This window comes from Protopterus annectens, chromosome 3.part1 (genome assembly GCF_019279795.1).
Source record: "Protopterus annectens isolate FY-2018-M chromosome 3.part1, PAN1.0, whole genome shotgun sequence".
Lineage (NCBI taxonomy): Eukaryota > Metazoa > Chordata > Ceratodontiformes > Protopteridae > Protopterus > Protopterus annectens.
The window spans coordinates 1,837,565,752-1,837,709,930 of record NC_056732.1 but is presented as its reverse complement, the minus strand read 5'-3'; the positions used below and the strand labels follow the sequence as shown (position 1 = coordinate 1,837,709,930).

The 144,179-nt window shown below is 38.6% G+C and overlaps 1 protein-coding gene across 1 annotated transcript; it reads left to right on the top strand.

Moving 5' to 3' along the window:
* The first annotated feature begins 24,682 nt into the window (after window positions 1–24,682).
* LOC122798924 (zinc finger protein 81-like) lies at window positions 24,683–142,283 on the top strand. The gene is made up of 3 exons (XM_044068014.1): window positions 24,683–24,846; window positions 103,773–103,899; window positions 142,015–142,283. Exons 1-3 carry the CDS (start codon window positions 24,835–24,837, stop codon window positions 142,278–142,280), a joined length of 405 nt encoding a protein of 134 aa, XP_043923949.1. The 5' UTR covers window positions 24,683–24,834; the 3' UTR covers window positions 142,281–142,283.
* Window positions 142,284–144,179: the final 1,896 nt, after the last annotated feature.

The following is a 144,179-nucleotide window of genomic DNA, read 5'->3' as shown; positions in this document are numbered from 1 at the left end:
AATATATCACATCTCTTGTCCTACAATCAGCATATTGTTGAAATGTATATATTTTTCCTGTTGTGGGATGGGTAACCTTATTAGTACTGGCTGTATAAGAACAATAATTACATCTTCGACATCCAAATGTGCCAATCAAGTGGCCAGTCGAGATCGAGATCTACAACAGAGGGGGAAAGAGGCGGAATACCTCAGTGGAGAGGATCGAATGGAGACTTAAACAGATGAAGGTGTGGGATTAGATGGATTACAACTAGTATTTAACATTTCTGCTCACAAATGAAGTGCTGCCAAAGAATCTCTCTTGCGAAAAGGTCTGTCGTTTATACCATCCCTACGGACTGATATTGTTGACCTGGTTATTGATGTTAAGTAATTTGTGAGAAACATTATGTTAAAACTGATGTTCAAAGACACTGCTGATCATGTTATTAAATTTTAGGAGACCTAGCGTATATATATATATATATATATATATATATATATATATATATATATATATATATATACCATCATTACACCCATTGTTAGAAGTATTTGAGAAATCCTGTGAGAATGATTTAATGTCATTATTGAATAGTGGGCAACAAAAAAATATGTTCCATAATTTAACGTTAGAAGAACGTGAAGGTCTTACTACATTACAAAATAATGAAACGATCGTTATCAAACCAGCTGATAAAGGGGCTGCCATTGTAATCATGGACCATGATGTCTATGAAAGTAAAATTTTGAAATGATAAGTGATGCTGACACTTAGATTCTTCTGACAAATAAACATTTGGATAGCATCATTAGAAACGTACATGCTGACTTGTACGATATTTTAATGAGTAGAATGATTGATAATGATACGTATAAATATTTTTTGGTAGAATATCCATTAGTCCCTTATATTAGGGACTTGCCTAGGATATGAAAAAATCCATCAGACCCCCCCCCGCTTTGAGACCAATCATTTCCAGTCAGGAATGGCTCATGGAGCCCATATCGATATATATATATATAGAAAAACAATTGAGGCCTGTTGATGTTACTGAAATGGTCTTGAGAGATACAGAACATTTTCTTTCAACATTTTTGAATTTTGTTTTTTCAGATATTAACATATCTAATGCCATATTTGTTACATTAGATGTAACCTCTTTATTTACAATGATACCTAATGACATTGGTGTGGACTATGTTAGAGTTTTTGATTAACACAAGTAGACTTTCCCATGACAGAATATTATTATGCTGTATGTTGTTGGAGTTAGTTTTAACAAACAATGTTTTCTTATATAGAGATAATATTTTTTTCAAAGGAAAGGTGTAGCCATGAGCATGCTATGTGAGAATTCTTACATTAACATAGTGATGGCGTTTTGGGAAACTATATACATTAAGACTGATAGGGAATATTTTCCTTATATATTATATTATAAAAGATTTGTTGATGATGTTTTTCTGTTCTGGGAATGGAACAAAACTAGAGTCAGATAATTGTATTGCTTATATAAATACCACTACAGATTTTTTGCATTTCACTGGTAAATGTTCCAAGAACAGCATACATTTTTTGGATGTTCTCATCACCAAAAATGGGAATGACATTTCTACCACTATATGTAAAAAAAGATTGTAAGAGAAATAATTTGCTGTATAGACAAAGTTTGCATTCTCCCCATATCTATAAAAATATTCTGAAAGGCAAGGCCTTAGGGTTTCAAGAGTAACCAGTAAAACTGATGATTGCCTACTAGCCTTAAAAATTTAGAGAACGATTTCCTGAACAGGCCCTTTAGATCAAATGAATTTATTTTTGCAGATGTCAAGGTTATATCTCAGAGGATTAGAACACCTTTATGCAGTAAATAAAAAAGATGAGACTAATGCACTTGCTAAGCATTTAAGCAGTGAGGGATCAACACACAAATTTACTTTTATGGTTTTAGAACTGATTTTTAGGAGTCTCAGATTGGGAAATATCAAGAACATGACAGAGAGATCTGAAGTAAGATGGATTATCAAATTTCAAGCAGATAAGCATTTCAGCTTAAATGATAGAGTATCCATTAAGCCTTTTTTAGTAGCTGAATCTCTTAAATAAATTTTATGTATTTTTTTAAAGATTATTCTTAGTTATATATGATGTTTGTCTTTTCGGGTTTTCCCGGTTAGGGGTCACCACAGCGGAACTCCTGTCCGCTAATGATTGGCAGTAGATTTTTTTTATGGTGCCGAGCTGCCAGCCCGACCCCCAACCTTCAGCGAAGGTACGCCCATTCACGCATGTCTTTCGAATGCCACTCTACCGCGGGAAGAACATGCAGATTCCACACAGAAGGCACTCCAGCCGAGAATCGAACAGAAGAACCTATTGCTGTGAGGCAACAATGCTACCGCTGCATCACTGCGGCAATATATGATATTGTTTGCAAAATGTCATATAGAGTTGTTTTTTGCTTCATATACTATGGCATGTACTCTTATTAGAGATGGCTTTTTTGGATTTTAGGTGTATTTGCATATTTGACGGTGGTTTTAATTAGTTCAGTGATGTCACTGGCTAGAATAGGATGACGTATGGTGATGCTCCTTATTTAAGGAGAATATTTCTTGAATGTTATTATTGAAGAATGAAGAAGCATCTTACTTGTGGACATGAAAGCGCTTACTGTTTGGATTAATAAATTAATTTTTACAGCCGTGTTTGTGCCTCTATGGCTTTTCTTAGATATTTTTGTGTTTAGAAATTTTTGAGTTTGTTCTTATTGTAGATATTAAGTGTTTAGATGTTAGTGTGTTTAGATCATTCTAAGTAAACCTACAAAACACACACACACACACACACACACGCACACACACACACACACACACACACACACACACACACACACACACACACACACACACATACGTACATTTCAGAATCAAGTATGGTTAATTTGTAGCTATCTGCTCTATTAAAGACTAATAATGTAACACAGTTAATGAATATCCTGCAACTTTAACTGTCTTTTCAAGATATTTGCAATAAGGTCATTTTCAGAAATGATGGGAGAAGGTTGCAGTGCATATTTTAATTTAAAATCAGAAGATTTTGGCCACCAGTGATGGGAATAGAAGGCTGTAAGTTGGCATAGATTCAAAAATCTTGGTTGTACTTTATGTCTCTGGGTCATAGCACATGTGAAGCTTAAAATAAATGGTGCAACTTGCTTCATCATATACTACTTCATTTAGCAGTAAGAAAAAAAATTATAAAGGGAAGGTGTACTACTCTTTGCAATAACTGAAGTAATGCCATGTGATAAGCTCTTGTAAGGAAACTATAAGGTAAGTACATCCCTATGATAATCTCCCCCTGTAAGGAATACAGTAAAAGGCAGGTGCAGTCCTATGATAAGGTACACCTGTGAAGGATACAATAAAAGCCAGATACATCTGTATGATAAGGTACCTATGTGAGAGATGCAATAAAAAGCAGATGTAGACATGTGATAAGGTACCCCTTCAAGCAATAAAAGGCAGGTACACCTGCATAATAAAGTACTCCTGTGAGAGATGCTATAAAAGGCAGGTACAGCATGATAAGGTACCCCTGTGAGGGATACAATAAAAGGCAAGTGCAGTTGTAGGATAAGGTACACCTGTGGGGGATACAATAAAAGGTAGGTACAGCTGTGTGATAAGGTACCACTGCGAGGAATACAATAAAAGGCAGGTGCAGTTGTAGGATAAGGTACAACTGTGAAGGATACAATAAAAGACAGGTACAGTTGTATGAAAAGCTGCCCCATGAAGGCTACAATAAAAAGCAGGAACAGCTATATGATGAGGTACCTCTGTGAAGGGATGCAATAAAGGGCAGGTACAGCTGTATGATAGCCTCCCCATAAGGAATAAAGTAAAATGCAAGTACAGCTGTTTGTTTCTAAATATGACATTGTATTTCTGGCTGCTAGGGATAGATGCCTCAAGGGAGGAATTTACATGAGAGAAGAACTCAGTGGCATAAGTGGTCTACTTTGCTATTGGGTTCCCAGAAGGCGAACAGCGTTTAAAGCTCCTTAGGTTATCAGAGAGTTCCAGAAGGTTCATCATGGAGAAATCCCTATAGACTATATGATTTGAGGACTCAGTCAGTATGGAAACAATGACAGCATTCTGATCTGATCTGACCAGTTATGAAGCAACTACAGTTGTGGAGGGTACTGATGCTTTATTTATCCAAATTAAGGTCAAGTAGACTTGAGATCCTAGTAAGAGAGAGTACAGTCTGCTGTAAAGAATTAGTATTCATGATGTCCAGGAACCTCTGTATGCATTTGTTGTTTGTAGAGTCTGTTTGCCAGTTTATGGATAAATAGTTGAAATCTCACAGAATGAATGTGTTAAATTAAATAATTAAGGACTATAATTTGTTTAGGTCAGTGTCATGGGCTGTGGGAAGCATGGAAAGAGCTCAATAGTTAGCAATAACTGGACACTTTTATAGACATCAGGATATGCTGGAGTTCTAGGTTATTCTCATGCTGGATTAGCTACAAAGTGATGAGATTGTGACTGATTATGAACAGGCCCCCGTCGAGAAATGTAGCCATCCTCACCAAGGGGTCAGAACTAGAGCTAATCATTTGACCTTGATATTGAAGGAATGTTGTCACTGCAGTGGAACCAAAATTCTGTAATTATACTAATATATTTGTTTTCAGTGATCAGGAAAGGCTCAAGGGCAAGCACTTTCTTGTTTAAACTTCTAGCGTTGAGCATTACCAGGTTGACATGACTCTGACTGGGACATGTTAGACTGGCAGACGTAGAAAACTAATTCTAACTAAAAATGGCACTGCTGGATAAGGAATGCCTTCACCGTACGCAGAAGCCCTAAGAGTAAAGATGAAGGCCATTCTTGATGAAGCGAGCAGGACTGTCCTTGAAGATGAAACATGTTACATCCCCTTGACACTAGCTACTGAGCTAATTGCTGAAGCCAGTATCTTTTGTTTGCATACAGCATCATTCACAGTAATGACAAACTACTGCTACAGGCTAGCTTTTTGTCCAGACTCAAAAATTTATGCTGAGAGCTCAAACGTCTCTCTCTTCATATTTTTCCAAGGTGGAATATCAAAGTCATTCAGTCCCATGGGAAGAATGAGCAGGCTGCATGCATATTCATGGTGAAGGATCTGACTGCATTTGTGACATTACAAATTCTGGCACCTGACAATTTACCATCACACTTTCTTTGCTCAAACTAGTGAGTGATGCATTAGTGAACCTGACTATAGAATACAAATAGGAGATCATGTGTGGTAACATACTCAGGAATCCCTAAGGGCTTAGGAGTACAATGCAGGTGACCTTTGTTTATAGTGACAGATGGAGGTGCTGCTGAGTGCTATATTAGTTGTTGGAGATGTTGTCATGAGCATAACAGGTGAGGTGCAGGTATGCTGCTGTAGTTTATCTGTAGTGGTTCACTGAGTGAGATGATACCTAGGAGGATTTGATAGGTATTTAGTTAGTCTGTCAGCATATGTGGGATTAATGTTAGTATTGTGCTGGTGTGGGGTATGGTGAACTCTGACATCTGAGTGTCATGAGAGGTTTGACCTAGTTTATATAGGTGTTTACACCTGTTACAGGTAGACTTAGTGTTAGGTAGTAATAATGGGTTGTCACTTGACATTAAGCAGATACTGCACTGCTTTAATGTACCTAATGCTAATAGGCTGGCATCAGATGAGTTAAGGGCAGATTGTGATGTTCTGATATCAGGAATGTTGGCGGGGAGGGGTTCAATACAAACTGATACTATGACAACCATGGTAGCTTATTATGTTGGGAAGGAGTTCATTAAAAATGGTTCAGGGTACGTTGCCAAGTGAGATACAGTAATCATATTGTGGGTGCTATACAGACAGGCAGACAGACCAACAGACAGTCAAGAAGAATAAAACAATCTGAAATTTGTTATATGCTTTAACAGTGTTTGTCATGCAAATGAGTCTATATATGGTACAATTCACACACACACACACACACACACACACACACACACACACACACACACACACACACACACACACACACACACACACACACACACACACAATATAATAAGGCAGGACAAGAAACTCTACCCGCGGTATGATAAGAGAGAAAGGCACATAATATAGACATGGGCACCTATATCACAATTCTGTGATGAATTCCCCTGTGAGGAACACAGTAAAAAAATAAATGGCAGGTACTCCTGTATTACAATCTCCCCATGTGAGGAATGCAATAAAAGATAGGAACAGCATATCTCTGTGAGGATACAATAAATGCTGTAGCTATCTGATAACCTCCCCCTATGACGGATACAACAAAAGTTATGGCTGTATGTTAAGCTTACCATTAGAGGAATAAAATAAAACTTAAGTACAGCTCTCTTGAGGTGAAAACTCCAATAAAAGTCAACTGCAGATGTATTACAAGATCACCCTCTATGGAAATTCTGCACAGACACCTGGCCTTACTTCTTAACAGGTACGTGCTACAAAGACAACTGTAGAAAATACCTAAATATAAGTTCACGCATCCTTGTGCTCAGAATGCTTCAGGAGATGGGGTATTCAGCTTCCCCTCAATGCAGTTTGTTCCCATTGACATGCATGCTTCTAACAGCATAACTACATTTACCAGCTTAAAGTCTGTAATTTGCAAAGACAGCAGGTGCTTATGTTTTGGGATAATGTAATTCTACTCAACCACATATTCACTGGAAGCCTTGCCTTGAGGCTCACTCTGAAAAGCCTGTGAAGGATACAGTAAAAGACAGGTGTAGTTGTATGACATGATAAGCTAATTTTAACAGGCTAATATGTAAATAAGTACTTTCTAATTAAGGGTACAATGCATTCTGATTTGCTGCTAATCACCTGCTGTGTCCCACCTACCATCATTACTCATTGCAAACCCAAAAACTCTATGTACCATTTATTTGAATAAATATTATCATTAGTTGAACCTTTATGGTAAAATTCTAAATGACTATAAACTCTGTCTTCATCAATTACAATACATAATTTGTCTATTGTCTGAAGGCAAGTTACAGCAATAAAATAAAAAAGCAATAAAAAAGTCGTATGCAACAAAGGATCATTTGTTGCTAAATAAAGCCATGATGGATAAAACAACAGTGGAGAAAAAGGAAAGCATCCTTAGCCCACCGTTAATGATCTCACACCACACCACAGCTGGTATTTTAATAAAAAGATGTGCTTGGAAATAGCCTCAGTCTGACCTGCAACTGTCTGCACAACAACCATTAAAACCTGCCTCAAGAAGATGTTAGCTGCAAGCATTTTAAGTGAATCACGCAGATTCACTTACACTCCTGACATGAGATGGTATGCATATGGTTGTGTAGTCTGCCCTCATCGACGAAATGCAATTTGATGAAATGTAATCTGCACTACAAATCAACCATTTACATCTTAACAAACTGATACTCTCTTTAGGCACACACACACACACACACACACACACACTCATATACATTTATATATATATATATATATATATATATATATATATATATATATATATATATAAGAATGTTAGATATATATTTTTCTTATACAATACATACATACATGTATATATATATATATATATATATATATATATATATATATATATGTCTACTTCATAAGATTGACAGACCTTTTGATCGACATTCAGTTGGTCGACAGCTCATTTGGTCAACAATCAGTATTCAAGGCACCCCCCTCCCCAATGTTGTGTGACCCTGGAGTTGATATATATAGTTAGGAGGGTGTGGGAGGCACAGCCCCCCACATTGGGGGATGTGGGGGGCGAAGCCCCCCCATCTATTTTTGTTTAAAATGTGTAGTTTTTCTTGTATTTTCATGCTTTTAAGTGAAAATAGGTGAGGGGCTTTGCCCCCCACACCCCCAATGTGGGGGGGCTGTGCCCCCCCACACCCCGTAACTATATATAACAACTCCAGGGTCGCACAACATTGGGAAGGGGGGCAAATCCCTGTTAAGTGCTTTGAATACTGGTTGTCGACCAAATGAGCTGTCGACCAAATGAATTTCGATCAAATGGTCTGTCGAACATATGAAGTAGACCCATATATACATATATATAATATATATATATATATATATATATATATATATATATATATATATATATATATAAAATGTGTGTGTGTGTAGAGAGAGATAGCTATGGATCTATGGTGATTCTCTGAAATACTAAAAGATCAAACCACAAGTGACTGACCACAGCAAATCGAACAATCAGAACCTTGAAAACAAAAATAACAAAAATCAGAATGTAGAAAAGGTAAAACAACCATTTTCCTTAAGTGATGCTGTAAGTCTACTACTAATTTCTGACATAGTCATGGCATGGTCGCCATAGTGATACTGACTGTTGTTTTCTAAGGTATGCTGTAAGGTTGGGTTAGGATTGGGGCACAGGTAGGGTTAACATACCCTTGTAAGGTTGGCAGAGTAGCTTTTCATGACATTAAGTGAGAACATAATAGCACTCTCATTACACACACAGGCTGCACAACCTAACAGTCCTCCGATTACTCAGACTGCCGATCCTGCAATTGATGACAACATAATGCCACTCATTTTACACAGAGGCAGAAGACTTTGCCACCGATCACAGTATAATAGCAAGCCCACTGCAGACAGGCTGAAGATATCACCACCTTTGATGATGTAATATGACTCCCATAACAAAAAGGCTGCACATTATGTCACCTGAGACAACACAGTTGTCCTCCCAGTGCACACAGCCTGAAGGTTTTGTCACCTATCATAATAGCATTCCCATTACAAACAGGCTGCAGATATTTTCACATATGATAACATAATGGCAGTCTCATTGGAAAAGCCTAGGCTCAGATGCAGTACCTCACTCTAGGCTACACATATTAACATCTTTACATGAGGATTTGTCTCTGCTCATGCTCCAGTACTGGCTAAAGCCTTTCCACTGTCCCGTAACTCAGTTTACTCTTCTCTCATTCCATGTCCACCATACGTATTTCAAACTAGTGTACCTATTGCGTAACGTCCTCCTTCCTCCCATTCATCACAACTCATACCTCTAACTTCTCTTCACTTACTATACTCCTTCTAGTATATACTAACATACTCTGTCTCCTCATCTATTTACCTAAATTCACCCATTTCTCTCCTGATTTCTTCCTACCTCCTCTGCTCTTTTCTATACTAACTCCTCCCTTCCCTTCTCTACTCCCTACCTAATCTCTCTGTAATGACAATTCTGTATTAATGTATCCAACATTAATAATCATGCCTCCCTCTATCTGTAGTCTTACTTACATCTCTGTAGAGTGAATCAGGGATTGTACTCTTATGCAATTTTTTGAACAAGCTGTAATACGTCATAATCAATCAAACCTCTGTCACTCAATACGCATTTATGATGTGTGTATTTTGTGTTTCTGAAAATGTTCATTTATGTGTGTATTTTGAGTTTTTGAAGTATTTTGTAATTATTTTCTGAAACTTTACTCCCCAGGGCTCCATTGAAAATGGGCTCTCACCCAGTCGGACTGTCCTGGTAAACAAAGGTAAATAAATAAATAAATAAATAAATAAATAAATAAATAAAATTTAGCCATGAGTATGAACTATTAATATGTGCACCCCGAACATATACCAACCTTGTCAACAACAGGAAAAATGATACTCCTTCTTAAGACTCAACCTGCAAGCCTAAAAACTATAGACCAATAATTGACTTCCAACGATGTATAAACTATACACTGGAATTGAAGCTGACAGACTTTATAGTCATGTAGAAGAAAACACAATCATGACAATAGAACAACAGGGTAACAAAGGAAAGTCATATGGAACAAAGGATCACTTCTTAAATAAAGTCATAATGGATAATTGTAAAAAGGTGAAGAGTCTAAGTATGGCATGGATAGACTACAAAAAAGCATTTGACAGCATTCCACATTCATGGATAAAAGAATGCTTACAAATGTATAAAATATACTGTACACTGATCAATTACATTACAGTAACCATGAAACAGTGGCAAACCACTTTGCAGTTAAATCATGATAAAGGACAAATTATTATTCCAGGGGTAAAAATCCAAAGGGGGGTATTCCGGGGTGACTCTTTGTCACCACTGCTCTTTTGTCTTGCCCTTAACCCATTAAGCTGTCTCGTTAATAGTTTACGTCATGGCTACAATTTGGCTCCCAGAAAACAACAAAGTGTAAAGACTTATCATCTTCTTTTTGTGGATGATTTAAAACTGTATAGTTTATCAGATGAGGAAATAAAAGCACAACTGTAAATGGTCAAAACTTTCTCAGTTGATACAGGAATGTTATTTGGTCTTGATAAATGTGCAAAAGCAAAGTTTAAAGCAGGAAAGCTGGAGTACCAAGAAAATATCAGTCTGAGACAAGAGTGTGATATAAAGGAACTTGAGCAAGAGGAAGTGTATACGTATTTGGGAACTGATGAAGGATCAACAATGAAACATGAACAAATGTGAATGAAACTTAGAAAGGAATATTTTAGAAGATTGAAAACGTGTATTTATGTATAAGTATTTGGGAATTGATGAAGGATCAACAGTGAAACATGAACAAATGTGAATGAAACTTAGAAAGGAATATTTTAGAAGATTGAAAACGTGTATTTATGTATAAGTATTTGGGAATTGATGAAGGATCAACAGTGAAACATGAACAAATGTGAATGAAACTTAGAAAGGAATATTTTAGGAGACTAAAATTAATAATGAAAACGTGTATTTATGTATAAGTATTTGGGAATTGATGAAGGATCAATAATGAAACATGAACAAATGTGAATGAAACAGGAATATTTTAGAAGACTAAAATTAATAATGAAAACATCTCTAACATCTAGGAACAAAGTCCAGACTATTAACCGATTTGCTCTTCTTGTTCTTACTTACAGTTTTGGGGTGATTGACTGGTCACAAAATGTACTGGATAAGTTGGGCAGAAAAACAAGAAAAATGATTCATTCTTATCAAATAATTTATAAAATTGAGTTTTTAGAGGCATGGGCCTCCCCCAAATTGATTACATATACAGATCTGTAATCATAGGACTGCATACATATTTGCTGATCTCACAAGATCCAAACACAGTGAAATTTTAAAACATGGGGAGAATAAATCTATGATGACTTCCCTGCTTAGTTTAGCAGAAGCATATTGGTGTCAAGAGGGAATAGAAATCAAACTAGCAGTAGATATAATTCAGGCAGCAACTGAATGTGCCAAAAAGAAAGAAAGAAAGAAACAAACAAAAAAGAATATAAGGTGAAGAGTCAGATGCAAAGGCAAGAAATGTGGAAAATGCATAAATATAGTTGCAAGTATAGAAAACTACTGGAACAACCTCATGTTGATCAGGATTTAATGCAGGATTGGTTAAGGAGAGGTGAATTTAAATCAAAAGATGAAAGGTTAATATTCATGGCCCAGGATAGTAGACTACATACACATTGGTTTATAAACTCCATTGAACATGTTGAAGATACTGACAGATGCAGGTTTTTTAAAACAGAATTGGAAACAGTTGCACATCTTGTTGCTGTGTGTGCAGGCCTGTATACTGAAAGGCATAATAATGTGGCAAGAATGTTGCACTGGGGACCCAATACCAACAGTTCAAAAAGTAGATGCAAGAAAACCAGATATAGTACTTCAGGAAAAGAAGACAAAAATAGCTTTGATCATTTTAATTATTACATCCAGTGATTAAATAGCCAAAATACTATACTATCTTTCTACCTAACAGTACCTAAAACTTAATTAAAAAGTAACCAAAAGCTACTGGGACTTACAAATAATTAATATCATATTATATATATATAAATGAAAAATATTAAAAGATAATTAATTTAGTTATATACTTTGCCATTTAAAGCTATTCCCCCATTATTACATTAAAGTTTAATAATCCTCTTCTATTAATCATGCATATTAAATAATCCAACAAACAGTGTACTATTATGTAATAGTGGTATACATTATCCATTAAATATTCCTAAAGTATTCACTCATTCAACATTATTATAACTAAATCTCAAAATTTTATTTATTTAACATTTGTTGACCTAGAAAGTCTGACTAGGACAGAGCCTATTTTCAGTGAAGGCCCACGGAGAAGTTCTGCACATGCAGGTCTTTGGAATGTGGGAGAAAACAGGAAACCCACATGAATGCAGGGAGGACATGCAGACTCTGCACAGAACTCACTCCAGGTGAGAATAAAACTGGAGAACCTCTTGCTTTGACGTGACAACATTAAAGACAGCGCCACTGCACCACCCAATAAATCACATCAGTAAATAAATAAATAGAACAAAGTGGGACCTGAAGAGATAAAGATATCTGTAAACTTACAGTTGTCAGGTTATCTTATCATACTAAACTATTATACAAAAGGAAAATCAATGCACATATATATTCATCATGCTAAAAGATATACACATACTTTATAGATCTAACAAAAACTCTGAATTAATCTTAAAAGTCAAGTGTCTATATCTCAGAATTGTGTAATGTTCTTAATATGATTTGTTTGTGTCTTTCGGCTTTTCCCGGTTAGGGGTTGCCACAGTGGAACTCCGGTCCGCTAATGATAGGTAGTTGATTTTTATGTGCCGAGTTACCAGCCCTGATGCACAACCTTCAACGAAGGTACGCCCATTCACGCATGTCTCCACGCAGCAGATGCTCTAGCTGAGAATCGAACTGGACAGCATCTTACTGTGAGGTGACAATGCTACCGCAGCACCACCACCGCGGATTAATGCGGATTAATGCTCTTAATATGATAAATATCAAAATATTTAAAAGTCCTTTAGCTTATTAAACTGATTTATAAAAATATGTATACTGCGGTGGTGGTACTGCGGTAGCACTGTCAACTCACAGTAAGACGTTGTCCTGTTCGATTCTCAGCTAAAGCATCTTCTGTGCGGAGACATGCGTGAATGCGCATCTTGAAGGTTGTGCATCAGGGCTGGCAACATGGCACGTAAAAATCTACTGCCAATCATTAGTGGACTGGAGTTCCGCTGTGGCGACCCCTAACCAGAAAAAGCCGAAAGACACAACAACTGAGGTCAAAGAGAATGTCTTGCTATTTCTATGGAGTAAAAAATACAGTCGGTATTGTATTCAAAAGTTACAATGCATTTCATTCAAATCCTATTCTCCCTTCCCGGGTTCAAACATATTGAATAATATACTTTACATTCTATCAAAATGGATGTACTGATTAAATAATATAACACTAAAATTTCAGCTCTGACTTATGAAATGATTTATTTCAGGTAGAATCAGGTAGTATTGGTGAATCTAATAACAAGCAGTATTCAAAAAACTTCAAAGTTCACATGACCATGCATCAAATTCAGCTTTCAGGATATTTTCAAATATTATTATATGATTTTTGTATGTAAGTTATATGAGATCTTGTACATACACATTTCTACAATTTGCTGGTATATGTAATACATATATTTCTTATAAGCAGTTTCTTATTTAAATATATTTTTTGTGTCTTATGTATCCACTAATATTCTACCTTATCTTATATAATTTGCATTTCTAAAATCTCTCATCAAACAGCTATTTAATCATCAGGTCTGTATTAGAGATTATAGTATGTGTATATATTTCTTAACTTACTGATCTGCTCTGGATATTTAATTCCTTCTGCATGTGCATATTATTCATAAGATGCTTACTGTTCTTATTATTTCTGGTATTACAAGCAATCTTGACTATATATCAAATAATTCCTGCTTGTTTAATTTGAATGTTTGTTTTTAGCCATTATGAACTGCTGTTCTCATCTAAGCTTTACATCCTGACTTTAGAATTTGATTACAGCATGTGGAAGTGACAACTTACAGCATACAGCAGCTGTTAACTTCCTCTGTTAAGTTTGTCATTCTTCTTAATTTTTAAACTGTTATGATTAGTAACAAACATCTAACTTTACCTCTTTCCATTAATATGTTCAGTTAGAATTAATATCACTACAGCATAAGCTATTAACATTCAGTAAAATGTAAGCAAATTTTATGCCAGTAATAGCTCGATATTATACATTACTGTATTTTTTGTTTTATCAATTTTCACTTCTAAGAATAGAAAAAAAAGATATTATTTTGACTAGATTTCTGACATATGTACTTAAAAAGAAAGAAAAAGAAAGCTCCTGTCTGTGTTCACAGGCATCAGTGAGGAACTTTGACCTAAATTTTCTTCAGAACATTTCAAGGCAGGAAGCAAGGCAAATAAGAATCCTGCATTCTGACAAATGGAACATTTTTTTTTCTCAAGCTTTTTTAAAGTTTTTATTGCTTCATAAATGATGTGTTAAAGGAGTGTGTTACACAGGAACAAAGAAAACAAAATCAACAGCACTTTAACACTTCTAATTAGCATATAATTTAGATGTGACATTCAGTTAACCAAGCAATGTACATACTAAGCAAAGTTAGAGAAATAAAATTAAATGCTTAACTTATATAGCTGAAAGTTATCAATTCTCTTGCTTATATTTTAATGACATTCTCTTACGTGAAGCATTTGTTTAACATTTATACATACATTTATAAGTTTAGTTAAATTAAATAAATTTCACATTTCACTGTAAATATAGTAAAACAGTAAAAATGCCATTTATATTCCTTATCATGAAAAATGTTTTAGCTAAAAATATAAATACATACTTACATATCATTTGAAGATTAAAGTCCAATACAAACCTTTTACTTAAAGGATAAATCTATTGTTTCAGAAAATTAAAGTCCTGCAATCAGAGAATAAAAGTTACTTAGATTTGTTTTTAAGCTTTTTAATTTTATAAGCAGTTTTCCAGGAATTCATCTCATTCTGTCTCTTGAAGGATATACTGCTTCAATCCATTTCTTCAGTATTATTAATAATTTGAAATAATTTGATCATTTCAGGAAACACCAAGGTGGCTTTAATATTGTTCTTTTTAAGTTCCCTGATCAGAAGTAAGCAGGATTTTCTTTCACTCATTACTTTACTCAAATAATCATTGCCAAATCTGACAACATGTTCATCTATTTTAATAGGTAGGCTGGACTTTAATATTTGATCTTTTTCTAAGCTGGACAAAAACGTAACTGTAATTGAACATGGTAGTGAATTTTCCTATTTTGAAGGTGCTCTGAGGGATCTGTGTGGACTTTCAATTTCAAAAGATAAAATGCCAGGTAATGTTTTATGTAGCCAGGCTGCTAAGAAGTTTATTATATTGTCTTCATCATGGTTTTCAGGTATACCATACATTCTAACATTATTTTGCTCAGTCTATTTTTAAATCAACCTGATCTATGACCCAGTTATTTTGTTTTAAAAAAATTCAGCCTGAGACTCACCTTCACTTATTCTCCCTTCATTCTTTCATACTGCTGATTTGTGCACTTTTTTGTTTGATAAGACTTTCTAAATGTTCCATCTTCTTTCTAAACTCTTTGAAACTTTCTGTTTTGGTATGCAGTTTGTCTATTTTAAGTAATACATCCTACATACTAGATATTATTGACTGGATCTCTTTTTTGACACAAACGTCCTGAGTACCATTTCATGAGTGGCTCATGTTGAAGTCTTTTCTCTTTTAAAGAAGCAGTTGATATTCTGGTAGGAAAAATTGCAGCTTTTGAAGAACTTGATGCTATAAATATTTTCTTTGACTATTGGTGAATAAATACTGAAGGTTGTCTGTCAGGGCTGGCAACTTGGCACGTAAAAATCCACTGCCAATCATTAGCAGACCGGAGTTCTGCTGTGGCGACCCCTAACAGGGAAAAGCCGAAAGACACAACATTTTGGCTACTGCGGTGGTGGTGCTGCAGTAGCGTTATCGCCTCACAGTAAGACGTTGTCCTGTTTGATTCTCAGCTAGAGTGTCTTATGTGTGGAGATATGTGTGAAGGTTGTGCATCAGGGCTGGCAACTCGGCATGTAAAAATCTACTGCCAATCATTAGCGGACCGGAGTTCCACTGTGGTGACCCCTAACCAGGAAAAGCCGAAAGATACAACAACAATTATTGGTGAATAAAATTAGCTAAAAAGTATCTCCAAATTTAAATTTTTTAATTATATTTTCTTTCAAAGAATGGTTTTTAGTCACAGAGCTTTCACCAGTTACTGCTACCAGTTAGCCATCTTGTCCCCATCTCCCTTGGCTGTTTTTTTCTTGTAGTTTTTACTGAATGGTTTGTCTGTGTGATGTTAGGATATTTTGCAGGCACCTTAATCTTTATCGGCATCAGTTGGGTTTAAAGACCCTGTTTTTCTGAAGTATAGTGAAACTATTCACTTATGCTGTGTTGATGTCAATAAAAAGGCCAAAACATGCATGTCCACAGCTAGAGGGGTTTGGCTTTGTTGGCCTGAATGTAACCATAAAGACTTCAAAAATAAAAAGTCATGGACATTCAGAAGCTATGTATCTGAAACACTTGATGCCCTTAATGGTTCATTTGCATATTTCCCATGGGCTTCCATTAGAGGAGGTTTAAGGTATCACATAGTGAAAACTGTAGCTTGGCTGGATTTTTCGTGCAGTTTTTATGCTCTGTGTACAGGGGATGGGAAAGGTAACTTGAGAAAGTTGCATCAGAGAGGTAAGATAAAATGATGACTAGAGTCTGAAATATGAAATAGGGGCAGAAGAGAAGATAGGGAGAAACATAGTATTTATATTGTCTTCTCAAAGTGGATACATTTGATGAGTTAAGAAGATCTCTTTAAGGCTAAAGAGGTCAGTATAAGTCATATTTAGCTGAAACCAAGTAGATCTGGTGGATAAATATAGGTGGAAGAGATTTTTTAATAATGCTGGGGTGGGTTAGATATGTATATGTGAGAGGACAGAGTTCTATAGTGTTGGCCCATTTTTTTAGAAGAACTGCTTTATAATACTGATGGTGAATTCAGGTTGAGCCAGACTGGGTATGGCTGGATTGTGGTTTCTTAATGGGTAGTGGGTTTTTGTAGTCCAAAGTTTATTTATTTATTTACATTTGTTAACTGATTTGGGCCTAGTAGGAGCTGCCCATTTTTGAGAGCCTCTCTCACAAGTAACTTAATTACAGTATACATATTAATAATTTACTGATTTTAAATGTGAATATAGCATAGATAAAATATAAAAAAATACATGCAGAGTAAAACAAGCTGCAAGTAATAAAGATGTACAGAAGTGGTTGTTAAACAGATTGTGTAGTATGGTTTCTAACAGACAGGTGTGTGCTTGTGTTTTGGATAGGGGTAGGGTGTTTGCATTTGTAAGCAAGTGGCATTGTTTGGTGGGTTTGCCTGAAAGGTGGTTTACAAGCTAACAGAGTTTGTAATGTACCTTTTCAAGTAGTTTGGTAGTAGGGCTATTTTTCAGTGCTATAAAAGGTAGGGTAAATTTCAATTTTGGAAGAAGCATATTTTTATTATTATAGTTTTTCAGGCATATGGTTAAGGCCATGTGTGAATCTGTAGTTAATTTTTAGATTGTTTAGGACCTTAGTTTCTGTATGATATGTGAAGCAGAGGTTTTGATATCAGTGTATTCCCCGGGAATCTGAATGTTTGTACTGTGATGGTTTTATTGTTCCAAAGGTCAGTTAGTTCTGGAAGCAGAGGAGTACCATATCAAATAGCACACTATTAGCCTTAGACTTTATTATTAGTTTCTAGGAGTGGAACCAATTGTAAAGTTGTGTAAACTGATGTCTTAGTTGGTTTTGAAGGTCACTATATCTGGATCATCTTCTAAATAATAAAAGGTCATCTGCATAAAGGATAATCTTGTATTGTAGGAGATTTCCTGATAATGAATTTAGACAGATTAAACAAAAGATGGAGTTCTATGAGACTCCATGAGGGAGGACAGAGGCTTTGAGGCATATAATTTAAATTGCACTTTGATGGGCCTGCTTACCTGGTAGCTTTTAAATTGTGCTATAGCAATCATGCCACTCATAGGCTTTTTTCTCTTCCTTTCACTAAGAGGGAAGCTGCATATTTTTTTGTTAGTTTTGTTTGTTTTTCTTTTGCACATCAGGTACCAGTATCAGGTAGTACCTTCTATTGGCATTTATGACTCATTTTAGTTTTTGATATGCAGATCTGATTGACTTTAAAGTGCTGAGTTTAAACTGGGTCACCTTTAGGAGGGTCATGGAAGTGGTTGCATATTTACATTGTACATGGTGCTAAATGGAGCCTGCATCTGTGAAGCTAGTTAAACCTTGCATTCATTCTTTAGGTACAGCTGTCTACCAAATTATTTAATCATGTCTGAGGATTTTTTTTGTTTATGATAAAAAGTGGTTTAATTTTATCTCTTGCAAAACAATTCTGTGACTTGAAATGATTTAGAGAATTACCTCCCTGTCACTTTCCTTCATTTATAAGCAAGGTAATTGTGTAAATTGTTTGCATATGCATTTATTCCTGTTTGACATCCCATAACTCCTTGAATTCTTCTCAACTTAATTTCAGATCAAAGTACATTACAGTTGCAGACCCTGTACTATTAAGAGTAACCTCATTATAACAATGGATCACTGGTTATATTTGATTTTGGCCCTACTTGATCTCTTGGTGGGCTTTGATACCACAGATTATACCATCTTGTATTAGCGAGCTAGGTCCCACTGTGAAGCAGCTATAATCAGACCTGATTGGTGTGCCGTTTACCTTTTGGGTCACAGTAATCATAATCAGAACTGACTGGTGTGCCTTTTACATTTTGGGTCACATTCATCATAATCAGACCTGATTTGTGTGCCTTTTACCTTTTGGGTCACAGTAATCATAATCAGAACTGACTGGTGTGCCTTTTACTTTTTGGGTCACATTCATCATAATCAGACCTGATTTGTGTGCCTTTTACCTTTTGGGTGACAGTCATCATATAGGGTCTGAGATTAATTCCTCTTATAGCCATGTGCTACCTTGTGGGATACCTCTGGACTTGATGTTGTGGGCACTGTTTTTCATTGCATGCATACTGTTTTAGGGACATCATGTAAAGCAGCGTATTCAACATTAATGCTGTGAAGCAACATCCAGCTATTACTCTGCCTTTCTCAAGAGCCTGTGAAGGATTTTGCTGCCCATGAAAACTGCCTGGATTATACGTTCATAGGTGTTTACTAGGCTAATGACCCCAGGGAACCTTTTTAATCCTAGTCATGCTTTCAAGGTGAGACTCAAAACCTGTACCTTTTGTCTGTCAGGTAAGCACCTTAACTATTATGCAAACCCCAACCATTCTATTCTTAACTGGTGAGTAATATAGTTGCCTGAAGCTCAGCCCAGCTAAGAGTGGTGGTAGTGGTTCATCCATCCATCCATCCATCCATCCATCCATCCATCCATCCATCCATCCATCCATCCATCCAACCAACCATCCATTCATCCATCCATCCATCCATCATATCTACCTTTCTTTTTTACTCATTAGTTTTTATGGGGGGAAGAGTCTGAAATTTGCCTCTCACATTCCAGAAGTGGGTATGCTGTTTGATGACAGTCTTGTCCTTAAGGATCAGATCTCAGCTTATACTAAGGGTATCTTACTTCCAGCAAGGATGAAGAACTCAGTATCAATGCTGGAGTAGGTGACAGTGATCCACACTTCACTGTTGATTACCGTAAAGCCCTCTGCCTCTAGATTATGGAGGGAAATCTTATATGGCTTTAGTAGCTACAGAATTCTATGAGAGGGCTTTTAGCTGGCAACTTTAGTTTAGCCATGTGACTCATGCTGTGTGATCTCTACTGGCTACCAGTTCCTGACTAGTCTCTTTTTAAGATTTCTACACTGATCACTGGTTCTTGTCCATTGAAAGACCTCCTTATACCCTATTCCTCAGTCGGACCTCAGAAATCATCAGATGAGGTAGCTGCTAGCGGTGTTCCAAAGTGCAATAGACTTTCTGTTATTTATTTTGCTCAACTCATGCAAAATCAACTCTTTTTCCTGATATGGTCCTGAAGTTCTGAGACCTTTTACCAGAGGTCTTTCAGATATCATGTGCTAGGTGCAGTCTGTCTTAACATGATAAAAGAATCTCTCTTAACCTGCTCAGAGATTCTCTTTTTCACTGCTGGAATTTACTTTATTTATTTATTTGTTTTACCCATTATAAGATGCCTTTATAATCATGCGCTGTTTTCTTGTTTTTTTTTTTTAATTTGCAAGGGTGTTAGGTTCAGGCTGCTAAATAATTGATTACACACACTTGACTCTAGCTGTTAATGATGACAACATTATATCATTGCCATAAAACACAGGCAACAAATCATTTCAACAGCACTGCCATTACATAAAAGCATCAGATCCTGTGAGTGACTGATAAGAATAGTGACATTGTGATTATGTGCAGGTAATATATTCCAAGAATTTTATATGATGTAATTGTGGCACTGCCATTGCATAAAAGCAACAGACCCCACCTGTTACTGATGACAGCATAATCATGCTGATATAACACCCAGGCAACACATTCATTTTATGACTGATGACCACGTTTTCACTGCCATTCCACACTGGCAGCAGACCCTGGATGTTACTTCTGACAGTATAATGATACTGTTACACAATGACAGCAGACACGGGCTATGACGTATGACAGGGAAAAGTCACTGACATAACATTGAGAAAGTAGGCATCTCCTGTGACTGGTGACAGCATAGAAGCTGTGCTATTACACACAGGCAGCTTAGCTTTTCCTGTCTGTAACTGATGACACCATATTAGCATGGGCATTGCACGTGAACTGCATACCTTTTCTGGGGTTAATGATAAGTTAGCTAACGTCAATATGGAGCTGTTGCTTGTTAACATGAATCTCGTCTTTTGAATCTTTTGTTTAATCTTCAAAGAGGAAGAGGGCTGAGCACTGGTCCTTGTGGTACCCTCTAGGTACAATGTTACATTCAGAGAGGACCATTGTGGTACTCCACTTGTTACAATGCTAGATTCAGAGAGGGTGCGGCACTGATCCCTGTGGTACCCCAATAGTTACAGTTTTACATTCAGAGAGTGAACCAGCACCTTTCACAACCTGGGATGTATTAGAAATCCAGTTTGTAATGCAGTGTTTAGTGTTGGTGTTTATTTTAAGTTTGTAATTTTTCAATAGTACCATTATGGGGGATATTGTCAAAGGCCTTGACCAGGTGAGATAAGCAGTGTGCACAGAGTCACTACTGTCCACAGTTTATGCAACCTTTTCAAAGACATGTACTAGTTTCTGGAGATAGGACCTGCCCTTCACAAACTCAGATTAATAGGGGTATATATCATTTAAGTAGCCCATGTCTGCCTAACTGAATTCTGCTTTGATATATTTAATTGGCTTTGCATATAAATCTGGTGAGGCTGATGGACTTATCATTACCTGGGTCTGTAGAGAGACTACAATTTTGGAATTGAGGCACAGTGGCTGTTCTGCAGGCATCAGTCCTAAACCCTGTGAATAGGCTGAGGTTGAACAGTTTAAGTAGAGGGTTGGAGAATGCACGCATGGCACTAATGAGAATGCAGAATGGTATATTATCTTGTCCCACAGAAACATTATTTTTAGCATTTGACAAGGATTCTAACACTTGTTAAAATGCAGCTTCAGGGGAAATTAAATATTCAGGGATATTAGAGGCAAATATGTGGCTAACTAGGATAAAGTTGTCTGTTAATATATTAGTCATATGTTTGGGCTCAAAATGTGTAATATTATAATTATGGATACTATCAGTGCATTGTTGGACATTATTCCTTAATTTCCCAAATAACTGAAGGTTATGTAGCTTCTTATATTATCTGTAGCAACCTCCATCTTGGATTCTTATTTACACTTTCTAATAATGCCTTTGAATTCCTTGCAGCCACATTATCTTACCTTTGCAGGTAGTACTACTGCACCACAAGCTGCAGTGACCCTGGTAACAGTATAATAATACTACAGTTACACACAGGCAGCAAACCCTGTCTATGACTGATGACATCGTAATGGTTATGCGATTACACACAAGCTGCAGACATTATCTGTAAATTCCATTGTACTTCCATTACATATACACACACACACACACACACACACACACACACACACACACACACACACACACACACACACAGGACCACATCTCACTGTTGACAGCATAATGGTAGTTAAGTTCACACAGGTACTAAACACTGTCATTGGTTTCAGCAGAGGCCTGGGGAGAAATGCTCCAGACACATGTCTTTGGATTGTGGGAGGAAACCGGAGTACCCAGAGGAAACCCACGTGAATGCAGGGAGAACATAAAAACTCCGCACAGAAGGCACCCCAGCCAAGAATCTAACCGGAGAACCTCTTGCTGTGAGGTGATAACGTTAACCACTGCACCACTGTGCCCCATGTCTTTAAGTGATGACAACTTTGGGGCACTACCATTAAACACAGGGACTAGATCCTATGTCTGATAAAAGCATAGGGGAACTACCATTACACACACTTCAGACTGTCTCTGACTGATGACAGCATAGTCATGCTGTCATTACACAGAGATAGCAACCCTGTCCGTCACTGAAGGCAACATCCTGGTAGTGGCATGACACAAAGATTGTAGACACTGTCATTGAATGATGTCAGCAAAGGAGTACGTCTTTTACATCCAAGTGGTTTGTGACAACAAGAATCAGATTATGGGCACTGCCATTCTTTAAAGGCAGCAGTCTCTGAATGATGATATCATAAAGGCACTATCATTTCACTCAGGAACTAGACCTTATCTTCAACTCTTCATCTGACAACACAACACAGAGGCCTTGCTGTTATGTACACACAGCAAATCCTGTTTTCAACTGAATGACATCATAGGGGTATAGCATTACCCAGGGGCAGTAGTTCCTTTCCAAGGCTTATGACATCATAGCAGCACCACTATTTAACAAAGGTGGCAAACCCGTTTTCTATGTGATCACAGAATAGGGACACTACCATTAAAGTCACAGCAGGTCCTATCTGTGAAAGATGATAGCGCAGGGATGTTGCTATTATACACAGGCAGCAGACCTTATCCTTAAATGCTGACAGCATGGGGCACACAGTTACAAAGAAGGCAAATCATTTCCGTCGCTGATTATACTGTATTTTCACTGCCATTACTCACATAAAGTAGTAGATGACTGTTAATTATGACAATCTCGGGTCACTGCAGTTATAAAGGAAGCAAGCCCTGTCTTTTCCAGATGACAGCCTTTTTTTACTGTAATTACACCCAGGAGGCAGATACTGTCTGTGGATGGCAGCTGCTTAGGGCACTTTCAATATACACAATAAGTAGATGCTGCCATTACACACAGGCCTTGAAACTTGTTATTTCTGGGAGAACAGGGACTACTGTTATACAGAGGTTGCCACCCATTCTTAGATTAATGCTATCACTGGTACACTGCCATTACAAAATAAGCTGTAATGTCTGATATTGCACAATAAAAACAGAGGGAAATACCATGTTATACAAACCGCATACTGTCTTAGAATGGAGACAGCATTTGTGTACTAGCCTTATCCATTGGAGGTGGACCTTGTCTGTGACTGATTATATCATAAAGACTTCTTTTACACACAGACACCAGATTTTTCCCTCTTGCTGATGACAAGAGAAGCACTTTTCCATACTACACAGACAGCAGGCACTGTGTGTGACTGATCAAGCATACAGACATCGCCATTACACTCAGACAGAAGACCCTGTCTGTGACTGATTATAGGGTTACTGCTGTTATGCAGGTATGCCAGACAGACCTTGTCTCATACTGACAGCAGCAGAACTGCATTTCAGTTACACACAGACACCAGATCATCCTACTCATGCATTTTAAGCTTTGTGTACATCATACCTCTCAAGTGTACCTCATTATGAGGAACGTACCTAATTTGGGAATCTTAACAAGTTCATGTTCCTCGAAGTTCCACATTGAAAGGGTCTGACACACATTCTGTTTTAGGATTTTGTTTAACTGATATCGATGGTAAATAAACATAAATCACATTACTTCATTAAAAGATCTTTTTTATAAGTAAAACCAGCATATTTAACCATCCTATGACTTTCCTAGTTGACATTATTAGAAAAGCAGTTGGTATGTGTTCCACATTTTGCCCATTTGTTCCACATTATGAGAGCTGGTGTTCCTCATTTTGGGGATGGAAGGTTGAGAACTATGGTGTACATTATAACCTATCATACACAATCAGATTGCATCTTATTAGGTATGATACTCAAAAAAAAGAACTGTTACAAAAAAAAATGCTATTTATACAGACAGCCTGTAAATATATAATATGTAATACATTGTAGGAGACAGAAAATGCACATGTATGAAACCTGTTTTGATACAAACACCAAGCAGCACCGATTCATACAGCATTTCTTCCCAGCAGTGTGGAGTAAAAGCAGAGTGTGCCTGCCCATCTTATGTAATATTTAGACAAGCCCTTCCTCCTGCTCCTTATGTATTCCTTTATGTCATGAATATTAATTAGCTCATTAAACAGTGTTGAACAGGAAGTGATAGCTGGAGCAAGATTATTGTCTGTCCAGGATAGTACTTGGATTTTTATGTTAATTTATCGTTAATTTGGATCTTACCCATAGATGCCATCAGACATCAGTAGCTTGAGTTTCTTGAATAGTGTGGCTTGTGAAAGACTAACTGGAGACCATGAAACTGGAGGTAAGAGCTTTTTAGCTGATATGAAGATCTGCTTTTTGTGGCAGATGTTCTTTGTTCCTCTAATCGTAAAATCTAAAAGGCGGTAGAGCTTTTTTGTTATAAGGATGTACTTTATGATATAGAAAGGAGACAGAAACAAGGGATTGTAAAGTTGCATGGTAGTTCAGAGCTAAAGGGAGGTGCAAAGAGAACTGGTTGGTGTGAAATAAATATATTTTCATCAACTCATGTACAGTGAACAGGATTTGGATTTTTGTGTTGTCTGAGCTGTGTGTTATGTTGCTAGTTAAAAAACGGGAATCATGAAATTTAAGATGAAGGATGCATTATTCAAGGGAGCACAGCATTGGGAAATAGTTTTATCTTAGTAATTGATTGTTTTTTTTAACAGAAATAAAACCAAAACAAAAATATGTTGTCTTTGTAACAGTAGTAGTCTGAATCTGGCAAATTAAACAGTTGCAAGTATTGTTTTTCTTTATTCTTTGGCCTCCCTACCCACCACCTTTGAAATTTACTCTAACCTTATAAACCCGTTTGTCTCCTTCCTGTAGGGGTGCCAGGATCCTGCTGCAAGCTTATTGACAGGTGACCCGTCCCTGTCTTAGAAAAGTACTGCCTTACCAGTCTTGCATATGACAAGGTCACCACCCCCGCATTCATCAGAGTGAGAGCTGGAGACATACCCCTCAAAAGTCTCTGACTTTGCAGAACATCCTTGATTTTGCCTCATTTTTTTCCTCAGTAACTTGTAAAACCTTTTATTTTCTGGTAAATCACTGGAATTTACAGTCAAGCAATAACAACAGAGTTTTATATGTTTTATTTTCCTGAAAATGCATATTGATGCAAAATCTGTTGTTTTATTAACTTTTGTAAAGTGAATTAGAGCAATGCTATGCCCCTAAATTATTTGTGCCTTTGCACCCCCATTATTTTTGACCTTGTCCAGAATTCATGAATAAAGAAGTTGACAGGTATGTTTGAACAGTGGGCATCATATACATACCTTGAAGATTTGGATTTTAGGTAAATAAGAGGAGGAGAAGTCCTAACTGGGGCAGACTGTGTGTTTGATGTCGTGTGTGGCACTGTTTGCAACAGCACACCCACTCATGCCCCTGCAGCCACTGGTGAAACAGTAGGCTGCTGGTGACCAGGAAATTCTCACTGGACTCCACTGGGAACCACCTGGTCAAGAGCAAAAACACCCAACCATCCTCCCTGGGTATGATTGAGAACTCCTGCTGCTCTTCTTCCTGTCTGCTGGGCTTCCTCAGCGTCCACACTGCTGGTCAGTCAAGCTCAGGTTATGTGGGTCATAGTCAGGCCTCCATCCCTGTATGCCATGAAATTGGAAGAGGACTTAGAGCTTTATGAATGTGTTGTTTGTAGTGCAGAAATGGCACTACTTATATTTCTGATTTCTTAGGCTCCTCATTACCATGTGCAGTCCTCTAAATTGTTTATTGTTTATGTGATATTATATGAAAGAGGTATCCAAAAATACGGAAATGTGGGCATGGAAATTATAAGCGTACACTAACTTTCTTTACATCGATCCAGAAAACAAATAGTGACATATTTGTCAAAATACATTGACAGTGGTGGTTCCTTTCATACTCCCCACCAACCTATTAGTGTAAGAATTTTGGACAAATTTATTTTTTATTTATTGACATTTGTTTACCAAAAAAGTCCAGCTGGACACAAGTGCCCGTTTTCAGCACAGTACTGGGGAGAAAAGCTCCAAGGTAACAAATTTAATGCAATCAACATTTACAGTAACACATTTTATTATGCAGTTTCAGAGAATACATAGTGTAGCAGTCAGTATATTAAAAATAGCATTGATATTCACAACCATTAATATACAGCATTATATTGGGAATTTACAGATAGAAGGGTGGTGTATAAGATAAGCAGGAGTAATTACAGAAATACATTGGAGTGATGTATTAGGAGGCTATGCAAGTCTAACTGTTAATGCAGAAGTAGCGATGGAATGGAAATTGTGTTGTACTAAATTAAAAGTAGGTATAGCAGTTTAAGTACTACAATAAGGTGAGATAATAGAAAGGGTTAAGAAGGTTAAGTGATTTAATGCTTTAAAGAGCGGTATAAGAAGACAATGAAGGATGTTAGGAGAAGTTAAGTACCCAATGAGGAGCAGAGAAGAAGTCTTTTAGTAATGGTTTGAAAAGATGAAGGTGTGAGATAGACCTTATTGATGTAGTTAGAAATTAGAATAAAATTCCTATATTATTGGAATAGAAACTGACCCCAGCAACCCTTTGTGGTTATTAGATGGTAAGCAGTTACTTATCATTTTGAGTGAAGGGGATGGTTTAGTAGATAGTATTGCAGTTTGGGAATAATTGCTGGGCAGGCAAATGGGGTACAGACAATTTTGTGGGTTAAGATGAGCTGGGTATAAGATAGAGAGTGAGGAAGTTCGGGCCATTGAAGTGTTTTTAGTGCTAAAGAGTGGTGAGTCTGGTGATCTTTTGCAAGCAACTCTGGCATCTTTGTTGTAGCAAATCCAACAGTAATGGGGGAATGATGGCCCAAAATCAGAGACTTAATTGAATTATAACTTTCATAAACTTATAAAGTTGCTAGAATAACAGATTTTGTGTTAGAATGCATATTCATAAGGAACTGAAGTATGAAACTGAAATGATTGTCATCATTTAATGACCTCAAGTTTTATGAGGAACAGATCAAAATTGTTTGTTTGTGTCTTTCGGCTTTTCCCGGTTAGGGGTCGCCACAGCAGAACTCTGATCCGCTAATGATTGGCAGTAGAGTTTTGTGTGCTGGTTTGCCGGGCCTAACGCGCAACCTTCAACAAAGGAATGCCCGTTCACGCATGTCGCCACACAGAAGACGCTCTAACTGAGAATCGAACGGGCAACGTCTAACTGTGAGGCGACAACGCTACCGCAGCACCACCACCGCAGGGGAACAGATCAAAATATGAGACAAAAATGAATGCAAACATTACAGTATGATAAGTCTTAAATCTGTCCATTTAAAAGTATATTTGGCTAGACATCTTTCTAACCCTGTATCCACTTGCCTAGTAAAGTTCCTTTGCCCTGTCGTTCCTATAGGCTTATTGTATTGGCAACAACAGTTTGCCTTACACCCGTATTTGTACTCTGGTTACTGGGATATGTAGTGCAGAAAGATAGAAAAAGAATTATAAATAAAAAGCAGATAATATTAAAATGGATCCACATATGATAAGTCAAAACTTAACTGCTCTTAACGTGAATTAATACATGGAAGGAGCAGCCTGCTTGACTGCACATCACATGTATTTGAGTATAACATAGGTTGGGCAAAATATTAATAAACAAATAAACAATGAAGCAATACTATGAGAAAACATGCACAAGGAACTGCAAATTCAGCAGCTCATCTTGGGCACCCGAAGGTAAGCCTGTTAAATAGCAGCTTCTAGAACTGGAACAAATTGTTTAACATTGACCTAGCACTGATACGTTGTAGTGTGCACAGTTGCTTCCATATTATTGAATTCCAAATGGCAGTAAGTTCTTTCATTTCTGAACACGTTCAGGATGAGCAGTGGATCATAACACTGGGGATGAAAGAGTCGCATAGCTAGGTATCTTTCCATTGCACAGATATGATTTGATTTTCCTGATGGAGTTCAGAAATGGATTTCTGTGTAGAAAACACGGAAGAATTGAAAGTGGCATAATTCTATGTCTACTAAAGTCATATAATGTGGGCAAGGTAAAAGAGCAGGATGGTTAATACCCCACGGTCTCTGAAAAGTTTTGATGAACATGTTAGTGTATCCAGTAGCAGACCTTTTATTAGCTTTCACTATATGGGCCAGCAACTGCAAGATTGTTATCTGCCCCATAATGAGATATATGGTCCAGGGGGCATAAGACCATACAGTTATCTGTCCCATATAGTGGATCTACATAAATGGGACTGCAGGACAAATCATTCTCATTCCCACATGGCACTTATACAAAGGAAGGCTGTTGGGGTTGAATAATGCAGTTATGGACCCCACATGCTTCTGCTACATAAAGGAAGGCCCAAAGTTAGAATCAGACTCACATTTTGTACACTGTGCTGTTACCTAAGGGAAGGTCGACAGGTGAACCATGCAGTTACCTGTTCCACATAATGGTGTTATTTAAGGCAAGGCCTTAGGGAATCTATACATTTACATGTGCCATATGGCACTGCTACTAATATGCATGTGTAAGAGAATGCCCAAGGGGTAGACCAAGCAGCTACCTCAACCACATAAGGCATGAAGGAAAGCTACAGGGGTGAATTATGCAGTTATGTCTTACAAATAGTTTTGTTACATAAAGGAGAACCATAGTTAACTGAATTGTACATACCCGTGCCACATGATGCTATTACATAAGGGAAGCCCCAAGGTTATTTTACCCACCCCATGTGACTGTTATGTAAAGAAGGTCTAGGGATGAACCATACAGGCCTAGAAATGAACCATTCATTTATCTCTCTCACATAATGCTATTACATACAGAAGACCCCTGGGATGAATCATCCAGTTACTGGCCCACATAGTGCACTTACATAAGGGAGGTCCCTAAGGACAAACCAAGCAGGCCTAGAAATGTACCATTCATTTATCTCTCACATAATGCTATTACATACAGAAGACTCCCTGGGATGAATCAGCCAGTTACTGACCCACATAGTGCATTTACATAAGGGAGGTCCCTAAGGATAAACCAAGCAGTTACCTGTCATACACTGTGCTGTTACATAGGGAGGGAATCCATAATGAACGATGCATTTACCTGCCCCATATGGTACTGTTATGTAAGGAAAGTCCTCAGAGGACTTAAAGAGCTACCTGTCACAACTGGTGCTGTTACATAATGGAGACACCAGGGAATGAATCTTGCCCATGTAGAGGCTCTGCATAATACAATACTCTGGAATGAACCCTGCAGTTACTTGACCTGTATGTTTGGTTACATAGGGAGAGTCCAAGAGATAATCTGTGTCGGAATGTCACAGCATAAATTGATTACAAACTCCAAGCCTCACAAGGAGGGCTAACTGAAAGCTTATATGTCGTAGATTCATAGGCTGTTACTTGATAGGCAGACTGGGCAACCATATAGAACTTAACCATGTGACTCAGAGAGGTAGGCTGGTGGGTAGATTTATCATACTGCGTGATGAAGGCCATACTTCTTACCCTAGGAATATATTTCGGGTGCCCATCCAGTTGTTAAGGCAGGATTTGAATGAGGCCGCTGTGTCACATTGTTAGATAAATGTGTGTGTGTGTGTATGTGTGTGTGTTTGTGTGTGTGTGTGTGTGTGTGTGTGTGTGTGTGTGTGTGTGTGTGTGTGTGTGTGTGTGTGTGTCGGGGAGGGGGTTTGGCTTGTTGCACATTTAGGAGAATTTTTTTTTTTTTTTGGTGAGGAACCTGTCTCTCCCAGAGGTCTTGTTTATGTTGTGATGAATGTTTAGGTGATTGCAACAAGTATTTTTAGTGTTACCAGCATTTCTGAGGTGGAGAAGGTCTTGTGTAGTCATGATCTTTCATAGCCTGGAAGGCAAGGCAGATGTCAGCACATGGCTGTAGTCTGTCTGTCTGGGGAGCTAAGGGACCTAAGTTATTTCACTTTTTCAATTAGAAAACAACGTGGTCTTTATAGTCGGGCAAGATATTTTTAAAAAGTGTTTTCTAAACAGAGTGTTGTATTGACTAGTTTGCTTATGGAAGAATAGAGAGGGAGTATGACATCTTTGGACTTGGAAAATTATGCCTTTGGCAATTAACTGGATAAGGATATGCCACCCTGCTTAATGAGGACCAGAATACTAAATCCTGAAGTAAATCTTTGGGTACCCATCCAACCACCAAGATATAAATTGAAGTAGGTCAATGTGTTACACCATGTGACACAAAAGGAGAGCTTTTTCTATATGTGGTGGAGACTTAGAGTTCAATCACTCAACGAGGTCTTGTTTATGCTGTGATAAAGGTTGACATTGTTAGAAGAGTGACCGTTTTTAGTATTACCAGTATTTCTGAGGTGGAGGAGGTCTGGTTAGACATGACCTTTCACAGCCTGGAAGTCAAGACAGACATCACAGAATTGGAGCCAGTGCAGGCACAAAAAAGTGAGAGGGTTTTTAGTCTGTCAGTGTAGCTAAGGAAAGTTTTCTTTTATTTATGTGTATATGTCAGAAAATGTGTTCTTTCAAATTAGGCAAGGTATTTGGAGGGATGCATTCTGAATGATACCCTGTGTTTTATGATTGGCCTGATGAGGGAAGAATGGAAGGCAAATGTGACATCTTTGGTCTTGGACAGATAAGTCTGACCAGCCAGATATCCAAAACCACAGAAAGACTTATCATGGAACTAATCAGTAAGGACACAAAGCACCCATCTCAGTCTAGATTTGTCAAGGGAAGGTCATGCTTACTCACCCTGGTGGACTTTTTTAAAAAGGCCACCAAAGCAACAAATAAAAGTAAAGTGGTACTAGCTGCACACCTCAACTTGGCCAAAGCTTATGACACAATTCCCCAGTCAGGTATAATAGAAAAGATAAATAAACTGGAAGTAAACCTCTACTTCACTCGTTGGGTTGGCAACTGGCTGACAGATATGATGCAGGTGATCAAAATAGGGGAAGCTACCTCCACAAAGAGACCAGTCACCAGTGGTGTCTGCCAGGAATCAGTGCAGGTACCTCTCCTGTTTGGTATCTACTTCTCTGAAGTAAAATCCAATACCAAAGGTCTCTGGGTGACTTAAGTTTGCAGATGACTGTAAGCTAGGTGCAGTCATTGAATCCCCAAATAACTTAGCCATCCTGCAGGAGGGTTTGTCCCAAACAAATAACTGGTTCCAAATCATGGACTGAAACTAAATACCAAAAAATGCAGTACTGTATCCTTTGGGAAGTCATCTACCCCATAAAAGTACAGCACTGACAATATGACCCTGAGAGTTCACCCATCTATTTAGGATTTGGGAAGTTATGTGGACAGTGACCTAACTTTTGACCAACATGTGCTCATCACCATAAGAAAGTCTTGCTATATTACACAGCTTATAAACAAAGGGATTGTGTCTAGAACTGGGGATGTCAATAGCACCCCCTTACTCAGCCCTCATTGGTACAGTCATTGAGTACAATGCCCCCTTTGTCATGTACCTGTCCAGACACATGCAACAACTGGAGCACCTATAGAGATACCTTACTAAAAGGATACAGGGCCTAAATGGCATGTCCTACGTGGACCAGCTTAAAGCCCTGTCACTATACTCAGTATCCTACAGACTGCTGACAGGTGACCAGTGTATGGCATACAAGGCATCCACTGACCCATTACTGATGGATCTACTACACATCAGCAAGTCACGTGGCATTAGAAATATTTAGTCTAGGATCTAAACCTCTTCTGCAACATCGATAGAACAGTTTGGAGGGACAGGTATATTTCACAGAGAATACCACTGCTGTGGAACAGACTTCCCCTCCACATAAAACAAAGCTCATTCCTGTCCATATTGAAGTGCTGTGCAGCTCTATGGATAGATAATAAAAACGTAATTCAGGATCCCCCCACGTAGTAGTAATGGACAAAGGCAGATCCTAAATGTTTTATTGCATGCAGTTTGGGGTGACCAAAGAAGCGAGCAGGGGCAGTGGGCATTAAAAATGAGTTTGTGGATCAGGGGAATGAATGCCATGGCTGGTCATTCCCTTATAGGAAGACATTTGGTGCTCATATATGTAATACAGTGATGTCCAGTCCTGGGGAATGGAGCACAAACCTACTGATTTGGTTTAGCAGGTCCTGCAAGAGACCACTGTTCCCAGAAGAGATACTGCTTAGCAGCTTGTGGTTGTCTTCTAGTTGAGGAATTACCAAGTGAGTATTAAAACTGACCGAGGGACTAAGCAGGACACCATGGTACTTAAGCAGCCCAGCTGCTTCTGGGGGAGCACCAGAGAGACAAAAAGCACTCCAGCCTACAAGAACTTTGCAGAGTATAGCTGGGGTTCTGGAAAGCACACCAATATAGTTTTATTTATTTTTTCTTAAGAACCACGTGGACAGCTGCATTTTCAGCAATTATGTAATGCATTAAGTAATAAAATAAAAGAAAAAATACTGAAAACTTCACATTCCAAAATGATTGCATTTTTGTAATTTAAATAAAAAAACTACTTTTGGTAATTTTTTTGTAAACTAGGGAAGAAGAGAAAATATGACGAACACCAGCCTTCATCTGTATGGAAAGGTTTGATTAGAAATGAGCCCAACATCATTAGGAAACAAACCATAAATTCACTCATTCATTCTCTGATTATACATGTATTTCAGTTCGGGTTTCCATGGTGTCAGGACTTTATCCCAGTGGTCACTGAGTGCAAGGCAGAGGAAGAAATCTCTTTATAGGATATGACCCTATCCTAAGACACACACACATATCATATAGCAAACCAGTACGGGCAATTGTAGGATCACTAATTCATATACAACACATTCTTGGGATGATGAAAGAAACCAGAACACTCAAGAAAAACCCAAGTAGACTTAAGGAGGATGTGCAGTTTCTCCGTACAAGGCCTCCATGTCCTGGTTTTGTCTGGCAATTAAGTCAGAAGATTAAGGCTGTGTGCTGTTAACGACCTACTTCCTGTGGTCCAGGGTTTGATTCCCTCAGATTCCTTTTACCTACTGTTAGCAAGTAACTTAACTAGGCAGTACTTTAGGCTAATTGGGAAATTGGGCTAGGCTCTCAACGGTCTCCCAGACTGCATGCGTAGTAGTTACTTATGAACCTAGACCTAAGAACAGAATTAAGTGCTATGAATTATCAATATTGACCAGTATATTACAGTGCCTTAAAGAATGTCATTAATAAGGTATAAGTAATTTAACAATATAACAAGCCAGAATTTGATTAATGTGTGTGCATATACATACATACATATATGTATGTATATAAGCGCACTTGGTTTTGGTTTTGCAGTGGCTTCAACAGATGTCAGTCTGCCATTTTGTATTGTAAGGCACCTGCACAACACACACAAATTCAGATGTAATCCACCATATACAAAATCAAGGGATGTAAATGTTTCTGCTGCTCTGAATACAGTGAGCACTCGTATGAGTGTACTTTATTTTCAATGGAGATTTGCTTACAGCCTTTTGTATGGAATCATGGGCAGGGCAGTAAGGGAACTTGCCCATGCTCTGCTGTTGTGTGATATCGAAGTTGGACCCATACAAAAGCATGAGTTTTAATTTTTGTTTTTTGATAATTTTCCATTTGATCTTAAATGATTGTTCTTTTGTTGTTGTGCATTGTGAATATTCATTGTTTGATGAGACACTCATATTTACCTATATTTTTTATCTACAGATATGCTGGCCAGAATATCCATTTCTATCATTTTTAGTGCTTTCTGCTGATCAACCCCCCATTTATTTTCCTCACCACCAAGGGAGAGAGTCATTTATGGAGTTAGCAGGGGTGGTCTGTTCTTTTTCTATTTCAGCCTTACATCCCTGTGAGTATGTCTAAGCAAATGAAGGGGGTGGTTTAATGAGCTGACCACACTGGAAGTTCTCTTACTTCCACAATGGACATTGCCAGCAAGCAGCCCTACCCACTATTCTTAAGGTACAGGAGTTGGTTCCCCCACTCTCCACTGGAGAAAACATACCATCCCAGTGTTCTCCTAAAGAACCCATAACCCTCTTGTACCTCCCCAAGAGGTAAACAGGTCATGCCTTTTGACTCCTCTCATTTTTACCTGGATCCTCTAGTCAAGCCTCAGTCGCATGAATCACAGACAGGCCTTCATGGGCCTCAGCCATGGAGCCAGGCTATCTCTACCTTCATGTCTTGAGATCTTGACTTTCACATATTTTTTATCTCTATATGCACGTATTTTTATGTCCCAATAGATGTCTATGTCTGTTGGAGATGTTTTCAGTTCTAGCCTTACGAGACATATCACAGTGATGTCTTCAGCATTAGGTGTAGTAAGGACATGGTCCAGATTATTAATCATTGCGTTGCAGTTAAACACAATGTTACCTTCTTTGATCATAATTTGTTTGTGGCTGACCATGCTTTTTTAATTTCTCATTTGTAAGACTTTGCATGCATCTACCCAACTTATATACACCAACTCCAAGATTGTCATACTTCCATGAAAAGGGAATACTCTGAGAAATGGCATCTCAGACTTAATATATATAAGTCCATTGTTTTGGCTATTCAGTCTCTGTGTTTCAGGACTCACTCAAATCATTACTCCATAGCTACTTATCTCAACCTTCTGACCCCAAGTAGTGTATACATTGGCTATATGATGTTATGTGAGCCATGGTACAATCTGTAACTAGGGCCATAGCTACTTATCTCAACCTTCTGACCCCAAGTAGTGTATACATTGGCTATATGATGTTATGTGAGCCATGGTACAATCTGTAACTAGGGCCATAGCTACTTATCTCAACCTTCTGACCCCAAGTAGTGTACGCACTGACTATCTCATGCCATGTGGGCCATACTACAATCTGTAACTAGGACTGTAGGTACTTATCTCAATCTTCTGACCCCAAGTAGTGTATGCACTGACTATCTCATGCTATGTGTGCCACACTACAGTCTGTAACTAGGACTGTAGCTACTTATCTCAACCTTCTGACCCCAAGTAGTGTACGCACTGACTATCTCATGCCATGTGAGCCGTACTACAATCTGTAACTAGGACTGTAGCTACTTATCTCAACCTTCTCACCCCAAGTAGTGTACGCACTGACTATCTCATGCTATGTAAGCCGTACTACAATCTGTAACTAGGGCCATAGCTACTTATCGCAACCTTCTGACCCCAAGTAGTGTGCGCACTGACTATCTCATGCTACGTGTGCTGTACTACAATCTGTAACTAGGACTGTAGCTACTTATCTCAACCTTCTGACCCCAAGTAGTGTACGCACTGACTATCTCATGCTATGTGCGCCATACTACCATCTGTAACTAGGACTGTAGCTACTTATCTCAACCTTCTAACCCCAAGTAGTGTATGCACTGAATATCTCATGCTATGTGAGCCGTACTACAATCTGTAACTAGGACTGTAGCTAGTTATCGCAACCTTCTGACCCCAAGTAGTGTACGCACTGACTATCTCATGCTATGTATGCCGAACTACAATCTGTAACTAAGACTGTAGCTACTTATCTCAACCTTCTGACCCCAAGTAGTGCCCACACTGACTATCTCATGCTATGTGAGCCGTACTACAATCTGTAACTAGGACTGTAGCTACTTATCTCAACCTTCTGACCTCTAGTGGTGTACGCACTGACTATCTCATGCTATGTGTGCTGTACTACAATCTGTAACTAGGACTGTAGCTACTTATCTCAACCTTCTGACCTCTAGTGGTGTACGCACTGACTATCTCATGCTATGTGAGCTGTACTACAATCTGTAACTAGGACTGTAGCTACTTATCTCAACCTTCTGACCCCAAGTAGTGTATGCACTGACTATCTCATGCTATGTGAGCCGTACTACAATCTGTAACTAGGACTGTAGCTACTTATCTCAACCTTCTCACCCCAAGTAGTGTACGCACTGACCATCTCATGCTATGTGAGCCATACTACAATCTGTAACTAGAACTGTAGCTACTTATCTCAACCTTCTGACCCCAAGTAGTGTACGCACTGACTGTCTCATGCTATGTGTGCTGTACTACAATCTGTAACTAGGACTGTAGCTACTTAACTCAACCTTCTGACCCCAAGTAGCGTACACACTGACTATCTCATGCTATGTGAGCCATACTACAATCTGTAACTAGGACTGTAGCTACTTATCTCAATCTTCTGACCCCAAGTAGTGTACGCACTGACTATCTCATGCTATGTGTGCCATACTACCATCTGTAACTAGGACTGTAGCTACTTATCTCAACCTTCTAACCCCAAGTAGTGTATGCACTGAATATCTCATGCTATGTGAGCCGTACTACAATCTGTAACTAGGACTGTAGCTAGTTATCGCAACCTTCTGACCCCAAGTAGTGTACGCACTGACTATCTCATGCTATGTATGCCGAACTACAATCTGTAACTAAGACTGTAGCTACTTATCTCAACCTTCTGACTCCAAGTAGTGCCCACACTGACTATCTCATGCTATGTGAGCCGTACTACAATCTGTAACTAGGACTGTAGCTAGTTATCTCAACCTTCTCACCCCAAGTAGTGCCCGCACTGACTATCTCATGCTATGTGAGCCGTACTACAATCTGTAACTAGGACTGTAGCTACTTATCTCAACCTTCTCACCCCAAGTAGTGTATGCACTGACTATCTCATGCTATGTGTGCCATACTATAGTCTGTAACTAGGACTGTAGCTACTTATCTCAACCTTCTGACCCCAAGTAGTGTACACACTGACTATCTCATGCCATGTGAGCCGTACTACAATCTGTAACTAGGGCCATAGCTACTTATCGCAACCTTCTGACCCCAAGTAGTGTACGCACTGACTATCTCATGCTATGTGAGCCGTACTACAATCTGTAACTAGGACTGTAGCCACTTATCTCAACCTTCTCACCCCAAGTAGTGTATGCACTGACTATCTCATGCTATGTGTGCCATACTACAGTCTGTAACTAGGACTGTAGCTACTTATCTCAACCTTCTGACCCCAAGTAGTGTACGCACTGACTATCTCATGCCATGTGAGCCGTACTACAATCTGTAACTAGGGCCATAGCTACTTATCTCAACCTTCTGACCCCAAGTAGTGTACACACTGACTATCTCATGCCATGTGAGCCGTACTACAATCTGTAACTAGGGCCATAGCTACTTATCGCAACCTTCTGACCCCAAGTAGTGTACTCACTGACTATCTCATGCTACGTGTGCTGTACTACAATCTGTAACTAGGACTGTAGCTACTTATCTCAACCTTCTCACCCCAAGTAGTGTACGCACTGACTATCTCATGCTATGTGTGCCATACTACCATCTGTAACTAGGACTGTAGCTACTTATCTCAACCTTCTAACCCCAAGTAGTGTATGAACTGACTATCTCATGCTATGTGAGCCATACTACAATCTGTAACTAGGACTGTAGCTACTTATCGCAACCTTCTGACCCCAAGTAGTGTATGAACTGACTATCTCATGCTATGTGAGCCATACTACAATCTGTAACTAGGACTGTAGCTACTTATCTCAACCTTCTGACCTCTAGTAGTGTACGCACTGACTATCTCATGCTATGTGAGCTGTACTACAATCTGTAACTAGGACTGTAGCTACTTATCTCAACCTTCTGACCCCAAGTAGTGTACGCACTGACTATCTCATGCGATGTGAGCCGTACTACTATCTGTAACTAGGACTGTAGCTACTTATCTCAACCTTCTCACCCCAAGTAGTGTATGCACTGACTATCTCATGCTATGTGTGCCATACTACAATCTGTAACTAGGACTGTAGCTACTTATCTCAACCTTCTGACCCCAAGTAGTGTGCGCACTGACTATCTCATGCTACGTGTGCTGTACTACAATCTGTAACTAGGACTGTAGCTACTTATCTCAACCTTCTGACCCCAAGTAGTGTACGCACTGACTATCTCATGCCATGTGAGCCGTACTACAATCTGTAACTAGGACTGTAGCCACTTATCTCAACCTTCTAACCCCAAGTAGTGTACGCACTGACTGTCTCATGCTATGTGTGCTGTACTACAATCTGTAACTAGGACTGTAGCTACTTATCTCAACCTTCTGACCCCAAGTAGCGTACACACTGACTATCTCATGCCATGTGAACCATACTACAATCTGTAACTAGGGCCATAGCTACTTATCGCAACCTTCTGACCCCAAGTAGTGTACGCACTGACTATCTCATGCTATGTGAGCCGTACTACAATCTGTAACTAGGACTGTAGCTACTTATCTCAATCTTCTGACCCCAAGTAGTGTACGCACTGACTATCTCATGCTATGTGAGCTGTACTACAATCTGTAACTAGGACTGTAGCCACTTATCGCAACCTTCTGACCCCAAGTAGTGTACGCACTGACTATCTCATGCTATGTGAGCTGTACTACAATCTGTAACTAGGACTGTAGCCACTTATCGCAACCTTCTGACCCCAAGTAGTGTACGCACTGACTATCTCATGCTATGTGAGCTGTACTACAATCTGTAACTAGGACTGTAGCTAGTTATCTCAACCTTCTGACCCCAAGTAGTGTACGCACTGACTATCTCATGCTATGTGTGCCGTACTACAATCTGTAACTAAGACTGTAGCTTCTTATCTCAACCTTCTGACCCCAAGTAGTGTATGCACTGACTATCCCATGCTATGTGAGCCATGGTACAATGCTGAGTTCAGTACACTGAGGAGGATAGGTTACAGGCTGTGGAACAGATAGTGTTGAACCAGCTTGTTGTAGATAGACTTCTTCTAGATGAGCATTTTTTTAATTTCGTCAAGGTAAGGTTTCCCAAAAGAAGTCTTTATACTTGACCAGGGCAATCTGTTTTCATGGCAAATTGACCAGCAGTACTTTTCTGAGTGGCAGGCAGGCTTATCAGCCCAGCCTGCCTTGTTACTCACATTTTTTTTTTTGGCTAAAAAGTTTAGATAATTACTGTGTGTTTCACTACCAAACTTGTCTTAATCAGATGATTGTTCACTCAAATACGCTATGAGGTTTGCCCCATGGTCCTTGATCATGGCTTGAGTTTAATATTTTTGATTATGATCACTTGGTTGCTATAGTTTTCAGGAACTGTTCAATGTGTGCTGTCCACTCATGCCAAACCAGGCTGATTACATCTTACCTGGAAATGCTAGATCTGATTCTTGATTGAATCACAGTGTCCTCACTTAGAAAAAGAGATTTTTCGATGAAAACTAAAGGAGGTATTAAATATCCCTGAGGTTAAGGAGGCTGGTCTTTATTTTTCTGCAGTTAAGTTTGTACCAGTGCTAGCTGCCACATAAAACTCCAGGTAGCTAAGCACTATGGGGTGGCAAACTCTGAAGATTTAAATGGAAAAAAATACACTAAGAACATCTAAAACTAAACATTCAGATGCTCAACTGACAAACTATGGTGAAAACTGCTGACATTTTGTAAAGTTTTAATGTGAAGCTCTTTCATTCTTAAAAAAATGTTATTGTGAATAAAAACAATGAAAGCGCTTTACTGAGTGTGCAGCATTTTGTCCTTAGACACTTGATTCTTATTTTTTTAATTAACACAGGTATGAGAAATAAGTACTGTGTAAGCATCTGCAGGTACACACTACATGCTTCACAATCTCATACAGGAAGAAACTGCTGAAGAATATTAAAGTCTGTTTATACAGTAACATTTAAAAAAAGGTAATCAATTTCTTTTTGAAATAATGTCATTGTATAGTAACAATAATGCGTGTGGATATCACAGGATTTACCCACAGTTTGCATTTTCAATCATACTTACACTCAGTCATGGGTTATTGCTAAATGACGCAGCTCAAATCTTCTCTTTATTAGTAAGGTTCTTGAGAATATTTTGTGTGTGTGTGTGTGTGTGTGTGTGTGTGTGTGTGTGTGTGTGTGTGTGTGTGTGTGTGTGTGTAAATATATGCAATTGGATTCACATTTGAGTAACAGTAACATCTATGACACATTCCAATCTGGTTTTTAGTCCTGTTATAACACAGAGACCATGTTATGAGGGTTTTTAATGACCTTTATCTGATGAGAGGCCAACATTATTATTTGATCATGGTGATCTTGGTCATTTTATCTCTTTAACATTTGACATTGTTGACCGTGGGATTCTGTTCCATTGTTTGAGCCACGACTGTGGTATCACAGGTGCTGTATTGGACTGATTTGTCTGTTTCTCTTCCTGATCTAATTGGATAGTACTATTGGGATTAATTCCTCCTCCTCTTCCAACTAACCTGTACAGTGTTGCAGGGCTCGGTTTTGGGTCCACATCTGTATGCCATGTGTATGCTTCCTTTAGGAGATGTCACTTGAAGGAGAAATTTACAATGTCATTGTTATCTTTACAACATACAGCTGTAGTCATTCCCACAGGAAATGGAGTTGGCTTTAAACAAACTAGCTGCAGACTTGCAAAGCATCAACAAATAGAGGCTGACCAAGGATCAATTGAAGGTCAACACTATAAAGATGGCTGCCATGGCTGTTTATATCCCTGTCTAGAATTCATCACTTTCACTGTTGTGATGATAGTTTTTCTTCAGAGGTGCAGAACTGAGTGGTGATCTTTAATGACTGTTTTTCCCTTCACAGTCAAACTCTGGTCCTCTTGTTTTCATTTGAAGAATAGAAGAGGTCCATAGGTTAATTTTAAGCTGTTAATCTGATAGACCATTGGTAATCTCACCACCTCAACTTCCTTTGCAACCTCTTTCCAGGGTAGTTGAGGATGTTTCCAGCACTGGCTAGTTTGAAATGGTCCCTCAAGTCACATCTCTTTTGTCTTGCCCTTGGCCTTCATTATTGAAATTGCACATTTTTGTAACTTTTTGTTGTTTGTTGGTTAACCAATTATTTTACCAATTATTACTTTTATTCTCTAATTTATTGCATTAGTAACTGGTGATAAATAAACTTGAATCTGAATTCTAAAACAGCTTACCTTGTATCAGGCATACACATACCAGAACTCTTACTTTTTGTTTTACCTCGTCACTGTTAGGAGTAATTTAGAATACATGTGTCACACTGCCAGCCCAGCTATCTGGAATTTTGTAAATAATTTTATGTATTAGAACTGCGTGTTATGTGTGTATTAAACTGCTGTTACAGAAGTTTGTATTGAACAGGGTTTGTATAGTACTGAGCTTCAAAAAATGTAACCAAAGCTTGTCCTGCTGGCTTAGAACATAAATGTATAGAAACTATTGTAATGATGTGACTGTATTTATTTTTTACCAGTAGAAACTAGAACATACAGAGTTAACTTGCAAAACTTCAAGAAAATAAATTGAAATTAAATTGTTTTACGATTGTGCTATAAATGTTATCTCTCAGTTTCAGTTCAACAGCAGACACAATGTCTAGAGCTATAAATATTTGTATTGTCTTGGAAGAGAAGTAGTTACTAGGTTTGAAATGCAGAAGTGCTTTATTGCTTTATGACTTCCTAGCAGCTACACAGCTCTGAGCAAACATCTGAGAGAAATGTATTTTCCACACAGAGATGTTAAATTCTGTTAGTTTCTGACAAAAGGGGTTTAGCTTGAGAACTAAAGTCAGGTGACAAAACGTGATGTCATCCAAGCTAACGCAGCAGTAATATTTGATATTTATTTAAGACCTCTCTCAGAGAGAGAGAGAGACTGGACATTTTGTATTTTGTCTTGGACTGAGCAAGATCATCCACTCATCATCATCACATATGCACTTGCCTTGCTTTGTAAGTAAGCTTTTAGAGCATAGTAACTCTTTTTAGATTCAGATAGGAATATAGTAAAAATTAGTTTAGATGTTTTATTGATTTATTTGAGACTGTTCTGCAATGTTGTTTTAAATATTTCCTGTGATTTTGAACTCTGAAGTAACTGTGTTTGTGTACTGGGTATTGTCTTGTTCTTTTATTATTTATTATTAAATATATTTAAATCTATCTTTGTGGCTGATATTTGTGAGACATATTTAAGCTCTTAGAGTACTTGCATATGTATATGGTGACACTGTACAGGCCACTCCTAAATAGCCTTACTCTTGGTCAGACTACCATTTGGATAATATTAACATTATTTGGACACCCTTTGCTAAGGGCCTTACAGTAGCTGATAAGTAGTGGTTGATGGCAGTAGAAACTACCTTATAGTCTGGGCAGAAGGGGGCATAGCTAGTAAACCTGTGTCAGCATTTCCTGTGTGTGTGTGTGTGTGTGTGTGTGTGTGTGTGTGTGTGTGTGTCCACTTCTTGGGCAGGGACAAAAGCACTGGTTGGACAGAGAGGCTGGAGGTCTTAGCTTGGCCACTCAGCTGAGAGCTCAACTCTATAACTGTGCCAGTGGGGAGTCTTATTGGGGATCTGGAGAAAGAGGGAAAACCAACCAAAGACTGACTGTTATCTCTGTGTGCTCTTAAGGGAAATTATACTTTACTGTGTGTGTGTACTTGTCATCCTGCCAGTGTGTACATCCCCCACCGTTGACAGTGGTGAGGATTGAGGCTCCTTGATTACTGTGTCAGTGCAGGGGCATCACAACATGTTTACTAACTTGTCATTCCATTGAAAGTAAAATAAAATCCAATGTTCCAGAAAAAGAAAAAATATATTTTCACATATAGTATTTTATGTTTTAGCATTTATAATGTTCAATGCAAATTCATTTGTGAACATCCGGACTGATTATGTTAATAGGTAGATACTAGGCAGTGTTCCAGAAGATCGTTGAGGACCATAGTCCAGTTCTGCAATTGTCCCACAGCACTGTCTGGTTAAGTTACTTGCTCAGAGTTGCACAGTGGACAAATGGAGGATAATTAATCACTCTGTGTAGGAATACAACAAGACAATGTTTTCTGATCCAAATGGTTTTTCATCCAAAGCCATAGCTTGGGTGGGGGCAACTCCAGGCACAATCTGGTAGGAGGCAAAGCTGGCAGTGCTCATGAGGTACCCATCAGCCCCCTGCAAGTCTGTTGTGTGATTGCATAATACAGAGCAACACCCAGCACCTGACAAACCAGTATTGCTCTTAAGTTAAACTTCCCTACTATAAATTGTCCTCTGGTAACTCCTTCTAGTCTCATCTGATCTGCTTATACTGCTGGGAATTAGAAGATCTAACTGGAAATGCCCCCCCCCCAGGTTACCCTTGTTACCTTCCTGCCTCCATAGAGCAGAGTGCACTACCTACAAGGTTTACCCTTTGTCCATATTTATTTTAATTTGCTCTAGTACATACACCCTTCCTACAGATTCACTTCATTAACACTCATAGTACCCTTTTCTAGTATATGTGTATTTATTGTGATCTCAATCAGAATTGTTTTGGTTTAAATTCTTGAGAAAGGAGAGGAAGAAAAAAAGCCATTTCCACATTTCTGAAGACTCTGAATTATGTTGTTTTATTAGTGACCAGTGGGCTCATTTGATTTTTTTTTGTATTTCTCTGTTATAAGTTGCTTGTGTTGCAAGCAGCTGCTCCTTGCTGAACTGTTTAGTCATGCACTGTACAGATGCACACACTTAGAGCCATAACTTCCTCAGAATAACCTACTGCGGGAAACTGCTTACTATTTAATACACTCAGATTTTCTAAAGTGGCTCGTTCCACTTTGTGTATGAACTTGTATATTTCTTCTTCTTCTTGGACAGAATGCACTCCTATTAAACTGCTCATAATTGCTTGGGCACTACTTCCCCTCCAACCTAGAGCAGTAAACAATTGGAGTCAACTGTGTCTGCAGTCAGCTAGGTGGAAATAGGCATCCTGAGACAGTGCAACAAATGTCTCATGTTCACTGACAACTACCTTCTACTTAAAGTACCACAGTGTGCGAGAGTTGTAGTTATAGAATCATAGTGGAGACAGAGACACTACAAATAACAAGGATGAAAGCACCACAGTAAACCAGTCTCAAATACCTCAGGCCAAGAACATGGACCTACATATACCAAGGGTCTTAAAACTAATCTACTTAAATCTCAAAGGCCACCAAGACAGAACTATAGCAACAAGTACCCTCAACATCCTCGCAAACACTCAACTCAAGCAGCACCCACTACAAAACATACACCTATAACTCTCTCTGTATCATCTAAAAAGCCGACAAGGCAAACCTCCACATAACCCAACATCCTAGCCCTAGGATACTCCATTGTAAGGCACACTTATACACCATCCACAGGGAGATGGTCATGGTCTGCATTTAGACACAACTCACCGGGTGATGGTCATGGTCAGCACTTAGACACCACTCACCGGGAGACGGTCATAGTCCGTACTTATACACCCCTCATCGGGAGATGGTCATGGTCAGCACTTATACATCCCTCACCGGGAGATGGCCATGGTCAGCACTTATACACGACTCACCGGGAGACGGCCATAGTCAGCACTTGGATACCACTCACCGGGTAACAGTCATGGTCAGCACTTATACAACCCTCACTGGGAGATGGTCATGGTCAGCACTTATACACCCCTCACCAGGAGACGGTCATGGTCAGCACTTAGACACCACTCACTGTGAGACGGTCAAGGTCTGCACTTTTACACCCCTCACCGGGAGATGGTCATGGTCAGCACTTACACACCCCTTACCAGGAGATGGTCATGGTCAGCACTTGTACACCCCTTACCAGGAGATGGTCATGGTCAGCACTTGTACACCCCTCACCAGGAGATGGTCATGGTCAGCACTTATACATCACTCATCGGGAGATGGTCATGGTCAGCACTTATACACCCCTCACCAGGAGATGGTCATGGTCAGCACTTATACACCCCTCAATGGGAGATGGCCATAGTCAGCACTTGGACACCACTCACTGGGAAACAGTCATGGTCAGCACTTATACACCCCTCACTGGGAGACGGTCATGGTCAGCACTTATACACCACTCACCGGGAGATGGTCATGGTCAGCACTTAGGCACCACTCACTGGGAGATGGTCATGGTTAGCACATTTACACCCCTCACTGGGAGATGGTCAGCACTTATACACCCTCACCAGGAGATAGTCATGGTCAGCACTTGTATGCCCCTCACCAGGAGATGGTCATGGTCAGCACTTATACACCCCTCACCAGGAGATGGTCATGGTCAGCACTTATACACCCCTCACCGGGAGAAGGTCATGGTCAGTACTTATACACCCCTCACCGGGAGATGGTCATGGTCAGCACTTATACACCACTCACTGGGAGACGGTCATGGTCAGCACTTATACACCATTCACTGGGAGATGGTCATGGTCAGCACTTATTACACCCCTCACTGGGAGATGTTCATGGTCAGCACTTTTACACACCTCACCAGGAGATGGTCATGGTCAGCACTTATACACTACTCACTGGGAGATGGTCATGGTCAGCACTTATACACCCCTCACCAGGAGATGGTCATGGTCAGCACTTATACACCCCTTACCAGGAGATGGTCATGGTCAGTACTTATACACCCCTCACTGGGAAACAATCATGGTCAGTTGCCTATCAGGGCCCAAGACACACCACATAATGCATGCACTCAGGGCCTTATACGACAAGGACATATAAGACACAGTCATATTACACTTAGGAAAACTGACTTGAGGCATACCTTCCTGGACTATATGAAGAAAGATTTAATGGCGTTCACCGAATGTAGGTTGGTGGCAGGTATGAACTAAAGCTCTGAGCAGCATTTTACTGTCACCAAGAGTGATGCCACAATATGAACAAAAGATAATTGACTTAGCTTTTGATGTCATTCAAAGGAGGTACACTGTATATCTGCTGGATATGACATGATGCCAAGAAAACAAAGGAAAGGCCCCAGTAATGGAAAAGCACCCTCCTCAACCTCAACAGGAAAATCCTGTAAGGGCTTCTTTGAGAAAAACCTGGCAAGCACAGCCAAGGATCACCATAAAGCCTTTTACAGCAATGTACATAACCTAATGGGTAGGACCCAAGCATATTCAGAACTAGTGACCAGTGGTATCACACACACTGACCCCATAGAGATAGCAAACCTGTTGCGGATAGGTTTGGTGAAAATTTCACTCCTTTATCCCCTCCAAACTTATCACAAACCTTCTCCAAAACTCCCACCCCCACGCTACATATCTGAAGAGCAGGTCATCAAAGCCTTGTCCCAGGCAAAAAAACACAGCCTGCATGGGACCAGATGGCATCCCAGGCTGTCTTCTAAACAGGCTAAAATATAAACTAGCATCACCATTAAGTACCCTTTTCAATCATAGCCTAACCACTGGCTTTGTTCTGTGGAATGGAGAACAGCAACAGTTGTTCCCCTCCACAAAGGTGGCCTAGCAACAGACCTAGGAAATTACAGACCCATAAGCCTGACCAGCCTCATCTGTAAGGCCATGGAACGTATCATTATGATCCTCATAAATAAAGATATAGGTGACCTCCAAACCCTGGATCCTACCCAATTCGGCTTTGTCAAGGGCAGATCTTGCCTGCTAAATCTGGTAGATTTCTTTGAAAATGTGACCAAGGCCATTGACGAGGGCAGATCTGTGCACATAGCATACCTCGACTTGGCAAAAGCTTTCAACACATTCCCACACTCAGGCATCACCGATAAACTTGGCAAACTGAATGTAAACCCCTTTGTTGTAAGATGGGTTGCCAAATGGCTGACAAACCGGACACACACACTATCAAAGTGGGTGACTTCACATCAAATAGCAGACCTGTTACCAGCAGGGTGCCACAGGGGTCGGTGCTGGGCCCCCTACTGTTTGGTATATATTTCTGGGAAGTTCATGTCAAAACTACGGGGTTGTGGCTGACCAAATTTGCAGATGACTGCAAACTGGGTGTAATTATTGAATCCCATATGATGTCATTATACTCCAGGAGGGTCTTACACAGACTAACGACTGGTGTCTTAGTCATGGTCTCATACTGAATGCAAAGAAATGCATCAGTATTCCCTTTGGCACAAACAATGTCCCTTCATACTATCAAATCAGCAGCAATGTCCTAAGTAGACCTGGGATTGCAACTTGACTGCAACCTTAACTTTGACCACCATGTGTCTGCTGTAGTAAAAAAGGATTTCTGTGTAGCACACTTGATTAATAAAGGCTTCATCTGGAGAGCAAAAGAGTTTATAACCCCTCAGCACTAATCTGGTCCATAACTGAGCATAACTCCTTGTTCAGCATGTACTGTAAAAAACTCCTGCAGCAACTGGATAGACCTCAGAGGTTTCTAGCAAAGAAGATCAAGGGACACCAGCATGTGTCTTACACAGACCAACAAAAGTCCCTGGCACTATACTCTGTATCATATAGACTTCTTAGGGGAGACTTATGCCTGGCCTACAGAGCAATCTCAGACCCAAACCTAATGAACTTGCTGCATATCTGTAAATCAAATGGGACTAGGGCTACCCATTCCAGGGACCTAAATATGGCCTACAACTTAAATAGGATATGCTGGAGGGATAGAGTTATCTCCCAGCTACTGCCGCACGTTGGAAATAGGCTACCAATTCATGTGAAACAGAGCACCTCAATGACACTGTTTAAGAGGAACCTGGACGAGTGGATGGGGCACTATAAATTCTTACCGGGGATAGTGCCCACAACCCTCCTGGATATGGGCAGTCATTACTAAATGCAATATTGGGTATTGACTAACATTTCTATGGTATTACATTAGGATGAAATGGCTAGGTTTGAAATGATTTCCAGGTCGATAGACTAATAATCTTCTATGATCCCATAATAGACAGTCCAAATTGCTTTGCTCGGGATGGCCTACTCATGTCACCCACCAGGCTTTTATATACTGGTAAAAACTTTATACACCTCCATAACGCTGTTTTTAAGCAAAGTGAGTCTTCAGCAGCTTCCAGCATAACAAAACAAAATTCAGATAACATGAATGTATAGGTGCTTAATGCTAGGAGCCTTAACAAAAATAAAATAAACTCCCTACATACACTCCTGACCCTAGAATGCATCAATATATGCATCTCTATGAAGACCTGGCTGGTTCAAGAATATTGAAAGCACCCCATCAGTGCAAGGTTTCAATGCCCACAACACATTCTGCCCCCAGCACTAGATGAAGGCTCTAAATGTGCCAGAGTCTGTGTATTTGTAAAATAAAATTTCACCTCAGGACTCATTAGATAGGACAATGACCTGGAATTCCTCCATGTCCAACTAACAAAAGCACATGTCACATTGTAGCTAACTATAGCACCCTCTCTGTGCCCCCCCTGCACATACCACACACACCACTAGTCTGTGAGCCCTAAGCATTCAACCAAACCCTTCTCTTAGGGGATTTCAACTACCCCTCCATTCACTGAGAAACTTATCCATCCTCACGCATGTATATCCAGGGATTTCTGGACTTCATAAATACAAATTCACTGGACCTTGAAGTCTGCATCTGGGAGGGAGCAGGGCTGTCTCATACTGGTAAGAACCAAGTCCAGGATTTTGTCTCACTTGGTACAAGCTTTAATTAAGATTGATCCCCTTCCTGAATGTACAGTCCTGTGTTTTAAAGTACATTACATGAAGATAATGTTGTCCATGTCTACCTGGAATGACCATGGGAGCACATTCTGTAGCTGAGGGTCATGATGTTTTGTTCTGTGACGTTTACTGTAACAGATCAAATGCTGACAGAAATATGTCTCAGTGTTGCTAGGTATAACCAGTAGTGTTGTATAGCCATTTAGTAACTTTTTTGTCATTTGCTTCACAACAAACATGGATGTTTGTTGTTGTCATTTACTTCACAACAAGCATGCACATTGCATGATGTTCTAGGTACATTGTCTTATTATATGGCTAAGTCATATCTGCATTGTATTTTTATGTGATGAGAGCTACAAATAATACTCTTTTCTCAGACATGCTACGTTTTGTCATTTTATGTGTGTGTTTGTAAAATATTTTACTTGTTCTGACATTTCTGCACATACCTGAGATTTTACTTTCAGCTGTGCATTTTAGTTTCTAAATATGATATGATGATTGGATGGGAGATAGGAAATTCACCCCGGGGATCATGTCAGTCGCCCTGCTAGACAGGGGTCCAGAGAAATAAATATTGTGGGAAGAAATATCCAGGGAATTGTTATGGCTAGGCTTGTATAGGCCCTAGGGCCGATAGCCTGGTACCAACCTAGGAACCTGTCAAAGTATATGCATAAATGGGTCAATGTCATAAGATCATTTTTTTTCGGAAAGTTGAACTGCATATGATCGACGTTCCAAAAAATGTAAGAGTTTGTAATGAGATTGCGGTACAGCGGGGATTAGACGATTGGCCGTTTTCTTCACTGTAGTGCAGTCTCAGAGTTGGTACATATAATTTGCAGGAGGTAGGAGGGGCTTGCCTCCTGTAAGAACATATATTTTATTTGTTATCAAATGTTTGACCTTTTGAAAGTCAACCATATGGTCTTGATCATATACAGATGACTTTCTGAAAAGTTGATCTTTTAACATAGATGCATACAAATATATGTTGTGATGATTTTCAAACTGAAATTCAAGCTGCAACTGTTCCTTTATCTTTCAGGGTAGATACACCATCCAAGGCTGTTTTATTTATAATTATGCAAGTAACATTCCCTAAAAATTTCCTGAACACTCAGAGCAGTGCACTCAACATCTCCTGTTTACATTTAATTTTTAAACACAAAATCACTCCATGTTTACCCTGTTTTGCATTCCCGTCATTTCCTCTGTAGCAGAGTTGGCATCGCCTGCTTAGGAATATGTAGTCCTTTTGATTTGCTCTTTGCATGCTGGGATTGCATGTTCTATTCATATTTAAGCTGAGAGTCAGAACCAAATAGTTTACTGTGGACAGTAATATTGCATGAAGAACCATGGAGGGGCTTTTCAGACACAGTGCTAGCTTGGTTGCACAAGGCCCCAAAATACTGTGGCTGGCATGTTGTGTAAATGATCATTTTAATTAGATAGAAATGAGCAACATTATGATATTAAGGTCAATTGTGAATGCAAATGAGAGTAAAAAACAAGGCTCAGTTATTAGTGATGCAGTTTTTTATGCAACTACCACTGTATCCATATATCATAAAATCCTGATGAGCACAGACACAGACTGCACTAAGATGTTAAGGGTAGGAGCAGGATTAATAGAAATGCATGTTTGTAGCCAGCATCTCAACCAGTGGCCATGAATATGCACATTATCGCTTTCGGTGCTGCTGAATGATCCAAACGCACCTAACATTCCGTCACTTCCATGACAGAGGAATAGAGGACCACTACCATGTGGACAGAAACTCTGTGCAGGAGCTAGTCATATGTCAGCCACACATACATTCTTGTGGGTTGCATGTAATAGTCATTACTCTGGATACCAAGGTATGTGTAGCATTGTCAATTTTTGCTACATGGACCATCCAGTTGCCAGCAGGGACACAGTGGGCTTATCAGTGGCATCTGCCTTGTGGATACTACACCAGTTTATTGATGCCATGCTATAACATGTGGAGGAGCATATATGGTTTCCACATACCACCATGTTCATAGGTTCATAGGTGTTTACTAGGCTAATGACCACAAGGGCCTTTTTAAGTCTAGCCATGCATCCCAAATCTCTGACAAGTTCTGCTACCCTTGATAAGTGTAAGTATGAGCCTGTTTTGGGATAGTCCAACTGGGCCATACAAGACCTACAAGACCTTTTTTCAAATGAGGCCTGTAGAGAAAAACTCCAACAATCAGCTTAAGAGTACAAACAAATTACCATAAAATAGAAATTAAAAACAGAATACAATCAATAAAATTACCATTGTGACATTAACATTTTTAAAAAGCAGCAATGAAGTGAAAGAAACATTGTTGCTGTATATTGATACAAATCAGTGGGAACAATAATCTGAAATGTGAAGTATAAAAAAACTTCAAAATGGGACGATAGATTATATTAAGAGAGGATGTTTTGTTTGATTCAAATTAAATTGTGAGAAATCAGAAAGAAGTGGGGATGGAGAAAGGGGTAAAAAGATTTGGGAAGAAAGTAATATATTGGATTATTTAGAGAGAAAAAGGTATATAGATGGAGAAAAGTGACAGAGCAGAGCAAACATGAGTAGAAATATTTACAGGTAAGCAAATGTAGTGCAAATTAAAAGGTAGTACGAATAGATCAAAAAAAAAAGAGAAAGTAATTGATGTTGAGTGAAGTAGAGTCCAAATGAATGAAAGAAAGGGAAAAGTGGAATTAACCTGGAGAGCAGAAACAGAGGCAGGGCCAAGAGGAATGCAGAAAGTCATTTAGTTTGGATTTTAAGCTTTGACATAGACTTAATTTTTAGCATAGTCAGCGAGATTTTTATATTCTTTGTGAAGAAGGCCAAGTTTATGATACTAGTTTGGGAGGGTGGCCTAATGGTTAAGGTGTTTGCCTTACAGCCACAAGGTACAGGGTTTGAGTCTCACAAGGGATAATTGTCTAGGCTTAAAATGGCTCGCAAGAGCAGTTAGCCTAGTACTGATCTATGAACCTTTTATTTTGAATGGAATTTCAGACTTGAGTTGGTCTTCTATAATTGTGAATCCTTGTGAGTGCCTGTTTCACTATTTAAGCCAGTCTAAATTCTTTTCATGTTCCAGGTTCCAATAAGCTAGGGCAGATAGCCTAGTATGAACCTATGAACCTATGAACCTATGAAGATCCAGTACAAAACACAATCCACCAGCTATATACCCCGATGTAAATCCATCAAAAAGTCACCAGCCAAATCTGCTGAAAAAATGCATAATTTATCATTTTCTGCATGAAGGAATCCCATTATGGGAGACTTTGTCTCCCCAAACTCCTGGACTTACTGCATGGTCACACAGCAGGAGGGGAGGAGAGAATCACTGCAAGGATAAAAATCTCCAGTCAAGTTACCGTGATCTCACTGTGCAGCATAAAATACAAAACATATTCTGGACTACACACTTTGGGGAAATCAAGATCTATGAGATTCCCATCAGTGACATAGCTTTTGTTGAATAGTAAATATTCTAGTCCAACTGCATTGCTTATGTTGCTTTAATACTTTCCTTAATGAGATATTTATTTTTGATGTGTTATAAATAAACTCTGAAAGATGCTATATCACACCCAAAACTCTGACGAGAACTTGTTTATCACGTAATGGTGGCATTTCTTCTACTGATCTGACTTTCTTGCCTCATTTCCTTCAGCTGTGTACCACTTGTTTTATATTTACATGCATATTGCAATTCTGCTGCTTCAATATACTCAGCAAGTATTAAAAATGTCTTACCTTTTGCCCTTCTTTGGTCTCACTCCAGTCCAATAAATCTTCATTTCTATAAAGCACACATTCTATCTCTTCAGTTATTTGGCCAACAACTGTCTGAAAGAAAAGAAAAACTTGAGGTTTTCATAGGTTCATAGGTAGGTACTAGGCTATCGGACCAAGGGCCTAAGTAAGCCTAGCCAACAAGGTTCCCTAGCTTAAGTCACCCAAGAAAGTTAATTTCCTGTGCCCCTGTCGAGCAGAGCCACAGAAGTGATCCCCGGGGTGTATTTCCTATTTCCCATCCACTCATCAAGATTTTTCTTGAAGAGTGCTAATAAGGAACTTTGCTTGACATAGATGGGTAGCATGTTCCAGAGTATAGGAGGTCTCTGGGACAGGAATCTATACCTCCAGCGTGTCCTGTTTATTGTGGTGACAAGGTATAGGTCCCTAGAGCATGTAGCTCGGAGGGATTGGGATTTCTTAAGGTGTAGCATGTCCAACAGCTCTGGCTTTAACATAGCTTTATATGTTAGGCAGAGATCTCCTCAGAGTAGGTGATATGCTATAGAGTAAAGCTGGAGTTTTTTGAGATGGTCAGTGTAGGGCATCTGTTTGAGGCCAGTAATCCTCTTTGTGAGGTACTTCTGTGGCCTTTCCAGCTGCTGCAGATGTCTTGTGAGGTACATTCCAAAAGGGGCGTTGTACTCTATAATGGGTCTAGTGAGTACTGAGTAGAGGGGAACAATGTCCTCTTTTTTTTCCTGGATGAGAACCCTTTTGTGATGAGGTGTGCCACATGGAAGGATTTCCTGACTACTGTGGTGATGTGGTTATCAAAGGAGAGACTACTGTCCACCTGGGTCCCGAGGTCTCTTATCACACATTAGGTGTTAAGTAGACTGCCGTTTATGTGGTAGTTCATGGGTACAGAGTTTTTACCAAAGGAGATGACAATGCACTTTTTGGCACTGAGCTTGAGGCCATGCCTCTGACACCAGGCATCTGTCTGAGTGAGGCCCTTCTGTAGGATTTCCACATCATTTGGGGACTCACCTATGGCTCCTAGTTTGCAGTCATCTGCAAACTTCATAGCTGGAGGCCTTCTGTGTTAGCCTGTACTTCAGAGAAGTAGATAGCAAACAGGAGAGGTCCCAGGACTGAACCCTGTGGTAATCCACTTGTCACTGGTTTGAAGTCAGATTTGAAGTCTGCAACTTTTACTGTGTGGGTTCTGTCAGTGAGCCAGGTGGCAACCTATCTTGTGACGTAGGGATTTATACCTAATTTAGTGAGTTTAGCTATAATTCCAGAATGGGGGATGGTGTTGAAAGCCTTGGCGAGGTCAAGATAGGCTGTGAGAACCACCTTACTCTCATCTACGGCTTTGGTGACTACCTCAAAGAAGTCAATCAGGTTCAGAAGGCATGATCTGCCTTTCACAAACCTAGACTGGGTGGGGTCCAGAGTTTGGAGGTTACCACTGTCTTTGTTTATGAGTTCCATGATGATACGTTTCATAGCCTTGCAGACCAGGCTTGTCAGGCTAATAGGGCGATAGTTCCCAGGATCAGTGGTGGCTCCCCCTTTGTGAAGTGGGATAACTGTTGCTGTGCGCCATTCAGTGGGCACAAAGCCTGACGTGAGATTATGATTGAACATGGTGCTTAGGTGGGGAGTCAGTTCGTTCTGCAGTTCATGTAAAACACAGCCTGGGATGTTGTCCGGTTCCATGGATGCTGTGTTTTTGGTTTTAGAGAGTGAGGATTTACCTGCATAGATATGATTACAGGGACTCTGCATTCTTCCTGTATAGATATGAGCCCTTTAGGGGGTGAGAGGGGGGTAAAGTTAGCACTGAACCTATCTGCCAGGATGTTGGCAATATCAGTTGGTTCTGTAATTTTCATGCCATTGTGCTGTAACTCAGAGCAGATTTGGGTGTTGCCATTGAGATTCTTGACATAGCTATGGAATGCTTTGCGGTTTCCCATAGAATCAGTGGTGATTATGTTTTTGTAGCTAGCTTTAGAGGATTTTATAAGGGATCTCAGATTCCTACTAAGGCTAACCAGGCAGCTCCTCCACTCATGGGATTTTACTCTCTTTTGCAACAGTTTCTTCCTTCTGTTGTAGAGTTTGTTTATGGCAGGGAGCCACTATATTGGCTTCCTTTTTTTGGAGGATAGTGTCTTGGTTCTGTTGGTACTTATAGAGTACATTTGTGTAGGATTCAGCAGTCGTAACTATATTGTCCATCTGTATCGGTCCAAATGCAAAAACCCTCACACGTACGGCAGGTGCAACTGGCCAAAAAGCATTCAGGAACAAAACATGAGAGGCCAGCACCAAGTGTTGTATACAGAATACATTTATTGAATAAGTAGCATCATACCAGTTTTGGCTCACTAGCCTTCCTCAGTGAATAGAGATGCCAACAAAACCATGTGTTTAAATACAAAAACAGTCATACTTCCTATTACATTATTTCCTGCATTTTAATTAACAAATTAATAGACATATAACACAATGTGCTATGCACCTACACTATAAATGGTCATTTAAACCTGGTGAAAACAAACCTCCTAGTTTGACAATCCAATATTTCTCCTTATTATTCAAAACTGAATGCCAGCCTAGTTTGTTAGACCGATCACCCTGTATCCTGTCAATCACTGTAAAGGAAAAGTGGGTGGTGGGATGGATAACCTTGTGTTTGTATAAGGCATTAGTCAGCCATTTATGTCGGATGTCACTGTAATGTTCCGACTTGCGAATCCGTAGGGGACATAATGTCTGTCCAATATAAAAAGATGAACAATTGCAGGAAGCCAAATATATAACCCAATCTAATCCACAATTTCCAAAACTTGTATATTAAATACCCTGCCTGAGTTTTTACTTGTGAATTGTTTAGATTTGAGTATATGTTTACAGAAGGAGCAATGTCCACATGGAAATGACCCCAAAAGTTTTTCCCCTGTTATAGTCAATTGAAAACGCATAGACAAACCACTATTATGCTTCTTATAATGTGCAAAATGGGAACCCAGTGTTTTGCCCCTGTGTATGAAAATTGGCATTGATCCCCTGACATCTGATTCAAGTCTTCATTAGCCATAAGTATGTTCCAATGTTTGGTTACAATATCCCTAATGAGATGGATGTTCCTACCATAAGTGGTTATAAATCTAATCGACTGTGCTTCCACTGTACGAATTCTGTCCTTATATACAAGTAATTGTGATCTATCCTGAGCAGACGCAAACTGACTAGCAGCTTGTATATCCCATTGTCAATAATCCTGAGTCTGGAACCTGTGTGACATATCCCTCTGGAATGCAGCAAAATCTTCCTTCTCAGAACAAATCCTCCTAATATCCAAAAATTGAGATTTGGGTATGTTCCGTATGGTATGGTGTGGGTGTAGACTAGTGCCATATAGCAGGTTGTTATATTGGGGGTATTTCCTCTACACACTGGTGGTCAGTGAGCCATCTGGTTGTTTAGACACTGTAACATCCAGAAAATTAATATAGTGCATATCAAAATTCAGTGTGAATTCGATACCCCATTTATTTTCATTTAAATATTGGACAAACTCACCCAAATACTGTTGGTCAGCACGCCACACCATCCAACAGTTGTCCCGGTACCTCCTCCAGATGTCTATCTCATCAATGTATAAGTTATGTGAGGTGTCATAAATAAGGTGTTCCTTAAGATACCCCATGAATATATGAGCGTAAATAGGGGCAAATGAAGCCCCCATGGCTGTACCTCTGGTTTTCCAATAGCATTCCCCATTGAGGTAAAAGACGTTCTTAGTCAGGACATGCTCAGCCTTACAAACTAGTAGAGTGTTAAATCCAGCTGAATAAAGGTCCGCCCTATCCAACCAATGTTGGAGTGCTGCAAGACCTGCCCAATGGGGAATGTTAGTATAAAGTGCTTTTACATCCAGTGTACATAATAGACACGTTGAATCTAATTGTGTCTCTGATATAATTCTAAGAAACTCACTGGTATCTTGAATACATGCTCGTACATATTTGAGTAATGGTTTGAGATAATATGTTAGAAAGTCGGAAAGTGGTTCCGTCAAGGATCCGATACCTGATACAATTGCATGGGTGTCATGAAGTTCACCACTTCTGTCTTAAAAAACATGAAGTTGGCTTTGGAGAAATTTTTTACCGTGGTTTCCTTAATGGTGGGTGGGGGAAGGATGCGGATATCTAGGGTGATTATCTTATGGTCGGATCTGACCAATGAGGAGTTGATTTCAGGTGTGGAACACCGGTCACTCATGTTGGTAATGACTAGGTCTAGGATATTGTTGCACCTAATGGGGGTGTGGATAAGTTGATCCAGGACATTGGAATTTATGAATTTCAGAAAGCGTTTTGCGAAGGAGTTGGTACATGAGTAGTTTTCCCAGTTAATGGTGGGGTAGTTGAAATTGCCCATTATTAGGGTGTTTGGTTGAACCCTAATATTTTCCAGTACATCAAGAAAAGAGGAGTGGGAATCCTGAGGCATGGTGGGGAATCTGTAGCAAGCTACAATTTGGATTGCAGTTTTGCCCAGAGTTAGTTGCACTTGGATAACCTCAGATGCATTATGCTGTACAACTAGCATGAAGGTGTGGATATCCTTAATGAATATGGACACACCTCAGCCTTTGGTGTTCTGGTCCAGGTTATATGGCCAAAAAGTGTGGTATGAGTTATAGCCTGGTAATGCAGGAGTGCTCTCTAGAGCCTTGAACCAGATCTCAGTCACTGCACAGATATCGATGTTCTCCATTTTAAGGAGTGCCTTGAGTGAGTGCATTTTGAGATTTAGACTTTTAGCATTGAATAGCATTACCCTCAGTTTTTGCTTGTCTGTTCCTGTTATGGTAGTGAATTTGTCATTTGAACCTTGCCTAAAAAAAGGCACTATAGGGGTGGCAAGAGCCTTAGCCAGTATCTGGAATCCCAGGGGCGACAGGTGCAGGCCATCTCTGGCAAAGCATCGTGGTCTGTCGACCATGTTGTCCCAGGCAGAGAGATACAGCATCCCCTTAGAATGACACCAGAAGCTTAGCCAATTGTTGAAGTCAGTCAGTTTTTCCTTGTACTGCGGTATCATTCTGGGCGATGGCAGGATGCTACTCAGGGCTAGGGTCATACCTGCCTGGGCTACAAGATCGGAGAGCTCTTCCATGTCTTTTTTCATGTAGTCCAGGGAGTTATGTCTCAGGTCGTTCACACCAACATGGACAATGACAGAGTCATATTTGTATTTGTTGTGGAGTGACTTGAGTGCATGGGTTATGTGGCGGATCCTGGCATCCGACAAGCAGCTGACAGTAACCTTTTCCTTGTTTAGCCTAGTGAGTGGGACATCAGTGTGCCTGACTATAGAGTCACCTATGACTAGTGTGTTGGGTACGTTGGTTTGCCTTATGGGCTGTAGTTTATTGGCACACTGAGTCTGTGGGCTATGTGTCATTTGGGCTGTGTTGGGGGGTGGAGGTTGCTTGTGTTTCTGCTTTGGAGGTCTCTGTTGCTTGAGCAGATTATTATTGAGAGCCTCTGCGAATGTTTTTGTGTTTCTATGTGTGAATTTTGTTGGTGTACGTTTAGTGGGACTATGTGATGAGTGTGGTATGGTGCAAGTGTTTACCTTCTCCTCTTGACTGTCAAGTGCAGTCTTGGTTAGAGAGAGCTTTACCTCCAGTTTGGCTAGATAAGTGCATCTCTCACAGGTTGTGGTGTTGGGTGGTAGGAGGAGAGGGTTGTCTGTGTACATGAGGCAATTGCTACATTGCTTCAAGATGCCCAGATTCATCAGATAGACAAGAGAGAACACTGGGAGCTGACCCTTGGACATAGCTGAATAAAAAACTACTTTCCTCTAGACAAGTGAGATAAGTGAGTATAAGAGCTTTTTTTTCTGAGCAAGTGAGGAAAGTAAGTACAAAAACTGTTTTCCTCTAGGTAAAGAGGAAGGTTGAGTACTGTAGTAATTTATAGCTTATTTGGTGCTAACAACAAGTTCTGAACAAGTTCTGAGCACGAGTAAGCAAATTCAAGTGCTAAAACTAAGAATCTGTACCTGGATCTTGTGGTAGATAGGCTACTTAGTGCTTACCACTCCCACTGATAAGCTAGAATGGTTCCCTCCAACACAGAAAGACTTGGGGGTTCAGAAGCTTACAAACAGTCCTGGATACAGCAAATCTGTATCTGGACTAGACTAATTACAGGAAAGTTGGGAAACAAACGCAAATGCTGGCTTTTAAAACAGAAAGTTGAAAGAGATGGAAAAACTGCCCAAACGGCCAATAAACTACAATTTCTGGGCCAGAAATCACTCTTGTGGTAGATAGGCTACCTAGTGCTTACAAATCCCACTGATAAGCTAGAAGGCTTCCCTCCAATACAGAAAGGCTTTGGGGGCTCAGAGGCTTACAAACAGTCCTGGTTACAGCAAATTTGTATCTGGACTAAACTAGTTACAGGAAAGGTGGGAAACAAGCTTAGATTTTGGAAAGTGGAAAGGGAGAGAGGAGAAACAGAAGATAATTCAAAATTAAGGACCGAAGTGGCTTGCCCTTCACAAATGATGAAATATCAAAAGGAAGTCTCAAAATCATCTTTCCTTAGATGAACTAATTGTACACAACTTGGAATCTTCTTCATCAGTTTTAATTAACCAAAGTGTGTAATTAGCTGCAAGTATTGTAGACCGATTTTCACTAAACATTTCCCTTTGCATAAAGTGGATAGCGTTTGCTTTTTTGTAGATTTTTAAGGTCTTGTGGATCTATACAAATGTGAAACCTTTCTGTTTTCACAAGTTATCATCATCAACCCCCTTTTTTCCCATTTTCTACATGGGGTCGGAGGTGTCATGTTAACTGTTGCCATCTTTCTCTTGATTCAATAAGACACTCTTGCCTTCTCTGACACTCATGCATGACTGTCGCAGATCTTCTCTCGCACAATCCATCCACCTCTTTGCTGGATGCCCTCGTTTCCTGTTGCCTTCTTCCTGTCTTTTTCAAATCTTCTTCACCAGATTGTCTTCTGCTTTTCTGCACATGTGCCTTGACCACTGTCATCTGTTCTCTTTGATCTTTTCTGCAATTAGAGATGCTTTGGCTTCTGCTTTTATGTCCTTATTTCTTTGTCTGTCCCACAGTGTGCATCCTACCACCCATCTCAGGCACTTCATTTCCATCACCTCTAGCTTCCTCATCTGCTGTGCTTTTACTGCCCAGGTTTCTGTACCATATAATAGTACTGGTCACACCATTGTTTTGCACATCTTACTTATCAGCTTCTTTAGCATTCTTGTGTCGTACACTACATATGACACTCTGTACCAGGTGGCAGGAGCCCCTCTGATTCTAGCTTTGACCTCATCATTCAGACGTCTCTTCTTCTCCATCACCCCCAGATACTTGAAGCTGTTAATCTGTTCCACTATCTTCCCTTCTATCTCATTTCTCAACTTCTTCTGTTTTCCCCAATTTGCTGCCATTACCACTGTCTTATCTGTACTGAGTTTCATCCCATGTGCCTTCAGATTTGCATTCCAATCTCCTACCCTTTGCTGAAGTTCTTGCTCAGAGTCTGCCTGCAGTGCCAGATCATCTTCATATGGCAGCTTTGTTGATCTGTCCCCTCCAACCTGTTTGCTAACATAATCCATTATATGCTTTCTCCAAGTCTAGGATCATCCATTTCGATTCTTTTCTCATCTCTAGCTTCTTCTCAACTGTCTCTCTCACTGCAAACATTGGGTCAGTTGTGCTTCATTTTGATCTGAATCTGAACTGCTCATCTCCCGTCTTACTTTCTACTACTCTGCTTATCTGTTTATCAGTCACCTTCACCAGAACTTTCATGCAGTGTGACAGGAGTTTGATACGTCTGTGCTGCCCACAGTTGTTGATGTCCCCTTTGTTCTTGTACACTGATATGAGTATGCTTATTCTCCAGTCATCAGGGATACGCCTTTCTCGCCACGCTGCTATGAGTACCCCCAGGAGCCATTTGTTCCTGATCTCTCCCAGCATATTTATTCTATCTGCTGTGATCTCATCTGTGCTTGCTGCTTTCCCTGATTTCATCTTCCTTAGTGCTGTTCTAACTTTTTCTAGTGTGGGCTCCTCTTCTTCTCTCATCATAGGCTGTGTCTGGGGTAGTACAGCTTCTTTGGCATTTTCTTCATTCAGAATCTGCCTGAAGTACTCCTTCTATCTGCCTTTGATGTCCTGTGGACTGGTGAGCAGATTGTTGCTGGCATCCCTAATGAAGGGCGTCGGACTATCTTCTTTATCTATCTGTCTTTGCCTTGCAACCTGATACAGTTTCTTTGTGTCACGTACTGAATCACTTTCCGGGAGCTGGTAGACTGCCTTTGATGCCCTGTTCTTTGCTATTGCAATTCCTTTTTTAGCCTGTTTGTTTTGCCATTCAATGTTCCTTTCTAGCCTGGTCTGTCTTTTTTATCTCCCACGATTTCCTGCACACCTTCTTTCTTTTGATGACTTCCTGGACTTCTGCATTCCAGCAAGATCTTTCCTTATGTATCTTATTTCCATACCTGGCACGGCCACATACCTGTTCTGCAGTCCTCACACCTGCTGTTTTGAGGTGCTGCCATTCTTCTTCAGCTCCATCTATTTCCTCTTCTTATTCAGGTGCCAGAGCCCTGAGTAATTACTTGAACTGTTGTGTTTTCTCTCCGGTCAACTTCCAGCCAGGTCTCTGTTGACCTTAGAGCCTTCTCTGACCACTGCCTACAGCTAATTGTGGCAACCAGTGGTTTATGCTGTGGGCTGACTTTGTCACTGGGATGACTTTGCATTCACTGATTCTACCCCTTACAAGGAGGAAGTCTACCTGAGTTGCATGTTGCCCACTCTTGTATGTGATCTTGTGACTGTCTCTCTTTCTGAACCATGTATTGGCTACTATCAAGATATTTGCAAGATAGAAGTCTAGAATGGGCTCTCCTTTATTCCTGTTGCCCCGCTAATGTGGACCCAGGCAGTACTGATATCCTGTTCTGTCTGTCACTATATGTGCATTCTGGTCACCCATTATCAACACCAGTTCCTGTTGTCCTGCTTTATCTAGTAGGTCCTGCAGCTGCTGCCTGAATGTACTCCTCTCTTCACTGTTCCAACCTTGCTGTGGGGCGTAGGCTGAGGTTATGAATACTGTCCTATCACTAGATGGAATATAATTGACATGAGTCTGTCACTAATTCTGATGACATCCCTCACTCCCTTCTGAAACTTCTCTCTCACCACAATTCCTACACCATTTCTAGCCTGTCCTCCTCCTGAGTGGTAGACTCTGGATCCCAAGCCAAGTGCCTTTGATGCACCACCCTTCCATGTTGTCTCCTGAATACCAAGGGTGTGCAGCCTCCTCCATACCATCATGTCATCCATTTCCAAATGCTGGACAGTCAGTGAACCTACATTGAGTGTTGTAATTCTTTAGTTCATGTTTGGCAGGTTTATTGGTATTACATCCAGCTTTTGCTCAACAGAGATATCTCAGGTAACCCAAGCTGGGCAACTGGACACTGGTCAGCTAGTAGCTTATTGACCCAAAGCTGCTGAGCTTTATGGTGGGCACACACTAGACAATAGGGACATATACACCCCTCCCACTGTTAGCATGGTCAATGGGGTAGATCGGAGTCTCAACCCACTTATCACTGACAAATACCCATACTCCTTTGGTGACATTAGTCAACACGACCAAATTACCTAGAGCAATATTTTACACCATCAAATGGTTATACATGCCACTGAGCAGATTCTATGAACCATGTTCTCCTACCTTGAAGATGCTGTGCACCACATCTGATGCCCATAAAGTTGGTCTATACAAGTCTTCACCCTATAGGGCACCATGTAGAGTCTGTGCTGCTGCCCCCAGCTCCATTCATTGGTGAGTTTGAGATGGAAACACTCAGCATATTTCTCAGAGGTGGGAGCAACCCCACTTGAGACACAGGGAGAACATAAAAAATCCAAACTGGCATTGGTCAGAGGTCAGGATTGAACCTTGTATCTTGTGCATAAGAAGTAAATACCTTAAGCATTATGCCAACTGGTCTTTAATCTTCACAACTGTAACCACATTTTTACATAGTCGGTTGGCTCTGTGTCTTTCTTAGTTGTAGCTTTTTCCTCCATTCTCCTCATCTTCTTACCCAGTCTAGTTCTTAATGCCACATGGTCTTTTTTTAGACCAACAGCACTGGTTAAGGGACTTAGAGACCAGTTTTGGATCTTGGTATTCAATTAAATCAGTTCAACATACCAAGTTCGCCTTTCTTGCAGAAGAATGACTGGATGTGCTAAATAGATCTTCATGATGCATACTGTCATAAAATTCATCTGGACATTTGTTGACCAAATGGTTTCTCCAACTCCATTGATACCTAGACAATCCAGGCTCTCTTCCCTTTTACATCATATACTATTGTCTTCCCACAAACCTTCCACTAGAAAGATTTACAAAAGTAAATGGAAAAGGTTTGTTTGGGCTCAGTAGAAAGACATCAACTTTCTTTCAGCACCAGTCCCTAAAGTTTTCAAAATTTTAGCTACCATTTTTAATGAAGTGCCTAGATCAAGAGTTGAATTACAATTGGCTGCTATTTCAAATTTTAATACTGGAGTTGACCATTCTACAAACCAACCCATCTTTTCTTCCAAAGGTGGTGTCAGGATCCATCAGTCTGCCAGTTTGCATTTAATATAAATAAATAGGACATGCTGGAGGGACAGATTCATAAGCCAGAGGCTCCCTTCACTCTGGAATAAAATCCCAGTCCAGGTTAGGCAGAGTCCCTCATTGACTCTCTTCAAGAGGAATCTTGATGAGTGGATGGGTGATATCACTTCTGTGTCACTGTTAGACAGATAAATGCCCTAGGGCAGATAGCCTAGTATGAACCTATGAACCTATGAACCTATTTATTGGACTGCCAAATTCAGAAAATAGAATCAGTTATTTGTCTCTCTCTCAAATTCTAGATTGCATAAACCTGTTGCCAAAATAACATTAGCCAAGTGGTTAACTGGTGGCATTTCTTTTGTCTGTAAGTTGGGTTTGTACTTGCCAAAACCTTTGAGAGTTCATTCAGCCAGATCCATGACAACCTCTTTACTATTTCTGTCTAGACTTTCTATGGATTATGTCTATGCTGCAGCCGTTTGGGCTAAACCTCATTTTGTAATTAATGATTACAAAGTTGATCTAGTCTCTAGTGGAAGAGCAGCCTTTGGCTCAGCACTAGTTCAGGATATCCTTTGAGTACACCTGGGGTTTCAGGTAGCTGGAGACTCGGTCCCACATGTTGAGGAATGAATGAAAAATAACATCAGATAAAGTTCTGTACTCACTATAGCATTCCGTAAGCCGCGGTGGTGCAGAGGTAGCATTGTTGCCTCACAGCAAGAGGTTCTCCCTATTGGATTTACAGCTGAAGCGCCTTCTGTGTGGAGTCTGCATGGTGGCATTCAAAAGACATTTGAAGGTTGGGCATTGAGCTGGCACCTAACTGGGAAAAGCTGAAAGAAGAAGAAAAAAAGAAGCAGTGGTAAAACTCCATAATTTATCTGAATATGGTGTTCTTCTGGTATATAGCCCAAACCAGTAAATAAATCATCATTCTGCATATTAACATTTGAACTCTTTTCATCATAAACTGCCTTTGAAAAGACAAGACAGTCAATATCACTAGAGATCCAATTCCATCTACTTGAAACTGAATGTTGTACATCTTGTATTAAACATAAACAATTTTCTGACTAGCTGTTTACCTGAATAAGAAAGCTGGTAACATATAGCCTTACTTCACTCCTCTTAGATTTAGCTCTTCAAATGTTTGATCAGACGTGACATTAACACTTTGACATGTGTCTAGTTAAAACAGATCACTTTTTTTATTCATTATTCATTTTGAGTTTTTGACCACATTTGCCATGCACTGCAGTGTTGCATAGTTGTATAATACACTTTTACGCTGCATTTACATTTTGGACTTCTACTGTGCCCACAAACAGATAATTGTCATTACTTTGCTCCACAATGTGCAAGTTCTTCAAATGAAATCCATTTTCTATCTTCCTTCGACCCATTTTAACAGGATGATTTCTCTTACCACAGTTTTACATCTATCATCTAATTACATACATCTATCGTCTATACATGCATCTAATTTTTTCCCTATCTCCCACTCCCTTTATTTCTCCTCTATTTCTGTCGTACGATATCTACTACTGATGACTTGAATAATAACCACTACCTATGTACTAAAGTAGAGTTCTTCTCAGCTCTGAAATAGTGTTACTTATACTAAAAGTTTTCATCCTCTACCTTGCTGTAAGCATAAGCTTGTATACCTGTAACCTGCCATCTGATGTAAAATTAACATTTGTACGATATGTCATCTTAAGTTTTTTTTTTCTTTTCTCTAGCCAACTCTGCACACATTTTTATACCTGTTCTAAATTTATTTAATGTAACTTCTTGCTATTGCATATATTGTAAGTTATGATACTATTGCACCTCTTGGAGCTTTTCTCCCCGGGCCTTTACTGAAAATGGATATATAGCCAGTTAGACTAGCCCGGTCAACAAATGTAAAATAAATAAATAAATAAAATAAATAGTTTTGTTTTATTTTATTTTAAAGTCACTAATTGGAGTACAGAACTGATCACAAATGACTAATCTCAGTCTCAGTCTTGGTAGGAGAACAGAGATGTACATTTCATCAAAAACAACAAAATTGTAAAGAAATTAAATGGCAGTTATATACCATTATTAAAAACAAAACAGGATCGAAGTAGTGTACACAACAGTAATACACAATATTCGTAATAAGGTCGAAACACGATAAGGAATATGACATTCAATGTGCAAGAGGATTAGAGATGGATATTTTTTTTATTTTTATTGTTATTTATCATTTGTTAACTGTGTGAGACCCAGCAAGCTATTGGCTTATTTTGTATTTATACTACTAGGGGAAATTTGGCCAGGGCATCAGAAAATTTCCCCATCTCTTTTTGGTAGGTGCCACGAGATGCTGTATATCCACCTGAGCTACCAACACTGACTAAATTCATAAGGTAAAAAATATGAATAAAAGATAAGGTGAAATGGTGGGGTAATTGTAAAGGAGATTTGAATATAGATTAATGAAGACAGTGGGGAAAGGAAGGAGACATTAAGTGATGTGGTTATGAGAGAGGCACTGGCATTTGGGAAGTTGCTGGAGATGGGCCTTTAACTTGGTTTGGAATATTTTGGGTAGGATGAAGTATATTTGGTTTGGGAGGAAATAGATTCCCATATTCTATGACCAGTGGAGAGGCAATGATCTCTGCAGCAGAGTTTTGTTTTGAGTGTTTCTAACGTAGGTGCATTGTGGTTTTGAAGTGTAAGAGGGTGTGTATCTATTTAGTTTGACTAAGTGAGAGAATATTTGGATATTTTGCATTCTGAATATTTGTGATCTTAACAGATCAACCCTCTGTTTTACTGGGAGACTGTTTGTCCCTTTGTAATGTTTTTGCTGTGATATTCAAGTTTTGGGGAGATTGTAATTAATGTACATATTTTACTGGGGGTTGGATTTGTCTGGAATTTTGTTTGATTCAGATGCTACAAGGGGAAGGCCACAGTCCAGCTCAGATAGAAGAATGTATTACCCCATTTTTGTTCTGGTTGTCTTGGTGAGAAAGGTGGATATTTTATACTGGCTCAAAACAGAACAGAGTTAACATTTCTTGTTGTATTGTACAGTGTTAACATTTTTTTCTTGTATTATCAGGGTGGAGAGCGAAGCTTATAGATGGGTCAAGCCAAAAGTCTAGGTACTCAAATGAGGTATTTTTTTATGGGTGTGTTCTTGTGATTAAAGATTTCTAAAGGGTGTGGAATTGTGTTAAGCTTTTGCATGCTCTTCAAAATCATGGTTTTGGCTTTGCTAGAACTGATTAGGAAGCTTTTTTAGTGATCCAGTAAATGGAAGCCAGACCGAAAATCATTTTAGAGGCTATTAGGACCATGTCTACGATGTATACTAATATAGGGAGGTGAGGGAGGTCAAAGGACAATTTGTTTGTATCAATAGCATATAGGAGGAAGGGAATATTAACCCTTGTGGAGTCCACTTTTTAAGGCTAGATGACTGATAGAAGTGGCAGAAGGTTAAATAGTTTTGAAACTACGGTGATGCTTATTTAAAAAAAAGTGTTGAAGTAGGATGTTGTGATCCATGAAAGCAAAGGCTTTAGTAAGGCCATTAAAGACAGCAACAGTAAGTAGCCCTTTATCCATGCCTAATAGTATTTCATCTGTGGTGGTCCAGAGGAATCCTTGTGTGCTGTGGAGTGTCTTTCATTTGATCTAAAACACATTTCATCGGAAAATAAAAAAACACTGGCCCAGTTGGTCTAAAACACATTTTTTTTTTGCGAACATTAAAATAGAGATACAATGTAACAGCAGGCATTAGTGAGGCAATAATACCAATTTAAACTAATTTGCATTGTAATTCCTATGAGTTAAAAATCACAGTAGCAAAGATTTTCTGTAGCTTTATACAATTTTCTGTCAAATGAAACGTAGCCATTTGTGTTTTCAATGAAATGTGTTTTAGATCACATGACAGAAATACGTTCTGCGACCTGGCTAGATGTGGAGCTGAACGTAGGAGGGAAGTTGTAGGTAATATTGTTATAAGACCAGCTGTGAGTAGATTTCAACTGATTAAATGCAGACCATTTTGTTTTTTTTTAGCGTGTTTCTAACCACAACTTGTGTATACATTATCAGCTCTATATTTTCTATGATCTCATTATGGATGACATTACTCTATCATCACTCAAAAGTTTGCAGAATTTAATTTCCTCCATCATAAACAAATCTTTTTATGGGAGTGTTGGAACAAGATTTTATCTACACGTTACCTTTTTATCAGAACAAGCTGATAGTTATTAATGTTGCTATAGATTAGATTTTTGTATCTGTAAAAGAGACCCATCCCATGGACACATTTTTGTCAGGATTTGTGTAAAAATAAATAGGCCTGATTTGTAAAGTTTTCCTCAAAGTGCACACTTTCTGAATTCGAGTACAGCCCTACCACAATGCATGGCTGTCATTCACTAGGAAAGGTTGCAGTAAGTGCACACATAGTGTACACTTTACTTTGTGGTAACCTTTATGAATCGGAAATGTGGTGTTTCTTTTACTTACACTTTAGATAAAAGCAAAGTTGATATTTAAGGCAATAATAACACAGGAAATTATTACAAAAATTTACAGGAAAACCTACAGCTTCCCAGGCCCCCTTGTCTCCATGTAGTTGAATCTGAAACATGTATGGTTATCTTTGCCTTATAGTGTGTTGCTTTGAATAAAAAGGGCTTGCAGGTCTGAGGTCTGACTTTCTATTAGAAGCAAAAAAAAAATGTGTGCAAAGTTTTTTGTAGTGCAGTTATGATTTTCACACATTAATAATGCTTATAATGTGGTGTTATAGATATCCAGAGAACAAGCGTTAGGTTATAAGCACTTTGAACTGCAGTATTAACAACAATACAGTATGTGCATTAGAAAACATTGTTCAAGATTACAAAATGCTTTTTATTTATTTATTTTATGGTACTGAATATAATGTTTTTCCCCCCCAAGAGAAAATGGTTGCTTGTGTAAAAATATGTTGAAAGTATATTATAGATTAGTAACATCTTAGAACAATAATGCCTAAAACTTTGGCAGTTATTTTGATAGAGAGGCAACCACCTTATAGATTACCTAGTACGTAGCCACCTTATAAAAGCAAGTGGTTTAATTAGAAGCTTAGATGACCAAAACAACAACTCCCTGTTCATATATACTAAGAGACCTTGGGACAGTAACTGGTAAAAAAGTACAAATGATGTACAATGACGTCCTTGTGATTTGGTTAATATTGGGTAAGCAGGAACAGCCTTAAAAAAGAGGCTACAGGAGCATGTTAGAGATATAAAGAATACAAAAGAAGAGAATCCCATAGCAGTGCATGTTTTCAAAAACATTGTGACAATAGTAATCTTTTACAGGCAACATTGTGACAATAGTAATCTTTTACAGGCTACATTGTGACAATAGTAATCTTTTACAGGCAACATTGTGACAATAGTAATCTTTTACAGGCAACATTGTGACAATAGTAATCTTTTACAGGCTACTACTTTAGATCAAATTGTTTTGGAAAAAAAGAGGACAAAATAAAAAAATATATTTTTTTACATAGAGAGACGTTATTTATACTAAACTGTTTACTTTGCAACCAAATATATGTTCACGGGAAATTATTTTGTATTTGCAGAGTGGTGACTTAATTGTTTCTGTTTTGTCATTGGATGTCTTTTTTTCTAAATGGGTGTGTTTTAATGTTATACAGATGTACTTTGGTTTTATTCATGTTCTGTTGGAAGGTGCAACCAAAGCGTTATGATTAAGTGTGAATAACTTTTTTATTGATTTTGTTGAGTCTTGAGTTAGTCATCATATGTTTCAGTTATATTAATCAGTTGTCGTTATTTATTTATTTATATTTTTGTTCATAGGTTAGTACTAGGCTAACTGCCCTTGCAAACTATTGTAAGCCTAGCCAATTATCCCTTGTCAGACTCAAAACCTGCACCTTGTGTTTGTAAGGCAAACACCTTAACCATTAGGCCACCCTCCCACCCTTTACCGGGGTAGTGCACCAATCTGAAAGGACCATTTGCAGGCATAGCCTGATTGAACAGGATCACATAAGAAATTACAAAACACATTTGTAGATACAAGGATATGCTTAAAAACATATGTATATTTACAGATGCAAGAATATGCTACAATGTTAAGTTCAAGAAGGAGTTTACAATGCTTAACATAGCTTTTTAGATAAGATGTAGCCAGAATTTCCTCATTTAATTTATTTAATTGTAGAGACATAAATGCACTTGTTTTTCATATAGTATTCACTTTATCTATTAAGTCTGCTTCCCTTAACAGTCTGACCTTTGTGTTGTCATGTTTTGTGCAAAATTCTTAGTAATGTATCATGTAAATAAACAAACTCAGTCTTTCATTTGATTTTTTAAATTCTGTAACATAGATGTTATTCTTTTCATTGGATCGCATGTCCTCTTTGTGAAAAGAAATAGGTTCATAGGTAGGTACTAGGCTATCGGACCAAGGGCCTACGTAAGCCTAGCCAACAAGGTTCCCTGGCTTACGCTACCCAAAAAAGTTATTTTCCTGTGCCACTGTCGAGCAGAAACACAGAAGTGATCCCCAGGGTGTATTTCCTATTTCCCATCCACTCATCAAGATTTTTCTTGAAGAGTGCCAATGAAGAACTTTGCTTGACATAGATGGGTAGCTTGTTCCAAAGTATAGGAAATCTCTGGGACAGGAATCTATCCCTCCAGCATGTCCTGTTTATTGTGGTGACAAGGTTTAGGTCCCTAGAGCGTGTAGCTCAGAGGAATTGGGATTTCTTTAGGTGTAGCATGTCCAACAGCTCTGGGTTTGACTTAGCTTTATATGTTAGGCAGAGATCACCTCAGAGTAGGCGATATGCTATGGAGTAAAGTAGAGTAAAGCTGGAGTTTTTTGTGGCGGTCAGTGTAGGGCATTTGTTTGAGGGCAGTAATCCTCTTTGTGATGTACTTCTGTGGCTTTCCAGCTGCTGCAGATGTCTTGTGAGGTACATTCCAAAAGGGGCGTTGTACTCTATAATGGATCTAATGAGTGTCGAGTAGAGGGGAACATTGACCTCTTTTTTTCCTGGATGAGAAACCTTTTGTGATGAGGTGTGCCATGTAGAAGGACTTCCTGACTACTGTGGTGATGTGACTATCAAAGGAGAGACTACTGTCCACCTGGGTCCCAAGGTCTCTTATCACACATTCGGTGTTAAGTAGATTGCTGCCTATGTGGTAGCTCATGGGTATAGAGTTTTTATCAAAGGGGATGACACTGCACGTTTTGGCATTGAGCTTGAGGTCATGGCTCTGACACCAGGCATCTGTCTCAGCTAGGCCCTTCTGTAGGATGTCCACATCATTTGGGGACTTGACTATGGTTCCTAGTTTGCAGTCATCTGCAACTTCATTAGCCAGAGGCCTTCTGTGTTAGCCTGTACTTCAGAGAAGTAGATACCAAACAGGAGAGGTTCCAGGACGGAACCCTGTGGTACTCCACTTGTCACTGGTTTAAAGTCAGATTTGGAGTCTGCAACTTTTACAGTGTGGGTTCTGTCAGCGAGCCAGTTGATAAAGATACAGTGGATTCTTTCTCTGTTCACAGTAACTCTGAAATTTCTATCTTCTCACAGCAGTACTGTGTTTTCCCATATTGAAATTCAAAAGTATTTCAAGCATTGAAGGTTTCTTCCCATGTGATATGTAAAAATGTGGGAAAAGATGGGCAAGATTTAATAAAGCCTACACTAAGCATACACAATACATATTAAAGAACATCCTTATCATATTTTTTGTGCTTTCTATTCACTCAGAAAGATCACACTAAGTGTACATGTAGTCTATACTTTGTGGTAACCTTTATGAATCCCCGTCAATATTTAAAACTGCAAGAATATCAGCAGGAAAACTAAATTAGGAGGAAGAAGGTGTGAGTTATGTCTGTGTTGTATGTTCGCTCAGAATGGTGCATTATTGAACCCCAGGGGATATTGTTTCAGGATTTTTGATTTATAATGTTCCCAGTTAGGAATACATTAAACATCTGTACACATAGAGTCCAATTCTCTGATAAACTTATTTTAAATTGTGAGTTTTCCTAGCAGTTAAAGTTGTTCTTTTTTCATACAAAAGAAAAATGATTCTAAACACTTTAATTTTGAATTACTTCTGACATTTGTTATTTGCCATGCAATAAAATGAGAGACGGGGCCTGAACATGTGCTTGCCAGTTTCATTAGGTTTACTTACATATTTTCACAATACTAACTGGAAACCAAACCACATGATTTTCATACTGATAGTCTAAACAGTTCTAAGGTGCCAGTCGATTCTTAAGGAACATACCCATATGTTACAATCTCCAAACTCATGTACAGTGTCATTTCCCTGTGCAGAATGGCAGATTTATACTCACTATTTCTGAAATACCATGAAAGCAGGCAGACAGATACTTGTATGTTCATAGGTAGTTATTAATTATATGGCTCAAGAGACCATTCAGGAGACAAACTCAACTTCATAACTGCCACAAAGCACTGTCTGGTTAAGTAACTTGCTAAAGGTCACTCACTAGGCAAGTGAAGGCTGAGGGAATCAAACCCTGCACCACAGGAAGCAGCTCATTAACAGCTGATAGCCTTAATCCCCTGCACTGTCTGCCTTCCTTGTGCTCATTCGTGGGAATGAGGTTCAGTTACAGCTACTTCCTCATTGTCCATGCATACAACATGCAGCACTCATTTCCTCAGGTAGCACATGTCCCAACATGCAGCACCCCTGTTTCCTCAGGTAGCAAATGTCCCAACATGCAGCATGCCTGTATCCTCAGGTGGCATATGTCCCAACATGCAGCACCCCTGTTTCCTCAGGTAGCAAATGTCCCAACATGCAGCATGCCTGTATCCTCAGGTGCCATATGTCCCAACATGCAGCACCCCTGTTTCCTCAGGTAGCACATGTCCCAACATGCAGCACCCCTGTTTCTTCAGGTAGCATATGTCCTCAAGTTCTAAGGCCATGGTTCTGAGATTAGATCACAGCCTGGGAAGTCAACTTCCTTTGACAGTACCTGAGCTGCATTTTGCTAAGTGTAACTGTTGAGTAGGTCACTGCTGACTTTTTTTTATACCCACTGGGATGTCAACCATTCTCATTTTAGATTTAGATTTTGTTCAGTCTCCTCAACATCTGGTGGGAGGTGGGCTCTGAAGACTGCTTTTTAGGAGTACATGCTGATTCCTGCACTGGGCTTAGCACAGCCCTTTTAAACACCAGTATCACCAGCACCTGTGTGGGCCTCCTATTAGATACTAGAGTTAATTATCCATCTCCTGACTGCACAGCCAGTAGCCCTATGCTGTCCACATGGGATACTTGTACTACAGTCTGAGAACTGAGAACTAAGTGGCAGTGGCCACCTCCTCCAAGTGTTTCTTTGTGATTGAACCAGATGGGACCCCTTTTTTATTTCAAAAACAGATGAGTTATCATCTTCTACTGGCCTCCTTATAGATGACTTCTCCTTTGTTAGGACTTTATACCAGCTGAAGTGCACCATGAAGTCATGTGCATCTGTCTTTTCCCTCAGAAGATACTTGATCTGTTTCTGAACAGGAAGGAGGAAGAATCTAGGGTCATGTTAACTTCTGCTACAGAATGCTATATTGGCTACCTGGAAGTACTCACATACTGACATTTCTACCTCCAAGGAGGCAGGTAGCTCGCATGGGTCCCCTACCTCTAAATTGCTCAGCTCTTTTTTCAAACGTCCTAATGCTGATTCCTACCTTATCTACTTTGTGCAAAATAAGACCCATGAACCCCCAACATCTCTGCATTTTCCCTTTAGACTATGATTTCAAAGACTTACTACAGACCAGGAAAAGCAGCTTGCTCATCTGCCATCTTAGACCCTACATGCGATTACCTGCCTCACCTGTATCATTCACAGTAATACCAGGTAGGCCAGGCACTGCCCAAGCTGGCTGAGCTGCCAACTTAGAAGTGACTGAATCTTTAGGGCCACCCTTTGAAGCATATGTCCTGGGCCTTCATGATGCTCACTGCACCTTTCATATCAATCTGTTATGCCATGGTGGCATCTGCAGACATTTTCTGTACAAGGTGATCAAGATGCACCTCTCCTACTTTCATAAGAAGCTGTACAAAGCCATTTTAGTACTTCCATGGGGGGTCTCCCTGGATTGCCCTTACAGACGATTATCAAGAATCTTCCAAAGGTAAACGAAACCTGAAGCCTTGTCATCTATGGGTGGCATATACAGTGTGTAATTCTCTTCCTACCAGCTTTTCCTCTGGTTCACCAGCCACAGGTTTCACCTGGAAGAGATCCTTGCCAAACATCAGACATTATTACCTCTCTCAGAATTGTTTGTGAGGTATTGTGGGTTGGAAGCTGACTCCCTGGACTATCTACCTCAGTCTTACAACCCTCAGCTAAATACTTAAGCAGATAAATGTTACTTCTGGAATAAATCCACATGACTTCCTGTGGTTCTTCCAATAATTCCACAGCTTCTTCTGGTCAGGATCCTCTAAGGGTCTGTCTGTTAGCATTAGAAACAACTATCTAAGTCATTCTAGGCTTTCAGCCTTTCTTTTAACAGCATATGTCCAAGTGATTCACATTAGACTGTATGGTTACAGGTTTTTATTACCGTAGTATACCACTGTAATATATAGTATATCTACAGCAATTTTATATGTGAAACAGCCAATATGCCACAGTAGTTAGTCAGTCACTGTAAAGTAGTAGGTTTAATTGTTATATTTCCCATCTGCCTTTAGTATACACCCTGCTCAACAGGTGATATGAAAAAGGACCAGTAATTAGCTGTAATATAATCGCTGGTTTTACTGAGAACTACAGTTTGTATCATGTGGGATCTGATGCAAGATGACAGGATTATGACTAGACAAAGATATGTTCCCATAGCTTCTCAAGGGCCCAAATTCATGATAAGCACTGAAACCAGAAATCGGTATGCAAAGCTGTTTCTAGACCTTGGCCAGTTCTTTTGAAAAATCTCATTTAGAGGTCAAATTTAAAGGACATCTGTTGGGTGGTAGCCTTCCAAGCAAATTTACAGGAACATTCGATCACATGGGAAGGCATTGTGGGATGCCAGAGGTGGGGTTAGCATTAGTTAAAGTCTTTACCTGAGAGATGCAAGGTACAGGGTTTGATTATGATCTCTGGCTATTGGTAGACTTTTAATAGTTTACAAACTGATGATCTAGTGTTGACCTATAAACCTGTGATAATGGGGTCACATATATCCCCCAAGGGTGGGGTTAGGAATATAAGAAGGTCCCTCATACCAAGAATGCCAGCGAGGGCAGAAAGATCCCTCATTACTGCTTATATGACTTCCCGTCTGGATGTTTCTTGCCTTCCTGCTGGTGAACCCATGTTGAACAGGAGGAAGCTTGATGGTTGTCAGGCACAGGGACAACAATTATATTTTTGAAGGTATAGAAATGCTGGTTATTTTTTTAAGTTTGTCATCAGTATGTTTTATTACATGAGTTAGTGCTTTACATTAAACTGGATGTTAGATGACCTTTATTCAAAGCCTTAATGTGAGACTTTCTAATTAGTAAGACATATTTTTATAAGAAATCTAGATAGTATAAAGAACTAATTGCAAGCTGTAGAAAATTACAGTCTCAAAGTGCCCTGCTGATAAGTGGAAATATATAGGAAATGTACAAAAATCAGTTTAATCTTCTCTTGTAGTCTCAATTATTCTGGTCTGATACAGTAGCTTGGATAAGCGTTTAGAATGGGTGCAGTCCCTGTTTGCATACTTGGTCAGAATTTTTAAAATTGATAGCCAATAAATTTCAGCATTTGTGTCAGTAAGGTTGAGAAGAGCTATGTCAGTAAAACTGATATTGTTTATCAGAACAATTGTATAAACATTCTAAGTCCCTAGATATGTACTCCTTCAGCTGTTAGACCTTATAGAAAATTTATTTAACAGTTTTTTACAATGGGTCACAAAAAGATTTTAGAAGCATTTTTTCTTTTGAATAAGTCACTTTTACTATTAACTTAAAATCAGTAAAGGTCCTGCTTTTTATACATTTTCTGGGGTATTTTGTAAACTTTATTAATTTAGAAGTCCTAACATTTTGTTGAAAATGTCCTGTGTTCATTCATGGATCTTTACAGAACAGGAAATTTGGTATTCTAAAATGGCCCTTTTACCCAACCATATCTTAACCTGTATGATCCTTGTAGAAGTATTGCACTTACTATTTGCAAACAGATTTGAGTTGATTATTTATACAATAATTTATTTGACATTTCTTGGGTAACTTGGTCACAAAACCCGTTTCAAGTTACAACCTGGGCTAAAGGCAAAGATGTGTATATCTCCCTCTGTCTGCACACACACACACACACACACACACACACACACACACACACATATATATATATATATATATATATATATATATATATAGATATAAAGAGAGGGAGATTGATAGACATACAGATGTACAGACAGACGGTTGTAAGTCAAAAGGTAGAATACACACTTGGCAGAAAGGTTTTTATGTGTATAAAAAAGATAGAATGCAGAAATGAGTGAATGCTCATTTGTGTAAATCACATAGAGATGAATTTAGTTTGTATAATGTAGGTAAGCTGGAGTGTGCAGGAAAACTAATATTTCAGCGAAAATGTGGTGGTTGTGAAGATGTGCAAGACTGTTAAAGCAGTTGTGAATATATGTGTTTGTGGCTTAGGTAAGGGGATAGAACAAGTGTTGTACATGTCTTGTGTTGTCTGTATTCTGTTATTTTGTCTTTTGTAGTGGTACTGTTAGGAGAAAAGTTTTTACTAATGTAATCTGTAGAGTTAGGGTTAGGTTATGAGTAAGATCATGTGACTGGGGGGAGCTTTTTCCTTGTTTTTAACAGAAAAGAGCAACAAAAGGAAGCCTTGATCACAGCACCCCATGTTGGAATTTCCTTATACCCATGTAATTATTTAATTTCTTTCTAAAAGACGAATGGAGGTGATGCTGTTTTAAGGCAATGGGGATTTCTTGCAGAGGCACAGAAGACATTGGATGATGATTCTGTGGTGTTTGGTACTGCTGATAATGGAGATGTTGAGGTTAATTGTATTTGTGCATGTGTTAGCCTTTCTGCCTGCTTGCCTCAAACACTGAGCCCTAAATTAGACCACATTTTTCATAGTTTAGATTGTAGAGTATAGATCACCTCACAGGATGGGATATGAAACTGAGAAAATGGACAGTCTTTTAGGCGTACAAGTCCATAAATCCTTTTTGAACCCATACCTCCTCTGTTAGAGCCACATGTTTCATTTGGGGCAAACAGACTGGTGTAATGCTCCTAATGACTGCAGTGCAGAAAGGCAGATAGGTATTCCTAGGGTGATTGGAAATAAAAGTACTATAAGATCCACATCACAGATCTTTCTTATTAATATGACAAGTTGTTTTCAAAGGGAGAAGTTTCCATCTCTATTCTACTGTGTTCCCTAATTACATTATCTAGCTTATGTGGCTCCTACATGGGTGTAATAGGAGGCAGGAGTAATTTACTTCCTGAAGGTGCTTTATATTGCATTTGCCTGTACTGAGTTTTAGACCATTTTTGTCAAGAAGATTATATGTAATCACAAACTACGGAAATTTATGAAAACCAACTGTTCAAACAAACCGCTAAACTGCTAAGTCTCTTTTAACACTAAGCCAATTTATTTGCCAACAGTATTGTTGGACTCAGTTAAAAACATCCAACTGCATATAAATAACCTCCACAAGGTCACATGATAGAATAATCAAAATTTTAAAGTCATAATACCTATAAACGTTTGTCTTATTAAAATCATGTAAATGCATATTAAAATTGTTCATACTGACATTGTTATAGCAGCTTATTGACATAATTAAGTATTTATGTTTTGCAACTGTATTAGATGACATAAATTGAAAATAATAATAATAATAAAAAAATAATAATAATAATAACTATAATTTACTAATATATAAAACTAATATGTAAATATGAATTTGCATTCATATTTTATCATTAATACTTATACATTTATAAATTGATGATTTATATATCTTTACCTATCCAAACTTTTAAGTTTCAATAAACACATAATTAAACATTTTTAATTTAAACCAGGATACATATACACATTCAGCCTAATTTGCCACCATTTCCATTTTTTCCAACAGTAAATTAAATGGACCACCCCTAATATTCTGAGTGACTTGGTAGTTACAGTTAAATCTATTCTTGCAATTTAATCTAAACCCATTTATATCAATAGTGATTCCTAATTCCATCATATAGCAGTATGGACAATTACCACACTGCATCATACCCAGATTCCTTATTTGTGGGTTTGTTTGTTTCTGTAAGGTTTTTGAAAACTCAACCTCTTCTCCAGACTATTTTGGCAATCTAAGGAAAATTTCAAACAGTTCAGACTGTAATTCATTTGATTTGTAATAGTCTCTTGTTCCATAGAAGTGATAAATGTTTCTGTATATTTCTTTAATAGTGGTTTATATAAACCATTAGTCCTTTTATATGTAATTTCAACTCTTCTATTAAGTCTAAAGGATAGTCTAAAGGACATTACTAGATTTGCATAACCTCTGAAGACAGAATGTAATTATATGAAGTTTGGGTATCCCCAAAATTCAAATTTAATTTTCTTACTCTTTATATGCAGTTGGATGCAAATAAAAAGATTATATGTAAGCCATGCTGAAGTATAGAAGCACCTAAGGTGGAAAATTACTGCATGAAATTAGCAGTCAAAAGCAACTTGGAGTTTCAAAGACTTTTGGTAGTAACTCCAGGCATTTGAGAAAAAGCAGTCAAGAAGAAAGCTGAGTATAGGACCCTGTTTAAGCCCACTGTAACCTCAAGTGGTAGGGAGGCTTAGCAAGTCACCCTATCATTTGAAATCACCTCTGAACTAGTTGGCAGTCCAGGCAGATCACATAAATACAGTTTATCATGGTTCCTTTCTCTGTGAAGGTAACATGTCTTTGTGAAACTGAAAAAAAAATGATACATGTGCTAACAGCCCCTTTATTTAGTGTAGCTATGATATCTTCAAAGAACTTGACCAGGTTTAAAAAGCATAATCTCCCCTTCACAAAACCATACCAGTTTATGTCCAGGGCTAGTAAGATATCTGCATACTTGATTGGCTCCAGAACTGTCTGTTCCATAACCCTGCAGATGCTGGAGGTAAGATTGGTGTGCCAATAGTACCCTGGGTCAGCTGTGGCTCTAGCCTTATGGTTAGGGACCACTGCGGCCTGTTGCCGCATGCTAGGGTGAATGCCGCTTTGGCAGGGAATCTGCAAGTTTTTGCTTGATGCTGTCTGTACCCATGGAGTTGTTGTTTTTGACCTTAGATAAGGTTGCCTAATATCTTAGGTTATGTTTATTAATGTGCTATGGAGGCCAATACTGAAATAATCACATGCACTGGGTTGTGGAAATTAGTGCTGCATTTACCCAAAAAGAGGTTAAAAATAATGTGCAGGTCACAACATCATTTTACTTACTTGTCTCAATGGTACTGCAGGCTTCAAAATCATCCTTATTTCCTCTGCATAACCATAAAAATATTATTTTTAGATTTTGGTGGTGAGTTAGAATTTGTAGTAGACCTTAGTTTTGAGAATTTGTTTCAAAAGTTATTCTTTGCTGATTTGAAGCTAGTTATGTTTGACACTGAAGAGAACAGCCTTTTCATTTTATTATATTTTTATTTTATAGCTGATGTTTGTTTGTTAATCTCCAGAATATTTAAATCCTCTGTGGACATGGTTGGTCATGCATTTATTGACGATCTTATAAAGTTACTCAAACCTGCCTCTTGATATATTAGGGTTATATAGTATATGATGCAAGTTTGTGATGGTAAGGACCTGGCTTATTTTAGAACAGTCACCTTTTATGAATTCTCAGGTAGTATTATTGTTGTGGATAATGTTGGCATCAGTTCTCACGGATAGCATCACTATGTTATGATATGATTTTACAACAGAGAGGGTGGTAGTTGGGGACTGAGCAGACACAGAGGATTAGTACTGGATCATCAATGTTGAATAACTTATTATGAGTTTAAGACATGAATGCCGAGAGATTCACCTCAAGAGAGAAGCTCAGGAGCTGAATTTCCTGGCATGTGGCAGGGTGGTGTAATGGTTAAGGTGTTTACCTTAGAAGCACAAAGTGCAGGGTTTAATTCTCGCAGGGGGTAAATGGCTAGGCTTAAAAATGCTGCATGAGGGCAGCTAGCCTAGTAATAATCTATGATGAAAGCAGGGTGGCTGCTCCTGGTTTCTTTTCTTGCTGAGGCACAGTAGCTAGCTGGTGGGGCACAAAGGACATGTGAAAACACACACACACACCATAAACACCATACCAATATAAAATACATGAACAACTCAGCAATAAACCAGTTATAAATGAAAGACCATTTACCTATTGAATACAGTGATTGCCATAATCTTAGAACTCCTGGCAATGTTCAAAACATAGAAAAACAACTAATTTGTTATACTTGTATGGTTTAGATGAAATCTTGGTACTTTACAGTGCAACAGCTTAAGAATGTAGCTACCAATACAACAGAGATGGGAAAATGTCATGCAAAAAGACATTTGTGTATCAGTAGAAAGAGAAGAGATGTCATTAACCCAGATTCATGTACAGAAAGTTGTACTTATTTTTTCTATGTTGCATTGTAAGGAAAACATTTTTAAACAAATACAGCATGTTTTACCAACATTGAAAATAAAATGCACAGCTTCCCACCACAGGCACCAGTGAATAAGTAAGTATTTTAAATGTCTGCTAAAATTCTTTGAAGTAGAAGCAAGCGTTTCTGTTAACAACTCCTGGATTAGAATGACAGTTCTGACACCTCAGGAAGATTATGGGAGAGGGTCTGTTAGTACCTGCACTAAAAATTGGAAGTGTTAAAAATGCAATTCAGCTAGTTCCTTTTGTTGAGTGTTTACAACTACTGTTCACGAGGCTGCTCTGAGAACATAAATCAGATTAATTTAAGCAAAAAAGTGAAAAAGAAAATAGGTTCCAGAAGTTGTTCTAGTTGATGGAACTGAAAAAACTGCCATTCTATTTGCATGGAAATTAAAAAAAAACAAGGATTTCATTGTATTTAGTCTGATTCATATAAAGGGGGCATAAAGTGGATTGTGGGAAAAATACGTCTAAGATCACTTTACATAGGTCCATTGAGATACAATAACCATAACCACTTAATAATTCTGACGCAATAAAATAGTCAGAGTACAAAGGTATAATGAAATAACTGAGATATAGTGGCAATAGTGGCAACCTTTATTCATTCATTCATTTATTTATTTACTTATTCATTCATTCATACAGATACGCATATGTATTTGTTCATTCATATAGACATACATATGTATTCGTTCATTCATGCAGACATGTATATGTATTCATTCATTCATACATGCATATGTATTCGTTCATTCATACATGCATATGTATTCGTTCATTCATACAGACATGCTTATGTATTCGTTCATTCATACAGACATGCCTATGTATTCATTCATTCATACAGACATGCCTATGTATTCGTTCATTCATACAGACATGCATATGTATTCGTTCGTGCATACAGACATGCTTGTTTATTTGTTCATTCATACAGATATGCATATGTATTCATTCATGCATACAGACATGCATATGTATTCATTCATTCATACAGACATGCATATGTATTCGTTCATTCATACAGACATGCATATATGTTCATTCATGCATACAGACATGCATATGTATTCATTCATGCATACAGACATGCATATGTACTCATTCATTCATACAGACATGCATATGTACTCATTCATTCATACAGACATGCATATGTACTCATTCATTCATATAGATATGCATATGTATTCATTCATGCATACAGACATGCATATGTATTCATACATGCTTACAGACATGCATATGTATTCATTCATTCATACAGACATGCATATGTACTCATTCATTCATACAGACATGCATATGTATTCATTCATGCATGCAGACATGCACATGTATTCATTCATTCATGCATATAGACATGCATATGTATTCATTCATTCATACAGACATGAATATGTATTCATTCATTCATATAGACATGCATATGTATTCGTTCATTCATACAAGCATGCATATGTATTCATTCATTCATACAGACATGCATATGTATTCGTTCATTCATACAGACATGTATAATTTTTGTTGACCAGGTTATTCCCAGTAGGCCAGTGACCTCTTTTCATGGACGATCTGATGTGGTATTCATACTGACTAGGGAAATTTGCCAGGACACTGGGGAACCTCCCTCACTCTTTATGTTAAGTGCATGTGATATTTTATATCCACCTGAGCTACCACCAGCTTGGGCAGATGGCGATTCAGTTTAACATCTCTTCCGAAGGATAACATACCTAGGAGTGCAGCACCCCCCTCCCTTATGCTGCAGTATGGTGTCAGTAATGGAAAAATTAATGCAAATACCTGGCGTGCAAATAGAACCCACAGCCTTCTGCATCAAAGTTGAAGGTACTTTCTGTTGAGCTACTGAGACTGCAGATAAACATGTTACTTTGCCAGCCCCCACCAAGGAAAATGGCTCTGAGAAAAACACAAATTATTTCAAGCCAATGCAGCAACATGAGACACCGGGTACTCTATCTCTGGTCTGCAGAAATAACACCAATAGAAATAATTTAGATCTGAATATTTGCTGTAGCACCATACCTTTCAACTTATTTTTGTCAGGAATTCTGGACAAAGCCAAAAATAATGGGGGGGGGTAATAAAAAAAGGAACAATTTTCTCCCATTCGATTCTCGGCTTGGCTTGGGAGTGCCTTCTGTGTGGAGTCTGCATGTCCTCCCCGTGGTTGGGTAGCGTTCGAAAGACATGCGTGTGTAAATGGGCGTGCCTTTGTTGAAGGTTGGGCATCGAGCTGGCACCTCAGTGTTTCGTAAAAATCTACTGCCAATCATTAGCAGACCGGAGTTCCGCTGCGGCGACCCCTTACCGGGAAAAAGCCGAAAGACAAACAACAACTCTAATTACTTAAGAAGGTATTAGGACAAGTTTTGCTTCAGTATGCAATTTGTTTGAAAATTAAGAAGTATAAAACTCTGACTGGCATTACTGAGTGACTGTAATCCTGAGTGATTTACCAAAAAAATCAAAAATGTTAATATTTAACAGGACAAACATTTGAAACAAAATCACATTTAAGAGATATGTGTAGCACTCAGAAAGGAAAGTGTGGTCACAACAACTCATTCTAGGATCTGAATATGTTTTGGAAGTGCAGGATTTTAAATGATGCAGTTATGATTTTCTTAATCTTATTGTAACTATGTCTCAGCAGAAGACTTTAAAACTACATATATGCTTAAGCTGCAGCTTCTTTATTTACAGGCACTTCAGTATGGTTTGATGTTATGGTAACATTCATAGCACCCATACCTGTCAACCTGGAAACATCAAAAATCTGGACAAAGGCCCATGAAAAGTATATTCAAAAGGCCAAAAATTGTGAAGCTGGTTAACATAAAATTTGCATACATAATTATACAGTGGCGGCTGGTGACTTCAAATTAAAGGGGGGCTGCAGGAGACAGCTGAATGAGTGAGGGCAATGGGAAGGGGTGTGGCCAACTAGAAAGAGGTGGAGCTATGCTCAAAACCACAACAACTGGAACTTTAATTAAATACGCTGCCCTGAGTGACAAAACCGTCATTACGAGAGTCCAATCAAGACAAAATGAAGTGTAGAAGAAAAAAATATTTCAATGCATTGGCTACATGAATACTTACTTAATATCTAGATGGAAACACAAAGGTTGTGAGGCATGAAAAAATAAATTACTTTTTAAATACATTACTGGAATAACAGTCAAAAGCAGTTCTAATTATAATTTATATTCAGCTTTATAAAATTACCAAGTAACATGCTGAAAGTAGCAATCTCTGTGATACCCCCACTTGTAAAAATGTTTCTTATCCAAAAAAGACCTGCTGCCTGACAACAACTATCTACTTGTTTCATGGGGAAAACATGATCAAAGTAAAAAATGAACAGCGAACAAGAAACAAGCTCAAGATAAATTGCTTAAAGGATTACTGCATAAGTTATGGACCACACATCATAGATTAGCATTCTGTTTAGTTTATGGGTAAAGCCTGCAAAGATGTCTGCAAGTCTCCAACAAATGCAATGAGCTTCTTAAAATACTGTAATCCTATCCTTTATTACAAATACTGTCATATGCATTTCAATACCTAAGGCTTATACGTTATGTAGTTATGTAAATATTCTCTGCATGGCAACAACAAAAAGGCTTTCAGTGTTGGTAATTATTTAACAGTATACTTATTAAAGCTTACTTGCATCTTACAACCTCTGACAAGCTTACCTGACGGTCATTAAAGCATTGCTACTTAAACACAGAGCAACAGGGCAATGTGACAGCATGCATTTTCTGAATAATAAGAAGCATAAATCAACAGTATAAAAATATGACAGAAAACCAGAACATTCTGCAAAATCAAGGAGAGATGAAAAGCCACAGTTGTACTTGTGGTCTATCTTGGATGGGGGAATACTCTGCACACTTACACTACATAACTGCTCCTTGCCTTGCTTGGACACATCCAGAGTCACTACATGGGGGAGTGGAGTGCAAGAAGTATGTCACAATTTGAAATATCTCTGGCTGACGGTGATGGTTCTGACACTCATACCTCACCTAATGGTTAAGATGTTTGCTTTACAAACACAAGGTGCAGGGTTTGAGTCTCACAAGGGATAATTGGCTAGGCTTGCAAGGGCAGTTAGCCTAGTACTAACCTATGAAAAAAAAATGTCCTATGAAAAGAAATCTGGACAAATCCATACATAGAAGTGGGACACAGGCCCAAAAATAAGAACAATGTTTAAATATTGCTCTTATAAACTTAGAAAGACAATAGAATAGTAGTAGGTCTTGCATTAATATTAATTTTCTGAAGGGTATGAAATCTGAAACTCAAATGTCTGCCATTATTTTCTAACTTCAATCTTTAATGATTTGTCAGTAATTTGCCAGAAAACCACAATTTTATGAAAAACGAACCAACAATGCGATGCAAAAATATAAAATTGCCACACAATACAGCTGAGAACCTGTCAAAGAAGGGACACCATTTTAATATTAGTACTGTTAACTTGAGCAGCTGACAAAATAAGAGCATCTACATGCATTTCTGAAATAAAAGTAATCTATAACTCTGATCATTACAGTTATTTATAATTGTAAACCCTCCACATTTTCTTCCAAAATTGCCATTTTGTGGAGGGATTATTGGGGGAGAGCAACATTTTGAGCCAAAATTGGGGACAGTTGAGAGGTTTGGATATTCCTAATTCTATAAAGCAATTTATTTGTATGTACCTCTCAACCTCTTAATGCAGGAAATCTGGACAAGGCTAAATATATTGGGAGAACATACAAACAGTACTAAAAATTGTTCCTGTATAAACTTAAGACAGTTGATATAATAACAGGTCTTGCTTTAGCATGCATTATAAGGAGATGAGGTGCATGGCAAAGAGAGAGGTGGCGAAGGCTAAGGATAATGCGTATGAAGAGTTGTATGAAAGGTTGGACACTAAGGAGGGAGAAAAGGACGTGCACAGATTGGCTAGATAGGGGGACCAAGCTAGTAAAGATGTGCAGCAGGTAAAGGTGATAAAAGATAATGATGGAAACGTACTCACAAGCAAGGAGAGTGTGTTGAGCAGATGGAAAGAGTAATACGAGGGGCTGATGAATGAAGAGAATGAGAGGGAGAGAAGGTTGGATGGTGGGCGGATAGTGAATCATGAAGTGCAGTGGATTAACAAGGAGGAAGTAAGGATACCTATGAAGAATGGAAAGTCTGTTGGTCCAAATGACATACCTGTGGAAGCATGGAGGTGTTTAGGTGAAATGGCAGTGGAGTTTATAACTAGATTGTTTAATGAAATCTTGGAAAGTGAGTGGATGCCTGAGGAATGGAGAAAAAGTGTTTTAGTACTGATTTTTAAGAATAAGGGTGATGTGCAGAGCTGTAGTAACTACAGAGGGATTAAATTGATCAGTCACAGCTTGAAGTTATGGGAAAGAGTAGTGGAAGCTAGGTTAAGAAGGGAGGTGATGATTAGTGATCAGCAGTATGGTTTCATGCCAGGAAAGAGCACTACAGATGCGATGTTTGCTCTGAGAGTGTTGATGGAGAAGTACAGAGAAGGTCAGAAGGAGTTGCATTGTGCCTTTGTGGACTTAGAGAAAGCATGTGACAGGGTGCCCAGAGAGGAGGTGTGGTATTGTATGAGGAAGTCGGGAGTGTCAAAGAAGTATGTAAGAGTGGTACAGGATATGTACGAGGGTAGTGTGACACCGGTGAGGTCTGCAGTGGGAGTGATGGATGCGTTTAAGGTGGAGGTGGGATTACATCAAGGATCAGTTCTGAGCCCTTTCTTATTTGCAATGGTGATGGACAGGTTGACAGACGAGATCAGACAGGAGTCCCCATGGACTATGATGTTTACAGATGACATTGTGGTCTGTAGTGAGAGTAGGGAACAGGTGGAGGAGACCCTGAAGAGGTGGAGATATGCTCTAGAGAGAAAAGGAATGAAAGTCAGCAGGACTAAGACAGAATATATGTGTGTGAATGAGAGGGAGGATAGAGGAATGGTGAGCATGCAGGGAGTAGAGGTGGCAAAAGTGTATGAGTTTAAATACTTGGGATCAACAGTTCATAGTAATGGTGAATGTGGAAGAGAGGTGAAGAAGAGAGTACAGACAGGATGGAGTGGGTGGAGAAGAGTGTCAGGAGTGATTTGTGACAGATGCATATCAGTAAGAGTGAAAGGGAAGGTCTACAAGAGGGTAGTGAGACCAGCTATGTTATATGGGTTGGAGACAGTGGCACTGACAAAAAGGCAGGAGTCATAGCTGGACATGGCAGAGTTAAAGATGTTAAGATTTGCACTGGGTGTGACAAGGGTGGACAGGATTAGGAATAAGTATATTAGCGGGTCAGCCCAGGTTGGAAGGTTTGGAGTCAAAGCCAGAGAGGCAAGATTACGTTGGTTTGGACATGTGCTGAGGAGGGATGCAGAGTATATTGGGAAAAAGATGCTAAGGATGAAGCTGCCAGGTAACAGGAAAAGAGGAAGGCCTAAGATAAGGTTTATGAATGTGGTGAGAGAGGAAATGCAGGTGGTTGGTGTGACAGAGCAAGATGCAGAGGACAAGAAGAAATGGAAACAGATGACCCGCTGTGGCGACCCCTAACAGGAGCAGCTGAAAGAAGAAGAATAAGAAGAAGCAGAAGTTTTTCTGAAGGTCATGATGTCTGAAACTCAATGTCTGTCATTATTTAGTGACTTCATTCCTAAATGATTTGCCAGAAAACCACAAATGTTATGAGGAACAAACCAAAAATAAGAAGCAAAAATCTATTCATTCTGCAAAAATCTGGACAGTTGAGAGGTTTAGTTCAGCCGGGGCTGTCTTTGAGTTTGCTGGCCCTCCCCCCTCACAAAATCATGGTCGAATGGAGCCTCCCCCCTGCAGCCATTCCAATGTCCCGTTCCTGGGTTATTTCACATCATTTACCATAAACAGTGTAATGTGCATACTGCTTTACTTCTGCAATGATTTAGATTTCATTTGAAACTTTTATTTTGCATTTTACAGCACACACACTAATAGATATCTGCTAAACAAAGCAATGCAGTCTCACAATGAAAATAGACTTAGCTTTAAAACTTTTCTGCCTTTGAAACTCACATTCTTTGAAACAGCATTGAAACCCACATTTAAAGAAAATGCGTTTTGCCAGTGGTAGATAAAGATTAACTTTGGGCAGTTTTCAAATCATAGGCCCCTTGAACACGAAACTTATACATGTTCTTTGACACACCTTCCTGATTGTATTAAATTATATTCCTTGTACAATACAGTACAGTTGTTAGAGGGCATTTTAAATCTATTGTTTTGAACATTAAACAATGAAACAAAATGCACGCACCAATAATGACAAAACTGCCCAATTCAGAACATTTCCGTCATAAAAGTCTGTTCAAACTTCTACAGTTCACCAGTATCAGTAAATATGCACAATCTCTGAAGAAGTAAAAGTCATCTAAATAATTCCATATTAAAGAAATCTGTAACTAATGAAGAGGTTGCTGCTAGAAAACAACTTTATATGTCATTGTTTCATCTACAAATGAAGTGTTTGTTGCCCTTGAGGAATAAATTGCATATGTTGCATTAAAAAAATGATAAGCTAGTAATATCGCAATAGGGAATGGATGGCAAACTAACAGGTTCAAAGGACTGCAGCATCCATCCCCTCCCCTCCTTTACAACACAGTACAGTATCAGCAATACATCTACATACGGTGGGAGTAGAATCCACAGCCTTCTGCATCAAAAGCAAGTATAGTACCTGTTGTGCTGTTAACAATGCAAGCTGACTCAGTATAAGCAGCACTAACCTTTTGCTCCCCTGCAGCTGTCAGCTCTTTGTAAAATCTACTCAACATTTAGCTGTATCTCTGAACTTTGCAGCAGAAAAAAGCCAACATTTATTATGGGGGGGGGGGCAAAAGCCCAAAAACCAGGGACATATTTTAAACATTGCTTAACGCTAGGACCCTGTGCAAAACAGTCAGAGCAACATACCACTATGCCAAATCAGCTGTTTTGTGAAAGAGAGGAAGACTGACATTTAAATGGCTACCATTTAGTGAATTCAGTTCTCACCATAGCTCTCAACCTTAGCACAAAAAACCTGGACAAAGCCAATAATGGGGGGGATACAGTCCCAAAAATAGGGACAAATTTCAAATATCCATGATATAAACTTAGAAGATTGCTAGAATAAAAGGTTTTGTGTTACCATGTACTTTCTGAAGAATGTGAAGTCTGAAATTCAAATGCCTGTTATTTTTATTTATTTGATATTTGTTAACCAGGAAAGTCTGACTTGGAACAAAAGCCAATTTTCAGCAGAGGGCCAGGGAGAAATACTCCAGACACATGTTTTTGTAAGATGGGAGGACATGCAGACTCCACACAAAAAGCACCCAAGCCAAGAATCAAACCAGAGAACCTGTAGCTGTCAGGAAACAATGCTACCAGTGCACCACTGCACTACTGACTTTGCAAGGGAAAACAAACATACAGAAACCACAGATTTTATGAGGAACAGAGCAAATATGAGATGGAAGGACATGCAGACTCCACACAGAAAACACCTCAGCCAAGAATCAAACTAGAAAATCTATAGCAGTCAGGCAACAATGCTACCAATGCACCACTACACTATTGAATGTGCAAGGAAAAACAAACATATATACAGCAACCACAGATTTTATGAGGAACAGAACAAATATGAGGCAAAAATCTGCAAATCTTTTTACAAATGGTGGTGGGTAGGGACTTCAGACCCTTGCCTGAAGTATTCTGTACCCACCAGCATGTGTTTGCTTTCTCTCTCTAGCCACCAATTTTTCCATTATTCCTCAGACTGCATGTCCTTCCCACTTTGATTTTTCTCCAGAAATATTAGTATCGCTTTATTTTAATGCTTTGTCTTATTCAGAAAGCTCATATTTCAAAGCACTGTGGTGTCCATAGATGAAAAGTGTGCACTAGAAACACATTTGTGAAATTGTATCAGATATCAATATGTAGGCAACAAACTTTATTATCTGAATGATGACAACATCTGTTGTTGTGTGTTTTTATATGCTTGGCTTTATGATTTCAAACGCAGAAATGAGTACATCTGCTGAAACCATGCACTCCAGATATGCAGATTATATTGGTCATTTACATAGACTACCCTTTTAAAACTCTCTCCTGGGGATTCATATTCAGAGAAAGTGAACAGTTTAGGTAGCGTAAATGTAGCGATATTAAAGTGGACAGCACCTTTGTTGAAGCTGGAAACGATCTGTACAGTAAACTACGATAAAACTCAGAAATATAAGTCAACATTGCAGTTAAGTATACACACATGCACACACTTGCACGCACACACACACACACACACACACACACACACACACACACACACACACACACACACACACACACACACACACACACACACACCCTAGTTCCAGCAGTCCGACCTGAATTAGTTCCAATACTTCAGCCTCCTTGGTGAATTTGCAGTCTGTTCCAGTCCACACAACAGTCTTCTCAGCCCGTGCAGGCTAACAGCTGGTTTCAGGTTCTCCTGGCAGGTTTCTCAGCATGCCGAAGATGCTGGTTCCCCGCGAGACTAGGCTGGAAGCCCCAGCCAGCCAGAGATGCAGTCCAGTGTTGTTCTGTTCTGCCTTCGTCATCACCGCACAGACTTCTGGGCTGCAGGGCAGAGATGCCTTTCTCCCTTATCTGGACTGCCGAGCAGAGCAGTCTGGAGTTTTGTGAGTACCAGGAACTCCATGCATGCATGCGTGGAGTTCCGGGCCTCATGATTTTTTGTTTTATTTTCTTGTTCTTCTTCGTGATTTTTGTTTTATTTTCTTTTATCTTTTATCTTCTTTCTACAGGTGGGGGTGGGAGGGGGGTGCAGCCCTGCAGCCCTATAGCACGAGCCGGCCCTGTAATTATATAACCTTGCCCACTCCAGTGGAATTTCTGGATACCATCAGCATACATTATCTGCACAGTAAAGTCTAATTGTGACAAAGTTGTGTTTTCTTCAGATATGCATGTAGTCTACCTAAACCTTCTTAAATAATTGCAATAAACCTAAAAAATATAAACTAAGGTTTACAGATTATTTTTCACAAATGCACACTACTGAACCAATCAATAATTGAGGGTAGTATTTCTGTTTTAAAGGGTTAACCTATCTGAAAAACAGCTGGTCCACACTGTCAAGCTATAAACATTCTAGTGTGACTGTGAAGTGCATTAGTTTGGAATCCCCCAGCACTCACAGACAAACACACACAAACACTTGCTATAGTAGCCATTCTGTGGTAAACAAGAACATCTGCAGTGAAGTTTGGGTTTGGCATAATGGCTAAGGTGTTTACTTTACAAACACAAGGTACAGGGTTTGATTCTCAAATGGGATAATTGGTTAGGCTTAAAATGTCCCACAAGAGGAGTTAGCCTAGTACTGACCTATGAAGTCAGAAGAGAAACAGTACTTTTTGTCACTTTACATCTCCCATCATTATCATATGTGTTAGTGTAGATGTGTCAGTAAAAATCCCCTCTGCGAAATGCATTAGGCTATACCAGGGAATGTTATAACTCCAGAACAGTGACACAATTCTGCACATCCAGTAAGTCATTACAAAACACTAAGACACATTATGCAACAACATCTACACACTTCTTTATGTTGAGATGGACTGTTACACACTAATACACCACTGTCCACTGCTCTGTCCTGTGTGTTGGAAGGTTGTGTCCTGTGCAACTTTGTGATGAATTAATAGTGGCTTGTGCATTACTACTGCAATGTTCTGGTACTGTGTCCGTAACCTGCACTGTGTTATCTTTTTGTTGAGAAATTACCTGTATGCTCCACCTGTATAATAACAAGGTATTTGTTAAGGAGACAAAACTGTAACATTTTTGTTGTGCACAAACACAAACTGTAATTTACTAAAGAAGGCTGCTGGTGGTGGAGGCAGACTGGGTTCAGATTTACTTGGTTTGCCAAGTTCTTATCGTAGACAGGTAGTAAGATTAAATAACTGTTCTGTCGTGGCACCAGTCTGCAAGGTCGAGGTACAACTTTGTCAAGTCAGTTATGTGAATTATTTGAGATATGGCAGTTAGAAGCAGTCATTGCAAGCACATAATTTTGTTAGTGTTACGTTCATGTGTTTCTAGCTAAGTAAGACCTAATTTTGTGGGTCAAACAGCAAAGTAAGATGGTAGCACAGCTAAAGCAAAAATTAAAATACAATAGATGGGATGATGGATTGCATAAATGGCATATATTTTAATAACCATTCTTGCTTCAGCACAAACACACATGGTTTGGAAGTGTGGTGTTTGGATTCCTTATTATAAGTTATTTGAACTTTGTCAGTACAAAACAATAAAGTAAAAGAACATATGCAATGCATTCTGTTATACCTTTGACCACCACCTGTGCTCCGACAGTATTTAAAATACTGCAAGTGAACTCAGCTCAGCCTCCACATCAGTTTCTACAATAACCTTATTCCTGTTACGGATAAGTAAAATACTTTTTTTTTTGTCATCAAGAAAATCTACATTTTATAATATGTAATCTCATTACGGTTGGATAGCACATAACTACATAATAAAAGCTGCAGCACAATAAAACCAGGAGGGTAAATTATGGTCTTTGGACTGTTCATGCATGCAGATAGCAGCACTTGCAAAATAAATGCATAATTAAAATAATCTCATGTACTTTTTTTCATATAGGTTCATAGGTAAGTACTAAGCTATCTGCCCGGGGGCATCTATAAGCCTAGCCGGAATGTGCTGGCCTTCGCCGCCCCCTTAGATTACTTCTCTGTGCCTCGGTCCAGAAGAGCCATATTTCTTTTAAATACTTCTAAAGCATTTATATTTAACTCTTACAGCACATCTTAGATCACTAAGCATTCCTTAACTGCACATTAACGAACAAGCTAAAACACTCCTCCACAAAAAACAGATAAGAGACATGTACATGGAAAAGGCAGAATTATTCCCAAACAGAGAAGAAAACTTGCAGCAGTTACTATTTCCACCTTCTGGTAATAATCTGCAGGTCCTTACCAGAAAGCTCCTACTATTTGTATAACTTTGCCTGCTGCTTGGATTCCAAACAAGTTTCTAACAGCACTACTGTACCACAAGCATGGCTGAAGCATCGTCGTGCCATCAGGCACCATCTAACAGTGCTGATGTCATTCTGCACGCATTGCCGTGCCATCAGGCACTGTCTAACAGTACTGATGTCATCCTGCACGCATCGCCGTGCCATCAGGCATCGTCTAACAGTGCTGATGTCATCCTGCACGCATTGCCGTGCCATTAAGCACCGTCTAACATTGCTGATGTCATCCTGCATACATTGCCGTGCCATCAGGCACCGTCTAACAGTGCTGATGTCATCCTGCATGCATTGCCGTGCCATCAGGCACTGTCTAACACTACTGATGTCATCCTGGATGCTTCTGCATGTTGAAGACTTTGCAGAATATGCTGGTGATGTGCTCTGATGCTGGAATTAAGTTTAACTAAGAATTGTAAATAAAGAAAAAAATCATGATTGCAAGGGGCCACTCGGGAATTCGTGGCACCCCATTATTTTAACCTAAAAATAGTGATATTCTGAGGAATTTGGTAGAGTTGAGAGGTATGATAGCATCAACAAGCAAAGGAATTAAGTAAACTGCAGCCACAGTTGACTTTCCATCTTCAAACTGTGGACACTAGTAATTCTCATAATGTGGAACAAATTAGCAAAATGTAGAACATTCACTAAAAACTAGGGAGGTAACTCACACCATGGTTAATATATTACTTTATACTTGTTTTACCACATACCTAGTACTGGGAGAGCTCACAACATGGTTACAATGTTACTTTATACTTGTTTTACCACATACCCAGTACTGGGGAAGCTCACAATATGGTTTTCAATGTTACTTTATACTTGTTTTACCACATACCCAGTACTGGCGGGAGCTCACAGTATGGTTACAATGTTACTTTACCACATACCCAGTACTGGCGGGAGCTCACAGCATGGTTACAGTGTTACTTTATACTTGTTTTACCACATACCCAGTACTGGGAGAAGCTCATAGTATGCTTACAATGTTACTTTATACGTGTTTAACCACATACAGTTCTTCAACCACTAGAGACTCTTGGGAGAACAAATGAAAGTTGCATAAGCCAAGCAACACCCCTGCCCAAAAAGAAGTCAACACCAGTCATCATCAAGGAAGCAATCAATATAGATAAGAGCAGTGTCACACCATCATGAATAATATGACATCCATAACACAAGCAAGAAACTGAATTAATGAATCTACAGCCTCATCAAGGAAGCAATCAATACAGATAAGAGCAGTGTTGCACCATCATGAATAATATAACATCCATAACACCAACAAGAAACAGAATTAATAAATCTACAGCCTCATCAAGGAAGCAATCAATACAGATAAGAGCAGTGTCACACCATCATGAATAATATAACATCCATAACACCAACAAGAAACAGAATAAACAAATCTACAGCCTCATCAAGGAAGCAATCAATGCAGATAAGAGCAGTGTCACACCATCATGAATAACACCAACAAGAAAGAGAATTAACGAATCTACAGCCAACCTTCCATCTTCAAACTGTGGAATACTATACTATCTTGTACAATGTGGACCAGTTTTGCAAAGTGTGGCACATTTACTAACAACTAGGAAGGACACTCACACCGTGGCTGAAGTGTGGGCTTTTATACATATAAAAAAGTCATTTCATATCCACAGTCTCTCTTTGCTTGCCAGAACAATCACTTGGTTACAACATAACATTTTCTTTTTACACTGTTTATAAGACAACAAAGTTGTGCAGCAGTTGTAATATATTGAGTTTTAGTTGAAAAGGTGCAGGACCCCCCCAAGCACACATATAAAATAAGTAAATTATTCAATAATTCCTTCTTAACATGTAAAGTTGCAAATTCTCCGTGGCAATCAACTTTAGCCTTTCTTCTTGTCTCACTTATCATTACTTCATTCTACCCACTACGTTGTTGACACTTTGATGTTTGACCTATGAGTGAGTCTATATATATATATATATATATATATATATATATATATATACACACACACACACACACACACACACACACACACACACACACACACACACACACACACATAATTATTGCCAATATACACACATAATTACAGACAGTTGTCTGACTGTACACCTTGGACATTTGCTTGAGATGAAGTGAATTAATGTATTCTTAAATAATAGCCCAAAAATGTATCTCAGCTCGCTGATGTCAGAACTGCATATTGCAACACCTCTCTGTCCTCTCAACTTCTTAGTGCAAGAATTAGAAAGAAGGGAAACAAATCAGGAGCAGCTTTTATATTCCTCTCTTATATGCTCCAAAAGTTTATAGAGTAACAAGGTTTGAATTTTCTGAAGGAAAAAAGTCTGAAACTTACATGCTGACATTATTTAATGACTGTAATATTTTGCCAAAAACAACAAATTTTACAAAGAAGAAACCAAAATAGTTCCTGGTTTCTTTGGTCAAGAATTAGTACAAAGCCAAAAATAACCAGGGGAGGGGGGCCCAAAATGGACACATTTTAAATACTATTTTTATCTGTTTGTTAACCAGGTAAACCCACTGGAGAAAGTGTCCCATGTCCGGGGTTACCCAGCAGTTCTGTCTGAGTGAATCTCTCACAGTCACACAGTAGGCAGGTGGGAGGTGGGAGGATTCACACTCTGTACTTTTGACTACAGGTAGCAGTTTCCTAACATCTCAGACCCTTATGTGCCAGACAATTGTAGTTCACTTAAAAGGGTAACAGAACTACAACAGGATAGGCATTTTCCAAGCAATGAGTACTATGAAACTTTCTAATGGCTGATTTGCCAAAAAAGAAGTTAGGAAAAGTCTGGTAATTGGTGTGGAGGATTAAGGCACCGAGCTCTTAATGAGCTGACTCAAGGGTGCAGGGTTGGATTATTGTCACCTCCAACTGCATGACTCTGAGCAAATCACTTTACCAGAAACTCCAAACAGAGCAAGGGTTATGATTATTCCCAGATTCAGTGTAATCACCTCTATATCTGTTGACATTAAAGATGTTTTAGTTGCATCCTCACATTCTTAAGCAACAGTGCCTTTCACATTATTTATACTTTCATCATTATAACCCCTAGCTTTAAAATGCAGACCCGTGCTGTCTGTCACTTAAAATTAACTACTTCAGTATTCAACCTAGAATACCAGTACATCTAACCTTTTACAGCATTATTAAATGGGAAGGGGGTGTACTATCCATGCAAGTGTTCTTTTAAATGGGTTTATTACATACAGAAGTTTTCATCCTCCCCACAACATCTCTGTCTGTATATTGAAAAATAGAATTTTATTTCTGAACTGGTTTTCTTAACACAGAAATTCAATGGCAGAATTTAAATAGCACCAACAATTCATCCAGATATTGTTCAATTCCTCTCTACAACATAAAAATATCAATACATTTCATATAAAATAGAATATATATTATTTCTAAACTGCATCATCTGACTAAATTCAAATTCATCTTCCCAGATTGATAGCACTAAATTAGCATAGGTATTAGTGACAGGAGCACCCGTCACTTCCTTGGTTTGTAGATAATATGAATTGTTAAAAAACATTATTCTCTAGAATTAGCATTAATAATTCACATATACTAGTAATTGCCACAATGGGAAAGATGTATTTCCTAATAAATATTTCCTAACATCCTCCAAACCATACTTATTTGGTGTGACTATAAACAATGAATTTACATCCAGAGTCACAGACATATTATATAGTATTATTCTCAGAAGTCCACATAGCCAGGGCTATCCTTTATGTAACTATTCAGTTTTGCCAAGGTCTTTTTCAATGTGACTTTAAAAATATTGATAGGTGTTCAGTTATCTAACCTCTAGCTGAGATAATTGGTCTGCATGGGGGTTTATGGATGTTCTTATGAATTTTGCACAAGTCATAGAGAAATGGAATAATTGCTTTGTTAAGTTTTTCAATTGAATTGTACAGGTTATAGGTCACATTAAAGGTGGGAAAAGTTTTGAAATGATTTAGTGTGGTCTCATTTTTTTATATCCCAATAACCTGGCATTTTAACAGGGTGTGTAAACTTTTTATATCCACTGTATGTGCTGTAATTAACTGAATATGTTGGGTAGTTGTGTAGTTCAGACACTTTGATTTAAGCTGTGCCAATGGTGGTTCCTATGAGGGAGATTGGTGGCATATTTAGCTATTTTATTGTAGCAGTAGGCAAGTTTCTTTCATTGAGTATTGTTTAAGTTTGTTAGGACAGGAGTGGCATTTAAGAGTGTCATCAAGTAGAAGGTGGTGGCTAGAGTTTTTTTTTCAGTATCTGTAAGGAATCAATTGATCCTATAAATGGAGCCTAGTTTCTGCTATGTAGATTTAATGGTGTGCAGTATACGCTGGTCATATTTGACATTGTCATCTATTATAACACCTAGAATTTCACTGTGAGTTACAGTTTCAATGACAGTATTATTTGTGGCAAAATATTGATTTTTGGTAACTTTTTGAGGTAATAAGAATGAACTTAATTTTCTTGGGGTTGAGTAGGAGGTTTGATTCTTTGAGCCAGGGGGTTTTGTATTAGAACAGTACCTCGCAAGATGTGTAGTAGCAAATCCCGCCCTAACCACGGCTTCAGGCCGACAGTTCCTGCCGGGCTGTTAAATCTGCTGAGTATTCATTCCTGTGCTGAAATGCTCCTCATTGGCCCTCTTTAAGAAAATTCTTGACTGGATGGGAAATAGAAAATTCACCCTGGGGATCACTTCTGTATCACTGCTTGATAGGGGCACAGGAAAATAATTTTCTTGGGTGGCGAAAGCCAGGGAACCTTTTTGGCTAGGCTAATATAGGCCCCAGGGCCGATAGCCTAGTACTTGCCTATGAACCTATAAATAGAAGAACAGTAGACGATCTGAAGTTAAACAATTATGTAAGTGCATATTATATAGATTTTCATTGACGAAAAGTATAAGTCTATAAACCTCACTTCCTGCAATTCTTTATAAGTATTAGTATTTATTAAATGTTTATATACAGTTTTTTACATATATTTTCTATCCATAATCACTGTAGTACTTCCTTCTTTGGCTGCCTTAATAATTCTCATCATTAGTCAAAAACAAATTTAAAGCATCTTTCTCTTCATTAGTCATATTATTAAAATTATTAGTATATGCTTTCTTATCCTTAAACATGTGACAGATGCCATTTTCACATGCTTTTTGAAAGGTGCTGATCATTGAATGAGTAATTGGTATAAGTGAATAAAAAATGTCTCCCAGTGGCTAGAGGAGGTAGTTTTAGATTTAACCATCTAGTAAATAACCTCTAATCATTAGAAATTCATCGTTAGCAGGTATATATGGAAGTCCATTGTTTAACAAATTCAGTTCATACTGAGTAATAAATATTGTAAACAACGTTCTTATGCTCTACCTTGTATGAGTCCTGGATCTGTTCCCACATTAACGGGCCCTGACAGCCTCTTGACCTCCCTTTTTCTCCTGGTTTTCTATCTTGAAATGTGTTCCTTTGAGGTGTAGGTAAAGGGTCTGTCTTTAAAGGGTCTATATCACATAGTGAAAGTGTCAAAACTTCGACTATGTAAATATTGAACCCAAAAGTTCAAAAATTGAATACTCCAAACACTCAGAACAAAGATTTTCTTCCCAGGGAAAAAAAAAAAATCGCTGTTCCAGTAAAAAACGAGAAACACACGAACACTGAATACTGTTTCTAATGTGGCAGGCTTTGCCCCCCACACCCCCCCTACTTAAATATACCAACTCTGAGATTGCACTACAGTGGAGTAAATAGCAGAGCTGCGGACCTGGCCCACCAAATTCTTTCCCTGGGAAAGAATTCAATGTTCCGTGGCTTCGTTATTTTAAGACTTCGAACTTCCCAGTTCGAGGTTACGACATTCGGACTTATGCACATTCAGACATCTGATATAGACATGTCTTTAAAAGAACTGGACATTGTGTTATCTTTCAGGTCAAGAGCTGAAACATCCATTTCAGCAACATGTGTTTGTGCTAAATCACTGTGTGTTCTTCTGCCAATGGAAAGTTGTGTTGAGTCATTCTCATTCTGAGTAGCAACATTGTATTCAGTGTATGTCAGTTTTGACCTGATAGAAACATTTCCCATTTTAAAGTCACGTTCATCCCTTGTCAAAAATTATAATCTCATCCATCAGTTCATCGTAGACCATATTCTTGTCTGCTGAATTCAAATTGGAATTAGTAATTGTATGGAGTTCATTAATTCCCATAGCAAATCCATTTCATTAGGGGTAAAGAATGTGTTTGTTATGGTCATATAGTCAAAGCTACCTATGTCATTCAATATCCAGAACTGTTGAGCCAATAGCAGGCAGTGAATTTGAAAACCAGTGTTCTCCTGTGAGGTAAGAGCACCTGCAGAAGGAGTCCACCATGCTTGCATTCCCAGGTGGAAAGTGTTAACCATGTTTGTGTGCACTTAGCTGGAAGACATTCCAGGGGTGAGGCACACACTTTCACAGGAGGAGTATGTGCCTCAGTGAGCCCCCTACTAGCACCACCTATGAGAAGCCATAATAATGTTGAGTGGTCAGAGAGCCTCCATCATAGCGCCTTAGCTGCACCCTGTAGTACCAGTTATAGAAAAAAAAAGTTTAGGAGTTTAGCCTCCATCTGCACCCTGTAGTACCAGTTATAGAAAAAAAAGTGTAGGAGTTCTGAGTTTTGTACCAGCTTTCAAAGCCTTTGAATTCTCTTTTACTTGGTAAAATCCAGCTCTGCCAAACAGACAGCAGACAGAGATGAAGTTTAGCTCTGAGGAACTAATAGCTTTAAAAGCTGTTAGATACTTTGTTCTGTCATACTTTTTAAGTGGCAAAGAGAAGTACTTAGCAGCTTTCAAAGCTGTTTTACTTTCTGCCTCTGTCCTTTGCCACTGTTAACTTCTTAGCATCACTTGAGGGTGTTTAACTAAAGCTTGTTAATCAAGCTGTCATCAGAAAGGTGCTTAAGAAGTCTGTCCTTTTTCAGAATATTGGAGTGTTATTGTAACACTCTATGCACTACAAGAGGAAGATAGCTAGTATGTTATTTTTACTAGTGATACTTTTCATAAGTTGGTCCAACCAGTTTGGGTTTTTAACATCAAAAAGATATTGTGTATTTGTAGTTGTCCCAGTAAATGTTTATATAGTGAGTTTATCCAAATTACTATTTGCAATTGTTCCATTAACTCATTAAGTTAAAAAAAATATTCATTCTGTCACTTCAGAGACATTGAGACGGGTTCTGGTAATTGCCAATTATGTGATAGCCACTTTCATTAAAGGTTAATAAAATTCTTATTACCTCTCTCCCATTTATAGATTTATGGATGAAGATGGAGCCCCCTCTAGTTCCAGAGGAAAACAGCAGATAAATGGCAATACATTCATTCATGAGAGACACTGGATACAACCTTGAACCAAGTTTCAGATGTGTAGAAATCCCCCCCCCCAGGTCAGGAAGGGGGAAGGCCTCAAGGCTGCACAGTTTCTTGTTTAGTCTTCTGGCATTAAACAGTGTCACTGTGGCTTTCTTTAAATGTTAAACAAAATGGAATGCTTATTCATTTCAGTTTGCAGACATTAAGGCAGAAGTTTTCTCATTTAGAACACATATTTCTTAATCAGAGAGGTGACACCCAAGATCGAATACTGCCGTTTGGAATCATGTTTCATGCCCAGTATGTAGTGCTCAAATGCTATACGTTGAATTGTCTATAAGACAGGCAGAACAAATTATTATTTTAATTCAACAGTTTTATATTTATGTGTGTTGATAGTACCCTGATTATGAGAGGTCTGTGAATGTCTTATGAAAAAGTCTTTATTAGCAGGTTAGGAAGTATGGAAAAGTAACGTCTTTGTATATGCAGTTTGACATAAGATAGTTTTCCACAGAAATCTGCCTTGTATTCTGAGTCCTTATATCATCAGAAGCAACAGAAAGTGAAAACAAATAAAAAATAACTGTCTATCTATCTATATGTCACTCTGTTTGTCTGTGTGTCTGTCTACTTTATCTATCTATCTATCTATCTATCTATCTATCTATCTATCTATCTATCTATCTATCTATCTATCTATCTATCTATCTATCTATCTATCCAGCCATCTATCCACCTGTCTATTTCATGTGCTAAATGCTTACTTACTGGTTTGGGGCCATCTTGCATTTAAAATCACTGTATCTCAGGGAGTCAGAATATTTAACTGCTGTGAGTTTGCTGACATAATTGTTTCCTTAAAGGATACAGCACAACATGGATGCTGAAAGGATCTTTAGACTTACATTGTCTTTGTCATATGGTATGAGGCTTGTGTACTTTTCTGAATCTAGCAAGGTATCCGCCCATTTTATAGTCATATAATTCATGTTTTCAGCATATATTATTGAGTGTTGTTGTTGTTGTTACAACAACAATGTTATTGAGTGTGTTCTCTTGCCAGTTCTACTTTAAATAATTACTTGCAAGTTTTTAGAAGGAGTAGACCTAAAGGGTTAAACCACTCCTAAATTTGTTGAGTTGTCACTAACTTTTATTAAAACAAATGAACTTCGTACAAACTAAGTAAAACACAAAACAAGCAACAATGCCTGAACACAGACCAGCAACTAGGTGAATCCTCTCTTTATTAGCGCTTTCATCCAAAATAATACTTTGAACTTCCTCAGATACAGACTTCCCAATAAGTACATAGGATTTAGATACCACAATCAATTATTCAATTAAAACAATTACCCCATTAAATTTCCCTCCAGAACAACATTATTAATACAAAACCAATGAAAAATCTCCTTCCACCAGTAAAAACTTTAAAACTGTAAGAAATATTATATTGTTACACAGAACATTCTAAGAATATTTCACACATAAAAATGTTTGATTAAGAACGTTGTTATTCATAAACGTTGCCTTTATTTTTAATAGACAAGAGACAGAGCACATGTCGTTAAGCCCTGGCCATTTAAAGGCATTCAGCCATAACTGCCACAGCAGCTGTTTTTTCTCCAGGTATAATTCCACAGGTGCCCCTCTATTATCTGACAACACTTTATCAATGGCCATATAAGCAAAATTATGAGCCCTATTTTCATAAACTTGCTTTGCTAAAGAGTTATTTTCTTGTCCCTCCCTGATGGTGTATTCATGTTGATAAACCCTGCCCCTCAATCTATGGTCAGTTTTTCCCACGTAAAATACCCTACATGCTTGACAAATAGCCAAATAAACCACTCCTTTACTATTGCAGTCAAATTTAAATTTTAAATTCTATTCTTTTCCAGCTATTTCAACCCCCCAAATTCACAGTTTGGGGGCAATATGGGCACCTTCCACATTTTTCATACCTGGATTTTTTACGTCAGAGGTAACTGGATTCAATCTCTCCCAAAAAGTCTTAAAATGTGTTCCCCTTCTATATATCATGGCAAATTAAGTACCTACCCTGTCTCTAATCTGCCTTTCTTCCATTAATAAATTCCAGTTTTTAAGTAAGATGTTGTGAATACTTCTGTAATCACTACTATTATTAAGTAGGAAGAAAGAAAGAGCTCCTTCTTCTTTGAGAAGGTCACAAATGCAGATTCTTTGAGAAGGCCACCAAGGCAATGGATGAGGGCAACATGGTGCATAGTGCCTACCTTGACCTGGCTAAGATATTTGATACAATACCAAACTCAGGCATTGTAAACCAACTCATGGACATAGGCATGAATCCACATGATATCCACTGGATAGCCAGCTGCTCTCAGATAAGACCCAGAAAGTTAAGATAGGGGAGACTACTTTCACAAAGAGGTCAGTCACTAGCAGACAGGGCTCTGTGCTCAGTCTTCTCCTTTTTGGAATCTACTTCTTGGAAGCCAAGGCCAATATTAAGGGCCTCTTGCTGACCAGGTTTGCAGATGACATTGTAAACAAAGATCACTCATAAAATCCCCCCAAGATGCTAACATCCTACAGGAAGAACTAACACAGACAGATGACTAGTGCCAAAGCCATGGATTAAAACTCAATGCCAAGAAATGTATAAAAGTACCCTTTGGAAATCAGTCACTCTAGGAAATGATCTTATCGATAAAACACGTCCTAAGAGTAGAACCAGTATTCAGGGATTTAGGCATGTACGTAGATAGTAACCTGTTTTTTTACCAACATGTGTCTAAGGTAGTAAGGAAACCATTTTATGTCGCTCGAATTATAAGCAAGGGCATGGCATCTAGGTTCAAGGAGGTCATTATTCCACTGTATTCGGCCCTTATCAGGCCCATCATTGAGTACAACACCCCCTTTGGTATGTACCTGATCAGTCACATGTGACAACTGGAGCAACCACAGAGGTTCCTCACAAAAAGAAGACACAGAGAGTAAATGGCATGCTGTTTCCAGATCACTTCCAATCCCAAATTCTGTACTCTGTTTCCAACAGACTGATCCCAAATTCTGTACTCTGTTTCCAACAGACTGTTAAACGTGGTGCACAAAAGCAAAACAAATATCATCAGAATTACTAGATCCAGGGTTTTAAACTTTGCTTGCAATATAAATAGGACATGTTTGAGGGACAGGCATGCATCACAGAGAATTCCCCATCTTTGGAACAGGCTTCCCATCCATGTGAAGCAGAACTCTTCCCTAACCCTGTGACCTGTATCAGTAGATGGGAAATCGTAAGGATAACCCAAGTCTAGCACCTATGTCTCTAATTGGCAGAGGCAATATGTAAATCTAAACCTAGCTTACATATACCCATTAAAATAACCTCTAAGGCACATAAACTTGCAGGATACAATTGGGATACTTGGTTAGACTTTTTAAAGGCTCCAGTGGTCGTTAGCCTAGTATATACCTATGAACCTGTAAGCTTGACAAATTAATGAGCAATCTATCAATGCCTAGTGTTAGCATGACCCACTGTGCTCTTTTTGAAGTATTTCAGTTTTATTTATTTTTTTAATATTTTACTTGCAATTATATGTACAGTGGCATTAAGGTTAAACTAACAAAACCCTGTATTTTCAGGTACCTGAAAAGTTTGAAGATGTTGTGATTGAATTTTCAAGTGAGGAGTGGAAAATGCTGAGTAAGGAAGAAAGAGCACTCTACAGGGAAGTGATGATGCAGAACTTTGAGAACATGGTTTCACTGGGTAAGGAGACAATCTCAAAATCACCATTTTTATTTTGTATGTGTATATGAGCAAATACTGCTGCAGAAGTGAAATGATACACTTGAAAGGTGATTCTGTTTTAATATTTGTGTTTACTTATGCAAATTAGAGTGCTGTTCCCATTTATCTAATGCATTTGGTTTTATTTAGTGCTTCTTAAACAAATTAGATACACTGTCTACAAATGACATTTTCTTAAGTGACTTAGGAGCTTTAATCTAGTTAGCTAATGCATCTAGAATCATTTGGTCATTTGGCAAGTTGTAGTTGCAAGAATAAATTCATAGCTATGTGATATAATACACTGTATTACTTCAGCCAAGCCTCTTTTTCCTAGTAGAAGTGAGACATTCCAGTATATCTGTGATATTAAAGTTAACAGCAGGTTTTCAGTTTATAGGTTTGTAGGTTCATAGGTGATTACTAGGCTAACAGCTGAAGGGGGCCAGTTTAAGCTTAGTCTTGCTTCCCTAAATTTTACAACATGTTTTGAAACCTCAGGTAATATTAAGGGTTAGATATAAGCTGGGACATGGGTTGTCAAACATTTATAGTCTGTGCTGGACATAAGAGACATAGGTGACAGCCCAGGGGTACAGTTCTGATTCCCCATCCACTGGTCCAAATTAAGCTTCAGTTGAGTTAGAGAAGAACTCTGCTTGCCATGGATGGGAAGCCTGATCCAGAGGAGGGGTAGTCTCCAGGACACACAACAGTTTTTCCAGCATTTCCAATTTATGTTGCAAGCAAAGTTTAAGTCCCTAGATCGGGTATTTCTGTTACATTTGTTTTGTGGATGTTCAACAGGCAGATGAGAGTGAGATCAGGGGATGCCTTGCAGGCCAGATATAAATTGCTTTGGAGCAGTCTGTAGAAGACTCAATACAAGGATAGGGCTCTGAGATGGTCCACGTAGGACTTGTTGTTTACACCATGTATTCCTTTTGTGAGGAACCTGTCAGTGGCTAAGTAGGCAGCACACTTGCCTTTGGTGCTGGAAGATCAGAAGGCTTTGGGTTCTATTCAGACAACAGGTAGATGGGCTAATTTTGGGGGAGGGATTGGGGGTTGGCATAATGGTTAAGATGTTTACCTCACAGACACAAGGCACAAGGTTTGATTCTCATCTTTGCGGAAAATTATCTAGGCTTAAAATGGTCCACAAGCTTAGTACTCACCTATTGACTTATGGACCCATGGAAAACTTAGGTAATCATGTTGTCTTGTCATACCTCTCAACCTCTTAGAACAAGAAATCTTGACAAAGCCATAAATAAAAGTGAGACAGAGGCCCAAAAATAGGGGCAATGTTTTACAAATTGCTCTTAGCAAACTTAGAAAGTTGATAAAATAACAGGTTTTGCATTAGCATGAATTATCTGAAGGGTATGAAATCTGAATCTCAAATGTCTGTCATTGTTTTCTAACTTTAGTCTTTTATGATTTGCCACTAATTTGACAGAAAACCACAATTTTATGAAAAATGCGCTAAAAATATGAGGCAAAAATCTGGACATTCTGCAAAAATCTGTACAGTTGAGAGGTATGTGTCTTGCCTTCCAGTCACTACTGTGTAGACAAGAGGCAATAAAACATGTGATATTTCTCAGTAAACCCTGACTGACTAATCGTTTTAGCAATGTATATGGCCCATACTATCAGATTTGCTTCATTAATCCAGACTGACACTGACTTACATGTTTTTTTTTGTTAATCGTTAAACCTAAAAGCATTCCTCTAAAGTAGCGATTTCCAGCAAATGATGATTTATCTGCAGTGTTCTGTTGTCTGATGTCTTTCACACCTGGTATTTTTAATTCTTCTATTTATTATGTACGTTAATTTATTTTAAATGGGTAAAACTGCTACCCCAACTTCCTTTTTTCAGGGTCTGATGAAGTGATTTCTCAGAATCACACAGTAGATAAATGGAAATAGAAGCAGTCAAACCCAGGACTTAAGGATTAAAGGATGAAGTTGATTAGCTTCCTAGACATGTACTGTATAGTGCAGCTTACACTGTTCATATAATGCAAGTTGTGCTTCACTAGTTTAGTACGAATTAAGGTCATGTACAAAATGCATGGCCATTAATCTTGTTAAATGCCAATTTAACGTGATTATGAACCACTCTGCCGAGTAATTAAAATAACTGTTTAATGGACTTTTGTACCAATTGTACTACAAAGTAGTGCTGGTACTAAGAAGGGAACACACACACAAGCACATCCGCACACCCAGAGACATCCCTCCCACACACTGTCATACATTTCTCATCTACATATACACTGCACAAGCACTCAAACGCAGATTACATGCAGATGCATGCACACATGCTAACAGATACAAACTGGCACATGCTGCATCCACGATCTCTCCATGCATCAGAACCTGAAGAAGTCTTGTGATTTCGACGAAAGCGCCTAACTTTTTTCAATAAATTTTCTGGATTTAGTGCTGCAGTGTTCCTTTGGTGATCCTGTTCATATATTTTTTACTTGGTTTTGGTGTTCGTTATTTCTAAGTTTATCTTTGTTTAGAAGTTGCATAACATAGAATGATTTCCTCAGTACTTTAAACACATGATGGTCAAAGGCTGTATTACTGTCTATATGTGTCCACAAGTTGCTGTATAGACTAAGTAGTAAATTATTACTTTTATTTTGATATTGATTATATCAGCATACTGTTTGTCAATCCACATACATCCCATACTCTGCATATCATTAATAATCAGCATTACCGTGTGTCACAGAGGAGGTACTGCCAGCACAGATATCTGGAATTTTGTAAATAATTATATGTCATTTGTGAATATCAACATGATTTATATAGAAATGTGACAAAGGGAGATACTGCCAGCACAGCTGTCTGGAAGTTTGTAAATTATATGCCATTGGCAAATGTCGAAATAATTTATATAAGAGGCTTGTGTTACAAATTTATTAGAACTGTATGTCGTGTATATCAGACTGCTTTGTACAGGTATTTGTGTTGAGAAGATATTTTTTAGAGTGCTTGTGCTTGAAATGTATTCACAGTGTGCCCTGCTGGAAGAGAGCAGAAATGTACATGCACTATTGTAACTGTTTAAATGTATATATTAACAGTGGAAGCTGGGATACAGGAGGTTAACCTCAGAAAAATAGCTGAAATTAAATTACTTTATGGCAGCAAGAGACACAGGTCTGTGCTGAGAAGATTAATGTATTGTCTTCGGAGTTAACTAAGGACTACAATTGCTTTATGACTTCCAGCATCTGCCAAAGATCTGAGGTATATGTATTTCCACAGGTAGATGCTAAATACTGCCAACTTCTAGCAGTGGGGGTTTCACCTGGGATAAAGCCAGATGATAAGAAATTATGTAATTATGCAAGCTATCCCAGCAGTAATATTTGAGATATTAATTTGAGGAGTCTGTTAGAGAGACACACAGCATTATGTCTTGGACCTGACAACATCAAGACCCATTCACCAAACATCTGACTTGCTCTGATGAAGTAAGTTACTAGGGAACAGTATAATTCTCTTAGATACACTCAGGAATATAGCAAAGCTTACTTTAGATATTTTTCTTTATTTATTTGAGACTGTCCTGTAATGTTGTTTTAAAAATTTCCTGTAGTTCTGAATTCTGATATCACTGTGAATATATATTTAGTATTGTCTTGTTCATAGGTTCATAGGTTCATAGGTTCATACTAGGCTATCTACCCTAGGGCATTTATAAGCCTAGCCAGAGTGTGTTTGGCTTTCACCACCCATTTTAAATTAATTTTGCTATGCCCTTTTTCGAGGTTAGTATATTGTGCCTCTGTCTAACAGTGACACAGGGTAAACCTACAATCTCCCATCCACTCATCAAGATTCCTCTTGAAGAGAGTCAGTGAGGGACTCTGCCTAACCTGGACTGGGATTTTATTCCAGAGTGAAGGGAGCCTCTGGGTTATGAATCTGTCCCTCCAGCATGTCCTATTTATTTCAGTGCTGAGGTTCAAGTCTCTCGGCGTAGCTTGATGGGATTTGGATTTTCTGAGGTGCAGCATATCCACTAATTCGGGTTGGACATGGCTTTATACGTCAGGCACAGATTGCCTCTGAGCAGGCGGTATGCCACTGAGTAGAGCTGGAGTTTCTTTAACCGGGCAGCATATGGCATCTGTTTGAGCCCTTTGATCCTCTTGGTGAGGTACTTTTGGGGTCTTTCCAGTTGCTGCAGGTGTCTGGTAAGGTACATCCCAAAAGGGGCATTGTACTCAATTATGGGCCTGATGAGGGATGAGTAAAGAGGCATGATGACCTCCTGTGATCTAGATGTGAATCCCTTCATGATTAGGTGGGCTATATAAAATGTTTTTCTAACAACTTTGGCCATGTGGTTGTCAAATGAGAGATTGCTATCAACTTGGGTCCCCAGGTCCCTAATTACTTCTTCTGTACTTAATGGATTACCACCTATGTGGTAATTTGTGGGCACTTTGTTTTTGCCAAAGGGGATGACTATACACTTTTTGGCATTTAGCTTGAGGCCATGGCTCTGGCACCAGTTGTCTGTTTCTATGAGTCCCTTTTGGAGGATGCTTGTGTTGGCTGGAGAGTCGATTATGGTGCCCAGTTTGCAGTCATCTGGGAACTTGGTCAGCCACAGTCCTTCCATGTTGGCATGTACCTCTGAGAAATATATACCAAACAAGAGAGGTCCCAGGACTGAGACTTGTGGGACGCCACTTGTAACTGATTTGGAGTCTGACATGGCTCCAGCAATTCTAACCATGTGGGTTCTGTCCTTGAGCCAGTTTGCAACCCATCTAGTGACATAGGGGTTTATATTTAAGCTGGTGAGCTTATCTATAATGCCCGAGTGGGGTATTGTATCGAAGGCTTTTGCGAGGTCCAAGTAGGCTGTTTGGACCACCTTCCCCTCATCAATGGCCTTGGTGACTGTTTCAAATAAATCGACCAGATTTAGGAGGCAGGATCTGCCATTAACAAAGCCGAACTGGGTAGGATCCAGTGTCTGTAGCTCCCCAATATCTTTATTTATGAGGTCCATGATGATCCTTTCCATAGCTTTGCAGACCAAGCTAGTCAGGCTTATGGGGCGATAGTTTCCAGGATCTGTTGAGGCACCACCTTTGTGGAGAGGGACCACTGTTGCTGTACGCCACTCTTTGGGTACATATCCTGTAGTAAGGCTGAGACTGAACAGTAGTTTTATGTTTGGGTTTAGCTCTTCTTGGAGTTCATGTAGGATGCAGCCCGGGACACCGTCTGGTCTCATTGATGCTGTGTTTTTTGCTTTGGAGAGGGCGGCTCTTACCTGAGCATCTGAGATGTCAGGGGGGCAGCACTCTGCTGGGATAGATATTTGCCCTTTTGGTGGGGATGGGGGGAGAAGTTTGTGCTGAACCTGTCAGCTAGGATGTTGGCAATGTCTGTGGGTTCGATGTACTTTTTTGTCATTTTGGACTAATTCTGAGCATATCTGGATATTCCCATGCAGTTGTTCTTTTATTATTTATTATTAAATATATTTAAACCTTTCATGGTGGCTGATCTTTGTAGAGATATTTAAGTTTTGAGAGTACTTGCATATTTATTTGGTGACACTGTGAGGGCCACTCCTACTTGCCTTGCTCTTGGTCAAACTACCATTTGTATTTGTAGTAACATAAACCTGTGCCAACCTTTCCCAGGTGTGTGTGTGTGTGTGTGTGTGTGTGTGTGTGTGTGTGTGTGTGTGTGTGTGTGTGTGTGTGTGTGTGTGTGTGTGTGTGTGTGTGTGTGTGTGTGTGCGTGTGTGTATAAATCAAACCTCAAAGAGTGTGTATGTCAGCTACTTGGGCAAGGACATGAAGCACTGGTTGGACAGAGAGGGTGGTGGATCTCTTGGCTTGGCCACTCAGCTGAGATCTCAACTCTATAGCTGTGCCAGTAGGGAGTCTTATTTGGAAATCTGGAGAAAAAGGGAGAAACCAGCCCCGGACTGACTGTGGTCTTTGTGTGCTCTTAACGGATATTGCACTTGATGCAGAGAGCTGCATCTGGTAATACTGTGTGTGTACCTTGTCACCTTCTCAGTCAATGTCCCCCACTTTTGCCAGTGGTGAGGATTGAGGCTCCTTGATTACTGGTCCAGTGGTGGGTCATACACTGTGTATCACAGTAATTGTCTAAATATTCAGTAGTACAACTTATCAATCAAGTAACTAATATATAGGGTCATATCAATCCAATAGCAAAAATAATTCCAAATCCTATCTACTTTACTTTATTGCACAATATAATAAAGAAATCCTACTTATTTAGAACCACTGTCATACAGTGAAGTTAAAGATAGTCTTGGACCAGGAGTCTGATCTCAGACCTTAAACAGCCAGGGTTTCCTATTATAGAATAATGTTCCAGCATTGGAAATAACCCAGTTAAATGCTAGTAGCATATCCTAGGAAAACTGTGGGTTGTGTACTTCTGCTTAGCCTTATTTCATCCAGACATTCTAGCTACAACTGAAACATGGTTAAAATCAGGCTGCACAGATGAAGAAATTCTTCCACCTGGCTGTAATGTAATCCAGATTGCCTCTTCAAAGAGTAGGAGATATAGTAATTGTTTTCTCCAACATTCTAGAGTTGATAAGGTGCTCCCTAATTATACCCATATCCAACGGTGCTGAAACTTGATTTCTGTTAAGTAAGGATCCCACAAAATCATTGTCATAGTCAGGGTCACCATTTCTCTTAAATGTGATAATATAAATATTACTATCCTACAAAGCATTCCTTCCTGGCTTACCTCTAGAAAAAAAAAAAAAAAAAAAAAACAAATTGTTATACTGAGATATTTTACTATCATCCGGCACAAAATAATCATAAGGTATACAACCTCCATAATAAAACAATAGGTCTCCTGCAAATCCCAACAACCACACAGTAATACTGGCCTCTTTACTTGTGTTTTATTGTCAAATGGTACTATCAAAAAAGCTGCTTAAAAATAAGCACGTGATCATTTAACCTTGTAAATATGTACAGGTTGCAGTTGACTTAGTAGCCTATCCTTTATCAGTTGTAATAAATTGTTCCATTTAAAGTGTTCTTTATCCCCTCACAGTGGAAGCAATCCTACATAATCCATTTCCAAAAAAGGAAGCACCTTGTATAAACTTTCTAACTTTAGGGCTATAGATCTACTATCGCCCCTGTTTCAAACACTAAAAAATATATTGGTAAACAATTGCTAACATAGCTCATCAATTACAACTTTCTGTCACCTATACAATTTGGATTTAGACCAGAACATAGTGCCAAACGCCCTTGATATCTTTCCTCAGTTTTGTAAATCAAAAAGAAACCAAGAACAATTTTGAAAATCCCTCTGCATGGATCCTTATGAAGGTTTTGATAACTGTATCTCATCAACTATCCCTGGACAGATTATCAAAGTTCAGCATACACCTGTCCTTTAGATGACAAATTAAATGGAGGCCCCACCTGCCAGAGTTGGTGGTAGCACAGATGGATGTAAAATAACCCATGGTAGTTATCAAAAAGGCAGTCCTTACTACAGTTCAAGACTTGGTGGGTAAAACAGACAAATTAAACTTAAAAGTGCACAGTATAAAAGAAGATGCCACCAAACAAATAACCTTATTAAATGAAGTCCTTAAACAACAAACTGCCCAGATTGCTGCTTTGGAAGACTTGTAACAGATATAGACTACAAGTTAACAGAAAAGCATATTTTTTTCTTCAAGAAAACACTGGACTCATTGAAAAGATAGATGACATTGAGACTAGAACCAGGAGAAACAACATAAGAATCTATGGCATCCCGGAGCAGATGGAGGGGGGGATAATATTATTAATTTCCTGACTTCTTGGATTCCTAAAATCCTAAACCTACCTGAAGCACTATCCTTTGGGATAGAAAGGGCACACAGGTCTTTAACTACAACTTCTGTATCCAGTAAAAACAGCCGTCCAAGATCTATTATTGTAAGATTTATCCTCACTCAAGACAAAGACCTTATTTTAAGAACTGCCTGGTCCCTTGCTCCATTAAAAATTGGTGACCAAACTATCAGGTTTGACAACTACTTTTCTCCCCTTGTAATGTCCAAAGGAAGAGCATGTGTTCCTCTAATAAAATCATTAAAAAAGGAAGGAATCAAAGTACAACTCATATCCCCAGCAAGAATAAGACTATCCCTGCCAGAAGGAAAGAAAACATTTGACTCTCTCAAAGAAGTATTCACATTTGTCCAAAAAAAGAACCTTTTAAGTCAACCTGAACCCATGGATTCTTCAATGAACTTAAAAAGATAAGCTTAAAGAAATGAGTGTACTGTTAAAAGAAATAAAGAAACCCAGAGACAAATGATTATACATAACTTCACATTTCATGCAAGTTTTTGTTTTCTCCCTTCTAAATAATGTGGGATCACACATAGAAGGCAATGTAACTGTTTTTCTCTCTCCTATTATCTTTCCCACAACAATGCTAACTTTATAAATAATATATTACTCAAAATTCAAGTAAAGCAAAATCTTACCCAACTGCAAACTACTATTTTATACATTTATCTCTTTGTATACATGACATAGCACTAGTGAAATGGTATAAAATCACTTACTAATTTCATATATGTATATATATTTCTTTTATATCCTATACTTATTTCTTCAAGTACTGCTGGAGTGCCTTCTGTGCGGAGTCTGCATGTCCTCCCTGTGGTCGACTGAACTTTAAATACATGCAGGTAGGTGCGTGAGTGTGTGTGTGTGTGTGTGTGTGTGTGTGTGTGTGTGTGTGTGTGTGTGTGTGTGTGTGTGTGTGTGTGTGTGTGTGCGCGTGTGCGCCTTCTGTGAAGATTGGCTGCCGGACTGGCAACTCAACACCATAATAATCCAGTGCCAATCTATAGCGGACCGGTGATCTGCTGTGGTGACCCCTAACCGAAAAAAAACTAAATACTTATTTCTTTGAGTATGTGCCTTCCCTTTCTGTTTTAGTCCTAGTCTCAGAGTATTTAATCACTGCAGGAGAGATAAATGCTTACTGTATTACTGTTAAGTAATTAAAAGAAAGTGGTGACATTTTATTATTATTTATACATTTACTACTGACCTGATGCAATGTGCTCCATTTAGCTAGTATATCTTACATCTGTGTATGGTTGGTAATTTGGAGCCTTTATTCATCATTTTACAAGTTATGCTTAAAAGATTCACTTCACTAGAAAATTCCCACCTACTTACTTTTTTGATGGAATTTTGACAACTTTTATGACAAGCTCAAGCTTCTAAGGGCTTCAGTTAGCTCACAGACTCATGAGAAACAATCTGTGCTGTCTTCCAGGAAGTAGGCGTGACCTGTGCACCTGTTTCTTTTCCCTGAACTCTAACAGCCAATCAGATTCAAGAATCATCGTTTGAACTGTGTTTTCATTCATTTAGCAATTATTTTTTTTATTTAAAAAGTTTTATAAGCATATGTTTTACTGTAAATAGTGATTTATTTAATCTGAATTACATTTATATTTAAATAAGAATTACAACTATGTTTCTGATAGTAACAGTTTTAAATGCATCTTTTTTTCTGTCTGCTTTAATGACATTAGAGTCCTGTATTTACTCATAGCAACAAATAATTATTAGGATTAATCACGTTATCTTAGTCTGTTTATTTAAAAAGAATTTTAATAAATTGTACACAGCTTCACAGGTTCATAGGTGTGTAGTCGACTAATGGCCCTGGAGCCTTTACAAGCCTAGCCCATAGAAGTGCCCTAGCATCATGCTGCCCAACGTTAGTTCCCAGTGTCACTATCAAGTAGAGTCACTGGAGTGATCCTCCCATCCAGTCATCAAGATTTCTCTTGAAGAGGGCCAGTGAGGTGCTCTGCTTGACATGTATGGGAAGTGTATTCCAGAGCATGGGCAGTCTCTGGCTTATAAACCTGTCCCGCCAGCATGTTCTGTTGATTGTGGTAATGAGGTTGAGGTCTCTGGAGTGTGTGGTGTGGAGGGATTGAGATTTCTTTAGATGTAGCATTTCTAACAGAGCTGGCTCAGACATGGCTTTGTAAGTCAAGCAGAGACCACCTCTTAGCAGATGATATGAGACAGAGAATAGCTGGAATTTTTTTTAGTCTGTCCATGTAGGACATGGGTTTAAGGCCTAGGATCCTCTTTGTGAGGTACTTTTGTGGCCTTTCCAGCTGTCGCATGTGTCTAGTGAGGTACATGCCAAATGGGGCATTATATTCAATGATTGGCGTAATGAGGGAAGAGTAGAGAGAGATGATGACCACTTTTTTTCCTGGATGCAAAACCCTTGGTAATGACATGTGCCACATAGAAGGACTTTCTGACCACAGTGGCAATGTGGTGGTCGAAGGAGAGGTTGCTGTCAATCTGTGTCCTCAAATCTCTTATAATGTCTTCTGTGTTCAGTGGGCTCCCATTAATGTGGGAATTAGTGGGAACTGAGTTCTTCCCAAAGGGGATGACAAAGCATTTTTTGCCATTAAGCTTAAGGCCATGGTTTTGACACCAGTCACTGGTCTCAGTGAGACCTTTCTGTAGGATGTCTGTATCACTTGAGGAGTTAATAATGGCTCCTAGGTTGCAGTGGTCTGCAAACTTGTTCAGCCAGAGTCCCTACGTGTGGGCCTGGACTTCTGAGAAGCAGGTGCCAAACAGGAGAAGACCCAGGACCGATCCCTGTGGGACTCCACTCATGACTGGTCAGCAGTCTGATGTGGAGTCCACTACTTTCACACTGTGGGTTCTATCTGTGAGCCAATTTGCAACCCACCTACTGATATAGGGGTTGATGCCTAGTTTGATGAGTTTATCAATAATTCTTGAGTGGGGAATGGTATGAAATACCTTGGCCAGATCGAGGTAGGCTGTATGAACTGCCTTGCCCTCATCCACAGCTCTGGTGACTGACTCAAAGAAGTCAACCAGGTTGAGCACACATGATCTACCTTTCACAAAATCAAACTTTGTGGGATCTAGACTTTGGAGATTCCCTATATCCTTGTTAATTAGGTTCATGATGATGGGCTCCACAGCCTTACATATCAGATTCGTCAGGCTAATGGGGCGATAATTCCTAGGGTCTGTAGTCACTCCCCCTTTATGGAGAGGGATGACTGTAGCAGTGCACCATTCTGTATGGACAAATCCTGAGGTGAGGCTGTGACTGAACAGGGCACACAGGTGTGGTGCCAGTTCACTTTGTAGTTCATGTAGAACACAGCCAGGGATATTGTCAGGTCCCACAGAAGCTGTATTCTTCATCTTGGACAATGCAACTTTAACCTGTGCTGCAGTAATGCTGGGTGCCTGGCATTCCTCCTGTATTGTGATTGGTCCTTTAGGGGGGAGAGAGGGGTAAAGTTGGCACTGAATCTGTCAGCCAGTATGTTGGCAATATCTGTTGGCTCAGTATAGGATATACCATTGTGCAGTAACTCAGAGCAAACCTGGGTATTGCTGTGGAGATTCTTGATATAACTATAGAAGGCTTTGTTGTTATTTAGTATCTGCCACAATTCTGCCTTCATAGCTGGCTTTAGAGGTTTTGATGAGGGATCTCAACTTTTTGTTGAGGCTAATAAGGTGGGTTTCCAGTCTTGAGACTTCACCTTTTTCTGCAACAGTTTCTTCCTTCTGTTGTAGAGTTTATTAATGGCAGAGGACCACAAGATTGGCTTCCTTTTTGTGGAGGAGAGCATCTTGGTTCTGTTGGGTATAGCTAGTTCCATGCATTTATCTGTGTGTTCGTACAGTGCATTGTTGTATGATTTAGCAGTCATGCATCTATTTTCCATTGATGTGGGTGCCGTGAAGTTAGCCACCTCTGTTTTTAGGAACCCAAAGTCAGCTTTGGAGAAGATTTCATGGTGGTTACCTTTGCGGGGTGTGTGGGTAAGATGTGAATTTCTATGGTAATTAGTTTGTGGTCAGATCTAACCAGGGAGGAATTGACTATTGCTGTAGAGCAATGGTTGCCCATGTTAGTAATAACTAGGTCAAGGATGTTGCTTCCTCTAGTGGGGGTAAGAATGAGCTGGTCCAGGGCATTGGAATTCATGAATTCCAGGAAGCGTTGGGCCAGTGTGTTGGTGCATGAGTAGTTTTCTGAGTTGATGGAGGGGTAGTTGAAGTCACCTAGTATGAGAGTGTTGGGTTAGACCCTAATAGTTTCCAGGGTGCTTAGGAACATGGAGTGAGAGTCTTGGGACATGGTTGGAGACCTATAGCAGGCTACAACCTGAATTTCTGTCTTACCCAATGTTAGTTGTACTTGAAGTATCTCAGATGTGTTATGCTGGGCTACTAGTCTGGAGGTGTGCATATCCTTTATGAATATAGAGACATCACTGCCTTTGGACCTTCGGTCCATGTTCTGGGGCCGAAAGGTGTGGAATGAGTTATAGCCTGGTAGCACAGGGGTGCTTTCTGCTGCTTTTAACTAGGTCTCCATTACAGCACAAATGTTGGTGTTCTCCATTTTGAAGAGTGCTTCGATCAAGTACATCTTGAGATCTAGACTTCTAGTATTGAGCAGCATGACCCTCAGATTGCATTTATTTATAGCTGTTGCGGTGGTAATTTGGTCTTTGAAACATCACCTAAAAAAGGCACTATAGGGGTGGCAAGAGCATCAGCCAGTGTCCGGAATCCCAGGGGTGATAGATGCAGGGCATCTGTTGCAAAGCATCGAGGTCTGTCAGTCATGTCATCCCAAGCATACAGATACTGGATCCCCTTAGAATGACACCAGAAACTTAGCCAATTGTTGAAGTCAGTCATTTTCTCTTGTAGTGCGTTATCATTCTGGGTGATGGTAGGATGCTGCTCAGGGCTAAGGTCATACCTGCCTGGGCCACATAATCCGAGAGCTCCTTCATGTATCTTTCCATGTAGTCCAGTGTTCTTAGTTCATGCATACATAGTATATTAAATTGAATTTTTCCTTTTGTATGTTATGCACCTCACAAGACATCTGCAACAGCTGGAAAGGCCGCAGAAATACCTCACTAAAAAAATCACAGGCCTAAAGCAAATGCCATATGCTGACCATCTGAAAAAAACTCCAGCTATACTGTGTGGCATATTGTCTATTCAGAGGTGATCTCTGCTTAACATACAAGGCCATGTCAAACCCTGAGCTGTTGGACATGCTACACTTAAAAACAATGTCAATTCCTCAGAGCCACATGCTCCTGGGATCTAAACCTTGTCATCACAATGAACAAAACATGCTGGAGGAATAGGTTCCTGACCCAGAAACTCCCCATACTCTGGAATAGATTGCCCATACATGTCAAGCAAAGCGCCTCCTTGGCCCTCTTCAAAAGGAACCTTGATGATTGGATGGGAGATAGGAAATTCACCCCAGGGATCATGTCAGTCACCCTGCTGGACAGGGGTCCAGGGAAGTAAATATTCTGGGAAGAAATATCCAGGGAATTGTTATGGCTAGGCTTGTATAGGCCCTAGGGCCGATAGCCTAGTATCAACCTATGAACCTATGAATGTACATGCAGTTTCCCTTCTGCTTGCTATTAACTTGTTGCAGTAGCTAGGAATTCCCACTAGATGTTATGAGAGGGCTAGTTTGTGGCTTCTATGAGAGATATAGTAAGCCTGGATATAGTTTATCCATGCAGAAGGTTATTAAAATATGTAGTTTTATTTTCAAATTTAGAGTTTTTAAATTGTCCATAACAGTTTTAAAAATGTATCTGTCATAATGAATCAAGGAAAGCACTTTTCAATTTTACTTACAATAAGCTGTCTCCATCAAATGATACTATTTAACATCTATTAATGTCAATGGGTTGAACAACCTCATGAAAAGGAGTAGTGTCAACAAATATTTAATGCCACATAAAGCAGATTTTGCATTCATTCAGGAATCCCACTTAGTAACAGAAGATCTAAACAAATTTACCTTTAAGGATTATAAGATTTTGGTAAGTTCAAACTACAACCACAAAAGAAGAGGTGTCCTAATTTTACAAAGAAACTCAATGAAAATTCCAGAAATAGTTGACTCATACTCAAACAATGATGGTATGCTTGCTTTAATCATACTAAAACTAGAAAAAAGATGTACACTTTTGCAAAGACCTACTGGATACCAGTATCTAAAGGTGAGTTACTATTAGCAGGTAATTTTTAACTGTACCTTATCCTCCACTGATACAACAAGCTATAAGGCCTTCAAGATGTCTCCTATTGCCAAGCACTTGAACAACTACATAAAAGACAGAAACCTAATTGACATTGACGGTATAAAAATATTATCCTCCATGACGTATTCTCACTGTTCTTACAGATTTGGCACATAGACCAGCATAGACAAAGTCTTTGTAATCAGTCTTAAATCACGCCCAGAAGTACCTTGTGTAATCAGTTCTTTACTGGCCAAAACTGATAATGTAATGCTGACATCATGCCATATGTCTGACCACAATGCTATTACCTTCAATGTAGCACTTAGTACTGACCCCTTAAACTTCTGCCAAAGACTACCTGCTTATCTAGTAACAGTACAAGGATTTAAAGAAAAGGTTTCTAGACAAAATAAAGCTTTACCTAGATGCCAATGATAACGCAGAGGTTTCAGATAGTATGGGACACTTTAAAGGTACTTCCACAGCTGTACGATCCCCCTTGACCCGAGAAGGAGAGGCGAAAAATTATTTTCCAACACCACACTTTATTACGTTAACAAAGGTTGTCTCAAATGCTTCTACACAAGATCCGATACTGTGAGGTTAAGCGCTTTCATCTGATCAGCCAGATTTCATCAGAACCTCATACAAGTGAACATTCACTGGTTAAATACTCACTTTGGCGCCTTTTTTTAAAAAACAATAAATTATCCGCAACAATTAGTTTTTGTAACTGTCTAAACAGTACTATTAACTAAATATATCTCATACTCAATACTATACATATTAGCTAGTCCTAAATAACATACTGCATTAATCTGTAAATCTATGAATATTAACTGGAGAGTTAATATTGTATATGCTTTAAGTTGACTGGTATTACATGTTAAATACTAATTCTGCTTATACAATAATAATAATGTTTTTGAATAAAGTTATAAAAAGCTTAAACTTTTAAAATTTTTAAAAAATGTTATAAGAAGCTTAGACTTTTAAAAAAATGTGTGTTATAACCCAATCATACGACTCAATACATAAGCACATAGTATAGGTTATATAAAAAGCATAGGTTATGTAAAAAGCTGACAATGCCTTTAGAATGTATATACAATATGAATTCTAATGCTTTCTTTATAGGCATGTACACGCTCATCATCTAATCATATATGTTCCATTTGCTCCGAACATTACACCTGTCAAAACTAAAAGCGTGAGCAAACTCTTGGAATTAGTTAACCGACTCACCGAAGTGGTATCGGTAGGTGATAACAACATGAAGCAAGTATTAACTGTGGACACAATAACATCAAAGTTGCCCCCAATGGGGAGTGTAACTAACAGTGAATCGGGAGATACCTAATGGACAACGTTTTGATGCGAAAACAGCAGGATATGGATGCAGGAGAGTGAATCTCTCAACAGATGCAGACTTTACCTCGATTTTAGTCTATTTGCACGCTTAAATAAAGCTGGAATAAAATGGATAAAGGTCGTCCCATTATAATCATTTCTAGTCCTAAAATGCTATTCCGCAAACAAAGAGATGGTCGAAGAACGGCCACATCATGTTACCAAATGTTTTGAATGAAATTTGTTGATGAACATGATTGCCATTATAAAGGTTTTATGGGCAACAAAATTAAAAACAGCACGAAAGAAAAATTAGAAATGAGAATTAAATTTTAAATTTCTATGTTTTGTATGAAATTAGAAAATGAACAAGAGTGTTAAGTCATAACGCTATGGGCAAATTATGTCAATAGTTAAAATAGTCCCTAAATTAGAAGATTTAGAAACTCTCCATAAAATTAGATATAGTATGGAAAATGGAAGAACAGTTCAACAAGATGTTTGATGAGTTTGGATTTAAAGACATTGTAAACAATTAATTAAGGTAATGAGAACAAATTAACAGAATTTACACAAGAAGTGAGGGATTAACGAAATATTATAATGGAACAAGGTTTTTCAGAGATGTATGTGATGTATTCTACACACTTAATACATAACACCAAAGTAAGAAAGACGACATTAGAAACCACAATATGGAAAAAGAGATTTAGAAATGTAAAAGCAAGAATGGTAGAGTATAGTAGTTTGGCCCAGATACCAATCTAATGATAATTTAATATGGCTAGGTAGTACATACAAAGAACAAAGAAACCTTAAATAACATAACAAAGAAAGGAATTTTCATAGATACAATTACCATAACCCAAGAGATATTAAATAAGACCCTGAAAACGATATGGAAATAATATTATTAGAAGAGAACCTAGATATACACACTCCCCAAAGAAAATGGGATGAATTTTTAGTAGAAGACCTAAAGAAATTGCTGTGGGATTAATAGATGATATGGTAGAAACTGGTACCTAAGAGGACTACAATTTTGGGGCTACAAGGTATACAATTATACAGAAATTTTGATTACTGATGAAATAACTATAATTTGATTAACAATGGCATGAAATTTATTGTAACTATCCACTTAATTTTATTTGATGTTATTAATACAACAAAACTATTCCTTTTACTGTGAAGACCAAATCTAGCTTATTTAATTTAATGATGAGAACAAAGCTACAAAGGCTGTTAACCAAAAAAATGTTTGTTAAAAAAAACAATATATACTCAAGACTAAATCTAGCTATAATTTTAATGATGAGAACAAAGGTGGTGTATATCTACACTGTAATAGTGGGATAACAGGTGCAAAATGGCAAAACCTTGTTTCATGACAATTTGGATCCAAAGAACGGAAGGAGTGGTAGAACTAATACACTTAATGAAGAGAGTACAGATAATGAAGCTCTGATAAGGGGTGGAAAGCTAGGTATTGGAATAGAAGGAATAAGGATAGAAATACACAATAATACTAATGAACTGGAAAATTAAATGAAAAAAGATACAATAAATCAAATTATTAATATTATTACAGACGTATATTTAACAGAAATATTGAAGAATACCTATTGGATTGGAATCGATGAATTAATAGTATTAAGTCAAAATTAATATGATTTTCCTATTTTGGCTCACAGGGCCAACAATACCCTAAGATACATAAAAATTCATAGCAACCTGTATCTCAGGCCTACTTTCAGATCAGGTTAAAAACTAAAACTTCAAAATTGGAGTTACTATTGATCATTGACAAAACCAATGACTCTAGAGTCAGCTTCATATATTGTCAAGATTCAAAACTTTGGTAAACTCAATGATTTAAGTATGGGATGAGACTCTAGAGATTCATTGATTGTGATCGCCCAAGATTTGTTCTCCAGTGAGGGATTTAAGTATGGGCGAGTATTTTAATTCATTACTTCTTGTCAAGATTTTCCTGACTCACCTGGGATAGAATCAACTTAATTATGGATATGATGGGACTAGTCCTTTCTGATAATTATATTTCTCTCCAAGATGGACATTACTGACAAATCGGGGTGGAGCAGCGGCTGGGGGCCTCGTGCCCCCATCTGCTTAACTTAGTAATGTTAGAATGCTTACCAATCATATATTCACCAGTGACTATTGCGGTATGACAAGCATGTATTTCATAAGAGATTTTTTGACGATATCTCATCATTTGGACAGGGACCCACCCATGAAATCAACAATTTCATTGATTATCTTAACCAAATGACAGAGTTCTTGAGGATTGGTTAATTCAACAACAGTGGAAAGAACAGATACTTTTGGACACAACAGGACACAAACAGCCTATTTGGTTTTGCATCACAAATCCAACAGGGAGTGGCTTTGCATCACAAATCAGCAGGTAGTTGTCATCCACCCCACATATTTATGAATGTTGTTAAGGGACAAAGTATACGCGACAGCCAGGATGCTGCCATCCATTCAGGGAAGCCGCGATCAGTGGACGAATACACCGTGGCTGACCTATGGATGAATACACTGTATGACCTATTTACGGATGTTGGACACCGCGGCTCTTATGTAACTAACCAATGGGGTCTTGTGGGGGAACCCCGTTGGGGAAGAGTATGACAAGTGTAACCACTACAATGTAAATACAGGACAGAAAAGTTTGTGTATTAAGATACACCTCAAACGAACATCATAATAGACATTCATAATAAATATTGATTTACTATCATCTCCTCACATCTATAGGGCACCACAGTAGGGAACCAAGTTAGCACTTAAGTACAAGACAGGCACAAGACAGGCCTTAATTTAAAGACAAAAAAAAGAAAACGAAATAAAACTAACAATTTGAAAGGTGTCAACAAGATGTGTATGTGTAATCAATGCAAAAATATAAAACCTAAAAACACAATAAGGATTAACAAACATAACAAGTTCATAGCATGGTAAAGAAAGGTAATTGCAACACGTAAAGGATAGTGTATATAGTAGTGTACAACGGTTCGTGACGCATATAGGAAAGATAAGACTGAAGTTTAAGACCTTTATATGAGCACCTTACAGGATTAAGGGATTAAGAAAGGGAATGCGCTTGAGCAAACACACCATTGACAAAGGGACAAGACCACACACACACATTTCCATTATAGTTATAGTAGATGGAGATAGGGAGGTGATTGAAGACCCACTTAGCGTGGGATCAGTAAATGGATAAATTAGCCTAGATGCAACCACCCCCAGGTATTCATGAACACATTAGCTCAAAACCATTCTTAGCCTTGTTATAGTGTGTATGTTTAATTAGGAATACACTTGGAAATTAATTGTAAAAATTGTAAATATTGATTAGTACCAATGTATATACTTTTTAGTTTTTGACAGGTGTAATGTTCGGAGCAAATGGAACATATATGATTAGATGATGAGCGTGTACATGCCTATAAAGAAAGTAAAGAAATCTATTGTGGTCAAGGCATTCTAAAGGCATTGTTACCATACAACGGCGCTTTTATAGTAACCTATACTATGTGCTTATGTATTGATGTTTATGTATTGAGTGTTATGATACATTTTTTTTTTAAATTTTAAAAGTCTAAGTAACATTTTTATTTTTTTTAATTTTAAAAGTTTTTTTATTTATAACTTTATCAAAATTATTACACATTATACAGAATTGCTAGTATTTAACAACATGTAATACCAGTCTTAGCATATACATTAACTCTCCAGTTTTAATTCAGATTTCACAGATTTCATTAATGCAGTATTATATTTAGCTAATATGTATATGTATGGTATTGAGTATGAGATATATTTAGTTAATAGTACTGTTTAGACAGTTACAAAAATAATTTATAATTTATTTATTTTTTTTAAAAGGCCTAAGTGAGGCTTAACCAGTGAATGTTCACTTTATGATGGGTTCTGGCTGAAATTGGCTGATTCAGATGAAAGCCGCAACCCTCACAGTATCGATCTGGTGGTGAAGCATTTGGTGAAAACCTTTAATAACGTGTAGCGTTGGTAAGTTAAAATACCTTTCGCCTCCTTCTCGGGTCAAGGGGGATCGTACAGCTGTGGAAGTGTATTTGGTTGTTCACCTTGTGTTTTTGCTGTGTTACACTTTAAAGGTAGTCTTACATGGTAAAGTCAAAAGTTGGTATATAAATAAAATGAAAGAATGGGATAAAAAACTGATAGGCATACAAAAAGACATTGATGAACTAAAACTAAAACTTACAGCAAATGACAAATCTGCATTAACTGACATATGTAAACTGAACAAGGAATATCAGGATACCATGCAGCATAAAATATCAATAAATTTGGAAAAAATCAGATTACAATCTTACTCAATTAATCCCAAGAGTATGCATAAGATTGCAATTAGATCTGAATATTTAAATGAAAAAAGTCATATAAAAGAAATAATATATTTATTTATTATTTATTTATTTAATTTACATTTGTTTACCGGGAAAGTCCGACTGGATATATGTCCATTTTCAGTGGAGGCCCAGGGAGAAAAGCTCCAGAAAGCAGGGCATAAATACATTAGGAACAATAGAAACATTTAGAAATAAGTATAATATGCAGTTTTCAGTAGGGTGACAAACATGGATAAAACATAGTAGACAACATCGAAATCATGCGGCTTCAATTTCAGACAATAATACACAGAGTTATGGGCTAAGTCCCTTCAAGAATTCATACACTTATTAGAGTATAAGATTGAAATGCTTAGGAAGAGTTTGCAGGAACAGCGGGTGGTGATTAGTCAGGGTTTAAGCAGGAACACTGCCAATGCTGTTGGAAGTGTAGTTTGAGGCTTTTTTTTGAACTGGGTTAAGGAGGATTGGTGAGTAAGTTTGGCAAGTAGCATATTCCAAGTTTTGCTTCCTGAGTTGGCGAATAGTGAGTCCCCAGCCACATTTATGCTCGTAGTTGTTTGTACCAGCAGTTTGTCAGCAGAGTGTAGTATCCTCAGGTTGCTGTATGGTTTGATGATCTTATTTAGTGCTGGTGTTTTTTCGGGTTGATATAGTATTTTGTGGGTTATTATAAGTTGGCTGTATTGGAGAAGACTGGGCCACTCTAGCCATCCCAGTTGAGTTAGGTTGATACAATGGTGGGTCCTAGAGGCACCTCTAGCAAAACTAGCAATATGGTTGTAACAACTGGCAAGTTTGGTAAGGGTGGCTTGGTTCTGGTTAGTGAAGAGGGGGGAGGCATAGAGGAGGGTAGATAGTAGGTGGGACTGAGCGATAGTGGTTCTTGCAAAAGGAGTGAGGAAGGGTTTGATCCTTTATAGGGAGCCCAGTTTTTTGTTGACAGATTTGATGGCTTGATTGACATGGATATCATATTTTAGGGCATTATCAGCTGTGATGCCCAGGAGTTGTGTGAGTATCTGGGGCTAAGATTGTGCCATTGTTGGAACTTGTAGTAAAGAATGGTGAGGAGGATGTGCAGGTGGGGAAAAGATGAGCAGTTTAGTTTTGTTGCGGTTTAATAGAAGCTGACAGTTTGCAAACCATTTTTCTACATCATTGAAAGTATTCTGGGTTAGGGTCATAAGCTCAGTTGAGGAGGAGGCGGTACATATTAAAGTAGAGTCATCTGTGTATTGGATGCAGGTGGCCTTGGGAATGATGGTGGGTAGGTAATTGATAAAGACTGAGAAGAGTAGTAGTCCTAGTATGGAGCCTTGGGGGACTCCTAGAGTAATGGTTAGATGAGCGGATAGAGTATTCTGCCATAAAACTGCTTGTTGTCTATCAGGCAGGTAAGACTGGAACCATTTAATGGAGCTACTATTCAGTGACAGTTCCTTCAGGGTGTGGAGAAGCAGTTGGTGACTGACCATATCAAAGGCCTTTGAGAGATCTAGGAAGAGAGCAGAGGTAAGTTTGTTATTGTTTCAATTGGTGTTGATAGAGTTAGAGAAGGATAGGAGGGCTGATGTGGTGCTGGGGTGTGGCCTAAAACCACACTGAGAGTTGTCCAGTAGTTTATTTTGGGTGAGATAGTGCATTAATTGGTTGTGGATGCACTTTAACATAATTTTGGCCAGTGATGATAGTATGGCTATTGGTCGGAAGTTTGAGATGTCAAAACAATTCCCTCCTTTATGAAGGAGAATGACATGGGAAACCTTCCAGAGAGAGGGGATAGTGGCTTCAGTCAAGGTGCAGTTTATTATGATCAAGACAGGGTATGCAATGGCATCTGCCCCTTTTTGTAAATATTCTATTGGGAGGAGATCAGCTGCCAGGGTAGTGGACTTTAGTTTGTTAATTAGAGATCAGATGGTGGATGTAGATACAGGTTGGAAGGCAAAAGGGAGTGGGGTAGTGGTTGTAGAGGAGTTTTGATGGGAGCTGGTGAGGGGTAGTTGGCTAGCTAGTGATTGGATGGTTTTGGTAAAAAAGTTGTTAATGATGTTAGCAGTTTCCTCTGGAGTTTTAAGGTCATAAGTTGAGGGGGTGGGGTGGATGTTTGGCCAGGATGGAGCAGTTTGTTTATGCCTGCCCAAAATTTTTGAGGTTTGTTCTGGTATTTTTGCTGAAGGTGTTGATAGAAGTTTTTTTGTCTAATAATGTGGCTTTCTTGGTATAATTCCTTAGTTGTCAGAATTTAATATGGTCAAGTGGGTCTTTGGAGGTGCGCCAATTGTCCCACACTTTATTTCTTGCTATGATTTTGGTTTTGGTTACTTTAGAGAGCCAGGGGGTGGTCTTGGTTTTGGCTCTAAGGGTGTGGATAAGAGCGTGGAAATCTAGAATTGAGAGGAATTTAGAATTAAAATAGTCTACAGCATCCTCTAGTGGAAGTTCCTTAAGTATTGTCCAATTGCATGCTCTGAGTTTGTTCTGAAAGTCAGTGGAGTTAAAGTTCTTGTTGTTTCTCATAGATTTATATAGAACTTGGTGTTGGTTATCTACTTTATGCTTAATGATGTAAGTGAGTAGGCGGTCACTTATATCATCTGGGAGGGTACCCATGTTATACAGAACTGGGTGATTGTTGATAAGAATCCAGTCAAGGATACTGCCTTTGTAGTTGGACTTATTTATTCTGGTGGGTGAGGATACAAGTTGGGTATAGCAGTGAAGGTTTATATGGGTGGTGGGAGATTCAGAAGAACAATTGTTCCAGTCAATGTAAACATCTCCTAACACCATAGTGACATGGGGATATGTCTTGGAAAGCCATTGGAGGAAGTCTTCTAGGGTATTTGCATTGTTTCCTGGGGGGATATAAATGCAGGCAATGAATATAGATTTATTTTTGTTAAACTGTAGTTTGCTAGCTAGGGCTTCTGCATTATTGAACAAGAGGGGGTTCTGTGGGGCTAGAGTGACATCTGTTGTGTTTTTAAAAAGAACTGCTACTCCTCCATCTTTCCTGGTGTTTCGGTGTAGTCTAAGTGTAGTCTAAGTGTGTTGTACCCTGGTGGGATAACCTCATTTTTAGTTCTTGGATTTAGCCAGGTTTCTGTAAGACATAGCACATCAGGCGAGTAGGTAACTAGAAAGGCATGAAGATTATGGACCTTGTTGTTAATACTCCTGATGTTTAGATGACAGGTCAGGAGGGAGTTGGGGGACCTTGCATTTGTAACTTGCATAGTAGTTTTATAATCTGCCTTTGTACTCTTCTTCTTTGTCACAAGTTACAAATATTGTAGATTCAGGAAAAATTAAAAGTATTGTAAACAAATAACTGGAAATGTTTAAAATGTAGTGCAGAAATTGGCACAAAAGTAGGGGAAGAGCCAGTTTTTGTGCAAAAAAGAGGGAAAAGTTTCAAGAATATTTTCCAGAGTAAATTAAATAACAAGCAGCTAGTGTGCAATAACCCTGGAATGTTCAAATGTATGAACTGTAATATGTGGGACTATTTATTAACAGGGGTCAAAGAAATTAAAATAGGAACATTGTTGATACATTTTAAAGGAAAATATACTTGCAAATCTAGGTTTATTGTATATCTAATTATTTGTCAATGACGTGAAGCCTTTTATGTGGGGCGTACTACAAGAGAGTTGTATAAAAGGGTGTATGAGCATAAATATGCTGTCAGTATGAAGGTTTAAAAAAATGCAATGGGAAAACATTATAAAGAAAATGGATGCAAAGTAGATTTTAAGTTTTGTATATTAGACAAAGTAACTAATTATGAGAAGAAATTTGATGCTGAATCAGAACTAGGGTGGAAAGTATATCAATGGCAGGTCAATTAAATGCATGCCATCCACCAGGGCTAAATGACAGAAAATAATGTACTGCCTTTTTAAAAAGGAAAAAGTTGAGTCATGTGTCCTGATAGATCACATGGCTTGTTCAAATGATATAAAATGTTTTGTAGTTTTAAGTACATTATGCAGTCTGAAGAAGTCAAGGGATGACAAAAGCGCTTACTGTTTGATGTACTATTGTTTGAAGAGAAGAATTAAAGCAGAACCGTTTTTTATATTGGTTCAGTTTTTCGGTTTGTTTTTGAAATATACAAAAATAATCAGATTATCAAAGTTACAGATCTAAACATATCTTATGTTTTAAAAAGCATTACAAGAATTTTAATAATAATAACTAATCTACAAGTGATAACAAAAGTATAGACAAATTTCTTGCTAATAATATTCAAAATAAGCTATCCAAACACAATATTAATAACATAGACAAACCTTTTTCCTTTAAAGAATTAAAGGAACAAATAAAAGATCTTAAGACAAAGAAGGCACCAGGTCTAATTCTGGAATTTTACATACTCTTACTTGATAACATCTTGAAAATCTAACTGAATGCATTCCAAGAAGTTAAAACTACAGCAAACATCCCTCCCTCATGTAAATATTCTATCCTTTAAAACCAAATAAAGAGCCCAACTTGTGCATCATACAGGCCGATTTGTTTGCTTAACATTGATTACAAGATATTCATGTCTATCTTAGTAGACAGATTAAATAATATTCTTTCAATATTAATTCATGAAGACTAAACCGGGTTTATCAAAAACAGAACATTACAAGACAATGTAATTAGATTGCTGTCCTTAATAGACTTAGCAAACAAAAAAAATGAGCTTTCTATTTTAAGCCTTGATATAGATAAAGCTTTCAACTCCCTCAGTTGGCCATATCTGTTTAAAGTTCTGCAAAAATACAATTTCTCCCCAAACTTTATAGGATTAATTAAAAAAACTATATGAAAAGTCCATAGCCTATGTAAAGATTGGATCTTATCTAGCCCATTCGAAATATTAAAATGGACTAAATAGGGGTGCCCCCTCTCCCCATTACTCTTTGACCTGGCTATTGAGCCTTGAAAATTATGTTAGAAATAATGGCAGCAGTAAAGGATATAAAGTGTCAGACAAATTATCCCCCAAGATACGTTTGTTGATGACCTACTAATAACGTCTAATGATATTGAAATTCAGTAGATCACATATTACATAATCTAGACATCTTTGCAAATATCTCTGGTCTAAAATTCAATCACAGCAAACCTTAGTCACTACTAGTGAATAAAAATATTACTATGAAACTTAGATCAAAAACAGACATAAACTGGGAGGGCACGCATATTAAATCTAGGTAGCATTAATGAATCTAATTAACAGTTGGAACAGACTCTTCTTCACATTTGAAGACATACTAACCTTAATCAAAATGATACTGTTACCTAAAATCTTATTCGTTGGCCGATCTCTAATAATTCCCACACCTGTCAAAATTAAACAGAAAATTAATAACATTACTTAACTTCCTTTGGTAGTCCAAAAAAACAAGAATGTCTCTTCTCTGGCACACCACAAGCTGGGATGAAGGAGGTATAGGGTTTCCAGATATTGATTTTTACTTAAACTCTGCTTTTATTAACATAGTGTTGCTTTGGAATAATACTTCTAATACATCATAATGGAAATCAGTACATGAAGTTTTACTTCTTAATAGTAATAGGACATTGCTTGAACCATATACTTAAATACATACAAATATATTTATATGGATTTTAAAAATATACATTAAAAGTGAAAGGTCAGAACTTGTTCTCATACCTCTTATAAACCAAATATTGTTTAAAAAGTGTATGTATTCTAATCAATTAATTAAGACTTTATTAATAATTGTTTCCCATTGCTTACACAAATGAATGTTTGATATCTTTTGATACCCAGAAAATGTTAGAATTTAAGAAAGGAGACTTATTATATTGGAATCAATTTCTCTCAGCTAATGAAGTAAGTTCTGCAGACTATTTGATTAACAGATATAGTCTGCAAAGTTGCAATTGGTTGGGCATCCAAAGTTGTAAGGATTTTATACATACTAAGCTCGTACCCTCGTTAGAGGCATACAATAAAAGTAACTTACAAATCTTGGATTTTATCTTAACAATTATTAATAGCTCACCCAAGAATACTTCATATATATCTGTTATTTATAAAATTCTCAGAAATGATTTTAGCAAAACAGATTTTTCTTTTTGGAATTATTCAGGTGAAGTTAATAGACAAGTATTCTCAGAAAAAGATAAAAAACTTTATTTACAGTCGGTGAAGGAATCCACATCTTCTCTGTTCTGGCATGTATACACATGGAAATTTTTACATAGATGTTTTTTCACCCCATGTAGACTAACAATAATGTACAAGAAAGATGAAATGAAATGCTGGTGATGTGGACACCCTGATGCTGATTGGATAAATATGGTTGTTAATTGCAAAATCATTTCCCCATTTTGGTTAGACTTTAAATATCTTTGTAAAGTTCTGTGGAATGACAACTGCATAATTTCTGACTCCCTTATCCTTTTCAATGTTCCTGAAGTCATTCCTAAAAACAAACATTTTTGCTATGGTCTATCCTCTCTATATCAAGGAAAATTGTTACTAAAAATTGAAAATCTCAATCTACTCCTGTCTTTAAAGTTGAGTTTATTCATCTTGTGAAATACATTTGTAAGAATGAGATTGCTACTATAAAAGCAAGGACTAACAACACAATTCATCATTTAATTGCTTGGACAAAATTGTCGTATCTCTTTGAGAAATATTAAGTATTCTCCTATGTATATATATATATATTTACTTGTTATGGACATTGTATATTTGTTACTTTGTTTTTTCTTGTTAATATATTGTTAAGTTATTGTGTTATAAAATGAGTACACATATTTTGGAAGAAAAAAAAAAAGCAGAGGACATTCCCCAGTGGCATGATGATATTTTTCCTTGTCAGTATAAGTGCCACATAGTGTCTCCCCTGAAAAGAGGTCATTGGCCTAGTGAGACTATTCCAGTCAGTAAAGTGTTAAGTAATTAAATGTTACCACTATAAATAGATTCAAAAGCTGCCTTATCCAGTGCACACAAACCGGACTCTTCATACACCTGTCAGTAGGAATACCGTAAGGATCTGTCCTGGGTCGTACTATTCAGCATTTTCATTAATGGAATGAATATCTTGGTAGTGTAGATGCAATGACTCAGCATTAATATGCTTTGTAACTTAGTATAGAAGCATTTAAAAACTATCACACTATCACAAAGCTCATCTGCTGCTCTTGAAAATTGCTAAGTGCAATTACATTTACTCCCAAATGCCAAAACAAAAAATAAATAATTTCCCCTAACATGTTATCTATGATAATCTAAATTGATTTAAAATCAAGTTATTCGGTAATAACATCTATCAAATGTGTATCCTAAAATGAAGAATTAACAGTCAATATAGATCAAAACTTAAAAATCGACCATCACACCAGTCGCATTGTTAATGATACAAACCAAATATTGTTAACAATACAAACCAAAATCTTGGTCAGCTTTATAATTCCTTGCACTTATCTACTACCCACACTACTGTTCACTTTATCAGTTTTGGGCAATATTCAGATAAGACAATTAAAATACTAGGTCAAAGCCATAACAAAACAGAAAATTTGAATCCACTACTATTGCTCACAAAATAACATGATACATGATATCCTATTTAAACCAGAACATATCCTTCCATAAACAACTTGCTACAAAAGATATATTTGACCATGAAATCTTAGATGACAAAAAACAAAATTTAAATCTCACGCAAAAGTCAAATGATCGTCATGGTGAGTTCATTATATGCTGCGTATGTAGCAAAGAAAAGGAACTCAGTCCCAATTGATATAAATCAGGAGCCGAACCTGAAATTATTTTTAACAAACCTAAAATATTACCTTAAAAACAAATGGATTGGTACATGTACTTTAATTCATACATGTGCTCTAGACAGTCCAAGAAAGAAAATGTTATGTACACATCCTGAACATTTGTAAACAAATGGAATTATGGAGTGTGTCCTTCAGCCTCAACTGAAGGTTGGCAAATGTCCTATCAGATAATCCTGGTAAATAAAGTAAATAGCTGAAACAGAACATAGATATATCTTAACTGTGTCTTATTATGAAAGTGTCCTATTAGAAAGATATATTTTGGCAAGATACTTTGTATAATATGTAAATGCGAATAATAAGCATACGTTGTTTAATCAGGACCATTGTAATTCATAGTAAGTTACTTTTTAACTAACATTTGGCTGTTTTTCTCCTCTCCAGCTGTTTGTTTTATTATTAGACTGAGTGCTTGACTTCTTCCCACTCAGCCACATCCTTCATAACTGCTTTTTGATGATCCTGGATATAACCAGTAACTGGGTAGACCCCCCAGCTTCTTGGGAAGCGAACCTGGTAGTGACAAGGTTAGGATTAGGGCAGGAAGATTGTGTTAGGTGAAGTGGTGAGAAGCCAGGAGATATCAGTGAACAACCATCAGAATTCTTAACCCGACAGAAGAGACATACAGGAACTTCAACATGCTAACATCTATTAGTTGCTGACATGCACTCCTTCCCCTTTTTCACTGACAACTAATAAACTTGGTGTATGCAATTTCCTGACATCTGATAGAGGTAGTATAAGTGATTCTAGGTCCTCAGATATCCTACTGTAATAAGAGAACAGGCTCATAGCCATACCAGCTTGTTCCTTTTGTCGGCTCTGTAGTGGCACAGAATGATTCCCACACTGAGGTCATTAGTGGCACAGATGGATTCCCGCACTGAAGTCACCAGTGGCATGATGGATTTCTACACTGAGGTCATCAGTGGCACAGATGGATTCCCACACTGAGGTCATCAGTGACACAGATGGATTCCCACACTGAGGTCATCAGTGACATAGATGAATTCCCACACTGAGGTCATCAGTGGCACAGATGGATTCCCACACTGAGGTAATCAGTGGCACAGATGGATTCCCACACTGAGGTCATCAGTGACACAGATGGATTCCCACACTGAGGTCATCAGTGACACAGATGGATTCCCACACTGAGGTCATCAGTGGCACATATGGATTCCCACACTGAGGTCATCAGTGGCACAGATGGATTCCCACACTGAGGTCATCAGTGGCACAGATGGATTCCCACACTGAGGTAATCAGTGGCTCAGATGGATTCCCACACTGAGGTCATCAGTGACACAGATGAATTCCCACACTGAGGTCATCAGTGCCACAGATGGATTCCCACACTGAGGTCATCAGTGACAAAGGTGAATTTTCACACTGAGGTCATCAGTGACACAGATGGATTCCCACACTGAGGTAATCAGTGACACAGATGGATTCCCACACTGAGGTCATCAGTGACACCGATGGATTCCCACACTGAGGTCATCAGTGGCACAGATGGATTCCCACACTAAGGTCATCAGTGGCACAGATGGATTCCCACACTGAGGTCATCAGTGGCACAGATAGATTCCCACACTGAGGTCATCAGTGGAACAGATGACACCCTCCCTCTACACTAGTGGGCTGACTGATTATTAGTATATTTTAAATGTAATTGGTTAAAACAGTTATTTAATCACTTTTGAAGCAGTAAGCATTTTTAAACCCCTGAATATTGTCTACTTCTTAGACAGTTTTAATCTCCTAATATTGTCAAGTACACTTGTTTGAAGTATTAAATCATACTTAATAGGGATCCGATAATCTTGTTCATGGTTATCCAGTGTATACTGGCAAATGTCAACATTTGGTTTTGGAATTTTGTTTTCGCTGCTGTTAGTAAAGCAATCAAATCATATTTAATCTCTGTAACTCTTGGCATTTGTTTATATTTTCGAACTGCATAACTACACTCCCTTTTTCTCAGGTTGAGAAATAAAAACTATTGCTTTATGACCTTGTAGATTCAATTTACAAATATCATCTTTGATGTGTTTCTAGTGGAAAAAGTTGTATTATATTTACATAAGTTAAACAATTATGTTAATAGTTTACCCATTGTTATCCATTATAACCCAAGTGGAATTAAAATTACTTTAGTCAATAATACACTTATCAAACATGGTAGTTCTTAACAGTAATACTTAGCTAGTTTATATTAATTGATAGTAACTTAACTGGCATTTTTAATTTTGTTTGAATAAGTTCATGTGTGAAAAACAGAAATGGAAAAAAATAAAGGCTTATCTGTGTCTGTTCAAGATCGCATGCACGTGCGTGTGTGTGTGTGTGTGTGTGTGTGTGTGTGTGTGTGTGTGTGTGTGTGTGTGTGTGTGTGTTTGTTTCTGTGTGCGCATGTGTGTGCATTCACAACTGAATGAATTGGGTGGTGCAGTGGTGCAGCGGTTAATGTTGTCGCCTCACAGCAAGAGCTTCTCTGGTTCAATTCTTGGCTGGGGTACCTTCTGTGCGGAGTTTTCATGTTCTCTCTGCATTCGCGTGGGTGTGTGTTTGGGGAGATGTCTGCTGTAAGAAAGTACAGGGATGACTCTATGAGCAGACCAATCCCTGATTTGCTAGTTGGTCCTGTTGTGCGCAGACATGATTGAAATGCTACTCAGCTTTATGAATCACACTTCGGCCTTGCAGGTGGGTCACACATGCATGCACAAACACTCACACATGCACACACAGTACACATTCCAGTGGTGTGCAGCCCTTGTACAACTGAGCACTGTGTTTATGAATGCCAGGCCCATTCTTTCTGCAATTTGTAGATTCTCATTGACAGGTTGATTAACTAACTGTCGTACTAATCATGTTTCCTGTTCAGCTGTTGAATTCCTCAGTATAATCTGTAAAATGTTTAATTCATGATGAGAAGTATAAATGAAAAATTGAATAATTATTTAAAATAAATGATCTTGGTAGAATTGTATTTTATTCAATGGTGGCCAAAAATGATCCATAAAATGTAGAGATATTAATTATGATATGCAGAAAGTAGACTGTCCCTTTTATAATTCAAGATATTGTGATATATAAAAAATATATTTATTGACAGATTTCATACAAAAGCTTAGTTATACTGCCAATTGATTCTACAAATTATTAAAATGAATACATTAATGCTCTGACACTTGTCATAATTGTAAATATTTGTGTTCACAAGTAGGACTCATATTAAAATAAAAGCTATTTATAAAAATGCATTTTCATTTTGTTATTGCTCTTACTGAATGTTGGTAAAAAAGGCTTGTCAAATGTTAAGTCAAAATAATATATCATGTTGTAAGGTAACATAGTGTCATATCTGGAATGAACCCATCAGGCGATTTGCAGTTATTATTTAGAAAAGTATGTTATAAAAAAATCACGTAATATTAGATTTAACTGTTTTATTTGCAGGGTTAATTCTGAAACATCTGAAATCATCTAAGTTGCAAACTGCAAGTAGTAATTAGAATTAAATATGCTATCAAATAAGCTGTCCTGGCATAATATTTCCGCTTTTATAAGTTATAAAATTAAGAGACGAGGATTTCAGGAAGCTTAAATAATTAATCCAAAGAAACTGTATTTCTTGTAAGATGTAAAATTATTATTTTATTTTATAATACAAGTAATTATTGCTTTGTTCATACACCCACTGAAAAGATAAATATTTGTTTTTAATTTATTTTTTGTAGACTGTTGCAACATTTGGACTTTTTTCATACTCAACACAGCAACATAGTCAGTTTAATTGACCTGCTCAAAGTGCCACAGTAGACAAATGGAGGCAGGAGGAAGCAGTTTATTAATTACTCATAGCCTTAATTCTCTGTTCTAACTGCCAAATAAATTGCATTTAACATTTGCTAGGTTAAAAGACTACAAATCAAAAGGTACAGATATGTAAATATATTTCCACGTGATTGGTCATCCTAAGAATCAGTAACATAAGTAGGATATTGTCATAAAATAATGCATTTTATCTATAAGGTTCCTTCCTGTGATTGTTACTTCCTCATAGTGGAAGTATTTGCATTCTAAGTATGAGCTATTATGGGACTCAGGTCTTGGAGTAGTGACCAGATACCTTGGTGACCCATGTAGCATTCCACATTAAGTTTAGCTTGAAAAAACTGTATTGAGTTATTGTGTGGTTCCACCCCCCCCAAGGCTATAGATGAAGGTCATGTGCCATGCCTCAAGGTTATGGATGAAGGTCATGTGCCATGCCTCAAGGTTATGGATGAAGGTCATGTGCCATGCCTCAAGGTTATGGATGAAGGTCATATGCCATGCTTCAAGACTATGGATGAAGGTCATGCACAATGCCTCAAGGTTATGGATGAAGGTCATGTGCCATGCTTCAAGGTTATGGATGAAGGTTATGTGCCATGCTTCAAGGCTATGGTTGAAGGTCATGCACAATGCCTTAAGGCTATGGTTGAAGGCCATGTGCCATTTTTCATGGTTATGGATGAAGGTCATGCACAATGCCTCATGGCTATGGATGAAGGTCATGCACAATGTCTCAAGGCTATGATTGAAAGTCATGTGCCATGCCTCATGGCTAGGGGTGAAGATCACGTGCCATGTCTCAAGGTTATGGATGAAGGTCATGTGCCATGCTTCAAGGTTATGGATGAAGGTCATGTGCCAAGCTTCACAGCTATGATTTGAAGGTCATGCGCAATGCCTCATGGCTATGGTTGAAGGCCATGTGTCATGCTTCAAGGCTATGGATGAAGGTCATGCACAACGCCTCAAGGTTATGGATGAAAGTCATGCACAGTGCCTCAAGGCTATGGGTTGAAGGTCATGCGGCATACCTCAAGACTATGGTTGAAGGTCATGTGCCATGCCTCAAGTGGTGGACAGGACAGGATAATTAAAATGGAAGTAATTTCATCCCTCACAAATCAGAGGTCATGATGATGTATCAGACAGGAGTAGATTACTCCTTAGCAATTCTTAAATGGAGATGCTTGAATATCTTGGGGTTTGTTCCCCAGTAGGAGGAGTAGGGACCAGGTGACTGACAGGTGGGGGGCTACATTAGTGATGTGACGTTAGAGATGAATCACAGAAAGAAGCTCTTTATTTACAGCTTAGTCTAGGTTTCCATCCTCACATATGACATTGGCTTTGGGTAGTTACTGTTAAGATGAGAGCAAGGATACCAGTTTCTTCACAATGTAGCTTGGCTCAGCTTCCAGGATTGATTGGGGATCTTGGGAACATGGGAGCATCTAAGAATATAGCTAATGCTTCTCCATGTTTGGAAGTCATAAGTAACCTGGAAGTATAAGCAAAAATAGAGCATTGTACACTTGGGCACCCAGATAGTTCCAGCAGTAGTAGTAGGATCAGGGTTAATGAAAAATAATTTCCAAGCATACTTACATATACTGCCAATACAGGTAACCATATATAAATTACAAAAGGAGGTAGTTATGGGTACAGTTCTGGTGCATAGAAGCGCATATATTGAAAACATCAAAGAGTAAAGCAGTACTGATTTAATGAACTTTAACTGTGCATTTACTTAGGAATAGACCCCCAGACTTGCTCCATATCTGCTGGAGCCAGTCATGGATCCTAAGTTAAGATAGTTTGGGCGCCTTGTTTTGATGTCCTATGGGTACCTCTCATGGGAGATGAACAAGGCAATGTTTACTAGAAGGAGGCCCAGTGACTCATGCAGGACATTTTTAAGAGGTTATAACTCTCACCTTGCCTGTGAATACCTGAAGACCCCATAAGATGAGCCAAAATATGTTGCTGGGGACAGAAAAGTCTGTTTCTCCATTCTCATCTTACTGCCACCATGACATTGACCAGGTGAAGTGTTTTAGAAAATGAACTGACGTGAGAAAGGTATGTTATCTTTGAGAGAGTTAAAATTCTTAATGCTTTGTTTTAATTATGAACTCAATCAAACACAAATATATATATTTCATTTTTTTGTTCCCTACCCCCCCACATCATCCTCAGGGCACTGCTACCCAGTGCCCCACAGCCACACTGGGTCTACCAGCTGCTGCTAGACCCCCAGACTTACTCCATATCTGCTGGAGCCAGTCATGGATCCTAAGGAAATCCTGGGGGTCTCAGTCATCCACACTCTCCTTGTGGGGATTTTTTTATGTCCTACCCACTCCCCTCCACTCCTGCACTTGTCAACTATGTTTGAGGCCAACTCCCTCTTTGGGCCACATCTCCCCTTAGGGAGTACCATTGACAAATGCCCTCCCCCAAGATGGACACATTCATCACTGCCTGCCACTCCATCAGTTCCCTGACAAGCTAATTAAACCCAGGTTGCCTGAGCAGTAGTCAGGGCTGTAGCCACATATGCCACTGGAGTGGCAATATGCATATTTAATTTGATATTTTATTCTGGAATAATCATGAAGTAGCACAGTAATTCAAATTATGGACTGGATATTGATACGAAAAGGATATCTGAGCATACAGAGAAAGTACAGCGCTTAAATGCTAGATCATACCTGTTGAAAAGTCATTTATTGTAAGTCACTCACTAAGAAGTCATATTTGTGAAGGGCATTTTTACGTTGTCTAGTAGATATCGACTGGATCTTTTAGTTTATTCCCATATGGCTGTTCATATAATGCCGTACACAGCTCATAGGCATTGCACTGTTATACACATTTTCTAAGAAACAGTGTTCAATGGAATAGTATAGTTGCAGTCCTTTAAAAATTTATTTTTCTTTAAGTGGGGATTTAAAACAGCATCACACATTTCATGATTAGTTAAGACTTCACATCTTTGCGTTAAATCTCTTTCATTGAAAATATTGTGTCTTCTAAATGTTATACTGATATAATTCTCAGGTAACAGAGAGAGTGTGAGAGAGTGAGAGAGAGAGAGTGTGAGAGAGTGAGGGAGAGAGAGAGAGAGAGAAACATGACAAATGAAGATGCAAGGAAGTGTCAAGGACAGTATGGAAATTTAAGTGTTGAGTTTTTGCTATTTTCTGGACCACTGAAAGTTCTTTAGTCAATGTCAATATTTTCAGAATAAAATATTAAGTATCTTCCCTGTGTTCACATGGGTTTCCTCCGGGTGCTCCAGTTTCCTCCCACATTCCAAAGACATGCAGTAGGTGGAATGGATGCTCTAAATTGGCCATGGATATGAGTGTGTGGTGTGGAAGAACTACTGTGACAGGGTAGCCACCTTTTACCATAAACCTTGGCTGTAGATAATTGTCACTGTTGAAATGACACCCCGACTCCATGTGCAAAATGTGAAAAAAGGGTTGTGGTTGGATGGATGGATTTAAGTATCTCCATTCTGTCATTAGTGTGCCATAGCTTTGATTAGGCAATAAAATCATAAACATTTGTAAATGCTTTGAGTACTAGGCACCATCTAATCTACTGGAATGCTTATGTACTATCTCGTATAACTTGTAACAACCATTAAAAGATGAGAAACTTGTGAATATGATTCATGAAGAAATCCTATATTTGCTATCTGCAAGTATCAAGTCATGTTTTTCTTAAAACCTCCAGAAGAAAAATTATCTACTCAAATAACAGAGGTGGTTGCAAGAGGATATGTGTTGAAAAAATGGTAATTATCTCCTTAAAATGGCTGAGAAACAGAACTGGTAGGACAAGCTTAGAGATACAAACAACTGGAGAAAGTTGAGAAAACCATCAAATAACTTTACCACTGAAAAAAGTTTTTATAATAGGAGAAAGTTGAGAAATGCATCTAATAGGTGCAAGTGGATAAAGAGAATTGTGGATAAAGAGAATTTCTAGGTCAATTACACACATACCTCTTAACCTCTTATTGCAAGAAATCTGAACAAAGCTATAAATAAAAGTGGGACAAAGACCCAAAAATAGGGACACTTTTTAAATATTGCACATACAAACTTAGAAAGTTGATAAAACAACAGGTTTTGCATTAATTAGCATGAATTGTCTGAAGGGTATAAAGTCTGAAACTCAAAAGTCTGTCATTACATTCTTATTTAATTTCTAATGATTTTCCAGTAATTTGTCAAAAAACTACAATTTATAAAAAATGGACCAAAAATAGCAAAAATTTGGACATTCTGTGAAAATGTGTGCAGTTGAGAGGTGTAGTTAAACATAAGAGCCTTCTCCTAATGCACAAAAAATGGATAAATAGAATTGCTAGGTCAGTTACATGTAGGAGCTTTCTCTTGGTGTACAAAAAGTGGATAAATAGAATTGCTAGGTCAGTTACACATAGGAACCTTCTCCCAGTGCACAAAAAGTGGATAAAAAAATGCTAGGTCAGTTACATGTAGGAGATTTCCCTTGGTGCACAAAAAGTGGATAAATAGAATTGCTAGGTCAGTTACATATTGGAGATTTCTCCTTGTGCACAAAAAGTGGATAAAGTGAATTGCTACATTAGTTACACATAGTAGCCTTCTCCTGTCTTGGTCCAGAAAAACTGGATAAAGAGAATTGCTAGGGCAGTTACACATAGGAGCCTTCTCCTGGGACACAAAATGTGGATAAAGAGAATTGTTAGGCCAGTTTCAAACAGGAGCCTTCTCCTGGTGCATAAAAAGTGGATAAAGAGAACTGCTAGGTCATTTGCACATAGGAGCCTTCTCCTGGGGCACAAAAAGTGGATAAAGGGAATTGCTATGTCAGTGACAAATAGGAGCCTTCTTCTGGTGCACAGAATGTAGATAAATAGAATTGCTAGGTCAGTTACACATAGGAACCTTCTCCTGGTGCACAGAAAGTGGGTAAAGAAAACTGTTAGGTGAGTTACACACAGGAGAATTTTTCTGGTGCTCAGAAAGTGGATAAACAGAATTGCTAGGTCAGTTACATGTAGGAGCCATCTCCTGGTGCACAAAAAGTGGATAAAGAGAATTGCTAGGTGAGTTACATGTAAGAGCCTTCTCCTGGTGCACAAAAAGTGGATAAAGAGAATTGTTAGGTCAGTTACACGTAGGAGCCTTCTCCTGGTGCACAAAAAGTGGATAAAGAGAATTGTTAGGTCAGTTACACGTAGGAGCCATCTCCTGGTGCACCAAAAGTGGATAAAGAGAATTGCTAGGTCAGTTACATGTAGGAGCCTTCTCCTGATGCACAAAAAGTAGCTATAGAGAATTGCTGGGTTAGTTACCAGGGTTCAATTATTAGCTCAGGCATCTGAGGTGCAGGCAGCGAGAAATGGCATGCCTATCCGAGAATAGGGCAGTCATTGAAGACCCGTCCTGAGTGGATATGTGGTCAATGGAGGGAAGTAACCATGAGAAATTGTCAGTGAATGCAGGAAAGAGAGCAGGGATGTAAGGGTAGTTCATATTAAACAGCCCCAGTAGCAGCAGTACCAATTGACAGCACCAGTCCTAGGATGCCCTAAAGATCTATCTCAGGCCCAATTTATTTGGAGACGTCCTGGGGAAGAAGGAGGAGGAGCAGGAAGATCCAATGATGGACAGGGCAGTGGGATGAGTAGAATGAATGAAGCAAGTAGATCTGATGATGAATGGGGCACTGGGATGACTGGAATGAATGAAGCATGTAAATTTGATTATGGATGGGACACTGGGATGACTGGAATAAATGAAGCATGTAGATCTGATTATGGATGGGACACTGGGATGACTGGAACAAATGAAGCATGTAGATCTGATTATGGATGGGACACTTGGATGACTGGAATACATGAAGCATGTAGATCTGATTATGGATGGGACACTGGGATGACTGGAATGAATGAAGCATGTACATCTGATTATGGATGGGACACTTGGATGACTGGAATACATGAAGCATGTAGATCTGATTATGGCTGGGACACTGGGATGACTGGAATGAATGAAGCATGTAGATCTGATTATGGATGGGACACTGGGATGACTGGAATGAATGAAGCATGTAGATCTGATTATGGATGGGACACTGGGATGACTGGAATGAATGAAGTAGAGAGGAGGGAAAAAGAAGAAGAATGTGAAAGGAATTTAACAGATATTGTGTACTTATCTCTGTGTGAAACCAAAACACAGAGAAACTGAAAGATGGATGGCAGACATTTTGTTAGAGAGATCAAGAGTTAATCTATGTTTCTTTATAAAACATTGCTGTTTTCTGAAGATTTTATTGTTAGTCATCAACTGTAAATACAGTTGAAATGTTCTTAGTAGGCTCTGTTGGTCTGACTAACCATTTTACTGATTTTGTTTGCAGGGTACAAAATACCAGTGGAGCAGCTTTGTTTACTTATTGAGAAAGACGAGGCTTTTCCAGCTGGTGATACAGTAGGAGGTGGGGTGGTACAGAAAATGGTGATTTCTGATGGCATTCATGACAGTAAGTATCTGCTTAATCCTTACCTCTGGAGTTCTCCCACTTGTGACAAACAGAAAGTTAAGAAGTTAGAAGGAGGACATACAAAGTCATTAAACCAGTTAACAAAAACCTGCATAAAGCACATCTTGATTCAGTTGCTTTAAACAAGAGCGGTAAGGAATGTTTCTTAAATACAGTGATTCTGCCAACTAAAGATAGTTTGCTATGTGTATTTTTTGTAATCCTATTTTGAAAATGCTCTTTCTAAAATTAGAAGTATGAGAAGAAATAGCTGCTGAAGCAGTCTTGACATCTGTAGAGGGGTGAGCAGCAAGAGAATGATGTAACGTCCAGTAAAAAGAGCACAGTAATTCAAAACGCTGACGGACATGGCTTGATATTAGCGGCTGAGGCGGAACAGTACTGGAAAACATTATGTGAAACTAAAGACTGGCAGTGATCTGTCCTACAGAGCATAGTCTGGTACTGAAGGATGAGGGTGAGCAGTACTGGAAAACATTATGTGAAACTAAAGACTGGCAGTGATCTGTCCTACAGAGCATAGTCTGGTACTGAAGGATGAGGGTGAGCAGTACTGGAAAACATTATGTGAAACTAAAGACTGGCAGTGATCTGTCCTACAGAGCATAGTCTGGTACTGAAGGATGAGGGTGAGCAGTACTGCAGAAAATGGTGTGGTACTGAAGGCTGGGGTAACAGTACTGCAGAGCATGGTGTTGTACTGAAGGCTGGGAGTGAGCAGTACTACAAAACATGGTGTGCAACTGAAGGCTAGGAGTGAGCAGTACTACAAAACATGATGTGGTACTGAAGGCTGGGGGTGAGCAGTACTACAGAACATGGCGTGGTACTGAAGGCTGGGGTGAGCAGTATTACAGAACATGGTGTGGTACTGAAGGCTGGGGGTGAGCAGTACTACAGAACATGGTGAGGTACTAAAGGCTGGGGGTGAGCAGTACTACAGAACATGGTGAGGTACTGAAGGCTGGGGTGAGCAGTACTACAGAACATGGCATGGTACTGAAGGCTGGGGGTGAGCAGTACTACAGAACATGGTGTGGTACTGAAGGCTGGGGTGAGCAGTATTACAGAACATGGTGTGGTACTGAAGGCTGGGGGAGAGCAGTACTGCAGAACATGGTGTAGTACTAAAGGCAGAGGGTGATTAGTGCTGCAGAACATAGTGTGGTACCGGAGGCTGGGGGTAAGCAGTACTACAGAACATGGTGTGGTACTGAAGGGTTGGGGTGAGCAGTACTACAGAACATGGTGTGGCACTGAAGGCTGAGACTGAACAGCACTACAAAACATGGTGTAGTACTGAAGGCAGAGGGTGACCAGTGCTGCAGAACATGGTGTGGTATTGAATGCGGGGGGGGGTGAACAGTACTGCCAAAATGGAGTGGTGCTGAAAGCTGGGGGTAAGCAGTACTACAGAAAATGGTGTAGTACTGAAGGCTTGGGGTGAGCAGTACTACAGAACATGGTATGGTACAGAAGGCTGGGGGTGAGCAGTACTACAGAACATGGTATGATACTGAAGGCTGGGCATGAGCAGTACTACAGATTATGGTGTGGTACTGAAGGCTGGAGGTGAGCAGTACTACAGAACATGGTCTGGTACTGAAGGCTGGGGGATGAGCAGTACTACAGAACATGGTGTGGTACTGAAGGTTGGGGGTGAGCAGTACTACAGAACATAGCGTGGTACTGAAGGCTGTGAGTGAGCAGAACTATAGAATATGGTGTGGTACTGAAGACAGGGGGTGAGCAGTACTACAAAATATGGTGTGGTACTGAAGGCTGAGTGTGTGTGCAGTACTACAGAACATGGTGTGTTACTGAAGGCTGGGGGTGGGCAGTACTACAGAACATGGTGTGGTACTGAAGGCTGTGAGTGAGCAGTACTGCAGAACATGGTGTGGTACTGAAGGCTGGGGGTGAGCAGTACTACAAAATATGGTGTGGTACTGAAGGCTGAGTGTGTGCAGTACTACAGAACATGGTGTGTTACTGAAGGCTGGGGGTGGGCAGTACTACAG

Coding starts and splice junctions, on each gene's coding strand:
- LOC122798924 (XM_044068014.1), top strand. Junction 103,900..142,014: donor TGAGAACATGGTTTCACTGG/GTAAGGAGACAA, acceptor TTTTGTTTGCAG/GGTACAAAATACCAGTGGAG.